We start from the raw sequence: 144,179 nt of genomic DNA, 5'->3' as shown, positions 1-144,179 counted from the left end.
CACACAGAACCTGCAGTCCTGTGTCCCAGACACTTTACCCTCAGTTTGACATTATTAAAATAGATTTCATTGGACAGTGAATGTTTAGTTGTTCCTGTCCTATTGATTATTTACTAATCTGCCTTTGTGGTGATGGCAGAAAACTGAATGCACAAAGATATTGTATTCTAGTGAGGTGGTTCCTAAGCATTAGATAGCATTGGACCAAGATTATCTTTAGCTTTTTCTGTCTTAGGTGCTTTACTGAAGCCTGAGAACTTGGAAGATCTCTGGAAAAGTGGATGATATAGAGTCATTGGCTGACATAATAAATCACTTCCAAAAGGGTCTTTTCTGCTGACCTCATGATCTTACTTATTCTTGATGTAGGGTCCTTCATTTTCTTGTCAGGGGAACAGATAACTGTACTACTGTTGTCTCATTGAGCAACATTCTGTCTAGTCTTTATTATATTTTTTAATATATATCTAGAAAATATTTTAAATATATAATCTTTATTGTTTTGGTACAAGGATAATCTGTCTTTCCTACCCAGTTCTGGAAGCCTTCTTAGTTCTGTCTGATGTCTACTGAGTTTAAGCTAAAAAATTTCTCAGTTCTCTACTTTGTACCTATTTCAGTAACTTCACCTGTGGCAGGTTCCTGCAGACTGTTCTCTTCAAACATTTTATTTGTTGCTTTTCGGTTTTGAAGACACACTCTGGGTTTTCCAGCTCTCAGGTTCCTGATGTTTGTATGTTCCCTAGTCTCCCCTTATTTCTTGACTCTTCCACACTTACCTGCAATGTGCAGCAGTATTGGGAAAATCCAAAAAACTCCACATCACCCCTTCATACTCTTGGCAATGTGGCCAGCAGTTCATGGACACCTGGACTCTTTGGTTCCTTCAGGATTATCAACATGAAGAGAAACATTTTGAGTCACACAGAAGTTTCCAAAATGTTCAGTATGAATCTTTATGTCAAAATCTATAGTCACAAACCAGACTTGCAGAACAAGCAGCTGGTGAAATTACTTCTCTGGCTCACTGTACTGTGTCCACATGGTCTGGAAAATAGGTGAGGAATGGCTGGGGTTCAGGGCTTACACTCCTGTCCTTCCTTGTGCTCATAACACTCCAAAACTCTCCAGTGATTCCAGTGTTATGGGTTTCACTCAAGGATGGGAATCAGGACATTTGAGAGGTGAGGGCTTAGGGTCTCACAATGTACTTGAGGCCCAGCTGAAACCGTCACTCTTCTAAATGTTTGTTTGCATTGACTTTTCCAGGATAAATGCTCAGTGTGGCTCACTCTAACCATAAAATCTATGAAAGAAGGGGAGAATAATACATAATGCAGAGTCCTAAATGATGAAGATCTTTCATACTTACAGGAACTTTTGCTTGCACAGTGGTGGGTACTGAATTGCCCAGAGAGCACATTCACTGCCAACTACCTAAAGTCTTGATATCTTTGGCAGGATTGCATAAATAATGTTTCTTCTGGAATAACATGTTCTTGAATGGCTTCTCCAGTGTATTTTCTGCACATATGTATCCTATTAGTAGCAGATGGGGAAGTCTTACCCAAGAGCACTTGTATATCCAGTTTACAGAGGTGAAAAGGAGGAACCTGAAAGATTTCTAACACTGATTCTGGTTTGAAAACTTTCTGGTCTGCCTTATGCTTCTTTACAGTTGTGTATGTGTTAAAGGACATGAAGCCTGTGCAAGACTTTTGATGCTTTAGGACCACTTCCCACAGTTGTGATCTCTGAGAATTAGGTAACTCTTCAGGTTAGGAGTGAAGCCAAATATTAAAACCAACTATCATGTCGATATTTTTATAAAATAAAACAAAAAAGCCCCTCTACATTAGGCACTGTGAGGTAATCCCATTTTAAGTGGATGTGGGGGTAGAAAAATGATGATGGATTAACAAGTTTATATCAGGAACACATTGCATGGAAACTTCATATTGCCCAATGAATCCAGATAGCACAATCAGTGGACTCGGGGGAGTCAGTCAGCAGACCAGGGCATGGTGCAATTTTTCTGTCTAAACATCAGTATCTGGCGCTATTTTATGGATCACAGTCTCTTGCCTGGCCTCTGGCAGGCACAGCAGAAATGAGGGCTCTCCTTGTGCCGTCTCTCTGTCGTATCTGCCAGCCCTATGTGGATATCTCAGCTACCCAATGGTAAAGAGATTCCTAGCTTAAATGGTGGGTGGTAATCTAAAATCAGTGCCCAGGTGTATGACAGTTGTGTGGGGCTCCTTATATTGACAATAGATAAAGATCAACGTGGTCGGATGGTAACACAGCCTCTTGCAGCACAGCGTACAAAAGAGATGATGCAAACCATTCCCTGGAAATACCAACTGCTCCCGAGAGGGGAACCTGCCCCTTCATTTTCAGAGGACTAGAGGTGAGGTGGACCCCAGGCTTTAGATCACACTCAGTGCACATTCATCCAATACTGTTTCTCTTACCAGGAGAGGATGACCTGTAACTCAGCCGTAAGGAATCACTTCAGCCTCACCTACTTGCCCTCGGAAGCCTCTCTGACACACACACAGGCTTGTGCTAGCACTTTCCACGTTCACAAACACACAGGACTGACACGACCTCATTCCGGGGCTGGAAACACAATTAATGATGTGTCAGAATGACTCACATCACCACTTACCTCATGTTTCCCCTTCTACATCTTAACTCTGCATAGTCTTCTTTTCCAGCTGCCACCGCTGTGCAGGTGGCATACAGACCTGTCCACTCTGAATTTTCATCCTGCTCAGTGTGGCTTCTTCTCTTCACCTCTCTTTGAGAAACTAGAGATAAGCTGTAAAGTTTCATCATTTTCAAAGTTTCCATGTTGTTGGGAAAGACTGTCATGCCATTAGCCTTCCCACTTTGCTGCAATTAATATATTATTGGAAATTACTCTTTCTGTCCATCCACAGAAAGGCAGATCTCATTTGGGCTCTTACCATCTTGTATCTTTTGTTTCAGATCTTAACTTACACAACCTTACCTGGCTACTACACATCCTGAATTCTCATCCACCTTTGCCTAACTGGGAGTTATTGCTATGTCATCTTTCTCCTCTGATTCCTGGCCTCACTGCTTTTCTATCATATGAACCAAACTGCTTGTTTTCAATCTCAGATGCTTTCATGGAGCATATTTATCTTCTTTTTATCCAGTATTAACAAGCTGATACAAATCTCTAAGCAGGCAGGGAGGACAAACCTCCCTATCTGTTTAATTTTCAAGCGATCTCACCTTAGATTTTTTTTTCCCAGGTTAAGTTTTTCACACTCAAAAATTATTTGTATGTATGTTCAGAACATGTTTATTGTTCTTTACTTGCCTTTTCAGAGAATCAGAGAAATTCAGAGATATTGGTAGATCCTCTGTATTGGCCACCATTTCCACGTAGATTCATTCCAAATGGCACTAGACTCTATCTTTAGGCAACTGAATCAATTAGTAAAACCAATAGAGCTTAGGGACTTTTGAAGCTTATATTATAGAAAATGCATACATTTGACCAGTTTAATTATTCTCTAGACTCCACTGATTATATTGATTGGACATCCACAAACTGCAGTGGGAGATGGGACCCAGTTCCATGTAGACATCTAGATGTGTACACCTAAATATAAATGTCTTCATCTCTGAGGTAAAACCCAGCACATATTCCTAGACAACCTGCTTCATAGGATGCTGCCTGCATCCCATTATGTTTCTTGAGATGGCACAATTTCAAGTAACAGCTGGAAAAAACACCTGTAGAAAAAAATACCATATATTTCTCTATTTGTTGGATATTATTTTTGAGGGCTTTTATTTTTATTTTTTTCTGGAAGCAGAAGGTTTGGAGGCCTTCCAAGGAAAGTGTGATCGGCATATACTAGGTTTTGTTCAACAGCCAAATGTTATGGACGATTATATATGAAACTGAAAGAGTCATATTGAAAGGATCAGTTTATTTCTTGTTCCAAGATACTTCTCAAAAAATGATACCTAGATGCAAACATTGATAAAGTAAATGCATTCACTTCAGACCATTAGGAGTGTTTTTAAATTGTAATGTTAACATATTGATTGTACACTTGCTTACTAAAATATTTTTATACTTCTCTATCCAACCTGAATTTAGATCTCTTTAACTGTGAAGACCTATTTATTACTTGGAAAACTGTTCCAGGACCTGACAGAACTCACTGTTATGAAGTTGTTTATTGCATTACATTTAAATTACCTTTTGCTTCTATTTTATGCCATATTCCTGGTTATATTCCATGACATTAATAGTGCCAAGTCCTTTTTTTCTTTGTTGCACTTACCCTCCCATTACTCTAGGATTGCTTTTAGGCCCCTGAACCATTGTTGGATTGGGTTATTTATAAAACTTTTTTTCCCCCAGAAATATTAGCTCTTTCATAGCCTTTGCTGTTTCTCTGAATTCATTCCAGTCTCTCTCCATTTACATATTTTACATGTAGAATAATGTAGTTCACAATAGTTTTTTCCAGCCACAATATGTCACATGTAAATATTAAGCATTAAAAAAAAAAAAGTCTTTCTGTGGATTGTCCATCTGTATTTTAGGATTATGATGTTGCCATTTCTTGCACACTTAGCACCTTTCATTAATTGACAAACATGATAAGTCTGAATGCCTAAATTCTGTGTTGCATCAGTTCTAAATCAAGTGTTGACTTCTGTAAGGAGCTGTATCTATTCTGAAGAGAAATGAGAGGTTCTGCATAACGTTTTCCATCATGGATTTATAGTGCCGTTTGGCAAAGTAATATGCCAGTTATTCACAAGAACAAAAACACAGTGAACTCAAAATATCCAGTCTATTTTTTTTTTTCTTACCACAGGTTAAAATTAGAATAAAATAATCGGCTAGATATAAACTTGGTGAACTTACAGTTTCCAGCTGCATTTTTTCCTTTACCACCTGAAAATGTGAAGCTAACTGACCTGGGTCCAATTTTGAACCAGTTTACCCAAATGTAAATAAGCAATTGAAACTGAGAACATATAGAATGTAAGAATAGTATGTTGGGACCCCTAGGCGATATTATTTGCTAGCACAGAGTTTCCCAGTACAATAAATGGAAATGATCCAAGAGAAGAAAACAATGAAGTTATCTATGGTGGTGTACCGTGAAAGAATAACAGAGAAAAAGCATTGTTGTCGGAAAAAGCAGCTGGAGTTGTAAAGGTACCCTTCTTGCAATGTGTTTGTGATGCTGTAATCAATTCTCTAAAAAGCAGAGCATTAATGAATAGGCTATTATACAGCAACTTACTCCAAGGCCTGGTTCTTTTCCAGGTGATTGTCAGCTTCACCCTGTCTGTGGTGTGAACACGCTGGCCCTGGGCCTTTGATTCAAGTCTAAAAGTGCTCCTCAAAGAGGCTCCATCCCAGCACAATTCTCCCATATGCTATGAATTGCCATTTCATGGTTAGTTATTCTGTCGCTGACCGCAGCTGGCCATGGTCTACAGCAAAGCCTATATTCAGAGAGATTAAGTAACATATAAACCCTCTTTAAGGCAACACCACACTATGTAAATAATATACTAAGGCCTCCCTTGCTATGTGGCACATCCACCCTATGCTTTATGTCTCCTAACACAGTGGAACTCCTTTTGTGTAGGGTCACGAGAAGATGGGCTTAGGAAGACAAACTTTGATTTTCAGGGGCCACAACATTTTTTAAAATTACTATAAACACCGAGAGAGGTTGGAAAACACTCTTTGATCCTGCTGCACTTCTTACAAAGTACCCATAAAAAGTTAAGTTATAGCAGAAGAGTTTCGATAGCAACTTCTATGGTGACAATGGATGGAAATAGAATATGAGAAAAGAGGCAAAAAAAGGTCCTAGAAAATAAGAAACAGAAATTAATCAGTGATACATGGCCTTGTTGAGGATACAGAGTGAAAGCAGATTTCTTGCATTGTTTTGAAAGTTTCAAAGGAGGAAAAAACAACATATTTCAGGCTGGGGTTTAACTGGTATTTGGAAGACTTCCAGTGGTCACTGACTGAGCCTTGTGCTTTAAAATAAAATAAAAATGGCTTGACAAACCACTGGGAATTTGTGTAGCCAAGGAAAGAAGAGGGGGGCGGGCAGAGACACATTCCTAACTCTCGTCTGGATGGGATCCTGGAGTGCACCAGTCCTTATCTTGTGTCAAGGATATATGGTAAAAGCAAGTCTGGGGATGTAAAGGACATAGGGGCTACAGAGCTCTCGGAGTATTTCCCGGGTGATCCAATAGCCAGGGGCTCAGCGTTTGCTGCTCTGCACACCCTCTTCTTCTGCAAAACATTCAGAAATGTGGTTTACATTTTGAGCTTCCTAAGCAACATGGACAAGACAGGTATGCTTAAATGAATAATTATTCAAATGATGTTTTCTAGGATTTATAAATACGTTGATTCAGTATGCAGAATTAAAGCCTGAAAATTGTTCTTAAGAAAATCACTTGAAGCAATTTAAAAAAAAAAAAAAAAAGCACGGAGGTAGATGATGCAGATATTGATCTTGGTTGAGTTCTCAGTGCCAAGGGACAGATGGCATGCACTGATGCATGCTAATAGTCATACAGATCAGCTTTTAGTATACTATTTGTCAACATGAAAAGAAAATCATGATATGTAACCTATTGTTATTTTCTACTATTTTCATTCAGTGCTGCCAGGAAACATATTATTGGGACTGTACTATACATCAGTATTAGTGAGTGTTCAACTGAGCATGACCCTACACGATGACCAAAAGTATGTTTTTAACTTTCTGCTCCCTACTTTCCTGCATTCTCCTCCACATTCAAAAGCAACTCTGAGGGTGTAGGGCCACACTAAAATCAAATGTCTATACAAGTGTCTACAGCACTTGAACAGCACGTGCTGTTCCAGAGAATCATACACGGACGAAAACCACATTGGCTAAACTTCTCTGTACACTCAGCAGGGAAAACAAGACTGAGTTGTGATTAGAAATTTGGCTACGTGACTTCCACCAGCACAGGTGAGAAACCAGTGAGCTACAGCATCCCATTCCCACAACTATGGATAGGGCCTGCAACAGTGGAGTTTCATCCAGCTTCAGTGTTTCAGCCAAGAAGTTTGGCAGGTTGAAATCATTCCCTGGTGTTTCTGAAGAGTTGTTATCCTACCTCTCCCAGTGGAAGGTCTGGGAAGGCAGCCACAACATGCTAGAGTTGACGGTAGCAACTTAATGATGTAAATGGTTGTGTCCTGGACCCACTAAGTTTGGTAGTGCAAACACAGACAATTTCAGTCACCTGCATCCACAACATACTGCTACAGGAGATGAGGTGGTGTGATTATACAGTTCCTGCCCCAAAGGCTTGCTCCTAACTATACTAGGGGAGACACTATGCTACACTGCACTGCAATAATCTCTCATCTTTCCTAGCAGTCTGCCGTGTTTTTCCATTTCCATTGGCTTGGCCAAAGGGCTTCTGTATTTTTTTCCTTTAATGTTATGCAACAAGAATATCAGGTAGTAAGATCAAGCATCTTGATGCCTGGCTGATTCATCACTTAGGTTTATTAACTAAGTTAGTCACTGTGGAGCCTTAGATGGAGATGGGTAGACAGGAGATGGGATGGGCATGAGATATTATTTCCAGATTCTTTATCTTCCTGTTGTGGTCAGTGTTCAGAAGCAACAAATGCCAGTCTCCACACTGAAAAATGCAGACAAAATTTCTCTACTCTAGACTTTTGTCTTCTCTGGATTAATATGGCAGTAGTAGTATACTAGCAGTATACTAGTAGTAGCCTACCAGTAAACAGTAGAAATATAATTGGCAAGCACTAGAAAAATTCCCATGATGACAGCAAAGGGTTTGTGCAGTACAAAAGGTAGGAATAAATGGTCTTAGAGTCTTTTCTGACCTTGAAAACCAACAAAGTCTAATGCAGCTTGAAATCCCTTAGGCACATTAAAGAAAGACCCTAAGAGGACAGCTGAATTAAATTAGACTTAAAAGCCATCATCCTTGGCACTGGCCAGTAGTGCCTAGTACAGAGATAAGCAGTGTGATTTTCCAATGGGATAAATTATAACCTGCTTCCAGTTTTGATTTGACTGCTTCAAATTCATGAGCTGATTGAGAAAAAAAAAAAAAAAAAGGGCTCTGATATTGCTGAATGCGATAAATGGTGCCATGAAAGAATAGTCTTAGGTATGCATCCCCATAAATTTGACTGAGATAACAACACGATTTTATTGCACATAAAACAGTCTCTTCAGCTGCTGAGAACTACAGCCTGATTTCAAAAGCTGTCCTTTGCTGACATCTTCTATATCCTGTCCCTAATCTCCTAAGCCATCTCAGCCCTGAAGCACAAATATGAGAGAAAAACATGGAGATACATTTTCATCTCATGTGTTTCCTCTGCTTGGATGTGAATGGCGTTCAGAATATCTTAGCTAGCCCATGCACAAAGAGGACACGTGGGTTTGGCAACATCTGTTTCTTGGAAGTGAGCTGCATGACCTCTTCCACCATCAAATTAAATTCACCACTGTTAAAAAAGAACCAGTACTGTATTCTTGCTTCAGTAAACACATAAAGCTCCATCTTACAAGCAGTTAGTTCTTTCTCCTCTTCTTCTGCTTCTCCCATTACAATGCTGTTCCCAAACTTCACAGAACCACAGAATGGTCGAGGTTAGAAGGGATCTCTGGAGATCATCTAATCCAACGCCCTGCTAATGCAGGTTCTCCCAGAGCAGGCTGCACAGAGCCACGTCCAGGCAGGTTTTGAATGTCTCCAGAGACCCCACAGTCTCTCTAGACAGCCTGTGCCAGGGCTCCATCACCTTCACAGTGAAGTTCTTCCTCATATTCAGATGGAACTTCTTGTGTTGCAGGTTGTGCCTGTTGCCCCTTATCCTGTCGCTGGGCCCGGCACCATCCTCTTGACACTCACCCCTAAGATACTTATAGATGTTGATAAGATCCCCTCACAGTCTTCTTCAGGCTGAACAGGCCCAGCTCTCTCAGCCTTTCCTCATCAGGGAGATGCTCCAGTTCCCTCATCACCTTGGTAGCCTCCGCTGGACCCTCTCCATTAGTTCCTTGTCCCTCTTGAACTGGGGAGCCCAGCACTGGACACAGCACTCCAGATGTGGCCTTGCCAGGGCAGAGGGGGAGGATTACCTCACTTGACCTGCTGGCCACACTCCTCCTAATGCGCCTCAGGGCACCATTGCCCCCTTGGCCACAAGGGCACACTGCTGGCCCATGGGCAATTTGCTGTCCACCAGCACTCCCAGGTCCTTCTCCACAGAGCTGCCTCCCAGTAGGTCAGCCCCAGCCTGTGCTGGTGAATGGGGTGGTTCCTCCCCAGGTGCAGGACCCTGCACTTGCCTTTGCTGAACTTCATAAGTTTTCTCTCTGCCCAACTGTCCAGCCTGCCCAGCTCCTGCTGAAAGGCACTGCAGCCTCCTGGTGTATCACATGCTTCAGTGGAAGCATGGTTAGGAAAGTCTAATGTCAAAATATATACATATTACTTTTCAGATAATCCCCACTATTCCTGTGCCATGCTTTACCTCAATCAATTCTTCTCTTTCTCTCCTTCATCTTCTCTCAACGTAGTTAAAATGAACAGCCAAAGCCTGTCTCACCCATTGCTTTTAGTCAAGTCCTTATACTCCCTGCTCTGAAGCCAGGATGACCAAATTAAAATAGACATAGAAACACTTCAGTGTTCTAAATTGGCAAGATTTAAAAAGTTTATAAAGGTGAGCTTTGAGTCAAATTAAATTGTATTTCTATTAAAGTTCATCTTGTCTTCTCACATATCCATTCAAACTGTCTATAATTTCTGGAAGCCCTATGGTTATCAAATATTCCAGAACTGAACTCAAGCAGCCATCCTGGTTTCTAATCTAGATTGCTTCCATATGGGGCATCTTTTGGCATCATGTGCAGAGCCTGACAACATCCTTATGCAGTCTGGATTACATTTCATGTGAAATGAAATTATGCTTGGGGAAGAAAAATGTATTTCCTTGGTTAATATGCTTACCAGGAAGCACCTTCTTCATTTTTTCCTTCTACTGTTCGTATTCCATGTTATGTTATGGGCAATATAAGAAGGTCCAGACAAGCCCTTCTTTGCTGGCACAATAAAGACGTATTTCTCTAGGTTTTTAGACAGTTGAACTAAATTATCACCAATGTCTTTTATGGCCACAAACTAAGAAAACTAGGTGACCTGTATCAGGCCTGACCTTGTACTGCTTATTGGGATGAAGAATTCAATTTACTTCCCTGTGTGTGAGACAGGGGGACGCACCAGCAGATTCCCCCTGGCTGGTTGGAGCCAGCGGCTGGATTTGGGACCTGCACAGTTTAAGGATACTGGGAAGGGTAAAGTGGGAGGTGATGACCCATTAATGCTCCCCTGGTTAAAATATCTCCATGTGGTTTATATTACTTAACAATAGCATGCAAATCTTACTTCTGCAACTACAGCCTTCAGACCTTTTTTCCCTTTGGCTTTCAGATGTAGAATATAATTTTTTATATACCTCTGGGCACTGTTGTTGGATGCTAACCAACGCTGTCAAGAACTTTGCTCTTCTCAGAGACTTTTAGCTGTTCACTTAGAGTAAGTATTCTTCAGTGAGCAGAGAAGCAGGATATTGGAGTCAAGATTAAGTCCTCCCATCTCCCAGCACTGAATCAAATAAAATCTTTTTCCTCCCACACACTGCTATCTCACCTTAACAACAAAAACAACCTGCTGATCTCTCTGCAGACAGAAACCTTCAGAGTTTTTATCAAAAGTGCAAGAAAGGTACTGCAAAATTTCTCAAGCACACCAGGCAAGAATTGCCATAATTCCTTTCAAATTATTGTCTGTTATTTTCTTTGAAACCACTGGATGAATTGGATCAGGAGCAAGGGAGTGGGTTATTTCCTGTACCAAAACCACACTATAAATGAAGACAAGAAAGTTTTGCTCCCCTCTAGAGGAGCACTTATTGGCCAGAACTGTCAATGTTTGCTGAGCAAAAATGTCAGCCTGGAAAGTCAGTGATGCAAAAATAAATGGGAGCTTTAAATGCAGTTGTAGGTATGGGGGAGACTAATCTGGGAAGAGAAACCAACACAAAAAAGAGCAAATTCAAGAAGGACCTACTCTAAACAGGACACGAAAAGAAACGGGAAAACAGCAGTGAGATTAAATCTTGGTAAAGCTGAGACAGCTAGGGGGAGGAAAAGTATCCAGAACATTTACACTAACAAGGAACAAAAGGAACTAGAGGTGAATAGTCAGATGGAAAGATGGAAATGATGGAAAGAATATGGCAGAGCAAGAAACTGAATTTAGGTCTTCCTAGTCCTGGTTATTACTGTGTGGGCTGTGATGACTTACTAGAAGCAAGCTGTAGAAATTTATGAATATTAATAAGGGACTCATAAAAGTAATTTTTTTTATCCAGGCTGTATGCTATGCGGGGCTTTGGGGTATTACATCTCTTAATGATGTGTTAAAAAACACAATCAGGAACTTATTTGAATCCTTCACATAATTTTAAACCTCTCTCAGTATGCCCCTCTCTAATTCACAAACATGTATTCAGCCTATGAATTTATCTGGAGCACAGTATCCTGAAGGTCTTCATTCGCCACATCCACACCAGTGAATAACAGAGAGGTTAGAGACTATATAAAAATATGGCCAAACCCTTAAAGCCACCCAGCTAAAACCTACACTGCCCTTCTGCTCCCCAGATGGCCTTATCCATACCTGTTGTGAACCTGGTCTGTCTTACCCACCCAAAGAATACCCAGGACCTTTCTGGGAAGGTGCTGCTCATCCCAGACCAAAAAACAATTAGGGATTGTGCTGTAAAATGACACAGTGTGGACAGCTGAGCAGGTTATTGAGTCCTTCTCCTGGCCATCGGCACCTTAATGGTGTAGGTGTAGCTTATGGGGCACACATCCAGCTGTGCCAAACCAAAGGGCACTGGCATAAACATGGATAAAGGTGACACTCAGATAAGTCATCATAAGCAACATTAGTCCATATGGGCATGTCTTCTGTTGAACAAGGTGTGAGGGGCACACCCACCGAGAGAATAGAGCATGTTGGAAGATGTACAAGCTTGAACATGACTTTTACTTGTGAGACACGTACAGCATTTGGGTTTTTTCATGGCCTTCACCACTGCTATGAGACAAGATTAATCACAAGCTGTATAAGACTATTCTTTGAAACCACTCTTTCAGTTAATCTTGTTTTTCAGCTCTGTGCACTATGCTGTGCCTGCAGATGGACAACATGGAGCTTTTAAGCCCATTTCACTCATTTCTTCTTTGAGTGGTTTTGATGCCATGTGAGGATGTGTATAGTTTTCTGTACATGAGTGTTTGTTCATGGAAAAAGACCTTGGCTGATTTCAACCACATTTAAAAGAAGGGTGGAAAACGCAGATGGTAAATTTCTAAAACACTTATTAAAATAGATGGCTGAGTAGAAAAGTCCTCTTAGCAAACTTTAACTACCTTCACAGACATCACAAAACCTACTTATTGGGGAAAATAACTAAATAAAAAGAGAGAGAAAATAAACACAAATATGACTGGTGCAAACCAGTCTTCATTTATTCCATTGCTCATAGAACAAGTACATTTTTGCTTTACATTTAAACCTCATTGCATCTTTAGCCCTTTGGTATTTCATGCAGATCATCACACAGGAAAGTACATTAATCTAAGATTCCCAGACACGACACCATTTCTGACATTTATATTGAAGTGAAATCTGGGAGGAATATGATGCCAGTTGCTAACTGCATTCCATACATGAGAAGTAAACTGTGTCATTAGCATTCAGGGTGGTTTAGACCTCCTTTTCTGCTATCACCATCATGTCAAAGAATTTATTTGCTGCCAGCTTTCTACTATTCAAACTTAGAAACTGGAAAACAGTATTGCATTTATCCATCTTGGGGATTGTCTATTTATAGTGCTCTAAAACATAGACCTGCACTTAAAAAAAAAAAACACACAACAAAAAACACCATCAAACACAGCAACAGAACTAGCAAAATGTATATATACACGTGTGTGTGCAAATATATATATGTCTACCCTTAAGAAGAGAAAATGTAGGAAAAATTATCAAAGTGGAGGGGAAACCTTGCCAAAAGACCTAGTGTATAATAGCCCCCTCTGGAGAAGTGATGAGCGCATAATTTCTGATGAGCGCATAATTTCTTGAGATACTAAACATGAGCTTTTCCAAAACCAACAAGTGTACACTGGAGAGAAAACTGGCAAGGAACTGGATCATGTGAGTAATACCATGTAACATCTGACTATGCTACCCATACTGGTTTGCTGTAAAGACCTGTGCCCTGTCATTAGCAAACACATTGTTCATTAATTCTTTATTAATTGTATGAGGAAATTTCAGAAAACAAGAATGAAGACAGTTGGAATTACTGTGGCAGAGGAAAAGCATTTTTCTTTTTTTCCAAGCTTTCTTTCCAGTGCGCCCCTGTTGACCCATCTATCTCCAGGCCCTAGGCTGCAACCAGATAGCCAAGGGCAGTGGCTTTGCCCAACAAACAACCTTGTGTATCCACTGCTTGTCAGTTTTGCCTATGAATCCATTATTTATGTTGTTCCTGTTCTTTTCTGTGCATTTATTTAAAACCATTCCAAGAGTGAGACGGTCATCAGATGAAAGATGGCTCGGTAGAAGAAGCTGTAATTTCATATGGAATCGCTTCAGGATTTATCACTCTGAGAAAACTGCACAGATGTTGTATGTCTAAGCATTAACTTATCACTGAATAGAAACTATTTCAGCATAATTTATATTTCAGCCTTGGGATTTCCCTGACAACCTCCTCCAAATCATTTCTAGCTGTTAATGTCCTGTCAGATTTAATGATTCTGACTTCTCTGACAGTTTTATCCTTAATGTGAAATAAATGCCTTCCTGATGCTTCACTCTGTGTTGTTAATGGGGTGGTAGCTTAACAATTTTATTCATGTTTGTCTTTTGGTCTTCAGAAGCTAATCAAAGTTGCCCACTGATGACCATGAAAAGGATCCTGCTGGCTTCACTGGAAGTTGGGTAAGTGTCCTGGCCAGGTGGGACTGCAACACTCACCGAGGCAGATGTGGAGGGGGATAAATCTCAAAGGAAGCCACTCCTACCGCATAACTAAAGACAGATGAGTTACTTGAGAGACAAAATATTTTTGTCAGAAAGAAGGAAAAGTATTTGAGCCTCTTAGGACATCATCATAGGCACAGGCCCAGCTGCATTAAGCACAGGCCAGAGGAAGTAAAGATTTTGCTTACTAAACATTCTTTCACTCTATACAACCAAATACCCAGGTTTCACAGTGCAAACAAGCTAGTCACAACCCGAATAACCAGCCCTCATGTATCAACCACAGGGATGTATTCCAGACACAGGGACGTATGGCATTGCTTTACTCAGCCCTTGTAGGAGGTAACACCCTTGCCTCAGGTCAGAAATTCTCCATAAGACTGTACTGATTCCCTCTGCTCCAGTAATGTAGCAGAAAACCTGTTCAAAAGCATCTTTCAAATCTATCAAATGCTTGATTCAGCCAGGCTGGCTCCAATCCAATGCCAGCAGGATAAATGGTCCTCTCTGGGAAGTTACCATCTTTGCAAAAACGAAATCTGTTCCTCAGGATTTGCTTTTGCTGGGCTGCAAATCTGTATACTGTGTTCCCCAGGGACTGATTATTATGGGAAAAGGATGATAATTACGTGATTTGTCTCCTAGATGGTAGTGCAAAGAGAGGCACCTCCAGAGGCTGTCACCAAGCACTCATCCCTCTCCTTTGAACAGGGAGAAGTACATGGAGCTTGAACTACTGAATTTTGTGTCAAACTTTGATGCTTGAAATTAGCTGACATGAATATCTCCCTCCCCACAAAGTCTCTGCTACAATCAACTTTCATAAGGATCCAGGAAAGTTGAGGTCCTTAGCCACAGAGGTGGAAGAGTGTGTTTTCATCAAGAAAATGGTGGTCCAGGTGACACAGCTGTACGGAATACTTGAAACATTGGCAGCATGTTCTAATAACAACAGAAAATAGAAATATCCAACCCAGACTTCAAGGAGTACAAATTCTCTTCCCCTGTATTATATGCAGGCTACTGAGGAATGCACATTGTTCTACAAAAAGTGATGACAGAAAGGCAAGACACTCAGAGAAACATTTTCCCCATGGCAAGACTTGATTCTTCCTTATTTGGGTGATTTTTCAGTGTCTGCTTAATGTAACCAAAACATCTTCACAACAAGACAATGCAAGAAAACAAGCTGGTCCAGAAGCACAAAATGTGAGGTGAAGAAGGGACTCTGGTTTCTAACACAGCAAATACTTCAGGGAGCCTCATTTTTCAAACTCACTGTTTCCTTATCTGAATTTTTTAAGCCCTTTTTTTTTCTCCACAGAATAAGCCAGACCAAAAAAAAAAAAAACAAACCAACAACCAACCAACGTCCTAAAAACCAAAACCTTCTCAAAAGGTCAGAATGAAGAACAATATTTCATACTGTAGGTTGTGGAGTCATTGCATTCCTTTTCAGCAACACCAGAACCACATGAGAAAGTCTGCAAATACCGTTTAAGATAGCAGGGAATGAGTCACTTTAGATAGGACCTCACTGGCCTCTTTATGTAATACTCAGCCTAGCTAAAATTGTAGTAACCGGTACCAGCTATCACCACTGGTAACAAATACTCTATAGGCAAGCTATCCCTTCATCTGCCAGTAATGCTGCCAACATTTAATTAATCTGCCTAAATGCCTGGTGCTGCCTCAGTGGGGTAAAGGAATGTTTTGCCATTTATTTAGAGCTAAAACATGACACAATTCCCGTTTTCAGGCACTTGAACACTGTCCGATTTTCCAGGTGTGCAGCACCATTGGTTTCAACAGCACAGCCAGCTAGCTGGTTACGAGGCATATTTAGAAGCCTAATTTCTAAGCTGACAACATTTTCTTGTAATAGCTGTAATGCCTAAATACCTGGCACTCCAATGATCCTTGGTTGTCATTATTTTTCTTCATTCTGTAAATGAATATTTGTGAAATAAATAAATTCCTGGGGCACAATGGAGGGATACAATACTTGTGTTTCACGTGCAGTTTATGTATGTGAGAAACTCTGCGTTTACAAGTTTCCCCTTCCACTTCTTTGCCAGTTCAGTCAGTCTACTGTAAGGGACATTTGTTCCAGGATTCAGTCCGATACAGAAATTATTCTACTCGTAGGCTGTGAATGGAAAATGCTGGTTTCTAACCAAAGTACATGGTGTGCCCTTATGTGTTGGCCCATTTAATCTTCAAATATAAAAGACACCAAAAAGGCACCACTACCTATGTTGTTACTGTTTTGTGATAAAGTAAGCCTCTCTTTTTTTCATTTTTTCTTTCTCTCTCTCTCTCTTTTTTTTTTTTTTTTTTTTTTTTTTTGGGTGGTATCAGAAGTACTTTTAGCAATCACTATAACAGAGCAAAGTCATTTATGCCCACTAGGTCTCAATTTCATATATAGATTCACAGAATTATTTAGGTTGGAAAAGACCTTTGAGATCATCAAGTCCAGCCATTCACCCAGCGCTGCCAAGCCCACCACTGAACCATGTCCATAAGTGCCACACTATGCATCTTCTAAATACTTCCAGGGATGGATATTCCACCACCTCCCTGGGCAGCCTGTTCCAGTGCCTCATCACCCTTTCAGTGAAGATATTTTCCCTAATATCCAACCTAAACCTCTGCTGGCACAAACTTGGGCTGTTTCCCCTTGTCCTGTTGCTTGAGAGAAGAGACCGACCCCACCTGCCCACAGCCCCTGTCAGGCAGCTGTAGAGAGTGACAGTGTCTCCCCTGACCCTCCTCTTCTCCAGACTCACCCCCTCCCCAGTTCCCTCAGCCTCTTCTCATCAGACTGGTTCCCAGCCCCTTCCCCAGCCCCCTGCCCATCTCTGGACACGCTCCAGCCCCTCAGCATCCCTCTTGCAGTGAGTGGCCTAAAACTGAACACAGCATTCAAGATGCAGCCTCACCAGTGCATTGAATCATTTCTTTCAAGAGCAACAACAACAAAAAAAGTGAAGTTATTATATTCTTGGGTTTCTCCAACAATCAGTAATGCAGAAACACAGGAAATAATAACAAAATTACTTTTAAAAAAGCACATACATTTGCAGTCTCCCCTCCTTTTGGCCAATGACCACACCCAGCACAACCTGGAGTTCATCCTGTATCCATTTGTTTAAACAACTAAAGAACAATGAAACATTTTTGGACATTCCTGCAATTGCCTTCTATCCATCAGCTCTGGCAGCTGCTTGGCAACTCTTTACTTGGCCTCCAAAGCAAACCCACCCTCTGAAGAAAACACTGCAAACCTCCACAGCCAGCCTGCTTGCCTGCAAAGTGATTAATTTTGAGCCAGTGTGCTGATAACGTGAAGCAAACAGAGGGAGCAGTGTGTTGAACAGCTCGGAATGAACTGTTCCCCTTTGCAAGCCAGGCAAGGGGATAGTCTCACCACGCATTAGGTTTTCCAAGGGATGGAAAACTAGTACCTTGAGCAAGTTTGAAAGGCTTGAGAGGAGATCTTCCTCGTTATCCATCTCCTCATCCTATGCTTAAGGAGACATCCTTTCATATACATACATTAGAGCTCTTCACGATGCTCAAGTCTGAGATCAGTCTATATGCTGAAATGCAGGGGCTTTCCTCTCTGAGACATCCTTGAAAATTCCTTCCATTATTCTTTTGATAAACCAGGAATATTTCATATAATAACATATACCGATAAGGCCTGAAGGCTGAGATGAAGAGGCCTCTTATGAAACCCAGTTAAGAAACACTTGGGTTATCTCAACCAGATGTTATTAAACTCACCACAGGAATTACTGGCTTAGATACGCTGGCCTGTGTTAGGAAGCATTCAAGCCACATGATTAAAGCAGTCTCTTTTAGCTTTAAAATCCACAGATCCTTGCAACTATTGAACTTGCTAACTCCTTCTCTGGAATTCATGTGGCAATATCATTTTATACCATCTTTTCAGAAATCTTTTTGCAAAGAAAAGCTTAAAAGCATCAAGAGAACAAAAGATTCCCTTTCCTTTAATAATTTCCAAGTAAATATTGCAATCTGGAGGGATCTGCCTCAGGATTTATTAGTTATATGAAAAGTTAGCCTACTTACCTACCATGCAGCTTTTATTTCATGCTCATCCCATAGTTTCGGGTCATGCCCAGTTGCAGCCAAGGAAAACTTAATTAATCTTGACTTAAGTCAAGGTAAACAATTTAAAGCATTTTAAAATGCTCTCTGGGACTCAAATAAAAATAAATAAATAAAAAAAAACCCAACCAAAACCAAACAAGCTTCAATAATGGAATACATGGTTTCATTCCACAAGCTGTTGCTGAGGTTTCTTCAATTTGGTTGAACATCTGTAATGATTTTCCAAACAGAAAGCAATAACTATTGTTTGTAGCTAGAGGGCTTGATTTCATGTCCCATCTGATTTTTTGGCAGTCCTCAAGATGCTCCTAGGAATGCCCTGGGTTTTTTTCTTTTTTCCCCACCCCTCCACCCCTTCCTTCACGTATAGCAAAGCATCCTGAGGAATCATGACAGGGAATGGAGTTGTCACCTGCTTGTCCATTTTAACAGTGTGCTCACAGCATGTTACACATAACACCAGAGGCATGCATGGGGATGGTATATCTTGGGTGCCTCTAAAAGGTGGAGTTCCTCTTAACTAAGTGTTTCTGGAAGGGGACCAAGATGATGCATCGTTGCAACCAGCTTCCAGCATGCACCTGTGTTTGCTTAACTTCAAAATGAAGTCTGTGCTGGACATTGCTGGATAAGGTGTTATCCTCTAAAAGCTGGTTCAACTCTTTATTGTCTTTAGAAAAACACTGAAATAAAGTTGTTAAAGACAAGTCCTGAATACATTTCAGAGCATAATGAAGGTAGTCTCAGTGGGTGGCTTACAGTTCATTGAACTCTCACACATTGACTGCTCCCATAGCCTGGAAAGATTTCCAAGAGATACAAACCAGCAGGGCAGGACTGAGCAAGGTGTCAGAGAGCTCAGTGGGACTGCCTACATTGCTGTAAAGATCCAGGCATGGTCAAAGGCCAGAGAGTGACCTGGGAAAGGTGCTTACATTGAGATCGATGAGCTAGGGCCAGAGACCAACTACGAACAGCAACTTTAAAAGCCTCCAAGAACTGCTAACATTTGGTGATGCCATTGGGAATCCAATCACGGCTCACAACTTCATCTTTCTTATGTACTTAACAACAGCAACCTGTCTGTGTTTTGTCTTGAACCTCAAAAGCACAATGTTCATCACGTTGAGTTACCCAGTACAGGGTCATGAGTCTGAGAGAGACCAGTATCCAGCTTCTAAGGAAAAAATATTACCTACTGGTCTCTATGGGGCCTCGGCATCCCACAAGGAAAACATTATGGAAACCCTAAGCAAAATGTGAAAGGAGAGAGTTGTTCTATGTTTCGCTTGTTTATTTATTTATTTCCAAGTATAGAATCAAGGGAATTCCCTGTTGCCTTACATAGGGCTGTACAGTTCTTGACAGCAAAAACTAGTGATACTGAATTTCAGTGCTCAGGAAAACGTAGCTTTAGAAATCTGAGAAAACTTCCCTTTAAAACTCCTAAATAGTCTTTACATTTAACATACACAATATCAAGATCATCAGAGTAATAACTGCAAACTGCTTTTCCATGTAAAATAATTTGAGGCAACAGAAACACCGAGATATTACTTGTTCTCTTTGCACCAGATATGGGAAGGAGGAGGATTATTTTAGGGTAGAGTTAATTTTTTCTTTTGGATAAAAGTCCACATACTGTTAGTCATCACAATGGAAATATGGTGTAAATCAGCCATAGTCAGCTGGGTTCTGCATTTCTTTACTCTGCCTGAATTTGAGCCCTTGGTTAGAAGTTTATAAAGGCCACTCAAATCCAAGCAAGAGTAACACATCAGTATCTTCATCACCGCAAGATCTCAGTCTATGAAGTCTTCTGGTTTTCTTCATGTTCATTCACCTGTTTGGTTACTGCATTCACTGCCTTTAATTTCTTCATTACTGTTTTATTTCAGGCATGGTTTTCTATCCATTTCTCTTCCTTGATAGCTGTTCTGAAATGCTAAATTGAAAAATTCATTTTTTAATCCAAAATTCCTTAGAAATGAAGGAACTAAAAAAAAAAATAATCAGAAAATATTTTCCTGGTGGTGTACATATGCTCTATTTCTGATCACTGTTATTTATTCATGTTGATAAAATCTGTGATTTGAAAAGGCTCTTTATCATAGTTCTGACAGGTGACATCTGGCTTTGTTTTTGTTTTGGGGTATTTTTTTGAAAATGAACTTATGGATGCTTTAAAAACATAAATGTAAAAAATGTCTATGAAAACCTAAGATGAAAATGTAATATGAAATGTTCTGGTTCTGTGCCTTTGTCCTATTCTGGAGGAAATATCAGACCTACCATTGATTTTTTTGTTTCTTTTACTTCATGATAACTCTAACTGTGTCCAGGCCATCAAACCACACAATTCTAAATCATCAAGAAAATATTCAACCTTAGCTGAAGAAAAGTTTTCTGTTTGGTAGAGCAGGAGGGGAGCAGAAAACATATATCTATTCCCACCATGAGCTGTATCCTTCAAGTGTTGCAGTAATGGCCACTTGCTCAGAAACAGTCCATGCATTTATTACAGCCTATAAAAGCAATGTCCTGTTCCCATCCCTTGTGCGCTGTGAGCAGTGAATGTCAGCACAGTAGTGTTGGTGTCTGATGTACCAGACCAAAAAATCCCTTGGCAGAATAATTACCCTGCGCTGAGATCTGCGCTACCATGGCTGCTTCAGCTCCAGAAAGAGAGCTAGCTTGGTTGAAGGTACAAGCTATGCTTACGTGCCATGGCACCAGATGTGTCTCGTTTACAGTGCCCAGCAAGACTTCAGAGTTAAATTCACACTTACTCATTGCAAACAGGGGTTTATTAATGTAAGGAAACTGTTTGGAAGAAGATGTAAGCAAGCAGCGTTTCACAGCAAGCACTGAAGGTCTACATGACTGCAGCATTAGAAAGCTGAGGTTTGGGATTCCTAAAATCTGAAGTCTGATCTATGTTTAGTGAAAAGTGGGAAAAGAAAGAAAATGAGGGAGTTTTTCTTCCAAGCTGCCCACATATCACCCCTGACTTAAACATATTTGTCCTCCCTGTTCAAGGGTGCATAGCCTTTTCCCTCTGTCCTCAAAGAGATGTCAGAATCTTCTATACACCTTCCACCTAGCAAAGCCCCTGAAACAGGCTGCTATCATTTGTCATCCTCCTCCTGCAAAACAAACCCTCCATCTGTGTGTTCCACTGCAGTTCAACAAAACAGATAAAAAAGATTCCACGAAAGGTTATTTTCTGTAATTTCTTTCTTCCTGTTTCACAGAGCTTCCATGAAAAAAACATGACAGGTGATTTGAATAAAACATCCTACACGCTTGCTTTTTTTTTTTTTTTTTTTTTCCCCCCCATCAAAAGGCTGACAAAGAATGGCTTGACTGTCGCAGCCCTCTTGCAATGTCTTTTGTGGGACAGGTTGAGACAGAGGCATTTTTGGAAGTAACGGTGCTTCCAAGCATTTCTGGGTGGCTACATCAACAGCATGTGTGTTGCATGCAGCTAGACAGTCTGTTCTGGTGCACTGCAAGCCAACACCCCCACACCTGCTCTACAAGCCAACCAGAGCTACCAGGGATTTAGTACAACTGAGCCTTGGCCAGTGGGTGTCACTAAAAATTAGTTTTAAGGGAAATAAAATAATAATAATAATAAAAAAGAAAACAAAAAAGCAGGGGAGCAAGAAAACCTGAATATTAAAAAAGCATTTCAGAACTTATTTTTGGCCCCAAGCCTTGTTTTGAATCCTTCCTTTGGTCAAACAATGGCAGCGAGATCAGAGCCAGGCACCTAGTGCCCGCTAATTACTATCTGGACCGACGCTTGCAGTGAATTGCTGGTAGGATGGGAAATGATTTTGCTGAAGTATCCCGTGTGGATTCCCTGGTGGTGGTGGCATGTTTCTTTATGGGCTTCCTACGATGCTCACCCTCCTGCAGTGGGGGAACGCCAGCCAGGTGACTCACTGAGGTTCTGCCCCATGTTTACTGCAACAGCACTCTCCACAGGGACTTGCTCACAGTGTGGAGCCTGACTTTCCCAAGAACATCTCAAAGGGCTAATTTTAAATTAACAAAAGCTTTGGAAGGCAAGGAGAAGGGAAGGGGGAGGGAGGTTTCTTGCAGGAGGAAAGAGATGGCAGAAATAGACTCCTTCCTTTTTCCTTTCTCTTGTCCAAGATAAGGAAACATCACACGCTAAAGGCCATTTAAAAACAACTTAAAAGGCAGATAAATTTAGTCACAAGTATTCTGCTGGGTGGACAATCGAGATACAGAACAAGTCTTCAGCCCAAAGTTTTTTAGGAAAAATTACTAGTGGTCAAGGCAACGGGGCAAAAATGAAGAACATATTGTTTGTATTAAAACTCCTATAGGACCAGGCCATAAACCTCTTTAGACAAAGGATGGTCCAGTGGTTACCACAATGGACTTTCATTTGTGCATTCCACTGAGTGGACTCCTGGTCCAGCCTAGGCTTCCTCTCTAACTCAAGAGTCACTGTAGCTTTTCTATGTCTCAGGTCTCCACTCGTAACATAATAATACTGACATGAAGATGTTTAGAGCCAGTGTACAAACAGCTATAAACTTTGCTGAAATTATCATTTGATTAATGAGAAGTTGCATTCAGCTCTAAAGACACCTACCGAACCCTGCAAAAAAGAAGGCTGGAGGTTTTCAGGGAGGAGCTCAGTTAGTCCTGTTGCTTTTTAACTCATGGTCCAAGTTTCTAATTGATAGAGTAAAACATGTGAGCCCTGCAGACTGGTCCTGTTGATGATGAGATTTGCTTCCTGAGCATATGAAGCCAACAGCATATTTTCATTGTGTGTCTCCTGGAAAGCTGGAAGCCAATTCATCCACCCACGTAGAAGGGAAGCTGGATTGGGATGCCTCCATATACTTTGACTGGAGACATGCTTCTGTAGAAGTGTTGGGCCAGTGCATGACATGGCATAAATGTGTAACCTTCAGAAAGCCTAGGAGATGTCCTCTGTCATATTAAACAGTTCATGTTCCAGTTCTATCAAGATTCAAACTCTTTCAAATCTCTAAAAGGTTGAAGAAACTCATAATTCACAGCAATAAAAACTGAAGGTGATGAATGAACCTTGAGGTACTGCTACAGCCTAATGATCCTTCTGTCAAAAACTGAAGAGACTTGTAGCTCGAGGTAGGGAGATGCCATCAGAGAATGACACTGGCAGCTACTCAGTAGAAGCAGAGGTTTTGCATGGAACCAAACCTAATATAGTCACACTCCAGATTTAATACAAGGCTTATAGTAAAGCCTTTTATGTCTCGTCAGCTGTCTTTTTGCTGTTCTTATATACTGTTTTCTCAGTGGTCTTTGGGTTATATGGAATATGAGCTAACCTCTAAAGTTTGATGGGCCAACAGGGATATTCTGTCCGTTATTGTGGTGAACATGTATCAACCACCGATCAGCACCAGCTTGAGGATGTCTGCGTAATGATTTGTTGCACTAAGTAAACACGTCTTTAATCTCTCTGCACCATCTGGAAAATAATATTTCTTTGATTTTTTTCCCTTTTGATTTTCTTTTCTTTTGAGATTACAAGTATTAAAGGGCAAGCCCTTTCTCTTATTACAAAAGAATACATCAACACAAATATGACAAACAGGCCAGGACCTGTTCCTTGGCCCTGAAGGCAAGTGGTGTAATTCATTTCATGGTCATACGGCTAAACTTTCTTCCATGTGAAAAAAAGGATGGCCTCACCCATACCACCTACTGGGAACAGTCTCTGACCTGTGCTATTACTTGAACCATCTCTGAGCATTGACTGGGAAAAAGTGACATGGAGCAAAACTGTTTCAGGGAGGGTGCCAACAGCTGATCACTATACAAGACTGCAGATCCAGTCCTGGTCACCTTTAATTTAAGTGCATAGAGCGAGCTGAAGTGTACAATGACTAAGACAAAGGTCCGTAAGTTTGATTGGGAGTTGTCGGTATTACCATAAAACAAAAAAGCCTGTATTTTTTCCAACTCACATTTTGATTTGGCTTCTATTAATTCAAATCACTAGTTATGAGCACCTTTCTGAAGGAAAATACTGACTCGAAGGCAGCATGCCGTTAAAGAACATGACTGGCTTGACAGGGTGGTGGAGGTGTGTGTTGCTTGGCTTGGCTGCGGTGCAGTCTGTTGGCATCTGAAACACGCAACAGTGAAAGCAACATCACTGAGATAATCCTTCCCAAGTGCAATGAGAAGGAACTGCTGGTGCCACAGAGAAAAAAAAAAAAAAAAAAAAAAAAAGATTTCCAAGGCTTAATTCTAACTTCCTGATTTTTAACAAGAAATTGCTCATCTGCAGCTAATCATGTTTGCGCCTTTCATTGTCTCCAAGAGCAACACTTTCCAAGGTGCTTTTAATGAACTGAACAGCCTCTTAAATGCTCGTGAGAGACAGAGAGACTGTCAGAGAAGAATTGCTTTATTTGGTTATGCTTCACAAGATCTTGATACATTCTTAATGGAAAAGAACACAACAAAGATTGATCCTCCTCCCACTTGAATCAGCTGGAATTTTTCTCTAAGGTGGGATCAAATCCAGAACATGTTAATTAGAACTGTGTTTTGATGAAATGTTGTTATGTAGTGTGAGGCATGTAACCAGAAAAGCAGTTTAGGTTACAGTAGAGATGTAGTTGGAGGTGACTTCCAAAGGGGAAAGGGCTAGGAGAGGTCAAGGTGGTAGGTTTGCAGATGGAGGGCTAGCCAAGGAACAAGAAGGGGCATTCACCCAAACTCAGCCTCATCTCTCATGGGGGCTTGGACCCTTCTGACTTGTAGGATGTAGTGCCATAACCCCACCTACATTCTCAATAGCTTTGCCAATAGATAAAGGCATTTATTTACAATGAACGATTTCATGTGCCTTGGCAGAAAAGCACATAGTTGCTGAACAGTTGGGAAAGCGTTTTGTCAGAGACAGCCTGGCTGAAGGCTTCCTTGTAACACTGTTTGCTAGAGTTCTGTTGGGCTACATATCTCATCTACCATCTGCTCCACTCTTGCCGTTTTGTTTTCTTTAATTATTATTTCTAATCTGTCTAAAAGAGTTCTCTTCCCCAAACCCAGACAAAATTTTCAAAACTCTTAATTTAGTCATTCAGCAGCAAATTCTTGCAATTGCACACAGGTAACATGGTCTTGATAGCAGGAATTTCACGAACTCCTTTGACAGAAACCACAACATGTACAGTCTGTGGTTTGTCTGTCAATGTATCTCCCACTTTCACTCTCTCTCTCTCTGGAAGCCAAATATTGTACAGAATTGGAGTGTGGAATTTGAATCACTTTAACATAAACTGGAACGTTGTCAAAGGTTTATTCACAGGGTATAGATCTAGTCCCAGTGAAAAAGAGACTTTCCTTTCTTTATCCTTTCCATAATGAACTAGTTTTGAACAAATTAAAACCCGCTAAAGTTTTCATCTGTACCTTTCCTGACAAGTGAAAAATTGACTTAACTCTGTGAAATAATGTTTTCTCGTACATGTTTTCTTTCTTTGGTACAACTGAGATTTGGCTAGGACAGAACAACTATCTGCCAGAACTATGCGGAAGGCGTAGGATTCGTGGTATTTCAGACCCAGTCAGGACAATTAAGCAAGCTTTGTTCTATTTTAAATTCACAGAACACGCTGATCACCTTTAGGAGTAACTTCCAGACAGTTTTGTTTTGTTCTTAAACTGTGCAAGTTCCAGGCTGATTTCCAGAACGTTTAAGTTTCAGACCCAAATAAGAACTTCTGAGGCATCATCTGAGCTGAACCTCAGTCCTTGACAAGACTTACCTGTTGAGAATAGGCAGATGTTCTCCGCAGAGTTCTGTTTAGCTTCAGGCATCCCTGTAAGATCTGCTGCCACTGAAAAATCAATATTTTCAGCAGTACCTAGTCTCTCTGTGAGAAAAACAGAGCAAAAATCTTCCAGTGTGACCAAGTTGGTTAGGCAAATGAAAAATTAAATAATCTAAAAAACCCTCCAATGTGTCAACAGTACCGATCTATGCCGATTTAAAAAAAAATAATCTCAGATGTCTATATTAAAAAATATGAGCGATTGCTCTACCTTTGGTTTTCTATTCAACTGTAAACTCATTCAAACAATATCAGGTTAAATCTAACCCAGTCTTTTTGGAGCTATAATAACTCCCAGGCAAATTACATCCTCAGTTTGCTGACAGGAGTCTTAAGGGTCAGAACTCTAAATTACAACAAATTGGTGTAGTGCCAGGGATTTTGGAAAGAAAAAGAAAATTAAAATCAAGTAAGCTTCAGATGTGTCTTAATAGATGCAAATAATTTTAATAAAAATAAACCATTGCCTGGGACTACGTGTACCCTAGAGTCCCATTCATGTTTTATCCCGACATGTAAAATAAAACCAAATGAGAAGTTACCATAGATTTACGAGAAGAGAAAGGAGAATATTATTTTTATTTCATTTCCATAGTGTTGTGGAGCCAGTAAGGGATAAGAATGATTTGTGCCAGATACTATGATGTACAACTGAGGCTGTGCTTACTGAGTATTGGTTATTGTATAATATCAGCAGAAAAGCATGGAAAGGGAATAATTACAAGGCATCTCCTGGGCTGTACCCTGTTTCCAGAAGATTTTTTGTATCCATTATGAATTTAACCATTATTTACCTACTAACTCTTGATGTTTCAAAATTACAAAGCAGGGTTCCATATTTTCATTATCATCTATTTCAAGTGAGATGCTTATATATATGAGTAAGGAAAGGTTCAGGAAGAAAAGCACTTCTGAAAATCAGATCACATTCCGTGAGATATTTGAGTTTGGAATAAACCATCAAACATAAGTCCAGGTTTGGTGGTGGTTTGGGGTTTTTTTTCTTGATGGTGGTTTAACACTGGCCTGGACTCTTCTCTTGTATTTGTCATGCAGCAGAAATATGCTTTCCCTTACCATATGCAACTGAGCGCTTACAATGTAACTTGCAGGATTCCCTCAAATATTAGTATGCTTTAAGAAAATTGTTCAGATAGCACTGGCACAATTTGCTGTAGGTGGGAGAATTAAGTGAAATATTAAGAGAAATATTTTTCTCACCTAGGTGGATAGTAGGGGAAAACCTGGGACGTTGGGATTCAAAGCATGAAGCCAATCATTTGGACTCTGTTGTCTGGCGACAAGCTCTTATTGCTTACATGACCCAGTCATTAGAGAAGAACATAAAATCTGAATTTTTTTTTTTTTAATAACGTCTTTCTGAGTATTATTGGAAATGTAAGGCAACTATATTATAACTTCAATGTTTCAATTAGATGTTTAAGTGGAAATGGTATTGATCTGGTCCTTTGTTGCTAAGCATGAAGGTAGAAAGCAAGGGATTCCTGTCACTGCAACAACAGTCCCTATAGCTCTCATTACCTTGACAGCTCTAAAATTGTGAACAACATTTAGAAATTTCATTATTTTTCCAGAAAAGTCTTTAAAAAGTGGGGAGCTGTGATGCCTTGGGGATTATAGTATTAGAGTGAACCGTGTGTGGCAGGTTTCTGTTCTTGTTACAGAATAAGCCTCGGGAGAGGCTGATTAGATACAGCAGATCGAGAGTAATGATTCTTTTTGCTCCTTGGCATGAGAAGGCTCCAGGATTATCCACTCCACACAGCTTCCCTAAAAGGAGAGGAGAGCATGTGGTGTGCTCTGTGGATCGCCTCCCAGGGGATGTGAAGCGAGTGCTTAGGCAGCAACGATGGTCTCGTGCCTCCTTGGGCGGGGAAACGTCCCATTTGCTCTGCCACAGACTAATTTTTCGGCACGTTTGACTTGGTAACAGCACTGGGGCTTTTCATATCCTTATTTTCTGTTGAATCAGTGATTTGGTTGCTTCAATTCCAAGGTTTCTTATTTTTTTTTCTCCGTAAGCAGTTCTTCATTTGTCAGGTTCTGATTATTTTCACCTGGCTGATGACACCGCATTTTTCCTTCTTTGGTAAAAACCATATGGCCGTAGCAATCTATTCCCTGTTGCATAAGTTTTCACTCCAATGAACTGATAAAAATAATATCTTACTGTAGCTTATTCATTAGTCAAATGACTGTAGGTTTTTTACGTCAAATGAACAGAATTTTTCTGTTTAAATTGAGGCTGTATTTTGCCTAGGACTATGTAACTGCTCACTCGATTAATCCATCTGAAAGCAGCCATATGATCATTTGTGGATGGGGAGCCATACATCACTGACATACATATCATCCTCAACTCAGTACTGACAGTGCACCACAGCTGTAAAACCGAATGCAGCTGAACTAGCCCAGCCCAGGGGACTGAAACATAGATCTCTGCCTTCAGTCGGCTAACGCACTATTTTATTTTTTTTATGCTTTGGAAGCTACTAAATTAAGAACCCCTTCTCAATTATTGCGTTATATTTGGTTCCATATACCCCAAAGCTGATTTTCTTTTAAAGTGAAATGCTATTCATATTAGAGCCAAATCATCTTGATTTCAACATTGATTTCAACAGGGATGGAATTTCACCATAAAAGCCTTTTAATGGGATGCTGATCTTTTAAACATAGTTAGTTTCCCTCCTTCCTTGTCATAACTGCTGATTTCTCAAAGAAGCCCGTGGGTGGAGGTGCAGTCAACCTCATCAGCTGGGTATTAGCAATGTGTAGGCCTGTAAGGCTCTGCTCTGAATTACTCTACACTTATGCCAACATTTACAGGAAGTATTTAAGACATCATGATACTGATGAATACTGAGAATATTTTAAGGCAAGTCAGAAGTTCTCTAATTCTCATAGAAATTTTCTGTTTCTAATTTTAAAATATCCGCTCAGATTCATGTGGGAAATTTTTGATTTTGCAATGAGATCCTTCATGTTAAGAGTACAAAGGTGTCAGGTTTATTCTCAAACTCCATGTTGTTAAGAAATAAGAAAGGAAAAATAGACTTTAGTCAACAAGCATTTCCCCAAATATCAGATAAGTATATCAAGACATAAATAAACGTAAGATAATTGGGCAGTGGTACTCCAGATGCCCCTGATTTGAGTTACGTTCTTTCTCTCTGAATTTCCCTTCACTTTACTGCAATCATGTGTATTGCTGTTGTTATTATTGTTTTTCTTTCATTTTTAAATTGCAGGAGTGCAACCAGGAAGTTTTGGTTATTCATTTTCAGTTTCTCTTTTTTATTTTGATGTATAGCGGTATTTTCTGAAATATTCAACATGGACTTGACTCTTCTTTTGCATATTTACTGTGAGTTTCAGAGTGAGAACAATTAGAACATCACAATTTGTTCATCTGTTTATATTAAATGGCGTCCTGGATCAGTAGTATGGAACTGCTTAAAAATTTGTGAGATTTATTCTTTTTGTCACCATCAGCTTAGAGCTCCAGTGCTCTAACTAAATGAAATTTGCTCGGAGTCGTTCTGCTTTGTAACTTGCTGTGCTCAGGAATTATCAAAAGAATGGGTCCTCCCTAAACTTCTCAGGTACAGAGGGTCTGATGAACAAAATGATTACTCTTGCATGCTGTGACTATCCTAGCACAACTGCTGGCTGTTATCTACTTAAATCTTTATATTGGCACTCCATAAATCTTGCTTACTTCCCCAAGATTAATAAACTGGGCCTTTTAATCAATAATTAACAAGTTAGTAATAAATTGTTTTTTTTTAAAACACGGGTGCATTCAGAAACACACACACAACCTTCAGTGGGGGTGCCACATGCTGTTCATTTTGGATAAAGGAGCAGGCTTATAGTGCAGCCCCTGGAGAATGTTAGGGGCATTCACAGCTCTCACTCCTAATTTACACAAAGGGCAACTGCAGCATGGCCTTCATTTATTTGTTACAGCAGCAATCATTTTGGCAGATGCTGGCACTGGCACTGAAAGCAGAATAAAGTCACCAGAGGCCGTTTCCTACACATTGCACTGCAATTGCTCAAAAATCTCAGCTGGAAAATAGCTTGCTTAGGCCTGAGATCATAAAGGGCTTCTCTTGCGTAAATGACACTGATCCTGATGCTGGAACAAGCAGCTAAACCCCTGCAAGCTCAGACAGAGAATGGAGAAAAAGCCCAGAAAATTACACTTGATTTTATAATTATTTTTTTTCCCCCACCAATTTACGGTCTGCACATAGATGCCACTGGCTATGGTCTATGTATAGAAATCAGAGGGACTGGAAAAATACTCTATACTATTACAGTTGCAAGCAGAGGGGCCCTGGAAGCATCCTCTTCAGTCATGTTACCTCTTGTAGCTGTATCACGATACCTCTTGTATGCTGTGCTCCAGTTTCAGAAGTATATTTTCCTAAAGTAGCTGTAAAAGGTAGGGCACTAGACATCTGCTCGTCTGACCCTACAGTTCAGACATAACATTACAAGAATAAAATTAAAATCGACAGTTTCCACCTCAAGAGGAAAAAAGCATTTAACAGAATTATGTTATTCAGGTATGGGTGTGTTAGGGGTGCTCCAGCCCAGCCCATCACTTCACACACACACTGACAGCCCAAGGTACCCATTCATCTTTCATAGGGGGATGAAAAAGCAAAGCTCTTTCCCTCATTTTGTTCCAGTTTTGGTATACAACAGAAAACAGATTAGTGCTGCCGTAAAAGAAATGCTATTTTACTGTCACCTGAAGGCACACTTGTTTTTAAACGTGGCAGTGATTACATGAAACATGATAGCCATGGTTTTGGCACAGAAACTGATAAAATCTTCTGGATAACTATCGCTTCCCCTGCCTGCATGGTTTCTTTCTTCAGTTGTTTTCTGTTTTCACACTTGAATTCTTTGTATGATTTGCAGACTCATACAGCACAACTGGCCATGAGTATAACAGCTTTCCTCAGAAACCATGTTCGAGATGTGTTTATTAGCTTGCTTGTTCAAAAAAAAAAGTCCTTTATTTTCAAAATCCTTAGCAATAAATTGAAAAGCACAAACCACAGATGAAAATAAAGGTCATGCACTGGTAAGCAGCAGGTAAGCACATCCAAGCATAAAATATTTCTGAACATGAAGAACAGAAGAGAGTAGATCTGCATTTACTGCAAGACCATGGGCAGTGGCTTCACTTTGAATTTGGTCACAGACTAAAGTTAAACATCGTATCAGTTCTCTTTGCTTGAATCTATCTAGGCCTTGAATGTTTTCTCGTAAGGAGAGTCTTTTCATATTACATATCGTTAAAAAGCACACCAAAGCAGAACCTGGTATTTGTTAGAGTTTCACTGAGGTGCCATGGAGTTAAGATTCAATAATACAATTCTAGTTCAGGCACCTGACATTTAATTTTGGATTTGTGATTAATACTGGATGTGAGGCACAATATACTCGTATGGCATTTCATACTTGCTCACCTTTATTTTAGAAAAGATGCTAGGACATATTAAATCAGAAACCTGTTAGTCCATTGCACAGAAGTCAGATCTTCAGAGACGCGGTGAAAAAAAACCATCTGAATTGCTTAGTAAGCAAGAAATCAGAGAGCTGACTTCACGGAGGGGGAAATTTGAAACTTCCCCAGACCAAAAGCAGTTGGTGACGTGACTTTCATATATGTCTACAGTGGACTGAAGGACTAGAGATTTCCTGAAGTTGCTGGACTCAACACACTATGTCCTACAACCCTTTCCAGGAAATTTTATTGATGGAGGAGCAAGTTCCCATCCCAGAGATTCAAAGCACAGAAAAGTGTCAGGGGGTTGCTGTTGTCCAGTGGTGCTGTTAAAAGCCCCTAAAAGTATCAACATCAAATTTATTTCCCTTTTTAAATAGTTTAAGACATGTATCCAAAAGCTTGGTCTCTTTCTTAGTGGCTTATGTGATGCCTTGTGATCACAAGCTGATCACCACAGGCACCAAGGTCCAGCAGGGATCAGGCAGACAACAACAGGAGACCACAGGTCAGGACGGTGGGTGTCAGAGGCAGCTGGATGCAAGAGCCCGGTGGATGGGAGGCTCCCACAGCTCCATGTCCCCATGGTCAGCCAGCTGTGAGGCGCAACGCAGATTCCCAGCAGGTTCACAGTCTCTCCAGTAGCTGCTCCAGACCTCCAGACCCTCCAGTAGCCAACACGCCAACCCTCTGGTTCTGCCAGTATTTGGCCCCAGGGCCATGGTCTCTCCCATGCCTGGCTCCCAGACCTCTTACCCTTGCCACCAGCCAGGCTGGTTTGAAGTTCGCTAACAAGTTAGGTATACCCACGTGCATGCACCCCGAGGACTGCAGTTCCGTAGGGAAACACTCACACCCCCTGGTCTCTTCAGGTCCTGGCTCCACAGACACACAAGCCCTGTGAGCCACGGCCACTTCTCCAGCTGCTGGCGCTCAGGCCCCACGCACACACGCGCACACAGCACAGGGAGCCCCTTGCCCAGGGAAATATTTGGAAATGGAGTTTAACAGGGAGACAGGACAGACTGAGCTGAGGAAACGAAGAGCATGGCCAGCCCTGGTTTGTCTCTGTTCAACTGCTTTTATCCCCTTCTCTCTCTGTTTTCCCACACTTGCTCCTCCCCAAGCCACATTGATTGGTCCTTTCCCCAAACATCCTAAAATAAGCCTCACACACTCTCACAATTCCTGTGAAAACATCCCACAACATGTTTCACACAATCCTCAAATGCTCCTCCCTTGCATCCCACTGAGTCCTGTTCCGGTGAAGGCAGTAAATCCTGCAGCTTTCAAGGCCACCTGGGAAGCATTTCCTTGGCCACACCAACCCGTTTTGGTGGATCTCAGCCCTGACCATGGGCTGACCACCCTCCCTGGGTAGCCCCAGGAGTGGCTGGCTCAGAGAACACCCCTGGCACTAATTACGTTACTGGGGTTCCCCCACCTACTGTAGTTCCTCAGCCTCTTGACAAGCCTCTGTGTTTACGGTGATTAGCTCTTAAGCACGTATGATAACGGATGAGGGACACATCCTGCCTGCTGCCTAGTGTATTGCTTTTCTGGCCAGCCCTTGCATGGCACCTGGCATGATTTCCCCACCTGCTGATCCCAAAACACGCTCTGCTGCTTCCCACTGCCCAGGCTGCATTAAGCTCCCAAGGTCTGGGGAACCCTGTCTGGCCAACACCTCACTGTGGTCTCTTCCTTTCAGCCACCCTATATCCATCACCAGCTTCTCTCACCCACATCTGGGAAGGTTTTGAGATTCTATAAAACTTTTCCTGACATGCAACTTTTGTCTCATTCATTATTGTGTGCCTTTCCCCTCAGCTCCTTCCCTCCTAAGACACTAGCCTTTACCTGGGATTTCCTTCTCATTCACTTTGAGTCAAAGATGTGTGATGGCTGCAACTCTGCACCATTCACATCCCTACTCAGAAATCCTTTTCCCTGGAAAACGCACCAAATCAGCTGGTGAAACTCCTTCTTCATCCCACTGTGAAATATAAGGGCAAGAGTGAAGATCTCGGTGAAAAACCACAGTAACTGCTCTATCAAGCAGACAGTCTAGGTTTTGCAGATGGGTTTTAAAGCCATTGACTTTGAAGCAGGGTACATAGGAAATATTTTCCCTTTCCCAAACCTGGCAACAGAATTGAGGGTGTATAACCTCTTCTTTCCAGACTCATTCCAGCAGCCACAGAGTCTGCACAACCCTTCTGCAGCCCCCAGGACCGACCACAATCAGGGCAAGGCAAAGAGCGAGCTCCACCTCCCACAGCTGTGAATAAAATACAATTTTTATAGATATATAAAACTTTATATATATGTATGAAAATAAAATCTGGAAGCACCCCGACATACATTCTCCAAAGCTAATACTTTGAAGACCCCAACAAGAGCAGATTGTTCGGTTTCTCTCTATTTTACCAGCCACTGTAGGGTGTACTTTTTCCGTACTCCGATGCTTTACTAGAGCAGGGACTATATTCCAAAGGTGTGGCAATGTACAACTCAACTGAAGTCAGAGGATTTACGCAGTCTGAAGACATGGCCCTACGTTTCACCTTGGCCTTTCCAGTGTGCTGATTTAATTTAACCCAAGGCCAGGAATTAAAATAAAAAACAACAATTCATGCCTGGTTACATTTGTGCTTGTGACCTACGCTTGTCCGAACAGGAGTTGGACAGGACAAAGCACAATGCACTTCCTTACTTTTATTGCTTTCATTCACTTCATGTCATGCCAAAGAAGGTTGATTTAGGAAGTTCTAGTAATTAACTGCTGATGTTTTTGACTGCTGTTCCCAAGAGACTTACAATGACTTGTAATTGTTGTTCTGTAGGAAACTCTTCCTGGAACAATTGTCGATAACATATATTCTCCTTATGGCTTTACTTGTACTTGGTTATTTTTTTAAGCAAGGAACGTAATTTTTCCTTTAAGCAAAAGTCACCTGTTCCCTGCATCCTGCAAAGCTCATAAATCACCCTTCGCCTCTCAGACCATGCTGACATTTTGCTGTCAGAAATCACAAAAGACAGAGGCTTCCAAGTTTGGTTACAGGTGAGTTATAGATGATAGGCAAGAGGACAAAACAAGCAAGGAGAGAGTAAAAATGAATGCTGTCTTTATACCGTAAGTTACGGAGTGCCTGTCGTTGCTCTTGGCAGTAGAGAAAACTCAAAAGGAGGATGCACAGGAGCAATGCCTATTTGGAGGGTACAAGTTGCCAGAAGAATTTAAGTCTAGGCTAGTGCAATTGGAGGAGACTTTTAACGGCTCACAGCATGGCCTCATGGCCCTTTAGTCTCTCACTCTTCAGGATGCTTCTCTGCATTTTTATCTCATTCTTCTGTTTAAAAATTCGTGGGTGCCTCAACACCTGCATAAAACCTAACAAATTCCAACCAATAATTAAAAGAAATGTAATAATTCTAATTCTAATTCCTCTTTCTGTGCCCTCTGATATTGAAACACACATTTATTTCTCAAAGCATATGGCATGCAGATATTAGATGCCTATTTTCTCTCTTAGATGACTAAACAGCTGGGTATCCATAGCTGTTTCATAATATATATATATAAAAAAACCGCCTGATTTTCAGATTTTCACCTATTATGTTCATCTGCTACTGACATGGAAATCTCTTGAAAAATAACACCAAAAAGGCAGAGCAGATTCTAACACGTGCGTTGCATTTATCAGCTTTGCAAAGTGGAATCACAACTTGAATAAAACTGGATCTTTTCTTACAGAACTGACTTGAGCAAGAGCGAGTCAGGAAGGATATTGTGCATGATAGGAATTCAGCCCTGAGAAGGATGTCAGTCATAATAAAACTGTTTTGTATTGAAGTGCTCGTAAAAGACCGGCTTTCTTCACACGCCACTGCAAAGCATTACTCATATGTCACAGCATCTAGGACTGACATTTACCAGCCACAAGTTGCTATTGTGATATTTTCCCCTTTTACTTCTGTTAACCAAACACAAACAACATGTGACAGCAGATTTGAAATCCTATGAACAACGTATCACAGCCTCTTAAAAAACAGGAATACGGAGATGTATCATAGGCAATAAGACATGAAGACACAAAATGTGAACCTTTTTCTCAGCCAAAATGTGAAGGCTTGCAAGATGTTTTTTTTCCACGTGAGATTAAAAATATGGAGCATATTGAAAACAGTATTTAGCTGGTTTGCACATGGCATGAGTTTGGCCCTCAGTATGTTTTTCTCCTGAATTTATGGTCAATAAAGTAACTGAAGTGTAGGCCTAAAACTGCATCACAAAGAAAAAAATCTGAGTAACACAAAAATCAGTGATTTGTGATGTCCTGCACTTTTAGAGTAAAATGATTTGTAGCCTCTTCTATGTCCAATGTTTAAGGGGGATTTTTTCTTTTTACTTGGGTTACTAAAATTTATTTACTGCTGCACCTTCCACCCCACTTACGATGATGCCTTTTTCACATTTAGGATTTAATCCCTACCAAAACTTCACTATCGTGACCCATGTCACACGCACAGCTGACTGTGTGGCCACTCAGTAACTGTGACCTTCAGTTGGGGTTTTAACTTGTCTGTGGAAATAACCTTGCAGAAACCCGTACGTCCTCAGAGGAACTGTGCCACACAGATCTGCACAGGTGGAGATCATGGACTGCTCCCTTCCCTTAGCCAGAAGCTATATTTTTCCATTCTCCCTGCAGCAAGGATTGAGAATTCAAGGTCTGGAGACCTTGGCTCATATCCACAGTGCTTAGCAAACCAAGTACATCTCAGCAAAAGGTATGTTTGCAGAACGTAACTTTTAACCTCGTACTCTTTGTGTATTGTACGGAGAGGAGCTGAACAGTTTTATTCTTTTTTTGGTTACGCATTCTTTGCTAGTGTTTGGTCAATTAATAAATATTTGCTGAATTCCAGTGTGCAGAGTATTTTTACAAATGCCCAGAATATTTCTTAGATTATTTTGGAAGTCCTTGCCAAATGATAAGATAATGATAAGAAAACAAGCAGAACACCCACCCAAGGTACAGATATCTTGGGTGTTTTATCAGGATTTCTGTTTGTGACACAGTCCTAGTGCTGTTATACAACATATCTCATGTCCAGGTCTCAACTCTGATATGCCTCCTGTGTGTCCACGTGAGTAACCAAACTGTATCAGCAGCTCCTTCTCAAAATGCTGGCAAATTCCTGTGGCTCAACCCTGTGATTTCTGTCACAAAGAGACGTTTCTCTGTCTCACAGCTAAAAGCTGTGAAGTGGAAGACAGAGGTAAGAAAGGTGCGGGAGCCAGGAGGAATGTCTTAACCCATCATCTCATTCACTTGTTTTGTCAAGTATATGGATCTATAAACACATTTTTCTTCTCTTCTAGTTTAATCATTCACACAGAGAGGGATTCACCTGAATCAGTCATCCTAGCCTCCCGACAGTACAATCAGCAGAGATCCAGACAGCAGCAGGCAGGGAAATGAAAACTGCAGCTCAGTAGGCATCTAAAACAGGTCAGGTGGCTCATGCCCATATTGTGCCTATTTCTCACCAGTGCTTTTGGAGATAGTCCTGGGGGTCACTGGTTTACATCATGATACCTACCCCATAGATAACTCTGACTAGATTAGATGGATCCTGCCTGAGATTCACAGAAGAAACCAAGCTTCCTACAGCAGGAAGCCACCTGAGCAGAATTGCTGTTGCCAAAGCTAGTTGACAATGTTAGAAGGTTTTGATTTTGGATGACCACTTATTAGACATGTGAAAGACCTTTAGTCTGAGATTGTGGATGCTCACTACTGTCCAGTGCCTTCATAGGCATTGGTACATCAAGTAAACAGATTGTGTTACAAACATCTCTCAGTAAGCAACACATGCACCAGCTGCAAAAATGAAATGTGTTGCATCTGAACCCATTAGCCTTGTTGCATCTCAGGCAATTAGTCTCCATAAAAGAATGAGGGTTCATAAGTTCAGCTTCAGAGCTGTATTCATGTCACACTGCTGCTTTCAGATTTATTATCCCCAAGCATCTGAATCTAGTCTTTGCACAGGACCACCTCATCTCTAACTGTCTACAGCCAACTCATTATATTTGATTTTTTTCATAAATGGTCTCAGGTTTCTCAAATGGCCCTTGAAAATTGAAGCACCCAGATACATGAGTTCCTGTAAGACATTTTAATCTGCGCAAACCACAGATGTGCTATGAAAAGCATGCTGTGAATAGCCTATAATGTGTACAGCTCCATGGAAACCACACACTCAGTGAAACTCACCTTGAAGCCAAGAGCCAGAGATCAAAGAAATAAGGCTCTAGGTTGAGGGTCTTGCAAACGTCTCAATGCTATCTTTCTTATGAATAGCTAAGAGTTGTGCCTTTGAACATAACTTCCATGAAGTGTCATCTGTTACAGTTTAGCATAATTCCTTCAAGCAAAAGAAAAAAACCAAACACACAACAGCAGATGAAACATGAAATCTTAGACTACTGATAAATATTTGTCTTTGAAAAAAAAAGTCATTTTGCATACTTGAGGGGGGGGTTCTTTTAAAAATCTGAGCTCGTTTCCAAATTGATACAGTCAGCAACTATTGCTAATGAGGGGCATCACAAAAATAGATTGCTTTCCACTGTAACAACAATTCCTCCCCACCCTGGTTAAAATGACAAATAAAATACCTGATTGAAAATGCCCTTTTTCCTTCTCTAGTTTTATAAACAAAGCTGCTAAGGAGAAACTGCTTCCTTATTTCAGAGCTAAAGTTGGATTTATTATCTTTTAGCCAATGAAAACAAATAAATGAAGAATGCTAGTATATAAAGTGTTCTTAATGGGAAGAATTTTCCTTAGGTTGTGCAGCAGACGGCTGTGGATCGTATGGACATCCAGGAGCAATCATTTCCTTTCCATGAAGAAACTTCTATGTTTCCTACAGGAACTTACTGATGAAAGAAAAATAAAATAATGCACATCGGTCATAAAGGCTTTGGTGCTTGATTCTTCAGTTTTATGTTTCTACAAATATGAACTGAAGAGGCAAGTTATTACAGGACAAACTTTGGTGTGGGTTAACTTTTTAGCATCTCCTCAACAATAACTGCCCACGTAGCAGGTATGGTCAGTGGGAAATAATTCAGGGCAGTTTCCATAGCAAACTTATCCCGGGACAGGAAAATGATAGTTACTGAAATGATGTAAACCCGTATTTTCTATCATATTACGTTTTTATAATCATACCCTAAATTGTGTAGGCACTTTAAAGAACTATTTTACACCTTCAAAAAATTGGTACCTGCATTTTCAAAAACACCACAGTGATGTGAGGTCCTCCCCATTTAATGGAGCTCCCAACCACCACCAGAAGATCAGGTCCTGTTTCAGCAACGCGATCTTTCGAGCCCCTAAGCCACTTTTCACTCCTGCAGAACTTGGCTGGTGGCTGTGTCATTTTTCCAAGCTCTTCAGCTTTCCTCTGATTGCTGAAGTGACCATTTCCTGTCATTTCACATTAGCCCATTAGATACGTTTGGGATAAAACCAGAAGTAAATCTGCCTCAGAAAAGTGAAGGCTTGAAAACAACAGATTTAAGCTGGCATTTTTGCTTTATCTGGGAACAAAGCACATAGCGACAGCAGAGATTCATTCACGATAGTCAGTCATATCTCAGTTTTCCCAGATTTGACCAGCGTGAGGGCAGTTACATAGGAAAAAAAACCACCAGCAGGTTTGTCAGATTAAGTCTGAATTTTACCCACAATGATAACTTTTTCACAAGTGTTTGCTGCTATAATGCTGCTTTTTCTGCCTTACGGTAGACCCGTGGATGCCCCAAAAACCTACTCAGTGTAGGCACACACCCATCCCACCCAGACTCCCAACAAAACCGCACCGTGACTGCTTCTGCTCTGGTTTTGATCAGGGTGATGCGACTCTCATCAGACTAAACAAGGACAAGTAACAGAGATCTTTGCAGCTTTTACTGCCATTTGGGTGGGTTTCAAACAGAGCATGGCGGACGTGTGTACATGGAGTCAGAGAGTACCTCATGCTTTAAACTAGCTTCAGACTCGTTGGTTTAAGCATCTGCAGCTGCCTAGGTGCAACACCACTGAGGTCAGCGTGGGCAACTTTATCCCACTCCGACTGTGCTATGGTTCCTCTCACAGAAGAGGCGGCCTAAATTCTCATTATTATTCCAATGACTTGATGAGGCCCATGAAACATTTATAATCTAGTCTCCCAGATTAAACCCCATTAGCAAATGAATTATTAAAAAAATGAGAAGGAAATCTGGGCTTTTACTATTACCATTGCTTTAAATGTTTTATTGGTATGGGACATTCTGTACAAGACAAAGTTAAATATACATTTTGTACAAAGGTGATACGTACGACACCTTACCAAAATAGTTCCTCTACTTACATATTCATCTACGTACACAACATGCCATGTCTGTTGTTAGCTAAGGGATCAGTTATCAGCAGAAGGTATATTTTTTAATGCCACAGAAGAAAAGAGAATGAAATTAAGACATCATGCAGACTAAGTGCCAATGTCACCAGTGTCTTTTAATGCTCAATTATCAAATGGTTGCTGTTTTGTTCATTTCAGGAAGTCACATTCATTGAGCAATGAAAAAGAATACAAGAAACAATGAAGAGGAAAACATAATTTAAAAAAAAAAAAAAAAGACGCATGCCGCTCGAACAGGATATGATTCTACACAGATTTGTGCAGAGGTTTTTGCATTGCCGTATAACATTTTGCATTGCCTTGTCTGATTGACTCAAAAATCCCTGTAAAGTCTTAAGGGAAATAACTTCTGGCACTTTATATTGAATAAAAATATGCAAGTCTTCTTCTTGATGCAGATAGGGATTGAGGTATTGCTTTGGCATTTTTCTAGAGAAGAACTAGATCTAAATTAATGTTCTAGTTTCTTCAGGAACATTTCTTCCTTACCGAAGGATGCCCTAGCAAATCTCAAAAGCCACCTCTCTCACCTAGTAAGGACACTGGCACTGAACCCTGGTGAAGGAAGGTACTGCTTTTAGGCTCCAGGAGTAAGGATGGTGGAAGGGGCTTAGCAATGCTGAGGTTCTCAGTGCTCCAGCTTGGTGGAAATACCCTATATAGGCGGTGGCTTGGTGAAGTTGTCCAAATGCTTTATTTCTGGTGTTGTGAGCAAGAGCACAGGTGAATGTACAGTTAGTTCATCTTAAACAGATGACAGGTGGACTTTGCACAACAAAGATAGGTGGACAAAATGACAGATAACAGGTGAGAAAAATCTGTCTCACTGAGGTTCTGCTGTCATAGAAATTAAGTTTGAACAAAAATATTCTCCATAACCAGTGATGACGGAGCCTCAAAGTTATTTGCAGCCAAAAAAAAACTTCAGAAAAAGGGTCAGACTTCAGGGCCTCTCCTCATCTTCATTTAACTTCCAAGATAAACCATAAAATACAATCTATTTCCAAGCCCTGATCACTAATCTGTACTCTTATACCCTGAAAAATCCTGGCATCCCCATGGGTGAAATCCACTTGAGGTAGTCCTCTTGGTCTCCCTTTGTACTCATCATCCCACAATCTGGAGCACAGTTCTCCTCATCCTAAAGATACATCACACCATGGTACCTCCCCTCCTCTGAACAGAGAACAGCTCCTCTGAGCACATCTGCACTGTCAACATCCATACTTCAGTCAGATGAAATCTGGCCTGTCACAAGGCAGCTCCCTCCTTCCCCAGATAAACACCTATCTCTGCTGCTCTTCTATCAGGGGGTGGAAGGTACAATCTCCAAACTGTCATACTTTAAAGCACTGCTTTAGAGTAAATGATGTAGGTTTACTAGACTGGAAAATCCAGAAAGGAATCTTTTGTTAAACTTGGTTCCAAAAATCTTCCATCGTTTTTCATCCCTACACTATTTTCTGTCCAAATGATTCTGTAAAAAATCTTATTTTACGTTACAGATGCCCTGTGAGGTAGGTGGGAAAATCAAACTGTATCTGCTTCATGAAACAAAGCGTCAACTATAGTTCATAGAAATGTCAAGAGGAACAAAGTCTGGGGTCTGGGATCTTTGACTGTTTGGGATGTCCCACTCCCAGAAACACTGCAGCTCCCATTGAGGCAAGCTCTTCCTGGGAAACTGGAGTGCCTGAAGTATGGATGATAAGTGTATCCTAAAGGCAGTGCTGAGTCCACCTATAGCTGACAGTACAAACATATCCCTAGATACACAAAGGTGCAAGGGTTTGCCAAAAGCCGTGTAACATTCCTGTAGTAGAGCCAGGAATGAGCTCAGATCTGATGCTGCCTGTGCCTCAGAGGCTGAATGGGAGATCTGAATCTCACAAAGTTTAAAGAAGTTTGCCTATCTGATGTAAACCAAACAAATTACATTACACTGAATTAAATAAAATTAAAATGACTGAAACTCTGAGGTGCTTTACTGCATATAGATAGTTTGATGTGGGAAGCAAAGGGGGAGACATGTTCATCAGAGACTATATAAACCTTTCTGGTACTCCATTATGGCTTAAATTCAGGTTGGTTTACAAATCTAGCTCAAATGCTAATTCCCAGAGATCTATATTTGCATAGCCACTTTGGTATCTCCACACTACACACCACAGGACACTGATTTTTTTCTTGGGAACTGATTTTAGAAAGAGCAACTAGTTTATCAGGACTCAGAGGATTTTGCATACTGACTAGGAAGAAGGTGTTAAGATAAATATCAGCAAGTAAAAGTTCTTTATTAAACTTTCATGAAATATTCACTCTCAAGAGAGAGGAATACTTCTAGAAACACCATTTATCTGCCTTTTTTCAAAGGCATTTTTTCGAATCTTCAGTAACTTGTTCCAATTTTGGTTAAGTGTTGCCAAAATATGTCAGTTAAAGAATTCATTTCAGAATACAAACTGCTGTTTCAGTACTTCATGATACATCTCCACAGTACATTATTTCAGTACATATATTTTATTTCATCATGAAAATGAGTATCTATCACAGATAGGGATCATTTAAATTTTAAACCTAACAGCTTTTCTGCTTTCTTGAAATTATGAAGAAGTAAACCACAGATCTGATCTATCATTTTGGTGTAAATAAACCCTAGTGTGTAAGTAGTTACAATGGCATAAGTGCAAAGATACTGATAGAGCTACCTCTCATCCAGAAAGGAAAATGAACATCAGTGTGAGGCACGGTTACACAGCAATTGCACCCAGTATAAGGAACATACTAGTGTTATTATTCTGGTAACACAAAACCACAATGCTTGCTGTAAATTTTATGACACAGCAAGAACTTCATCTAGGTCAGGCTATCTGAAAATTCCATATGGTTGCCAATCTGTTTAGTGCAAAACAAGACTTACTAATATCAGGTAAAGAAGTGAATATGTATTTCTTGGATGATATTTTTTACTTGCACTGGAGTTTTGTAGGGGAAGAACTAGGCAGTACAGAGAAGGCATGTACGGTGACAGAAATCATCTGTTCACCATCTTTCATCAGATGCTTTCAAACAATTGCAGGATACAGAGTGGATCCAGAAAGAGACCTCAAGGGGACATTGACGACTTCACTGCTTCATCTGTAACCTTGATTTGGTGGTGGAAAATCAGTCTGCTCTCAGAAGCTGTATGTTAAAGGCAGTGACAAGGAATTTACGTAAGTGTTGTTTATATTATAAGCAAAATATCTGAAGCACGAGGTGATTGAGGTGAAACTCTTCCAGCCTGTAAACCATGTCATTCTTCCTCATCGTAAACTTCACAATTCTTGTTCTATTTCCTGTATTGGTGGGAATAGGAATGTGCTAATTCAGTCATTTCCTTTTTGTCTTTACAAATAAAATGCAGGTCAGCTCGGTCACAAGATCGGTTCTGTGCCATTCCAGTCAATAACAGCTCCTTGCCACCTAGAAATGAAAGCAATCGTTTCACATCCATCAGTTAACCAGGTCATTGGAGAGGCAACCCAACACCCCTCAACCATCCAATGAACCTTAAAGAGATTAGGACGGACTCATTTGGGATAATTAATCACATCTTCTCAAAGGGAAATAACAGAAGTGAGGTACTTGTGCTCCCTAATTTTAGGTGCCACGTTTGGAGGTCAGCCTCCTTACCCTTCCTCTACTCTCTTCTAGGCAAGAGAGAGTCCCCAGCAGCAGCTAATTCAGAACAAGTACTTATGTGTTGCAGAGACCGTAGGGAATCCCCAAGATGGGTACAAGAATTAACCCTATATAATCAGAATGCTCAGTCTCAGCTGTTACTAGGCAATTTGCACACTCCTATACAGGCAGGCTTCCGATTAGGAACTCTGTGTCTCTCAGACCCTGAGACCAGATAATTTCATTTAGCAGCCATCTTTGCTGCTGACTGTGATTTCTTGGAGGTATTGGCTCATTTTAATGGCAATGTTTTGCTTTTCCTATGCTGAGGCTTTGCTTTTTTTCTGCCCTCATGCCTTCTTTAGAAAAACACTAAAGATATATACCGCGAACAATGTTCCACACACGTGTGCACAAGCCCCACATTTTTAGTTCCTGTCTCTGTACTGGCTGCTACTCCAGGAATGTGACCAACACTGAATACAAAGAAGCTATCAGTCCTGCATTTGTTGCCAAATGTGTCTTCAAATCATGGCAGAAGACAAAGATCTGAACAAAGACTTGGTGAAAGCAGGGTGATGCTCTCCAGTGACCTCACTGTGCTGAACTGAGTCAACTTACTGTACAGCCAGTCATTCGCTGCATGAATTGCACCCTTGTCTGTGGCATTTCTCATGTTCGCAAGTTCATGGGCTACATCTTCTGAGAACTAAACTGGTGCATTCCCAGCATCTAAGTATTTATATCTGTTTTGAAAATCTGTCTCAGAGTACATGTGCAACAGTAGTAAGACTCGCGGGGGGGGGGGGGGGGGGGGGGGGGGGGGCGGAGACAACAGTGAGTTGCCAGACTGCCACATTCTTTCTGCCACTGGGGAAAGAATGTGTCAGCAAGGGTATGGCAGCTCAGTCCCTTCCCTGACTAAAATCAGTTAAGTGTAAAACTAAACCAAAGGCTGAATTTATGCTGTATTCACTGCAAAGTATCAAAGGAAGTGACCATCTGAGGGCTGTTGTGAATTTTTTCTTTCCTTTTTTTTTTTTATTTTGCTGAGAAAATAAAAATTAAAAAAAATCAGACAGACTAAGTCCTCATCCCAGGACTTGGTAAGAATACATAGCAGTGATGCCCCACATCTGAAGCTAAAAGCAGAATATGTTCTAGTTGGGTATATTCGACTTAGTCTGGCATTTGCCTGTGGTGAGAACTGTCCCTGCCAGTTTTCCACCCCCAGAAGAACCAAATGTAAGTGGGGAGTAGAACAACACTTTCTGTCCCCATCGGATTTTTCAGGTAATGGCATCAAATCATCCCTTATCTTGTGTACAACCTTTCCAAGGCACCACCTTCCATCTTATAAGGGTAATTAAAGATCTTCAGCAGAAAACGATATATTGAAGCAGGACTCAGGGTAACTTTCATAACAAGCCTTACTGTCTTTGTTTATTTTCAAACCATATCTGCTGAGCCATTTGTAGACCAAAAAGGAGTCTTTGGATGTTTGCTCCTATGGAGCAAAAAAAGTTTGTTTTTTTTTTTAAAAAAAAGTTCATAACTATTTTCACCTACTGAATCTTCACAAGAAAAGGTGTCAAATAGTGAGGAGCATCACTCACAGGTGCTGAACATGTCTTTTATTTACAGACCAAAAGAAAACCATCCAGGCAATGCAGCATGATCATTTCCTCAAACTATCCTGCCACAATGTAATTCAAATGGAAGCTGATTTTTCATTTATTTCAAAAAATTTCAATTTTTTTTCATATTTCAATTTCATATTTCAAAAAATAACTGCTGATTCAGTTATAATTTATCAGATTAGCAAAATGAAAACTACATTTGACCCATCTGGTTCAACTACAACCTTACCCAAGGGTCCTGGAGTTAATGGGAACCCAAGAGGAACTGGTTCAGGCACTGAAGAATGATCAGTCTGGAATAACATTTAGAGACTCTCTCTTGTATTAATAATTTGGTATTGTTTTAGAGGACACCAACAATTTGGGATGAAATGCCCATGCTCTCCTCTTATCCACTAAATTTCCACCGGATGTGTCACTTCAAAGCCAAACAGATAAACTAATATATCATGCAGCCTCACCACCACAGAGGAAAGCTGATGCTAGAGGGTTAAGAAAATATACCACTGAATTCAGATTATAATATCAGATCAAAGGTTTATTCCCCTCAGGCAGGGCTAACAGATGTTATTTCCGCCAGTGCAGGGAGATGCCAAGGATCGTGATTGAGGTAGAAGAATATTCATAGAAGAATGGGATAAGATGTCTGCATGGCATCTCCCAAACAACCCAGGGATGTACATTCCAGACATCCCTTGGTCAGAATCTCACTGCTTCTACAGATGTCTAGGGCTGAAAGCCACAATAAAAGCGCATGTACTTGTACTGACTCTTGTGCTGGGAGCCGGCAGGTTAAAGTGATACCTGTGGGTGACTAGCCATGCCAGCCATCTGAAATGTTACCTGTTTTAAACTCAGATCTTGCTTATCTAACATTTTATAGAATAAGAACTAAAAACATGAGCCTCCTCCTCCTGCAGAAGGAAAACAACCCTTCCCTGATAATAATAATAACAATGAAAAAAACTAAATACAGAAACAGTCTATTAAATATGCAGTTTTCCCTTTGGGAGGGATAAGAGAACAAACAGCAGACAGATGTTAGGCATATAACTCTATGCATTACAGGATGATGGTGTTCAGGTATTGGGGTAAACAATGGCTAAGGCTTTTCATGGATTAAAACAGAACTGGGTCATGTGAATGAGAAGGAAAAACCCCAGTAAACATTTGGAAACAACAGTGAGTCTTCTCAGTTTCGATTGTTCAGACTAGGAAATTATCGATACTTCCTGAGAAATTTTCCTGCATTTTTTGATGAGAAATCATCAAAATAAGTTCATTGATAAGAAGATTCAACATGAATGCTTGGTCAAAATAAGTAATGGATCTTTGCTTGCTGTACTTAAAATTAAGTTGAGGAGTGTTTTCCATAATTGTATGATAGAAAACATTTCTTTCTTATCTCCCAATTTGTTAAAATATTGGTTAGTTTGGTTTGTTTTTACTTTTCCTTATGTGCTGCTTCATAATTGGAAGAAAAAGTTCTTAGAACAAAAAGGAAAAATATTACATGAAAAACCTTTAGCAGCAAGGCCATGCTAAAATAAATACCCTCAAAGCAAATGGATAGCACTGAAAACAAGGAGCCAGACTGATCAGGGTAAATCAGACAGTCCTGAGAATGGTACAAACAAAATAAATTGACACTGGAATTTTCTGGTAATTTACTTCTCCAGTAGATTAAAGCAGGGAATTTAAAATAAACAAACATCACCATTGTGAAAACTGTATAACTTTGATACAATGCCAGCAATGGAAGATGTTCTAGGATAACTTTAAGTCATTGCATGCATTATTCACCCCCACCATGTGGGTTTCTGAGGCTATATATTATTTATTTTGGTTTGTAGTCATGCTTATGTGTCACTGGATCCAAGGAATCAATACAATCTGTATGTGCGGGAAGCCCAACTAATGTCACTGCTGTCATGTCACAGGATGCCTCTTCTACTTTTCTGTAACTTTATAATGGCAGCCCTACATGAACACACTGTTTGGCAGCCATTGTCTTTTTTTTTCTTTTTCTTTTTCTTTCTGTTTTATTACAGGATAAATTGTGGCAAGGAGAGGAGGGAAATTACAAGAGAAATATGAAGCTGCTTGGCTTGCTGATTTAACAAATGTTACGGTCTTTGACAATGAGGCTTTTACTTCTTGCTCCAAAGATACCCAGATAGCAGCTTTCAAAGTCATGCTGATGGAGTTGATATAAAGCTGATTTTTCTACCCAGTTAAATTTCTTCATTTTGCTTCTTTCATGTCTAACTAAACTGAAAATGTTCTCGTTAACTTCAGTATGACTTGGATAAATTGCTTATAAGTCCATCATTTAATAACATATAGACCTCAAAATGGCCATGAAAATCCTAACATGACAGGAACTAGCCTTGTATTTAAGCAGAGAATATGACCTGAGAACTGTCAAGAATGACTTCACAAGACACAGTGTTTTGTGATCTTGAGAAACTCTGTGCTGCCCATAGACACATGGAAAGTTTGAGAAAGCTAAGACCATTGAGCACAGGGCTTCACGCATCAAAAGTGGTACCCAAGTAACCCAGTGCAATTATATTTTTCAGAAAAGACTGATGAAATTGGAAGAAATTTTCTCCTTTTCTCATTATACCCCTACAAGAGGAATCAATCACCCTTGGGAATCTAAATTTAGATCTATTGAAATCAAGTTGTGATCTCAAACTGAATTAGGCTCAGTCAATTCTTGTGATGTAATAAGATTTCCTCTAAGAATGAAGTGAACATCTCAGCCAGTTTGACGTTAACTACAATAACACACAATTAAATGTATACTACATATTATCACAGCTTGGCCTATTCAGATTCTTTCTGATTTTTAAGCAGTAATTTTGCAAGGTTACTTGCTGCAATATTTTTTTACCGCACTCCAGCCTTACATGTATTATTTATGCAAAAAACTGAATATATCTGTATGAAAAACTGTAGTTTCACTTACTTTGTCCTAATACAGTGCTCAAGCGGAGGAGTAAGATCGTTTTCTTTATCTTCAGCGCACATCTGAGTTGTGTCTGCAGAGACATATTAGACATTATTAGCGGCTGCACCATTTTTCTATTCATATAGAATACTGCAGTAGCTTCTAGAAACTCCACCCATGGAAGCGAAGGACTTCCACTCATACCATAAACCTCTTAGCCCACAATAGGCACGTATCTACTTTGGACTGAAACACCCTGGAAGGTGAGCCCTGCTGGCATTTGAATGCCATTTCATGCCCTCGTTTACACTATCTGAACAGAGCGGCCCCAGACAGGGCCAGGAATGCCCAGAGCAGACCCCACGGCCATGGCTCTTTGCAAACAGCATGGACTGTATAGCTGACCTTAGAGTGGGCAGTGGCACTCACTGCTTTGTCATCTCTTGAACTCTTTCAGCTATCAGTCTGCTGCCTCGTCGTGTGATGGCAGGCTAAAGGCTGAAAGGGCATGTCTGAATGCAAATGCTGTGGCGAATGAGCCCCAGACTGTGCCCAGTGTTAGTTATTCTGGGCCAGAAATTTGTCCAGGATTGTACTGACTACTTAACAGTAAGGATGATAGTGGAACAGTGTTCAGACTCACGCCCTGACCGAGGTTAGGTTATTAATATAGAGATGGTTTCAGGAAAAAACATGGATTAGATGAAAGAATATTATGGAGGGCTGTCATGAGGTTTTTATTTTGCAATTGATGTCGTAATTACTAAGAAAGCAATTTTCATTACTCAACTACTAAGGATGGCAGTAGTCTTACACTTGAATAGGAAACTCCAAATCCAGTCCAAACTGGGTTTTCTTTCACCCTGGAAAAGAAGATTGTCCCTTGACTGTTGAGCAAGTAACACGGAGATGGGAGAAGACAATGTTGTGTTGGCTATAAGAGAGCTACCACAGGCTGCGAGCATTCCTTTGGGACGGAGAGGCAATTGCACTGTTCCAGGGAAAACAGAGAGGTCAGTGTCTCAGACACTGGATCTGTCAACAGTGAAAGTAGTCGCTGAACTTCCCAGGGAGAAAACATCCTGCAACCAGCTTGGATGTCAGTCTGCTCAGCTGTTTCCTGTTTTGGAGTGAAACATTTCAAACTGCAGCAGACTAGGGTTTTTTCTTTTTCTTCTTTTCTGTCTGTCATCCAGCCAATGGGTAGGTTGCAAGCAACAAACGATGCCAAGACAGGGTGTAGGATATGGGTCTGCTTCAGTGAGACTGATGTAGACAGGATGGGAGGCAATTGCTCTTACATTCACAGCTCCTAATCTCAGTTATATCTGGCTTTCTCATGTCATAGAGAGAACCTGGCTCTCCCTTGCTTCTTGATCTTGGCAGTACAAAAACATGAAGAAAACTGAATGGCTGTAAGGGCTGCAGCAGTAGGAAAAAGACAGTATTTAAAAGTACATAAAGTACTGGCAGTTTTCTCCTAGATCCTCAGGAACCTAGAGGAATCTTTTAAGTTTCAAAGGGCCTCTTTTATCCCAATACTGAAGAGTTTATAATGGTTTGTTAGAAGCTTCCAAGAGTATTTGGACCCCTCTAGGTATTCTTGATACTGATGTTCTGGGTCTTCTCACAGAGTGAGAAGCAACAGCCACTGTCCTGACCATACTACTGGTAGCAGGACAGCATATGGGATGGCTGCCTTTCCCCTTCATTGCCAACTTGCTGAATTTTGTCATTTTTAGACTTGAATTCTTCCAACCCAGAGGTTTGAATGGAGGCTTTTCATACAAAGGAATAGGAAAAAAAGTATCACTAAGGTGTATCTTTCATGGGCAGGCAAGGGACATTTAGCCAAGTTAATTCATTAACAAAGTGCATTAAAGTGTTTTATACAACTCATTTGGCATAAGCGATATTGAAGTTATGCTCTTCCATCTTGGAGTCACCAACAGCAAGAAGGATATGGATACGATCTCTTGTATCTCCACTTAAATTCTAAGCTAATTGTAGTGAGAATCTGAGTGCCAGCAGTTACAGACAAACTTGCTATTCAGGAGATATGATGAGCACGGATTCAAAAGAGTGGAATCTGAACAATCACTGAGAGAAGAAATACTGCTCATAATTTAAATGGCAACCTTAGGATGTATTAGTCACCAGAAGCCATGGTGTATTAGTCACCTTTCCAGAAGACTTTTGCACATTGAACAATCTCATCTTAACTCTGATAAAACTGTTCTGGAAGAGAGCTGTAATCAACATACCAGCCTTCCCTAGAAGCCGCCTCCAGTGTTTGAACCTCTGCTAATTTCATTGCTAGTGCTACCTTCTGTGGGATCTGCAAAGGGGCTGCGGATAGTGTCTATGACTCTGGAAGAATATTCTGAGAAATTCAGTTACATTCTTCCTAGCAATTATTCAGCTGCTTTTTGAAAACATCTTTAACAGGGTACTGACTTGAAAGTATGCACCAATGAGATATAAGAAGGATTTATTAAAACAGATTGTACAAAAGTTCCCCGAATGTTCACTTGGAGACATCATATTGTAAATGTTAACATAGCACATATTAGAAAGGATGAGTGGTATCTCTATGAACTGTGCAATGCACTCTTTCATGCAAGTACTCTCTGTGACATATAACAAAAACCATGGAATCTCCACCCAGTCCCTAAAAATCTGACAAAAAAAAGATGAGCAAAATGCAGAGGGTTATTAATTTAGATACACTGGTTTGCTTGCTTTGTCTGTCAGAAATTTCTGCCCCAATGGAAAGGATTAAAGAGACTTTATCTGTGTAGGATAGTATGTTGAATTCACCAGCAGGAATTGCCTGCTTTTAGGAAGGAACTCCATATTTCTTGTGTACATTTTGGCAAATGGTTATGAGCTTGAGAAGCAGGGCAAATTCTCAATATAAAGTAGCAATTGTTATTACCCCCAAAATGTAATTCTACTCTTACTTTCTGGCTTTTTTCACCTTTCTTTCCCACTGTAATATCAAGATTTCCTGAAATGTGACTCTGATTGTGATTTTCCTAATTATAAACAAGATTCCTATTTCAAGGAATTCACTTTCCTGCTAGTCAAAAGCAAACAATTTTGCTATGCAGCACCAGTGAGATATGGCTGTGCAGCACCCAGGACTTTACGTCATATCTCAAGGTAACACGCCTAACCATCATAGCTTGTTGATATTTCCACGATGGAAATACCAGTAACACTTAGCATTCTGATATTTCCATCTGGTACTGCATGCAAGGTTTAGATGTATGATCAATGTTTCCTTTTGGATGTTATTTCAGTCTTTCTCCAGACCTAACAAAAGATTACTACTGTACAGCCAGAACTGGGACAGCATTTCCCTGGAATGATGAAATTATTTGCAATTTACATCGTTTTGCAGTATTTCACAGATAACAAAAGATTTACTAGGACACACTGCTGGAAGAGGCTATAGCTACAAGAAGAAGATATCTACCTATCATTGTTTAGGCTTTGAGGAGAATTATGCAGATATTCCGTGACAGGTTGAGCAGTAAAGTGAAAAATTCATACATACTCTGAGCACTTTCTCATCCAGGGATCTGAGTGCTTGGTAGCTATAGATTTTGCAAATGTTCCTGATTTATTAATGATGAAAAGACAGAGAAAGACATTTGTTTTGGACTGTATGTTACAAGACACAACATAACAGGAAAAAATGTGTCTCAGTCTCTCCTATGCTGAACTATATCAACGGTTTCACTTACAAAGAATCTTTTAGCTGGGACAGCCCATGTGGGAACCAGTTGGCAACTATAGTCCTGTAAAGGTTAGACATTTTTTTGAGATAGTATATAATGTGATCACTACAATAGAATAACAGGGATTTTAATTAAAACAAGAGGATAAATAACAGGCAGAAAGACTACTGAATTCATTACCAAATCTTGTGAGATGCCAAAGCACCCAGCACTCCCACCATACAAACAGCTTTGCCACATGGGCTCAATTAGAACATACAACACTCATGTATAACTCATCCTGTCCAAGAGCCAGAATATAGATGCAAACAAGGAATACAGACAGCTGATTTTTAAAGACTGGACGACAATAGAGTGGCTTCTTAAGACTGAGAAGGAATTTGATTAGATTGTATAAACATATTGAAGGAAAGATAACAAAAGATTAGAATATTATTAGCAAATAGGAATTTAGCGGTCAAGAATATCTTAATATGGCGATAAGTAGGAGCTTTCTAAGCATCAGAAAACTTCTCATCTGAATGCCTTCCAGTTGGAGAAATAGATAACTGCTGTAAAAACAGCTGCATAATTTGGCAAGATCTTTTGCATGCTTGTGTTTCCAGGTATGCTTACAAGCAGTTACGAGACTAGATTTTGTTAGCAGATCACTGCTGTTTTCTGAAGTAGCTGGGTTTGGAGACAAGGATTTCATGCTTCCTCACCCTCTCTGCTCATTTTAGTCCAGGTATGTAGGGTTGAGGAACAGGAGACTTGCACCTTCTGCCTGTAGAAATGATGTGAGAAGATGTGATGGAGAATGGGAGTAGTTAAATATGGTTTATAGTCCTGGGAGCATGAATAGGCCAGATCATAATCTGTTCCTTGGAAATCAGTGTCACTGATTTACTAGTCTGTATAAAGTAGCACATGCTCACGCTTAACCCTTTCAAGAGCTTATCCTCAAAATTCCCCTGCGAAATCTAATTTCCAATTAATCACCAAAACTAATCACAGAAACTAGGGAATAGACATACTAATAATCTTTAATGCCTGAAACCATCATTGTCCGTATTTTTGGATGATTCTTTCTGATGTGATGATATCACCACCAGAGATGAAACACAGAGTTACTGAGTTGTACATACCAACTGTTAAACGTATTTCTTCTTCCTGGTTGGCCAAGCCATCGTAATAATATAGATCAAATCTCTGCTCTGTTTTCCAGTCACCTAGTAAATCCTTTTCCAAACAGAAAAGCACACTGAAGTGGCTTTCACTGCATACCAACCAAATTGGGTACTTAGGGGTCTTCAAGTAACAACCAACCTAAAAGAAAGATATAAAAAATTAGAACATCACCGGGCGCAGGGGGAGAAACAATTCTCTGTGGAAAACATGAGATGTTGAAGATTACCTATTTATTATAGTCTGAAAATATTAATAAAGGCTTATTATGTACTTCTGGTGAAGCAGACCAGGATAGCTCTGGTAAATCATGGAATATATAAAACAAGTATCTGGCCTTGAGTTATAGACAGGTAATGAAATCCAGCTGTAGTATCTTTATATCAAAAAGATCATATCCCAGATGATCAGAACCAAAAGAAAACCTGAGCTTTGCAACAGCTATAAAACTAAAGTGAGTTTAGGTCAGGAACACTACACGAGATCAATGGGAGACCGTGCTTTTATGCAACAGTACCTGGAAGCCAGGCAAGAGATTTCATAGGATCTCAGATGACATGAAAACAACCTTGTGTGGGCAGCTAAACTGAGCCTAAAATCTTCTCCTGGATTAAAAATTAAATACAGTTTAGCTCCTTCTTCTAGCTTCACAGTCCAGGTATGTAAAATATTTTCAGCTACTAGAAGGAAGCAATAACAGAAGCACTTCTTTCAATTCATTATTCTTAAAGATGAAATATTCTCATCTGAAAAAACCCAATGATTTCTGTAACAGTTGTCTTTTCTAAGCCTTTGCCTTCCTTTTGAAAGTTTGAAAGAATACTTACTTCTAAATACCATAAGTATTCTGTATGAAATTGAATATAAAGTATTTTCATAGGTAAGATGCTTTAAACTGGAATACTCAAGAGCTTTAATCTGGGAACAATGGGGGAACATTCTATGAGAAGGATGTTGGGCTTGTCTCATTTGGAGAAAAGGAGGCTGAGGGGCAACCTCATTACTCTCTACAGCTTCCCGAGGAGAGCCATAGGATGCATGGGAATACTTCAAAGCTGCACCAGGGGAGGTTTAGACTGGACATCAGGAAGCATTTCTTTATTGACAGGGTTGTCAAACACTGGAACAGGCTTTCTGCAGAGGTGGTCAATGCCCCAAGCCTGTTAGCATTTAAAAAGCATTTGGAAAATGCCTTTAACAACATGCTTTATCTTTTGGTGAGCACTGAATGGATCTGGCACTTGGACTAGATGATTTTTGTAGATCCCTTGCAACTGAAATAGTCTGCTCTATTCTGTTCAACTGAAAATAATGAATTGAAAATATTATCCTTAAATCTACCAGCTATTTAAAATGAGGTATACTGCAGCAATTCTTTGGATTTGTGAATAACTGCTTTTATCCATACATGTATCCACTTATCAGTTTAAACATTTTTTTCTGATGTGTCACTCCATAGTCTTTAAGGTTCAAGTCCAGCAAAGGATTGAGGCTAGTTTTATATATATTTAGGCTCATATTTATTATTTCTCATGGAATTCATGTTTTAAGGCAGATATATATATCTTTATGCTTTAATGCTTGGGGGGTTGTTATCCATGTTTTTCAAACTTAATATATGCTGCCATAAAATGAGTCATGGAAATTTCCTGCATCTCATGAAGTCAGTGAGTATCTTACAGTATTTTTGTCACCTCACACTAATGTGTTCTGAGACAGACACCATACCCCTATCGCATGCTGCTGCTGTAAAGCTGCAGTATCAGTTAATGATATTAGCCCCTTCAGTAGTAAATAAGAGTAAAAATGGTGATGAGATTGCTTAATGTAGCAAAGAAACCTTATTTTTTCTAGCTAGGATTTTAATATTCAGCTACAACAAATATGTATTATTAGCTATAGTCCTGTCATTGAAAGCTGTATTCTAAGTTCCAAATAATGCTGGTTTTCCCCTCATTGTATTGTTGAGGTTTGTATCATCAATAATTTGCTCAGACAAACTAAAAAATAACATAAAACTTTTGCTTTGAGTGGAATGCTTCTGACGACAGCTCTGCTTATTACTATTACAGTAGACAGAATCACTACTGTGCAGGACACTGTGTATAACCATCTTTATTTTACCCCTGATTTTATGTATCCTTTGCTAAACAGATGTTGCATAGCTGGTATACTATGGCTATGCAAAACAAGGAATGGCACACAAGTCTGCAAATATATTTGCATAGAAATACAGAATCAGTTTCTATCTGTTTAATACAGACACATGGATCAAAGACACATTGCTAGTTTAGAGGCTAAGGTAGTTTTGAAGAGGTTTGCACAGTAATATGGTAAGTGATACAATCTACAGAAACCATGTCTGCTTGTTGCTACCTTTAACTTTACCACTATGGGGTTTAAATTATGCTTCAGCATAAGCAGTGGGTGATAGTGGAAACTGGAAGACTTTAAAAAGAATAATTCTTATATGTTTTCTAGATACAGATTTGCAGATACAGCTTCTACAGTTCTTCACCTTGAGCACACAGGTGCAAACGTCATCGAATATACTGCTAAGAGGCAGAAGCCAACATATATGCTGTTGTAATTAAAAATCTAAACAGCATCCTAAGTGATAAGGAGTGTGTGTGTTTTTTTTATTATTGAGATTTAGAATTTATATCTGAAGTTTTATATGAGCACAAAATCAATTTTCTTTCCCAATAGGAATGTCTTCTTATGTTAGATAACAAGTCTCCAGCTAATTAAGTAACTGTTCCCTGACTCATTACTTTGCTAATATCTATTTAAAACAGCCTTTTATACAACAGCTTTTGTTTTTTATGTAAACTCTTGGCTTAAAAGTAAAGACATTTTTTTACAGGCTTACAAAAATACTCATAACAGGACTTATCAAGAAGGGAAATACACAGATGTAACAAAAGATGGCAAATTAGAGGGATATGGATGAAAAGATTCATTCTCACAAACATGCATATTTTAATATGCAGATAGATCAAAGCCTAAAAGGAACAACCAGTCTTCTCCTAAAAATATGTCTTCCTACATACGTCTGCTGAAGTAACTTCTAAGTTTCATCAAACAACATTTGACAAAACAAGATTAGAGAGATACAGAACTGCTTCAAAGCGCACATTCACCCCAGCTCTTACTCACATGAACAGTCCTATTGAACTCAGGACAAACCCTTCAGATGAGTAAGGTCCATAGGAACATTTTCCAAATATGTATAGTTTTCAAGTACAATGCTTGCACAAGAAGACAAGGTCATGAACTTTAAGACAATAAGGAGAACTCAAAAACATTGCAGGTCAAATCCTCATCTCCCCTATGAAGGGAGAAGTCTTCATTTCAGTTACATCAGTTACAGTAGTTGAGGATTAGCTGCTGCCTTTAACATCTAGTTGTGTTCCAGCTGTTGGCCGGTCACTGCAGGACTGCAGGTTTACTTCTCCCCAAAACTGGCCACTCTGTCCCACTACCATCAACCTTCCAGGGACTTCTGGCTCTCCAGATACCTCACGTTACTCCTACACTCCAGTTTTAAGGTCAAGCAGCATGAAATAGGTTTTATCCATAAGGTGAAAATTTCTTCCTCTCCCCAAACATGTTACTTTGTCTAGACTTCATATAAGGAACTGTCCTCTTCCATGTCATTCCCCAAAACATGTCTAGATTTTTTTCTACAACTTATTATACGAAACCATGCTACTGACAAAGTAAGGACAATTCTTATTGTGAGGATTCCTTTGCCTGCCTCTTCAAGCATTATTTATTGAGTGGACTAAAAGTATGCCCTCATTTAACTGGTCCATCTGGTGAGTGGTGAGTGCTTCTTCAATTGCATGGCCAGGCTGGAATATTATAGGGAATGATATTCCTGGCCTGGAATATAACAGGGCCTTGAAGCAGGACAGGGAAGAACACGCATGAATACTCAGTGTACAGAATCTTTAGGAAACCCCTTAAACTCAGTCAGAGTGTGTGTCATCCAGCAAGTGCTTGCCAGAGAATGGGGCTTTTCTTTCCAGCTGTTGTATGCAGCTCTATGACTGTAATGCTGGCTCTGACTTCCAAAGGCTAATCAGGAATATGTGACTTCAATCTATGTTACTAAATATTATTATTTTTATTAAGGGCTCAATGGCTGTATTTCTACTTTGCAAAACATAATATTTTTTTTTCCTGCTTGCAGTATCATAATGCATTGAAGAGTAGCAACGCATTACTATTCAAAATATTTGTTTTCAAAGATGCTCATGAATCCTGTATAGCCAAAAAAAAAAAAAAAAAAAAAAAAAGGTGGGAGGGGAGGAATGAATTAGGTGCCTTTTCATGCTGTATGTTTTCAGTTCCTATGGAGACTTCACTAACCCTAATCCTCTCCCTTACAAATCCTGCAAGAACGCTCATAACTTTCAGGAACACAATTTTCATCTTTGGAAAATGTCAACTTCTCAAAAGCAAGCACCTTTAAAGGGCTCATTTTCAACACTATGAACGGTCTTTTTCCACATCTGACTTTAATGTGTATTCACACAATGGTGAAATTATCTACAGACAAACACTTATTACTGGAGAATTATTCCAGTATATCTGCTGGAATGAGTGTATGATACTTCGCCATTCAGTTTTTATTTGCTTATTGAACCGGGCTATCTTTTGCCATGTGTACAACAAAAGAAACAAACAAGAAATATAACCTAGATTATGTGTTTCTGTGACTCCATTACACAATTTACCTTGAACAGAAAGCATGAGGTTATCACTCCTACACAGTGGCTATGATTCAAAGAAGAAGAGAAGATGATATCAAAACCAAGGAGGGTCACTGGATATGGCTAATGTGATGGTATTTTTCTCTAGTTTTGTTATCACTGAATATAATTTCACTTCTTTGCTTGTGGGACTTTTTTTTTAAAAAAATTGAGATAATATTCAGTCATTTCTTGCTTTATATTTGTTTGCCTGAATACAATAGTTATAGATGCTTATATTCCAAAGTAATCATACAGTGCAGTACTGAAACCCACACACAATTCCACAAAGGTCTGCATTCTGTCAAATTGTGTAATTGCTAGCTGTACTGAATGCAATAGAATTGATAGACAAAAGGATAATTAGACAAAGCTTTCATGGTTACAGTCCACAGCATATTTCTTCTGTCAACATTTTTTCCTCAAAATTGCAATGACCTTTACTGAATTAATATTAAACGATGTTCCAACAGTGTTAAGACCAAAGTGTCAATTCTGTAAAAACAGATACCCTTGCAAAAGGTCTTGGGTGATCAAGAACACCACTGACTCAGTTCACTTACTCGACCAGCAGTGTTAGAACACCAGGTCAGCCACACTGCTATTACATTTGCATATAGTGAAAGGACATTGTGAGGAGAATGTTATTGCCATTGATATGTACTTGCTTTCTATCAGATTAAGAAAAACAAAACTAATGTTCACAAGATCTGACGTTCAGAGTATGCATAACTTCATGAGTATGCCAGGTTAGACAGAAATTGAAGAGTTTTTAGTTAGATATTTATAAATTGTAGTAAAACCCAGTACTGCTATGTGCAAGCCCTACATAATTTCTCTGCAGCTTTGAATCCTTTTCGTTGTAGAAGAGGAAATCTTTCTGATAAAGAATTTGGGGGGGAGAAAGGACAACATTAATGAAGAAGAATAGAAAGTGATGTGTTCAATCCCAGGACAAAGACTCCTGGAAAGCACTGGCTTTTGACTAAAGTTCTCTTTTTCTGCCACAACACAAAAGAACATAACAGTTGTGGCAACGGAAATAGATGTCAGGGTGCCAGGTAGCCTCAGGAACTTTTCTTTATCCTTGTCCCATTCTGCTGCTTTTCTGGTATGTCCCATCAAGTGAATAAATGCTGAGGGAGATTCAGACCCTCACTCAGGCTTCAGTATTTTGCCATTCCTTTAATACACATGAAGGAGTTTATAATTCACTTCAGTAAGTTACTTCATTGCAATGACAAAGATAGGTTAAGATTCAGTCCACTTAATTCTTCAGCATTTATTTCTAAGCCCTCTAACCTCAGTTGGCCCCTAGGCTTTGGCTATCTGTAAAATTGAACAAGGAAGAAATGGGTATTGTCAGAAATTTAGATGCGCCTGTTCACCAGCTATAAAAGGAGTTGGCTAGCCTCTTACCTGAAGCAATTTCAGACTATAAAGGACCCAAAGGTAGATGAGATAGATCCAGATCCAAATGCAGCTATTTATAGTCTAGAGAGACATGTGGAAAGTATTTGACTTATCATTTTCTGTTTTGTCTGTATGCAAAACATTCAGAACTCTTTTAAACATGTGGGGTTTGTTATTCTTACTGTCTTAAATAAATACTCTGTGATTTTATTTTATTTTATTTGGAAGGACATTGACAAGAAATCAATGCCAATATCCCAGCAACAGTGACTGGCCTCTGGGAAAATAACTGTCCATGGATAAGTAGGAGGACAACAGGACTTCATTAAGGAAAATTTCAGTTCCAGGCTAGAAAGGAAGATGTAAAAATGAGGAATGAAGAACAGACTTTTTAAATGGCCAATGCTTTGTCAGCTTTGTTTCAGTCAAACTCATACGTATCACATGGTTTTGCCCACATTGGCGCTCACAAATGTCTTACAGAAATAGCAGGGCCCCTTGCCGAACGCGTCTACAGGGCACAATATCTACCGTATACCCATTACTGAAAAATAAGTGAAAAATTAAAACCAACCATCAGTTTCTGTTTTGCACATGTATATTTTTGTTGTTGGTTTCTTAAACAAGATGGTTAAACCTCTTTCTAACTCGTCCCCTCCACAGCCCCACCAATGACCTGGCTTGAATCCAGTCCATCTGACTGAGAAAGGCGCCTGTTTAGCAGACATATTTCCCAGCAAAGAAGGTTATAGGAAGGACGTTCCACAGGACAAATAAACAGGTGAGGTGCCAGAAGACAGAGCATGTGTGCTGAATTTAATAATTCAAGTAGGTCTTGTTATAGCACAGGGTGTGCTGGTTTCATCAAAAGGACCAAAGATAATATTTCCCATCTGTGGAATTTTAATGAAAAAAATTGTTTATTTATGTTTCTCTCTCCTTTTGAAAAGAAACAGCAAAAATGAGCATAACATCTTTGTCAATGCCACATTCTCTCATCATTTTCAGAAATGCAAAAACTAAAAAGCATCAGTCTTTTGAAATGCTGACAGCTCAAGCAGGCTTGGACATTGTCAAGAGTCAGAGTAGGGTGAGTTTGGAAGGTCAGCTGACAGGAGGTTTAACTACTATAGCAGGACAGGTTAAAAGCAGGAATCAGTTGAAGACAAAGAGGAATCAGAGTCAAGGTTCAAAAGAGGCAAGTAACGTTGAATACTTCCAACACTTCATGTACAGTAGCACATTACTGAAGTGGTTTCAAAAAGCATTTCAGAAGGATAGCCAGTTCCATCAGCCAATACCATACTAGCTTTAGAATGAGAGATTCAGAAGACCTGTACTCTCCTCCCAATTCAGCCACTAGCTTAGTGGATAACTTACTGGGATAAGCACTTCGACATTTGTTTCTCTGTTACCCCTGCCCTGTAAAATGGAAATTATACTTGCCTCTTTTGCAAAGCACAAATCTATCCATAGGAAATGACACACAAATGCTAGATATTATTATTGTTAACATTATTAATCATAATAATGATAATTATTACCATTAGTAGTAGTGTATTTTAAATTTTTCAGATGAGAATGCAGATTAGTTTTCCCTGGTTTTGCTGTTAGTCTCTTAAGTGAGCTGGTATAAATATGATGAGCATCTGTTTCTACTTTTAATGTCACAATTAGTTTTAAAGAGCATTTTATCACTCAAAGTTTTTTCACCTGCAATCTTAACATGACATTTAGGCCAAAGACTCCGACCCAAATGCAGGGACTTTTTCACTAATGACTTCTGTATTTGGCCTTGCCCACTTCTGTGCCTCACCCCTTTCTCTGAGGTCTTGTCCCCGATGCAGAAAAGACACTACTGCTGAACTGCTGCATGCTGCAGCCCAGCAAACAGGAAAGCTGGCACCAATTGTATGTGGACTGACCAGCTTTTGAAAATGTTCCTATTGCTTTAAGAGATCTAAAGAAATCCCAGGAAACCTAAAATCTGAAGTTAGGCTTCTTAGTTAAATGTGTAAGATGAGATGGAATCAATATAGCTTAAATCTGGGCTTAGCACAAAGAAAAGAAATCCAAAGATGTGTAACTTGCTTACCAAAAAGTAACAGAATTGGGCTTTTAGGTTTTTTTGCAATAAAATACAGAATCTCATTACAAAACTAAATGTTTGCATATGAAATAGATTGAATGAATCCATCTGTCACTGTGAAACAATTTGCAACAAGTAATTGCATTACAAAAATATACGGAGTCTGGTGATACATTAGGACTAAGAGTGATGATTAGACATTAACAATTCCAGACAAATTACATGAAGCCCACATTTTTCTAATCAGCAGAGATAACACATCCAGCATGATCCACTGAAAGAGATTAATGGATCAGCAACAGATGGATTCTTCAGGCAATCTCTGGAGAAAAACCGACTGATCATTTTGTTTTGCTTTGCTACTGCTGAAGTTTGGCAAAAGGATTAATTCCATCCTCATGCCCTCATGATATTTTCAGCTCAGAAGACATGGCAAGGAAATTGTGAATTATATACAAGTATTCCATATATTAGATAAGGGAGATAAAATGGTATAGAAATCTTTCTCCATGCAGATTTACTGCATCTAGCCTGGAATCTTGCATATCCTTCCTAAATGTGTTGGTAAGTTGGAAGAAGTCTAGAAGAGAGCAATAAAAATAAGCTTTGGACAGGATGTACTGATGAAAAAGGGAGGAACTGTTACATCAGCTTGCAAATGTCTAGCGGATGGGGATTAATTGTTTAGGGGGCAGGTTAGATTACAAGTAAAAATGATAATCAGAGGAAACTAAGTAAATGAACAGTCAGATTTAATATTAGTATATCCAAAGCACAAGCTGTGTAGTAGATATTAAAATCTCCACATTCACAAGTGCCTGTATTTGTAAATCTGTATTTGCACTTTCTCATGTTTTAAAGCATGAGAGAAAGAAAAAAAAAAAAATACCTGAGAAAAAAGGTAAGACCACAGTTATACACACTACGATCCTAAAAAATGGCTATCTGAACAAAAAGGCAGGAACTTCACAGACACAGATTTTAAAAGAAAGCCTACTATACAAGAGGACATAAAAATGCCCTGAATTATCCTCTGAGAGATTGGCTGGATATGACCCAAAGGGAGTTTTCCATCTCTAATGTCTATGATTCACCATACGTATATCATGCTCAGGATTTTCTTACTCCTGAAAACAAAACAAAAAACGAACAAAAAAACCCCACCAAACCCCAAACAACCAAAAATGACAGTCCTTTTCCATGACTGGTTTCAGTTACCATCCTCATAGCCACAATGTAATTGGATGCTGAATCCACTTACTGAAACACTGAGAGGAAGGAAAGAGTCAGTTTGAAAGCGTTACAGCCAAATGCTATTCTCAGTTCCACTACTGCAAACTATCAGTGACATTTATTTTTTTCTAAACTGTTCTAAACTTACGTCTTTTTAACCAAAAGCAGAATCTGGCCCCTCATCCTGAAGCCACAGTGGAGACTCCGCAGACTTGAGGCCAGAATCTGACTTTTGTCCTAGTCCTAAGGCAGGCATTGCAGTGTGTGCTGAGACAAACCAAAATGGAGAGCGCTTGCAGATGTTCTTAATAAAAAGCAAGACAATTCGCATCAGATGCCTAACTAGTGTAGACGGGAGAAAACGGAAACTACATCTACTAGAGTTTCTGTAACTGATTAAGAGTCACTGGCTTGGAAAACAGATCACTGGTCATGAGTCCAGCTCCCAGTGAAGAGCACAGCAGTAGCAGAAACAGCCCCCCTTCACCATGTAATTTGCAGAGCAAGTGGAAGAGAGTGTCTGATTCGCTGGGTAACTTTTATTTTATTTTTAGAGGGCAGATGGGAAAGAAATAGCTCTTACCTGCACTGACCTCACCATTTTGCTACTTAGAAGTCATTTTCCTCACTAGAAAATGGAAAAAATGCTACAGTGGTGCCTAACCTTTTTTTTTAAAATTTTTTTTTTTTTTTTTTAGGTTTTAAATGTTACAGTGTTTATTGAAAAGGGCAAGGAGCTTGAACTAGACACAGAAGCTAATTTATTTTTAGTCCAGTTTGTTCTGAAGTAATCTGATTTGGATACACTGATATGCTGTTTTGCCTGAATTTAAGCCTCATTATAATCTTGTGAATAATGTAAAGGATTGTGTTAATTAAAATAACAAAAAAATATAATTTGTCAGTACTAGGAAAATGTAACTAACTTTAGCTGAGTAACAGTTAAAATCAAGCTTTGTTTTCAGTCGCACATTTATATTACATCAGTACAAACAAATTCTTTGCTCATCACTTTATTTTTTTAAATTTTTATAGAGGCACTGACTGCAAATCCAGATGGGACTGTTACAATTATCTAATCCAGCACCTAACACAAGCAAGAGAATCTCAAAATGCATCCTTGCGTCAAACACAAGATTGTCTGTTTAACATAAAACAAATGTTCTTTGAAACTTTTAATCTATCTCTTAATTTTCGTGATGACTGCAGTTAAAGTACTATTTTCAAAGACATGTTAAAGGGAATGGTCCCATTATATTGACAACTATTTTAATTATCTATTGGTGGTTTTTTTTACTGCTAATACAATATGATCACCCTTACAGCATGGAGTATTCAGTCTAGCTTCCCATCACACAGGAACTCATGGAAAACCAAATACTTAGGGTGAGTTTCAACTCCAGATTCAGTTGCTTACATACACATGACTAACACATAGGTTTCCAATTATGAGCTGCGTGTCTCAACTCCACTATAGTAAGTGGAGATCTAGTGAATACAGTCAGGGGAACTTGTTCAGCTCAGCCTAGACTACATAATTATGTTTAGTCAGCTGAACAGCTTTCACCTCCACAGACTGCACTGAGCAGGTCCTAGTTCACGCATACAGATCTATACAATAGCCCCTTAAATAGAAGTGTGTTAGTCTGTAAAATGACTCCCACTTCAGGAGATCTGTTAGAAAACCACCCAGGCATGTAAGATTTTAGATGCTGTAGACTAACCAAGTCATTTACCAAGGGGTGGCAGTCGTGACACAGAACCTGCATCCGGAAGGGAGACCATGCTCTGCCTTGGGGCATTTAAACCAGCACTAGATGCCTCTGAGTGAGCTACTGAATCAAGCCCATAATTTCTAAGCTGCTACACTCGCCCCAAGCCAATTTTAAATTTGCGTCCTTTTTAATTAAAATCAGAAGAATGGAAAGCATACCTGACAAACATCATAGTGCTCGAAGAGAGACAGCAAACCAATATCACTGCGGCTTGTGATACCTTTCAAAATTGTGATATTGCCATTTCCAGAGTCCAGCTCTATCACGTCATTGAAAACATTGGACACAGCTTTGCCAGTCAAAAGCAAGTTCACCAATTCCTGTTTGTGACATGTTTAAAAAATCCAAAGCAAAAACAAACAGCAGTTAAACGTCTTGTCGTTACCAGACATCAATACAAGATTGATTCAGGACTGATAAAGTTACACATGTACCAGAACCTTATGTGGTGGGTTTAAGTTTAGGGTTAGGATTAAGATTGTTTATAATTTTTTTTCAAGATATTTTGGTTAAAGTCTACTTCCAAAGTAAAATGAGGAAATATTAGCAGAGTTTTCAGTGTTCATCTTTCCAGAGGCAAACTGCTGATAATCAATTTACTCTTACATCCAACTCTCAACCTTCTCATATTAAGATTGGGGTTTTTTTAAATTAAATAATTTTTTTCCTTTTTTTTATACAATGAAAACAACTACATGAATTGCGTCAATTAAAAGTCGGTACAGTACTATCTGATATTTCTGCATGTGCTCAGTGATGTATTTTGCATGTTGGACAAGATTTGTTAATATTTTTTTTTCTGGATGCATTTAATCTCATTCAGTAAGACAGTCACCCATATAGCATCACATCTGGTTCATATCACTAGTATACTTACTGTAGCAGGTTGTTGATTATTTCTTCTCCAATTGAACTAGGAGTATGGGTGTGTCAGAAGCTAAATATGTGTGAAAGGAGGTGTGTGTGTGCATGTACACATGTGAGTGCATGTAATGTTCAAGCAACAGAGACACCAGACATTTTGCTTAGCATAAGATCCCACAAGGGCCAGCTACGTTGAATCAGCATGTAACAATATCTCGCAGCAGACTGTGCGCTACAGCAATCAACCAGCTAACTATTAATAAATAACATATGTCAAGAAACATGAGGGGAAATAACAAGAAAGAAGTTTCCAGTGAAAATAGTCCAAATGCCCATGCCCAAAGACATGAATAACATTGGTATTGCCAGTTTGGACTTGTATGATTTTAAAAAATACCACACACATTTAAAGCCCCATGTTTCTTCTGAAAGACTCCCAAAAATTTACAGGTTTTCACGGATGTTTTTAGGACTTCTAATCCACCAGTGGTGTTCCACCACTTTCTTGAGAAATCACTGTGTAACCACAATATAAGAGAAGAACATGAAGTTTGCCTTTTTCAGCCAAAATGGCAATACAATTAAAATTAAATACAATTTAATAAAATACATTTAATATCTGTGGACCAGATTCAGACTATACTATTGTCCATGTCACAGCTTTGGGGGAATCCATGTCCCAGAATTTTGGGATCTACATTCCACTTATGTGTCCAAGGCAAAGTATTTCCAACTCTGTGGGTGCCTCCACAGGCCTAGAGCCAGTGGGACACATTTGGTCCAGGACACAAACTGGAATTTAGACTACATGAAGTTGTGGTCCTAAGTGTCAAACAGCAATTCAGACTGCTTATTTTCAAGCACCATGTCTTTGAGACACACCTATAAGTCAGTGTCTCCAGTTTGAAGTACCAGTTAGCTTCTGTCAGCATCAGCTCAGTCAGCTGGGCAGTGACCGTTTATGGAGCAGCTGTATGATCAGACATGCAACCTCAGCCACCTTTCTGAAACAGCAGGGAGGAAACAGAATTTGCAGTCTCAGCCCTATCCCAGCACTAAGATCAAGTAAGGAGTTCAAAAGAAGCAGATGAGAAGAGTATGAGAACATGCATACACAGATACAGACACACGCGGACCATAAGATCAGGCAAAAAAGCAGAGGGTCTGAAAGCTAAGACAAGAAAACACATGGAAAGAAAAATAAAGGGTGAAGGTGCTTGGCATTATGGGGAAAAAGGAAAAGCACAAGGAGCTTAAAATAAAAAATACCATCTCTTCCCAAAGGTCACTTCACAGCTCTGCATGCAGAGCCATATGACACCCCAAAGACCAGATGCTTAACTTACCTGAGTACAGTAGCCATGGCTGCCAATCAATCGGTTTGTAAGCACATCAAAATCATTGCGCACCCTGAAAAGGAATGGAGAATACAATTAAAATTAAATACAATTGCTTCTTTTCATTAGACTTAACATGTCTAAATCCTGGGGAAAAAAACACCAAACTGATTCTCAACCATTAATATAGTTCTACATTTCAGAATCCTTTCATGATGATTTTTTGCATGGCAGAAAAAAGAAAAGTGTCTATATCAACAAAACCTGTGACAAGCAAAAGTTTATTAGAAGTAAACTAAAGAAAATAGCTGTAGAGGACAAAAGAAGCCATTGTTACTGCTAGATAGAACTTTAGAAATTAGAACTGCTGGACTACTTGTCTTACAGAATTGCAGAATCACAGGAAGGTTGTGGTTGGAAGGGACCTCTGGAGGTGACCCTGTTCAACCCTCCACTGATGTAAGGCCACATAGAGCCAGTTGCCCAGGACCTTGTCTAGATGGTTTTTGATTATCTCTAATGAGTTAGGCTCTACAACCTACCTGGGCAATTTATTCCAGGACTTAGATAAGCTGTTCTCACAAAGGCATGTATTTGTTATTCCTATCATCAATACTTGGAATATAACCACAAACTGATCATATAAACTGTACATTGTTCATGAAATGAAGAAAAGAAAAAGAAAATACTCAGATCTCTAGGTGTACACGTTTATAATACCACTGTGTGACTCCTTCTTCTATTTTATAACATCAAAGAGAAAAGTCCATGAAATTGCATTATTGATAATTATGGAGTAACATCTCCAAGAACTAAGTTCCCTCTCCCATAACTCTTGGAATTATTGAATTAGTGATTGTTTGATAACCTATAAAAGAAAGGTTGTAACTGTGATCATTTTTATCCTGCATATAAAATGTAATTGCAAATATTATTTTGTACATATAAATGTCTAATCTAGTTTTGAGAAAAAAGAATGTACTATATTCTGACACAGCTATGGCAATAAACTCCACAGATTAATTCTATGGTTCATAAAAAAGCAATTTCCCTTTAGTATAAAATATGTCAATCTCAATTGTTTTGGCTACTTCCTTATTTTGGTATTACAAAGGTAGAGAGAATGCTTGAACAATCCTCAATTAAAACTTAGCTATTCTACATACATCTGGCCTTCTCACTCTCATTTGATTTGTAAAATTTCCATACACCCAAGTATTCCTGTTTCCTGGCAATTAGCATGATTATTTAAAAAAAAAAGAAAATATTTTGTTTATGACAAAGTAAGAGTTGAATTTACATGGTTAGAGTAGAGCTAGCTAGCAATTTCAATATTACTACACATGCTCTGTTAAAAAATTGATACCTTAAGTAAAAAGCTGGGACATTCACTGACTTCATCCCAAACTTTACATAATTATTTTCTCATGAGATTTCTTTGAATGCCAAGATCAGAATGTAATATATAATATACAAGATCTTGAGCCATAATGATGCTTAAAAACATTCCAATCAAGTCATAGCCATTAAATCACAATGTCCTTCTTAAAAGAATTTAATTTAAAGATCATTTACAAGTCAGTCTCAATGATAACATGCCACAATAACATCTCTTATTAGCGTGAAATCAAAGAAAAGACCACAGAAAGTATGCCTCTAATACGGAAAATTCTCTCATGCAACATTGCAAGCATTGGATGAGGCGATAATAATCTTTGGATTTTGGCCATTTTTTAGTTTTAGAAACAGTTTCATCTTGAAAATGCTATAGCCTTGTTTGAAATGAGTAGACTATACAATATGCGTCAGTTAGGGACGATGGGACGTACGACAAAGACAATAGGAGGAAGTTCTAATTTCATCTGTAGGTACAAACAATATGGGAGTTTAGAGGTGTAGCTCAGATTTTCAAGAAGAACATCTGCCTTTCAAATCATTTTTGCTAATGAGGAAACAAACATCAGGCATATAGCTAGGAGATTTACACCTATTCTAAATGGTTTTAAGATTATTATTCATACCTGCCAAAGACTTAACAGTTTCTGTGCAGGTGTATTTATTGTGTTAGAATAAAAAGTGTTCAGCTTTTACTTGCAAGTACACTCTATGCATTGTAAAAATATCAGATAATGATAACAATGCATTTTGTTCTCTGCCAGGCTGTGAAGACATTCCTTGATGACAGGCAAATCTGAACCATCTGTTCATTGTGGTGTTTTGGCTATCAGATGTCAAAATAGACATAATGGATAAATCATTACTGCTAATACTAGCCTGTCCCTGCATGGAATTTTCCATTTATAATTTTTAAAACACTTTAAAACAGAAAACCCCATTAATTTTAAGCCAGCAGACTTTTTAAGTATGCCGGTCATCATCAGACAATGAGTTAAAGGCCTGGACTCTACTGAATCCCTCCTTAATTTACAGCCCAGTGCTCTGCATGCTGCTTTGACAGAATTATAAAGTAAATAGTCAGCAAAAAGACACCAAACAGAACAGCATTAATAGTAAAGATTTCTTCCTTGTGTTATATTGTCAGTATTTTCCAGTGTCATGGTAGTAAACCTAATTCTAACTGCAGAGTGAGCTAGGATGATGTTGACTGCTGGCAGACTGGTGGTGTTTGCCTCACCTGGTAATCCTGTAAAATCTGTGGAAAAGAAATTCTCAGAAAGTAAGATACTGATTTTTAAAATCTCCTGGACAAATATTTAAAATTAAGCATGTGTTCAATTATGCTTAAGTGCAATCTTCAGCAGGATTTATTTCCTGAGTTGATACACAAACAAAAAGCTGGCAATGTGATCTGCTAGATTTCAGATCACTCTGTAAGATCTCCCAGCTTGATTTTTATGTGCAGTTGTAATGTGCGTAACATGTCTTACGTCTGCGCTGAAACCAAGGAGAAGGGAATTTGAACTCTCTATGGAGCCAGTGAAGATGTGACTTCTGCTAAGGCAGAAGCAGCCTGTTGAGAGGAGAGAGAGACTGCAGCAAATACACCCAGATTAATGTACTCCCTAAATGCTAGGCATAGTTTCACCTTTTGCTGTTTCAGTTTTTGCCCTGGAACCCTTGAACTGCTGAATTCTCCATTCATCTGGAATCGCTTAGTCCAGCTTTTCTGGTACCTTGACAAAATGTGAATGTAGTTTATACACTCACAAAACCTACATAACATAGCAAAACTTATCTCCACATGGCTTATTAATTCTGTGCTGTTCTTTTAAAATATATTTCTATTTAAATATTTTCTTTTTTCCATAACAGGATGATCAGGGAAAGGCACCTATATCCTTGGTCTTCACTGTCTTTTTATTCAGCATGCAACCAAATATTTTTTTCTCACATTATTATCACATAAAAGGAATGTTATTACGGGGCAAAACCAAAAGAGGTGTAAGATGGCTTCAGAGAAAATATCTACTTTATAGCAACTGGAGAAATCCTGTCATGACAGAAATCAACTAAATACATCTGGTGTGAATTATATGTATTTTTTCATGTTTTCTAATGCTGCTGGTTTTGGGGCTGGAATGCCTGAAATAGCTTTCCCAAAAATTACCATTAGTATTATAAATCTCCTATTCTCTCCACGCTCCTGTTGGTGATTCTATGTTTATCTTCAGCCTTGTTGAAACTGTTAGTTTCAAGTTGTAAATAACGTGTTTATTAAGGATGTAAAGCACTGAAGATGTATAGATGTTCTTAGCTGAACCTTCGACTGCTCTGAATTGTTACAGCCACACTGACATAACTTGCTGACTTCAGCGTAGCCATGACAGTTCTGATTAGGAATCTGCCTCATGTTTTCAATTTGCTCATCCATTCTGGGACATGAAAACTCTAAAAAAATATTCTAAGAGTTTAAGACAGACAGACAAAACCACCACAGTTAGAAGAAACTGTAATGGCAGTATAAACCTTAGCAGTGATGGTGCATTGATTAAACAAATTACAGTGATCTGTATGGGCTCTACTGAAGTTTTAAAAGTGCATAAATATAAATATTTTGAGCACTGGATACTACAGTAATACAATACAATGCTATAATAATCCGTAGTCAGATTAAATTTTTCTTAGCAAATAACATTTAGTCAGATAAATAAGATATTTTTAAAATGCTTCATACACCTTAAATCTCAATTTACTTCCAGGAAAACTATTGCCAAGTCTAAAACAGAGAACATCTGAGCATTGAATATTAAATACAAAAGTCACATACAAACTGTAACACTAGGAATAATTCCACACTATCAAAATATGAGTTAGTTCATGTCAGTTATTTACCCTTGATATCGTTTGGATTGACAGTAGAACAAAATAAAACAATATAAACGAAAAAATCATGCATTCAAGTAAGTGCTAGATGTTTTATAGTCCTTAGCCATGTGGCAAAGCTGTAATAAAAGTGACCTCACTTTGTTCATGGCAACAGACAGCTATATTAACAAACACACAATTACAAGTCTACTCTGAAAATAGAATTTGGGTTGGGAGGGAGAAAAATTCATCTTCAAGCATAAGGATTTCAAATAATTACAATGGGGATGTGGAAAATGACAGGATGGGTGACTGGCGTATTGTGTAAATGTTCCATTTTTATTTTTTTTTTTTTTTTTATATACAGGCACACTGCAAAGATTTCAAATGAATGTTCAAAAAAGAAGGGAAAGGCTCCTCTGGGGGGAAGAAAAAAAAAAAAAAAAGACAAAAAAAGACTGCTGCTTGGGATTCAAAGCAGTGAAAGCAAGAAATGGCTTCATTCTTTATTTATCACTTTTTTCATGTACCTGCTATTTTCACAAGGTTCTTAAATGTATTGAGGCAATCATGCACATCTAATTCATCAGCTTTGTTGCTACAGGGTGCTAACATGCTAAAGGAAGTATTTATATTTCTGAGGGATAGATCTGATGTGAGAAATGATTAATCTATTGGCACATTCAATCCACTACTTTTTTAAAAAAATAAATTATCTTTCTTGTTGAATGCAATATGTCTTCCTGACTGCAACACATTAAGCAAAGATCCTAAACCCAGATCTGCTTAACCATATTGCCCTTATGTTTATCAAACAGCTGAACAGCGCACAGTATGACAGTACACTGGCTGATATTTGGCAAAAATATGAAAGTTTTTGTTAGTGCTCTATTTTGTAGTATTACCACACTTATTCTTTCACATCTTAGGAGGTTTTTTTTAAATAAACATATTTTATGTCCCTAAAATCAAGAGAGTTCATTTGTGAACTGCTTTGATTTCCTGAAAGGGAAAAAAAAACAAGACTGGGAAAATGACAAAGCTAATCAATCACTTAAAGATGGGCTTCATATCACTAATTCTCCTATATCTAAAGATGGACACATAAACATCAGTTAATTACTCTGGTCTTCTTTACATTTTTGTACATGGAGAGAAATTGGTACATTCTGAAGGTAATTTATGTGACCTTGCATAATTTGCAGAGTAGAAAAAGAAAATACTGGAAAACTCCTTTTCTCCATCTGACTAACATAAAGTAAAGCGAACCTTCCATGACTTGGGCATTGCCATCTAATTGTGATATACAAGGGGCTGGTCAGATAAATCATACTCACAAATATGACGGCACTGCAGACAGGATGAGCATATTTTTTTTAGAATACAACTAAGAAATAAGGTTGCTATAGAAATGACAACACTGGGTAGCCAGCCTGGAAAAAAAGACTCCTCAGTTGGACAAGTCAATTAAAGCCAACGCATGAACACTCGGTTTCAAATAGCCACTTTGTTATAGATTTTAGCTCAACAGTAACAGAATTTGAGGATTTAGACAGTAGAAGCAGAGGAAGTTCAGATGGCCAGAAGAAATTACTGTCAAGATATGGAGCAGCTCTCCTATGAGAAGAGACCAGATAGATGAGAACCATTTCACTGCAGGACACAACTAATGGACTGCAACAGAAGTTCAAAAACTTCTCAATGCTAAGGAGATGATTAAGGAACATGTTCTCACTACTTTTCATAACAAGAACTAGGCAACACTCTGTAGACTTACTGGGCAACTGGTTCAAGCAAACCAAAGGGAAAAAAATCTTTGACAAAGCACATAACTACACTGGGGAACTCATTGCCCCAGGATGTGCAAAGGCCAAAACAATTAAAGGGTTCAAAAAGGTTTTAGAAAAATTCATGGAGGATAGATTCATCAAGGGCTAATAAACTTAATGGTCCGGATACAACTGCCAGCTTAGGAAGTCTCTGAATTATTATCGGAAATATGGAGAATATACCAGCAGAATAATTGCTCCATATTCACCCCATTTCTCACGCAGTTTCCTTCAGCAGCCGCAGCTTTCCACTATCAACGACAGGCTAATAGGCTAGATGAACCTTTCCTTGGACCCTATATGGACAGTCTCATGGAACTGAGGGGCGACAAAATTCACATCTCAAATACTTCTCAGAACAAATACTCTGAGCTTGTATTAGCCATGGTGTGGAATACAGCCATATCCCACACTGGGATAAAGCAGAGTTGCAGAGAGGAGGAAAGGAAGACCATGTTCTCTGCATCTGGCAGGTAAAATCCAGCCATCCCGGTTACTCTGTTTCATAGAAAACCACATTTCTTAGATGCTTTCTTGGCTTTCCATACTTTTCTCAGTGGTAGCTTAGGAACCTGAAATCTGGTCACATTTTGACTAGGTTTATTGAATGACAGGCTAAATGTACTGATACACTTTCATTTGGTACCAACATTGTTCTTTAAATTAAATAACTCTTCTCAGTCCATCTTGTTTACTTACAACTGCTACCCTCTCATTTTTTAGAAAATAGTTATGTTCCCTTTCTAAATTTGACTTTGAGGTTAGATAAGATAAAAAACTTTTGGTTTTCTTTTATGAGACAGTTTCTCATTCCCCTCATCTTCCTTTTCCCTACACTTCTCCCAGTTTTAAGGGTGATCCCAATTTGAGATGGTATTTCAATGAGGACACACGAGTGCCTTGCACAATCTATCAATATTTCTTCACCTCCTAAAACTATTTATGCTGATACACCCTAAAGAGTAGATTCAATGCTATTTTATTACACTGGCTCAAAGTCACTGCGTGCTCCACTACTTTTCTCAACTGCTCATCCTGCCATTTACAATTTATGAATCCCCACAGTACAGTAGTAAGTAGTCTCTGTTTGCATGACCTTGTCGATTCTGCAGTTAAAAGAAATTTTTCTTTTATTACCATCCCTCATGAAGCTGAGCCAACTCTTTTTGTGCAACACAATTTGTTCTATGTATTGACAGTACCTTTCAACTTTGGAGTCATCAGTACATTTCATGAGCACACCGCTCCCTTTTTCCAACATTACTGTAAGGAACAAAACCTCAGTTTAATCCCAGATTGATCATTGAGGAACTCTGTCAGTAACCTCCCCCACAGTAATAACTCTTCTGAGCACCTTTATCACCTTTACAATTCTTAAAAGATCTCTTATTTTCACATTAGCAAATGACTTCTCATTTGGCATAATATCAAATACAAAAGCATTTTATTACCTCTCCATTAACTTATTTTATTCCAATATTTTTTTCAGTTTAACTAAAAATTCTCCATTTAGTAGTATAATTGCATGTGCTTTCTTGAAGTTCAGATAGAATTCACCTATCTCATTTCCCACTTTAAAAAGTCAGCTCTTTTATCAAAGTAGAATATCAGTTCAGTCTTGTATAAGTTTTCTTCTGTAAAATCAGACTGCATTCCTTGACATTTTCCATTTATTTCTGTATTTAGTTACATTTTGTTCAGAATTTTGCCTACAGCTTTTCAACTTGCTGAGATAAAGGCCAAGTTGCTTGGTCTGCCTTTCCATCTTTCTTAAATGGAAGCATTGTTTGCTGTCACACATTTATATGGTGACCTGTATTGTGAAAAGGTATTAAGCATTATTGTCATTGTATCTTTGATTTTAGGTGCTAGCTATTTCAGTATTTGGAGATGGAGAACACCAACTTCTCCAGACTTACTGCACCACAGATACAAGGTTACTGTATGTTTTAATGGGGCAAGTGGTTTAATATGACGAAGTATGTAAGCTTTCAGCATCAAGTCCACTCATAAAGTCTGACAAAGCAAAAGAGAGCTCAGAAAATCTTACCTAAGTTTAGGAATAAGATACAGGCAAAAAGATACCTAGTTTATTTTTTTTCTTCATGTTGTGTAGCCATCACATTTTCAGGTTCAGTTTTACCTTCTACAAATTTAATTCAATTTCTATGCATGGATTCCAGTTACCCACACTGACTTTGCACCACTGAAAATCTTGACCTCCTTACTGAAATTTAAGGCAGAATATTAATTTAGATTTGGAGCATTCTTTACTTTATTGTTAGTAACAGCCACATCCACTCTACACAGAAACTTCACATATTTTCCTGATATTGTTTTATTGGTACAATAAGGAAATTGCTTAGCTTTAAATTTCTGTGAGTCAAGGTCTGGGTCTGACCTCATCTGCATCACATAATTTTTGTATTTTCCAACACCAGGACTCAGACTGCTAGTGCTAGAGCTATTTGTTGTGCACCTCTCTGTTTTCATTCTTTCGCACTCTTTCTTTAGAAATCAGAAAATTCTTCAGAGGACGAGCTAATAAGGTTCCTTCTCTTTGGGCATGTTCCTCAACTTTATGATTTATTCTGTCTGTTCTAGAAGGAACTGGATGTGTTGGGGGATGTATCTGGATTTTTTCCCCTGTTGCCATAAGAAATCTTTCTGTTGCATTTCCACACCAAATTTGCTATCAGCCAGTATACAGTCCACTACTCTGTTCTGTGGACCCATGTTGGTGACAGGCTTCCTCAGTTTTCTTAACAGGGAGACTAGAGTCACATGTCTCTCTCTATTATTTGCTCAAATCCCACGTTTTTTGTCTTCACACACAAACACACCCCCATTATGTACCAATATATCATTCCCTTACCTAGCAATATGTCAGAGTCAGGACAAAAACCTCTTTGTTTTCTTGATTCTTCCCTTTTTTTCTGAATTTGGTTTTTTTTTTTTTTTTGTCTCCTTTACCACTAAACCTTATTGCTTGTTCTTCAGTGCAGCAAACTTCTTCAAACCTAATTCAACTTTTCCTCTTCTTTGCCTTTGTGGTTGTGTTTCCACCTGGGTCATATTCCTCATCTGTATAGATTCCTTATCTTCAGATTTGATTTCACAGATGCTACATATTTGTGTTGTGTCAGACCCTACTCTCCCTTTCTGTATCTTGTCTTCAATATCCCCTTCTATCATAATTTCTAGCTTTACTCTTTTGTTCTTCAGTCCCATCTTCCTCAAGTTTTATAAGATGACATTTCATACATCAATATATGCCACTGCATATCCATTTATGAAAGAATATAAATCTCATAGCATCAGATCTTGGTCTCACATCCACCTTCAAATATTGCTAAGGCTGCCTCACTTACTGCCCATGTCTTGTCTTTCTTTGAAGGAAAAACATAAACTTCTTCCAAGCAAACTCCCTTCTTTATCACCTCTTAGCAGCTGATGCTGCAAATCTGTCCTTCATCAAAGTTCTACACTTATTAATATATTTATTAATGTGGAAAGCAATTCTTGCCCACAGAATACTTCAGCTAGACAGGCCTCTGTCTAATTCACACATGAGAGCCTCAAAGACAAGGAAGATCCTGAAGATTATGAATTGCATGCAACCTATCAAGCAGGAAGCACAGAAGTTCACTTACCCAAACAAACAAGGACTCAGTTCTTCCCTACCAAGGACTGGATCCCACACAAACTCTCCCATTTGCTCTCCTCCCACTGTTCTTGATAAATCTAATCTCATGTTTCCTCCATGTTGTAAAGTCACAAATGGGTCTTGGAGAGGTCTGAGACTCTCAAATATGGATTTTTCAGTTAGGTCAAGCTACTTGTTTTTAGCACTGTAACGTAGTTGACAGCTGTTTCCCCTTAAAAATAGCTGCTTCCCTATCTTTTTCAAACACCAAAAGACTAAGCCATAAAATATGTGTATTTTTATTACATAATTCTAGACAGAGTGAAAACTGCTCACACACGTAATTTCCCCTTGCTGTTGGTCTCCCAGGCATTCTCAAGTGGGGTGGGAACTACCTCTGAAAAAGTTTTCCCAGAAAACTGGCTCACAGAAAAATATATCTCCATCAAGAACTGAGTATGCCCCATGTGACTGGATCTTTTATGTAAAGTTCTAATTGCTTTTACCATTGGAAAAGCCAAATGGTCATTTTACAGAAAGCCTTTCTTCACAAGCCAAATAGCGTGAGGAAAGTAGGTGCATTTTAGGGGAACTCTAAATTAAAGATTGGATCTGAGACAGGAAAAGGTATCAGTTAAGGAAAGTGGACTGAGGGTGGAGGACCCATTGTTCCATCCGCAATTCATGTGCCAACAGAGCATCACTTTCTTTTTCAGTGTCCTAAGTCACTGAAGGATTTCAAAGTCAAGTAATACGTCAGAATCAGGGTTATTTCACAGTAAAAGATATCAAAAAGGATACAGAAAGGATATAGGAAAAGATACAGAAGAAAATGGCTTGATACAGATTACCACAGTGATGATTATTTTTGGTTACAGAACTCTATAAAAACTTGTCTTATTGAGTAAAGGTAGTCTTCCCAATGCTTGGCTTCAAATATGTTTTCATTGCGCTAATATTTTATAATGTTAATAAGGTTACCTGAGATTATTTAAAATTGTTAATCATAATGATGTTTATGGTTAATTAAGAGTGCTTATTCTGCACCTTCTTTGGCTCTTGCATCAATATGAAATAATCCAGATGAAAATGGAGCAGCAAATCAAGTCTGAAAGGCAGGTAACAGCACAGCCAGAGATGTCAAGGTTCAGTTTATGGTTTCTTCTCTGATTTGTGGCACTTCGTTCTGGCCACAGAAAACCAATGTGCTCACATGCTTATAGCACATGCCCAACAAATTATACACATCTGGAAGCTCTTTGACAAATCCCTACAGGCTTCTACTTCCCATTTGTCACGTCTCTCCTGTTCTATGAAAACTCTAGAGCAGGAATTGTGTGGCTAGGGGCAAACAACTGATCTTGATGCCAGGTAGAGTGTGACCCATAGGAATTATATATATACATGCTCTTACCCTGCAGCAAATCTGAGATAACTTTCTCCTGTGTGAAATAAGGATGAACACATCTGTTTGCCCCATAAATCGGGGCATATATGGTCAGGGCGATTGGGGAGTAGTAAGTGGTATGCTGAGGTGACTCTGGATGTGGTTTTACTCTTTCTTACTCCTTGGCAAGGAGAGCTTCTGATCTTCATTACAGCCCATAAATATCACTGTACTATAAATATATAAAGTACGTACATGACAGTATGTCTCACTGTGAAATGCTGTTCTACACAGGAAGTAAGGACAGAAGTGTTGAGTAATTTTTTTAATCGATAAAATAGTTTGCCAATGGACTAAAGCAGGAAGATTCTTGGAATATGGCTTGAAACTGGACAAATAATTACGTGAGTAAAACCAAGTTGACAAATGGATGTATTTGCATACATCCATAATAATGATAACAATGCATAATTCATCCAAAATCTTCAGAGCATTTAAAAATCAGATTCCTCAGATGAGCAAGTTATTAATTCAAAGGTATAAGAGTTCTGTACATGCTGAGGCTAGATGCTCTGCACAGCCAGAGAGGGATTGTAGCCACTGGTTCGTTAGCCCTTCTGATTAGGCTTTCCTCTCACATGAAGTTCAAAGAAGAAAAAACTTCTCTGTCCTATAATATGTCAAGTGCAGCTCAGCTTCATTTATTATGGGAAGGATTTTTTTTGAGATGGAACAGGTTTACCAGATAGCGATTAACATGATTTGATGTTTGTGTGTTCATTTCAAGGATGGATTAGAATGACAGGTGAAAGAAATTTAACTTCCCTCATTCAGTAAAACGGTAGCAAAGGAATGAAGAATAAGCGCTCAAGGGCACAAAACAACATATTTTTAATCACATGATTCCCCTTAGTAAAAATTTGTTAAATGACAGATGATTTCAGAAAACTAGATAAATTGCTGATAACTAAGGGCAGACTTATTTGCTTTGAGAAGTCCTTGACTGCTAAGGAATCAAGATGTGATTTATTACATTTAATAATTTAATAGTACAGCATTGGCTTTTGGGGGGGGGGGGGGGGGGAGAAAAAAAAAAGAAAAGAAAAGCAAAAAAACCCAACCCAAACCAACCCTCAAACAATCAAAACTCCCAAACTCAGAAATGGAAACAGCACGAAGAATTTTGAAACAGGGTGTACACATTTCTGGAGCAGTAAAGACTACAGAAAGATAGTTATTAGAGTTGTGGGATCACAATAAGGAAAACGGTGTTGTGCATTTTCTTAGGTTTATAAAAGGCCAACCTTAATGAAGTACACAGCTTCCTCTTGAATTGAGAAACCACTCTGCTTTTTTTCCTCCACAGATAAAACCATTGTTTTCTTTATTCTCACAAAAACACTTCAGAGAAAAAACTGAAAACATACCCAAATGACCAATGCTGACTGCAGAATTACATTTGTGATCTGCTATCAGTAAATGATAACATCCCTAAGCTGACAAAAGAGATTGCAAATACTGGAGGTTTGATTCTATTGGTCAGCAAATTTGTGAGTAACACAAGTCTGTGTTTATTTTCTCCAGGTAGTTTGAAAATGGCAATAAACTGCTTTTCTACAAAGGAATGTGACCTAAGGAATTTCCTCATTCAATATGTTCTTTGCTATAGCAGGTTCTAATAATGATGGATTTATGCAATAAAGTTATTGCACTGATCAAGAAAAATATGGCAAAGAAAACAGTGTGACTGGTTGGTAAGAAGCTGAAACTTAACGAAGGCTTCTCAACGAGTGGATCAGAATCAGCCACATCCCAATGCAGCAATGGTTTTGCATGCGTAAGGACAATGAGGAAGGTGCCAAGTGTTAGAGGTGATGAGGCAGCATCTAGCAGAGAAAACTTGCACTGCAGTTCCAGTACACGTTGCAACTTCAGTTAAACCTGGGTTTACTGAAGCTGCCGTTATGGGGGTCAGCATAAATCACTCCTGAGTGATTCTGAGTATTCATAACTCCTGAGTATACTCCTGAGTATTCATAACTTTCCTACACACAATGTGCCAGTCTTGGATGCAATGGTGAGGCCCACACTGGGGCTTACAGCCCACCTTTACGCTCAGTGTCTCCCAGGTACATGAAAAATATTTTGTAGCTTTTAACAACATGAAGATTTTAGTACATATTTTGCACATTCAGGAAGATTAGTCCCCTGAGCTAATACAATATGCTTACTATTTTTTAATTTTTCACTGGTTGTAAAAAAAATTTAAAAACAGCTTACAATTGTTAAGAGGTTACAATTGTTACTGACTAGCATTCCTTCCTGTACCGGAAGCAACAACACGTTCTCAGCAACTTCCTCAAAAATTCTCACTCCTCTTTGGCCATTTGTTATCAGTTCTACCAGTGATGATCATTAGTGCATGGAGTATGATAAACTCATTATGAAAATCTACAAAGCAGTGCTAAATAGAAATATTTATATTCTCAGTGATTTAGAACAACTGCCCAATAGACCTGGCTGAAATCTGGAATTTCCATTTACAAGAAAATTCAGTAACAATGTAAAAATTATGGAGCCAGACCAAAAGTCAGCCTATCCCAGCATACAGTCAGCAGCAGCAGTAGCAAACATCAAGGCAGAACACAAAAACAGGGCACATAGAGATTACATCTAGACAGGTGTATTTAAAGGTACCGAAGCATGTGTGTTCCAGTAATTTGTCTAAATTTATCTGAACCTCTTCATACTTTTGCCCTCATCTTCTAGTACTGAAAGTTACTTATGCTGTGGAAAAAAAGTACTGTCGTTTGTTTTAAAACTGAAGCCTGAGCATTTCCATGACAGCGCCCAAGCTTTTGGACTCTGAGAAATAAAGTATAATCACTCCTTGTTCAATCTTATCAAAGATGTCTAAACTTTTATCACATCCATCAATGCCAAAGAGGAAGGATTTTATCTGTCCTCATGCAGAAGCTGGTCCACGCTAGAGAAGCTTTGGTTTTGTCTTCCAGTGTGTTCTAGTTCTAATGTGTCTTTACTGACCTTGCGAGACAAGACTACATGCAAGATAAAAACATGAGAAGATCATATATTACACAACTGTATTACCATGTTTTTATTCTGTTCTCATTTCTTATCACTGTAACTCCCAACGCATAATTTCTTCTTTGTCTATCACAGAAAATTGAATTTATATGTTCAGATAATTAAATTATTAGTAGTAGTAACAGATTTTCTCTCCTTTTTATAAAAGACTAAAGTCCATCACTAGGTAAGTATAGTTCAGACTGTGGTTTGACCATGTGTAATGCTTTGCATTAACACCGAATTTCATCTCCCATTTTATTGACCAGTCACTGTAAGACAGAATTCATTTCACTACTTGATGTTTACAGTGTAAAGCCTCTATGAGTAGGTCATTTAGATTTTCTTTTTATGTAGGGGAGATAAGTAAGCATTTCAGGAGACGTTTTATCTCTTTCTAAGCTAGTCATTCAAAATAAGTCAATTCAACAGTGACATTTTTTTTCCTTTTTTGGGGGCATAAAGAAAGCCTAGATGTACATATTTCCATAGAAAGTAAATAAAGATAAGTAAGGTAGATCTTTACCCTCAAAACAGTAAACACCTAAAAAAATAGGAGTCTTAGCTAGTAGTTCTCCCTCCAAAATCAAAGAAAAAATATAGGCACTGTCCACAGCAATTCTCTTCACCTTTCTTGACACTTATTTTTGAATGGGCTGACTCTTGGAAAAGCTTCTCTCTTCATTGATTACAGAGGGAGCTGGGAGGACTGAGACTTGGCATACTTGTTAGAAGGTTAAATTCATATGAGATTACTCCATTGTTGGCACTATGAGATCTTTCTGAACTGCTAAAACTTAGTCACAGATTTAGGAAGGTGCTAACAGGTCTTGATCATTCTGAAACATACCAACCACTGCAGTTTTCATTCCCAAGTTACATGGCATGTCACAATTGCATGCCATCTTCCATCTCTACAGAGACAGGAAGCAGATGGGACTGCTCTAAGGAGTCTGTAAGCTTTGTGGTGTCATTATCTGTCACTCCTAGATCAGTTCTGGATGGGTTGAACTGCACAGGTCTTGCTAAAGTGGTACTTACCCTTCAATAAAACAACCTCACCATTTAGTCCACATTCAGTGATCTGCCTTTTAACTTGTAATTAATGCTTCCATATAAAATAAAGTATTATTATTTTCTTCTAATTATATCCTAACATGCAAGCTTTAATGAACAGTGGATCTTATTCATGGAACAGAAAACATTGGGAGAGATATTTTTGATTGAAAGAAACGTTTCAGTATTCATTAATCAAAATACCAGTCTTCTCTTTGTCGTACAAAATGTAAATGCTCTGGTTTGGTTTCATTGGACATACCTCTGCATCTTTATGGTAACCACGGTTTGAGACTATTCCATTCTCAGCCTTCAACTTGCTTACAGGAAATGCCAGTTATTTATAGAAGAGATATTTACCAAGGGGGGAGAGTCAGCATTATGAGCACACGGTGAAGAACTGACCCAAACAGAAGCATTTCAATGTGATTTCGGAAACTAAAATATGTCAGCTTCTCCACTAAAATTATTTAATTAATTAATCAATTAATCTAGCTGTTTCAATAGAATATGCACACAAAAATCAGGATAATTGAAACTTCCATGGAGTTTTCTTTAAAAAAAACAAAACAAAACAACCAAACCACTGATTTTCTTTTAAAATACTGTGACAAAAATCCAAGGGAGATCTCTTACTGGATGAAAATTCCATTACCTAAAACAACTCTTATTTGTCTTCAATTATTCATCCAGAAATATGCCCGTTATGTAAATAATTACTTACAATGCTTGTAACACTCACTAAATGGTACATGTTTCTTGATGATATGAGCAGTCAGTTATTTGTCTTGATATTTGCAATACCCTAAGGGAAGTACTATGACATAGCCATTAAAATTTATTACTGAAAACTACATAAACAAAATTCAGTTTGCACTTCTAAAAAAAAAATATGCAAAGATCTGAAAACACATTCCACTGTATCTAATGACAGAGAAAAATTCCTGATTCTTATAAACAAAAGATAGGTAGCAAAGCAATGTATTACACAGTACCAAGCTAGAAGAGTAAAGGTACTTTAAAATGAAGTTCTGTGAGAAAGTCATGAATCCTACTTGATTCATTGTATAAACAATTTTGACACTGTGGTCCAGAAATGTAAAAATATTTAGATACCTAAAAATGCAAATAGGTACCATAAGGAATTTTCACACTCACTATAGACACTTAGCTCCCCCAAACACAAACCCAGATGATTGACTGGCCTTGTCATAATCCATCTGTTAAGAACTGAGAGGTGATGGGGAAAATAAGCTCCTTGCTTATATTATTAAAGAATGTTTACCATTTTATAGCAAGTAAAGCAATGCAGTCAATAGCAATTAGCAACATTGGTGCTTTTGGTGATCCTACCAAATGCGAAATATACCATTACTTGTTCAAATACCTTTACTAATCTGGACCTCTCTGTGGTAACTAGCTCAGAAAAATGAGAATAAATTACTTATGCTATAAAATTATCACATCATTTGTGTTAAGGGTGCAAAAGTGGAGTTAAGCCAATGGCCTGTAGAAGGAAGGAAGAAATGACAAAACCAAAACTAAAATCTGTAAATGCTTGTAGGAATCTCAGTAGGTGAGAAGTTGAAGGTTTATCACAAATTCGGACTAAGTTGTTATTTATTTTCAAGACAATGTAGTGAAGTAAGAAATAAAAGCTTACATAAACCCATGCTTTTTTCAAGAACAACTGCTCTCTTCATGTCAGTGGTTATTGCAAGTTGTCAGGGAACAGTTCTTTTCACTTGCAGATAATGCTAGGAGATTTTTACAGAAGTGGAATTTGAAAAAATGAAGAAAGCTTTTATATTGTGATCCACTCCGATATTCACAGTAACACAGAAATACATTTAATCTGTATAAAAGCACAGATAACTGCAAATGTGCTTGGGCAAGCCTCAACGAGTTTTTAAAAGTGGCTATAACAACTACCTGTTGGTTAGAACTCAGTATATTTATCCAACCAATAAACTGAGACCAGATATGTCATACCTTATTTATAGCCACCTAAAAGTGAGCTGCTAATCCACTGTATACTAGCCTTCCTTTATCATCATTGATGGAGAGATTGTGGCAGCACAAACAAGTTATTCATCCTTACCTAAGACAGATACCTAAAGTATGTGACGTAAATAACTCTCTAAATGAGACTTGCTTTCAGCTGTCAAGACAGGGAGCATAGGCAACTACCTTAAACATGTTGCTTAATGTTTAGATGGAGTCATTTGTATCAGATGTGGTGGGCTGATCACTGCCACTTTAACAGCAAATATAAATATATATATACACAAGTGTGTGTGCGTGTATACAATGAAACGAAGATTAAGTGAGTAAATCTGCATAACTTCCCTATATTTTTCAGAGTAAACATCAAGATAGATTAAAAAGGCCAGAGAGTTAACTACATCACAGTTATTTCCTCACTTTGTACAGCTTTCTTGCTTTGCAGTTTATGAAACACAGATACAAAGACACTCACAGATTGATAGATCTTGATAAGATGACAGACACAGTCAGAAGGATGCACCCGCAGGGACCAATTTCAAACTGAAAAAGAAAAGGACACGTTTTATTTTGTTACGTACATTTTTTGACCAATTCTAAAGAAATGCAAATCAAACAGAAAGCAGAATTGTTCTCATTTATGCCAAAATTTAATTTCTTGCTCTGGTTCTTAAAAAGCAAGACATACCCATATAGTGTTTGAAACAATGTTCAGATGTTATCACGTGAGACTGATAAAAGCAGAAAGATGGCAGCTGAACTATAACAGGTTTATTATCTTCTCTATACAGAGTACCTGGTGAATATTCTGCTGAAGAAATACAACCAAATCTTCGTATCTTGTGGCACTATGTAGTATTAGCTGGGAAGAAATGCAAAAAGAAAAAAAAGTAACTGAAACAATAGCAATGCATTTTTATAACCTGAAAGCTGAGCTAAAGTAGTGAAAACTTTAAATCTGACTGGAAAGATTTGAACTAACAAAATAGAACAAAGATCTAATGAACTCTACCTATTACTGTTGTTTCTTGGTATAATATTGTATCTCAGCACTTCATATATTCTGAATTTTGTAATACTGCTTCTTGTTTTTAAATTAATTAAACAGACAGTTTGAGTCAATTTTAAGCATTGTTTATGCAATGAAAAACAATTCCTACAACAAACACAGGAATACTGCAGCTTTAGAAAACACAGAATGGAAAGTAGCTCAGGATTTTGTATGTATGTGCTGGGCCATCTATAGCAGCCATATATCAGAGCATTTCTGATCATACTCAAGAGAATACTCCCATGACTACTCTTATTTAACATGAAGTTCACAGATCCAGGCCCTTATTTCAACATTCTTTGTCTATTTTTCCATCTTCAGATTTTGACAGAAACGATGGTATTGTGGATACTGTGTGTGGAAAGATCAAGCAGTCTGTATTATATTCTTTTCCATCACATTTTCTCTGTGGTTATGCCCACATTACCTTTGTTAAGCAATATTAGAGGCAGCACAATGGTGTTCATTGCACTCTGAAATAGCCAGCAGATCAGAATTATGATAACATATTAATTAAATAATCTATCCTGTCTCTTGGAAGAGCATATTATAGCCAAGGTTTTCTGTTGCATTCACCCTATTTATACAGATTTTCACTTCCAGTTCTTCCAAAACTGGCTGGTTCTTAAAAGATCATCCGTTCCTCCATTTAGGAGGCCAGTAATTCCTCAAACCACTGAAGCCTGGCTTATTGCATTGCTGTTTGCAAAACTACTTGAGATCTTCAGACGGAAACAAGACATAACTGGAAAGCACTTTGCCATTTGGAACTTCTGAAGGAAAAAAAAAAAAAAAAAAAAAAAAAAGCAAAGAATTCTATGTAAGACAAGAAGAAAATACTGCCTTTTAATGCTCACAGCCATGCTGGTCAACTTGAAAGGACCCAGTTCACTCTTATCACATAATAATAAAAGGCACAGTTTATAAGCTTGAAAGGTAGACAGAACAAAAAGGACTTCAGAGAGACCAATCGCCCACAGATACTGGGACACTTCAGAGCCAAAGAGGCTACAGGATTTTGTTATTTCCTATTGGGTTTTGAATCACAACTAACTAATTTGACATAAAAGATGTTATAACACTAAAAGAGCAATGGAAATCAGATTCATTGTACTAAAATGAGAATAGCTAGAAAGAGGATATATGGAGAATGTTACTGTGAGTTACACAGAGCCTTACAGTTTCTAAGATTCCATCTGCCTTGTATTTTCCTATGGGAATGAACTGCTGTCTTCCTGATGGCCTGAAGAAGATACTCAGACAAAACCAAAGCTCATGTTAAAAGGAACAAAGTGAGAAATCAACATGTTATATGAACTGAATGATGAGCCAAAGATTTTGTATTAATATTTTTAACTACTTTTTTTAAAAAGGACTTCTTGTATAATAAGTTCATTTTACATATTAAACAAACTTATCAATGAAGCACATAATTTAGCTGTGCTGTGCTCTCCCAGTCAATTTAATATGAATTACGAGTTTCTCTGTACAAAAGAGGATAAATATAGTTTTAAGATGTTAGTAACATTTTTATTGGAAAAGAATATTTTAAAAATACTTTAAAACAAGCAGAAGAACATATCTACAATATCATCACAAAGGAAGCATTTTATAGATGTAAAATATGCAAAATATCACTTGAAATGTCTTTGAATTTGCTGCTTCTATCTCAGGTTTGAAGAAGGACTTATGTGCTTCTCTGTTATTTTTCAGCTATCTTAGTTGATCTAATAAAAGATATGACATATTCTCACAAAACCTGGTTCACTTTACATGATTAAAAATATCATGTAGGATCCAGTACAGCCAAAGCTAGCAATCTTAAAGTTAGATGACTTGTGTACAAGCAGCCTAACTGCATAGTATAATCTAAGTAACGTAGGCAGCTACAGCACAAGGAAAATAATCCCAGCCATAACAAAATATCCTGCAATATAAAATTGTTGGAGGAAAATGCTGTGTCTGGAAAAATAACTGTTGTAAAGATTTTAGAGGAACCCTAGCCTCAATGATATCTACAGTATCTTTCACAGCAATTTCAAAGAATTTGACTATCCTGTCCCAGCTACTGGGACAGCAGGAATGACATTTTGCATTTCTCCCTAAGCCATTTTAGACTGCATAAATACATCTTACAAAACTTTCATTTGGTAAACCATGTACATATATAACAGGCACAAGCACAGGAGCATTGTACAACAACTAAAACTGCTTCTCCTACTTACAGTGCCACGATTGCTTTTTCATTGCCTCCTGCACGCCACAGTATGTCTGCAATAGCCATGGTAAGGCATTTGGTCCTGTGAACTTCTGAAGGCTGAAGACAACTGCAGTCCAGGAGATGCAGGAAACAGAGAAATACCAAAATATGTATTGGGAAGCTCACTCATCAGAGGGCAAAATGCCCCAAATACAATATACACAAATTCATAGCAGGTTTGCAGCCAAAAGAACAAAGCTTTTTTCTTTTTCTTTTTTTTTTAGAGACTACGTAGGTGTTGTAGTGCCTAATAATGAGGCTCTGTCAAGTTGCCTCAGAAAATGATCATTTAGGTATCTCAGTTCCTTCTGTAGTCAAGAAATAGACAACTTGGATGGCCAAAGCAAAAAAATCCTGATTTAAACAGGGAGCTAGTATTGTTACTGAGAAGACATGCCAATATAAAGGTACAGTTGAATTTGACCTTTCTCTAAGAATAAAGCATCTGAATGAAATGCCATGAGAGCACTCGCTGTGCACGCACTATGAAGACTTCTCAGCAATGGGCTGAAAAGTTGATAGGAGAATGTGGCACGGATGTTCAGCACCTAAAGAGCTCTACAGAGGGCGATGCAACTGAAGTTGCCACTAGAGTATGTATGGGCCTTCTGGAACCATTCTTTGAGGTGAACCACCTTAAATCTCATTTTAGGCATTTAAGAAGGTACCTTGGATCTTACTGAAGACGATCAGATCTGGTGAATAGAGTTGTATCTAAAACAACTTCCTTTTTAGCTTGCTAATAAAACAAACTGGCCACAGTGGGTAGGTCTCTTCTGAAGACAGAAGCAAAAGAGAAATTTAAGGGAAATTAATTCACCTAGGTCAAGTGTTAACAGCAGTGTGTTGCGTCTGGGGGATCTCAATGAGCTTTTGCTGCTTGTAATGATGGTTAGACTGTTATGAGTATTTAAGCTATGAAATTTTAAGCTTGCTAGCCTATGTCTATATGTTCTATGACAATACCCTTGTAATACAGGTGAATCTAAGAGATGAAATACACAATCTCTGTTTCTAGGAGATTAATACTAAAGATGGCGTCTAGTTTATAAGGAACGATTATAACAAAAATATTATTAAGACCAATGGACCAAAATCAAGAGAATACTAAGTAAGGTATGATCAACAACAAGAACTGATTATACATAGATCTATAAGCATACCCTGAAAATTAATCTTCTAAAAGAAATAGTGGATGCTCTTTCAGAATACATATTTATAAATGGTTGGACAAAAAAAACAGGTAAATATACTTTAGGAAATCAATAATGTATTGGTAAATAATGGACAAGAGAAGCTAATTAAACTTTAAATCTGTAATTAAGTTGTTTCACTATTCTGTAACAGGGTTGTTTTATATATTAAATATGTTTTTTAGTTTATAAAGGCCCTCATACTTAATTTCTTTCTAAGTTTTTATTTCTTAACTCTTTTCAACAAATATACACCATAATGTTCTTACCTACTACTAAACTATCTAAAGTACTACCTGCAATCAACACTATGTTTGCGTTTTTTAAATAAGGTATGCTCAAAGTGGTGACCTAAAACATTACAGTAATTGACCCAATATTGGTCTGTGGAGCCCCACTATGTCTGGATATTTTTTTTTACTTAGATGTTTGGTTTGGAACTTATGCAATGATGCGCAAAACTAAGGAATGTTTACAGTAATCTATTGATCCCAAACATGGAAGCAATGCTGTCAACACATTTCCTACAAACTGTGTTTTATGAAGTCTTCTAATACCTCCTGTTATTCTAACTTCCAAGATATGAAGAGAGAAATTAGGACAAGGAGGCCAAAAGTCAGAAAATGGAAAATGCAGATTTAAGAATAAAACCCAACATTCATGAGCCTAAAGAAATGGACAACAGATCCATACCCCTGGGAAGTATAGAACTGGAATTTTCTCTAGTGGCTTCAAGAATGGCAGTCTTTGAAATTCAGATATTATCAGTCTTAAGAGTGTTACCAGTATGGGAGATGATGTCAAAACCTGTTCCCAGCATTACAGTAAAAGATCTAATAATTCAAAAGACTAAACAAGAAACACCAAACATCAAAAAATTAAACAGACTTTCAAGTACAATGTCTGCCTTGAACATAATGTTCACTTAGAGAATATTTCCTTCTCTGAAGGATGTGAGATATGGGAAATAATTGGTGAGAGTTTTCAAGTAAAAAATATATAATCATAATTTTCTCTTATCTCTGCCTGTGTTCTAATACAGGCACTCAGAAATTTATGGTAAGCATAGCAACTATTTTTTGTTTCTGAGAGAGGTAGCAGAGTAAGAAGGAGACATGATAATTGTTTCTTGAATATTGAAGAAGCCTGAAGTCAAACACTTACTGTGAAGTGCCTAATAATTTGAAAATTCAGGTTAGAATTAGAAAGGAATATTAATCCTCTCATTTCAGGCTCTGAGATTTCCCTTTCTTTCTGCTTGACTAAGAGTTTCTGCCCATGGCAAACACATCATAAGAAAAATATGTTTATATCTCATGAATAAAACAAAATCTTTTAAAACCATGTGGATAATAGGAAGGGAAAAATAGGAGAGGCAAATATTGCCAAGTAAACAGGACACATTGTAGCTGGCATGCATTCGGACATTAGTAGTATAAAAAATCTGGCCTCAATCCTGTTATTTGGGTGCCACATTATTTTTATATCATTTACAATCACTGAACTGTGTTGAAAGAAGAAAAGCTTAACATCTCTATTTTCACTAAGGATGACCTGAGACTCAAAGGGACCAAGGAGCAGATGATCAAAGGCTGTCCTCCAAGCTGAAACAAATTCTTGGTTTTCATAACCAGAAATAATTCTTCAGTGAGTTCTGTGGAGATTCCTGGTCATAAAATCTAAATATGTACTGATTTTCTTGCATGGAAGTTTCTGACTTTTCTCTGTTATGTGGACAAGAGCCTTAATGTGCCTCTCATTATCATCTGAATTAGAATAATAAAGTTTTGCTAGCTAATTTTTGCACTTTTAAAAAGTGTACTTTGTACAGCAGGCTCTTGATATGAATTAACAATGAGATATATTGAAGAACTGAAGAAGAAAAAACCTAAACTGCATAACATTTTAGAATTAACTTGACATTACACCCTGCACATATCTTATATCACTGACCCCGTCTCTTTATCAGCCCATGCTAATTGCTTTTAAGTGACTTCAAGGAACAGGCAATTTTCAAGTGATGAATTCATAGCAACTTATTTGGCCCTTGTTCTGGGGTCCGCAAGCAATCAGTGCCAATAATAACTAGCCACAGCAATAGTAGTAATGGTACAACTTTCAGTATTGTGTTCAGACTCTAAGCCTGGGTTTCAACATTTCTAATGGCTTACTAGGTGTCTCACATTAGGACTGCCTATCTGCTAGAACTGCTGGACCTGTGCACTTGTGTGGACTTGGATTACCCCTAGGACTTGGTAATCCTTTGATTAACTGTCACCTCCCATCCTGGGTGCTGAAGACAAATAATGATGTTCTACAGGTGCCCGATTCTTTCAATTATTGATTAAAAAAGCCCAAACAACGCATTTACATTAAATGCCAGACAGACAAAACTAAGACAAATCAAAAGAGACCGTCCTTTCCTAAACAGTTGCAAGCAGATAAGGGTATATTTAAGGCCAAATTTGTACACGATGAACATGTTTACATTGTAAGGTAATGAAATTTAAGAAAAATCTCAGCATGAAATCTTTTCTTCTGGCTGAATTGTGTTCAGTGTATCACCCACAAATAACACAAGGTGATAGCAGCTTAAACCAGTAAAATACTGTTATCCCTATTCAACAAACTGTACCTATAAAACACAGGAAAACTTTGTGAATTTTTTCTTCTGTATTGCATTTAATTTCTTATTGAAAACAAAAGGCAAATACAAGCAGTCTGGTGATAAAGTAGTTTTTTAGACATTATTTTCTAGCATTTCACTGAATAACCCTGTTCCTTTAGCAAAGTAACAAGTACATTAGTATTATAGCAGTCCAAGTAATTTTCCTTGACACTAGCAATGCTTAGTAATATTCTTTTAAATTAAGTACATACAGAATTTAAATTAAAATTCTGTTAAGGAGTTTAACCGTGAAAGATCAAAGACAGTAGCAATAAAAAATAATTATAGATGTTACTTTAATTTTTCACCCTCCCTGAGATTCTTAGTGTCAAAAACTGCATGAAATTCATGGTCTTTCAAACCTTGATTACATTTTATTTGAAATCACATCTCCATGGGATCTCAAAGTTAAATAATTTTCATTGGCCTCAATTCAAGCTGTTCAATTTTTTTAGAGATTCTTGGGTTAATGACAAGCAAGTAATTATACAAATAAAACACCAACTTTAAATTCCTACAGTTGAAAGGGAAGTAAATACAAGCAAATCATATGCTGCTTTATTTCTTTCTCAGACACAAAGAGAAGTTCAATAAGTTCAAACTCAAAAGGCTCCTGAGTGGCTGCAGCAGAGAAAAAAAAAATTACTTTTATATGGAAAATATTTCTGATGTCAACTGCTGACTTACCGAGCGTCTTTATTCCTGTTACTGTCTGCAAAGATAAGCTGTTGTAGGACACAAGCTTGAACTGCAGCCAGTACTCCACATGGGCCACCCTGAGGGGAATAATGGGACACTCTATGAGCAAAACAATTTGCACTGTTTGGTGCTGATGAAAACTTTTGCGAGCCATATGCTTCCACTGAGGCTTAAGTCATTCTTTCATCTCTCTCTTTCCATCCATGACTTTGTACTACCCTCTGGCTGATGGGTTTTTTTTGCAAGCCAATGAAAATCATTGTTACTAGCTGGTATTGTGTTTTCCACTTATTTTTCCTGAAAATGCCTAGACATCTGTCGTGACATATTGACATATAACATCAAAGGAAAGTTTTTTTAAAAATCAGATCTGCAATTATGCAATTATGTGGACCTATTGACCCACAGTCTACTTTAACTTCCAAAGAGAAATCAAATCTGTTTTCCAAAGAGTGAAAATAAGCCTTGCTCTTTTACCTCCTCTGACCATGATGCCTCCCTTCTAGAACCCATTTACATTACTTAACACAGATTTTAGTTTTATGTCTAGCCCTCTGTACAAGGCAGCTATCTCACTGGTGAAGAGAAAGAAAACAAAGGAAGTTTGAACCTTTCAAATTATTAATGTTAGGAAAAAATCACAATACCAGTAAATACCATATTAACTTTAAACTTTATGGAAAATAGATTTATAGCTGTTTTGAAAGACTATGAGATGGGGTAGCAATGTATTTCATTCTCCTTGCTTATTCCCTGCCATCTAGCCCACCATATGGCATGCCCAAGACCTGTTCCTATGGGTTAACTATATGCCAGACAGCTGTACAAGCTGTCCTGAGAAGTAAAAGGTATGCCCTTTTGTTGCCTAGAAAACTTCCTCCAGCACAAGTCTCCCTCCTTTATCATTCAGTTCTCTCCCAGATGGCTCATATCATATTATTTACTCAAGTAGTTTTCGGAGGAGACACAGAAAAGCCATCATTTGTCTGCAACACCTATGCATGAACGGAGCAGGCTGTGCAGGACACAAGACTATCACAGATACTACAATACCACACGTCACATTGTCAGTACTCGGAATTACTGCAACTTAACAGAGGATTCAGTATATTAAACCCCGCAGATGCTTTCCCATGTGTCTGTCAGCACATGCTGCCATTCTCAGAAATGGGCTCATTCTTAACATTAGGAAGTCCATTACTTTAACACAGGTCCCTCCTAAACCAGCATCTCATACTGGCCGACGTATCAGTGCTAGCTTTGTCTAGCCAGGTAAAATAAAAAATAAAACCAACAATAAGGGTAAGAAAGTTTTCTGGAGAGTCTGTTTTCTGATTTTAACCCATGACAAAGTCTATGCTGTTGCTACTCTCCATAGCATGAGATTAACCCAGGATTACACTGCTGCCATATGCTACAGCTGCACCTCTGATTTCCTCTGTAGATCACAACCAGGCTGTGATGAATCAGTTTAAGATCTGTCAAACTCTTCTCAAAACCCTGGAGAAGAATTAAAAGTGCAGCCAGCAGTGCTGCATTTGATAGCAATGTGATCAAGATTATCAGTTTAATTCTCTAGTTGTCTCAAGTATAGCATTGTCTAAAGGGATGAGACCTGCAGGTACATGCAGTTATGCACAGTATGCAACCTGGAAAATAAAGGTCCTGTAACCAGAAAATAGCTTAGATACTGATAACTTCCATTTTCTCATTTGTAATACATGCATGCTACCTCTCTGGAATTACACACATAACTAATGAGTGAATAATCTGAAACACATTAAGGAAAAAAACAAGGTTTATTTCAGTCCACCAGGGAAATTCTCCCAGTCAAAAAAACTATAGGAACCACTTTGAATATCTTCTTATAGCACCACAGAAACTTAACGTAGGAAAGAATCAAACAAATGTTCAGCTGAAATGAATTTTGGAAGTGAGGAGGCATATATTAACTATGTGAAATAAAAGCATCTAAGCAAAACATTCTGGTTTACCCTTCCTGTTGTGGAACTTGCAGTAGGAAATCTAATGGCCAGTGAGTTGCTAAAAGTGACAAGACATCCTTTCTCTAGCAGCAGGGTCTGGAAACACCAAAAATTTACTGTGCACCAGTAAACATTACTGCCATGATTCCTTTTGGAGTTTAAATTAACATTTAATATATTTTTTCCTGCTAGGTTTTGCTTAAACATAGGCAGCTTTCTTCTGACATAATCAGCCTAATGAAATATTTAACTAGACAAGGTAAGTTAATTAAAAATCTTAATGACATCATTTGTTAGCCATTTTCCTTGCCCCAAAGCTTCTCTTCCTCTCACTTCTGTATAGTACGTAATGGTCTACTTCTCTCAGGCCAGATAAAGATTTTCTGCATCAGCACAGAAGCTTGATGAGTGTTTTGTAACGAGCAGTCTGCTCCTTTCCTAGTCTTTACTGAAGTCCTCAGATCATTGCTCTTAAGAGAAGAGACCTGATGCATGGATATCCCAGAAGCATATGTATGGAGCCACAGAGACGAAAGCATTAAGCTGCAGCTGAGGAGGATGCATTTTTATGATGGATCTGTTTGACTTTGGAGGCAGCTACATATCCTGTGCCCTATGTGTGGTCCCTGGTCTGGGTCTATGCACTGACCAGCTGAGAAACCACACTGACCAACTGCATCCTGCATACAGAGTAGAAGGACAGTCTGAAGCACTGCAGTCTCAGTCCGTAAGAATCGGGTGCTCAGGCAAGGTTGACAAGATAAACACCAGATGAGTGAGTCTCCCACTCAATGCCCTAGACCAAAGAGACCTTTGTTAGCACCAAAAATTTCTGTGGATTGGAAACATGCTTTCCAGGCTGACCCTGGTCATGGTATGGTGGTTTTACCAGATCTGGTCACCACAGGGACCTGCTGGGGATTTTAGAAAGGGCCATCTGGTAGATGATGCCTAGGAACTGATGAAAACCTTGTTTTAGGGAGGAGCTTGCATCTTGTGGCTGCAGTCCACAATTATAGAAACATGGTTGCAAAAGAGGTGGTCCCACCAGCAGTCCCAGTCCCCAGTCCCAGTAACACTGCAGGGGAATTTGTTCCCTTTTTATTTTAGAAATGAGCCTTATCATGTGAAACCCATGTCTTTAAGAGGCAAAAATCTCCTTGTGATTTCCCAGGCACTGCAGGCAATTCTTGCTACATCCCCTCATTTTGAGACAGATCAAGTTCCACCTTAAACTTATAAAACATTGCGCCCACATATCTTTTTTTCTCTTAAACTCCACCCTTGATTTATGTGCTTTTATTCTTTTACCACCACTAGCTTTCAGCTGAGATGGCTTGTCTTCCTCCCTACAAATAACTCCCTGCCACACACACATTTACACACTTTCTGTAGCTACTTTAAGTTCTTTCAGAAATATTCCACCCATCTCAAGTCTTCTAATAAGATTGACAAGTTGACATCAACCAGTGATAACCAGAGAAGTTGAAGAAAGAGAAGAGTCTTTAGAAGACATTTTTTTTTTACTGCTGAATCACAGCCTTTGTAAACTCAATGTAAAAAGCAAAGATGACTTTAAGGAAGTAATTTACAGTACCTTTTTTTGCACAATGCCGTATTTTAACTGTGGTATGTTATTAAATGTAAAACTCTGTATTTTCCATTCTTCACTGAAGCAAGAAAGACTAGAGCCAAACAAAAGATTTTTTAATTCCTAATAAAAAAAAAAAAAGAAAAAGAAAAAAAATTTCTCATTTTAAAAACAAATCCAAAACACGGGTACATTTTCTTACAGTTATTTGTAGAAAAGAAAGGAGGAGTGTGGAAGGGTAATGACTAACTCACTATACCCACCCTTTTCTGTTTTATACATACTGTAAATAGCAACACCCAAATGAAAAGGAGCAATTTTTTCCTTTTCCTGCAATATTCCTTCAACTCATAATGCCGTGTGCTGCTCAGCATCGGAAACTGTTTATGCAGATTGTCTGGGGCACAGTTTCCCATGAATGCATTACAGAATGTTGCCTTAAATGTAACAGCTAGAAGAGCAATGCCTACTAATGGTTACATTGAAGAGAAAAGCACTGTTGCTGGATGCAGGACTGAGAAAAGGCAGTTTTGCCCCTCAAAATTGCTGATACAAGATAAATGTTTCTCAAACGTTTGACTACCGTATGTCAGATTGCATATCAGCATAAGCCAAATTCAGATCTTGGCCCTGAACAACTGCAGACCACTACTACTCAGGAATAGCTAAACTGAAGAAATTGCATTCATGCTAAAGTAAAGCTGAGTAAGTAAGAACAGACTGCTCGGTGTTCGTATTGTTACTCGGAGCTCTTTGATCTAGAAATGAAATTGGAAGGCACCCTCGCCATCTTTTCTCTGTTTTTTATTCCCTCTCTTTGAATGGGATGGAAAATATTAAAGGTATTTAATGGTTCCATCTCTGCTTAAAATAAGGACGATAAGCAAGGGAGAAACATAGATATGGGGACAGATACACACAGGGTAATAATAAACTTGTTCTGAACCACTGTCAATTTAAGGACTGGAGAATAAGCATGTGAATAACTCATTAGAGGCATTAATAAAATAATACAAGCTTCACTAATTAAAGCTGTTATCTGCGTTTCAAGTGGCATGCCCTTCTGGTATTTTTCTGAATTTTGGACAGGCATCCCTATATTACTTTTCCACTTGAACACTAAGTAAGGAATATACTCGGGAATGAATAGAGCACGTTAAATCCCACACAAACATGCAACACAGAGCATTCCATCACAGCTTTGGCTAACTTGAAGTAAAATAACATTCTCACACATCTATTTGTATCCACTATCATCTTACTTTTGCAAGAGAAATATCAATTGCCTTTGATACTACTTGAAGCATATACAGTGTTGAAAGATCCGGGTTCTTACTAACTTCTCCAGTTGTTCCTTCATCCTCAAAATCAACTGAAAAAAAATAAATCATATAATGTGTTGGATTAAAAAAATTGCTTCCCCCGGCAGGCTCGGTGACAGGGGTTCATCAATATGACAATTAACACTTTCTTCTCATGTGTCTTTATAAAAAAGAAAACACAATTTTAGCCAGGAAAGACAGATAAAAAACACATGAGCCAGCCTTTGTTTAATTACTTCTTAATGACTTCTTTACACAGTCTTACCTAAGAAGTTAATATCAAATGCAATTATTCTGAATCAATGAAGAGTTACAAAGAAGCGACTCATACACATTTGGTTACAGCTGCTCTGAAGAATACAGTGGCAAAAGCCAAACTGAAGCTTGACATAACTTACCTAATTCTAGGACATCTTTCATCTGGTCTTCTTTATAGCAAGTGGATGTTGGAGACTTCCTACATTAAAATTAAACAAAACATGAATGACTAAATGTTCACTTCTAATGAGAAGAGTTGTTCAAAGAAACAAAGAGAAATATTGAGTGTGCCCACACAAACATACAATTTTTATGTGTGTATATATATGTATACACACACATAGAAAGGTGTGTAGGTGAGTAGAGAAAGATAATAAAAGAGGCACATAGCTAAAAACCATATTAACTGGTTTTCACCTTTAGCTTTTAAAATGTTCCATACAAAGAAGCTCAGTCTCACTAACATTTTTTTAATAAGGAAATAAATGGTGTTAGAGCAAAAAAACTTTTTCAGTGGAAGAAAGCTGAACTTCAAGAGCTCATCAGTAAAAACTGCCAGCACAGGGCAGTATGCTGCAATTAATTCAGAATTTCAGTCTTCTTTCAACATCAGTTTCATTTAATTTCTGTAATTTCAGTATATGTCAGGTCCTGCAAGCTCATGTACAGGGGCATATTTTATACTGCCCTGAATTTCAAGTGAAGAAATTAATTGATATGTGACTGCCTCTGAGTTCAAAGGATCTGGACCTAAAATAAAATTTACATCTCTGATCAGGATCACGATGAGATATAAGTTAGTCCTTAAACTACTTGAAATATCCAAATAATATAAGTGGGATTAGGTGTTAGACTAGCTTCCTTTACCAGGGTAATTTTTTTAATGCACTAATAGGTAGCAGTTGTCCAACTGCCCTTGTGGTTTAATTGTATATTAAATAAATAACAGGTAGAAAATTCATATAAACAACTACTAAAAGGACTAAGCATTTAAACTTGTTTGAGAAGTCAGAACTTAAATAGAATGTTAGATTTTCAGAGGTTAGATGGATTTATTTTTCCTGTTGAATTGATACCAAAATGAATTCAGAACCAAGGAAAAGTTTCAAATAACTACTGTAAAAACATGGGGGATTTTGGTTGTGGGTTTTTTTTGGTTCAGTTTCTTTTTTTTCTTTTTTTTTCAAAAGAGCAATACTGCATCATTGGCCTTTGCTTTGGAAAAAAGGTATTGCATTGACAGTTCTTTCAAAAATAGTATGGAATAATTTCCTCAGCAATATTCTTTGTATGCATGATATTATTATAGCAACAACTGCTGTCATATCACATACTTTCCACTAACTTAATTTCCTTTTTCAGCGTGTGAAAGATGAACAAAAGCAGAACACAGACCTATCACATTCAGGACTTTTCCCATTTAAAAGCATTTTGGCACCTTTCTCACTGGCAGTCTTTGATACTATAAGAACAGAAACATTTTTTTCTCTATAAACAAGGTAAAGGATTTATGCAATGAAATGTGGATGGCCACAATTTAAAAAAGATAAAATAGAAATGAATCACTTTGTTAGTAGGGAGTTGAGGTAAAAATAAATAGGATGCCCAGCAGGTCAATATAAAAGGGCTGGCTGAGAGCAAATCTGTGTAGTGGCATAAACAGTATTGAGCCCTTGCTGAATATAACAGTACTTTAAATGTGATATAGAGTTTCAAATAGCTGAGTGTGGTATATTCTAAAATACAATCAGATTTCCTCTTGCTTTCTCTAATACTGAATTTCAGTGGAGATTTCTTTCTGCTAGCTACCTGCTAGTATTTTCATCTTTCCGGGTCAGGGAAAGGGTTGCAATGACACTATATTTGCCAATAAAATATTTTTTAGCCAGGTACTCATGTCACAACTACACCTAAACATAGCCACAATCCACAATTTTGTTCTGCCTGAAATTGTACACTATTGCTTCTTGTTTCCTACAGAATAATGTGTTTCTCCCCAGGTCAATCCAATTCAATCTAGTTTTGCAAAAAGCAGAGCTCTTAGTACTTAAGAATGCAGCACTACAGGTTACAGCATACTATCCAGCCTCAACTGCTGCTTCAGGGCTTGGTCTCCTATAGGTACTGTATCATATCTCCTAGCTTCATTAGATGTCTTGGATACCTTAGAGTGTCAAATAGCACTATGCGCCTTTGTTTAGGCACATAGATCACTCCCTACATCAAATTAGTAGCCTTGATTCATTTTTGTCCCAAACACTTCTCCTCAGCAGTGTTTCATCTGAAAAAATCTGTAAAAGAAAGTCAAGTCAATTGTGGTATAATTGATATATAGCCCACGTGGCACCAGGGTTTGTAACATCATTGCTTTCTGGAAAGTCTAGAAGATTTTGGTTCTACACCCATTCCAGGAAGAACCAAGCCCAGGACGCAAAGTGCTTTGAATTCTCAAGGCTAGGAATTCCCATCAAGCTGAGGAAAGTACGGACATCAAAGATTGATGTAGGGTGTTTTTCGGTTAAGTGGGGTATTTTTGCAGGTGTATGTTCCTTCAAGAGTAACTTGTGTTTCTCAAAACGCTGTCAGGACATTTATTGCAATTTCCATTTCAGCAGATGGTTACTGTTCAGGAAAATTTATTGTACACATAAAACCATACAGTTAGAATACTGAGGAAGGGGGAAGTCATCCGTCATGGCAGAAAAATGGGACAGGAAGAAAATATGCTTCATTATAAACATAGTATACAGTACTTTCTCTAAATATTTGAACAGTCCTATTTGATCTTCACGCATTGCAGAAAACTGAATTTACGAAGAATAGCTGAACTTGCAGAGAAATCACTTCTTGGCACAATAGTGCATGCACATTCCACTATTTCCTATTTATACTACAATACACAAAAGGTCAAATAAACAAAGGAGCTTAAAAAATAAACACTGACCATCACTGGCTTTAAGATGACTGTGTTGGTAAAACTTATTTTCACTGCCTGATTACAACAGCTTTTCTACAGGACATACATATTTTCTGCATCATAATATAGTGTCAGAAGGTTGCCTAGAAGTTGCAATCCTCCAGCCTTGTGCTGTTACACCATATACAGACACATATGTCATTCTTGGTACAGTAAGATCTGGGGAGTAGATAAGAAAATTTAGACTGCTAATGTCTGCAAAAAGGTAAACAAGGCCATTGTATGCAATGCAGCTTGCCACTGCTTTAGGGCAAAATTATAAGAACCGAATTATTAAAAGCAATTGTAAAGATGCAAAGCATCATAATGAATACCAGGTAATATATTTCCGTAGGAAAAAGGCCTTGTCAAGAAGATTTAATAAAAATTCTGACATGCTTGCAAGCCTGGTTGGTAAAGGCAACAGAGCTCATACACTTAATTTCTCCAAACTTCTTTTTTAGTTAAGGCCTGCACCTGATTTGATTGGCACATTAGCAGTATGAAAGATAATTCATGAACAGATGGCTCATTGACAGACATGAACAAGGTAAATTAAAAAAACTTTGTCATTGAAAGAGTCATTTCTAATAAGCTCACACACGAATCTGCATCTGTCCTGCTGCATTTTAACTGTAGTGACAATTCAGGAGAAAAAAAACACCTTTGCTGAGAAGGTTTGTGTATGGAAAAAATAATGATGATAATCACGAGTTGAGCTACAAGATGGTTTGAACTGCATGATGAGTTGGGCTCACATGAATAGAATGCTCTCTCACAGGCAAGAAACAAATATTTATCTCCAGCTGTAAAACCAGACCTACTATAATAAAAGTGTAGCTCATTTATTCATACTGTACTTTATCAAAAAATTTTCTGTGCAGCATTCCTACCATGGAATTTTCAAGGAGCACAGTACCAACCACTTGTGTGAACTGACCATTACATTTAGCAACTCAAAACAGTTGCCAGCAAAATAAACAAGTATCAGTAAATTAAAACTGAGGGCTAAAATTCCACTAAAGATAGATGCTTACAAGATACCAGTTAAGAGACACTGTATAAAACATTAAGAAGAGTTCCCAGACTTCAACGCTCAATAAATTCACATCAGTGGAGGTGAATACAACCCTCCATTCTGTTTTTCAGGCATATGCACCCACTCTGCCTGGTTTTGGCCATCAAGTTTTGGACCATTTATTTTTAAGGATGTGGAATTTTCAGGGCCTTACACTTCTTGTCAGAAACCTCAGATTTGTAACAATCCAACCCCCTGTAACTTGACAGACTTTAGCAAAATAAATTCTCTTCCTGAAAGCTAATATCAAGTGTTAAATTGGAAGAAGACAAAAGCTTACACTGAGGAGTAGTGTAGTTCTCTTATTTTATTATTAAAAAAGGTAAATACATACAACCGCCTAGTGATGAGCACCCATATTGCAGAGAAGATTTTAATGCCTGGTAAAGTAATCTAATCTTAGGGAGAGTAACAGATAAGGAAACAAAAATTCCCTGTACTACCTGCAAACAACTAATTGTTTTTAAGGAGCAGGTGATTTCTTATGCTGCTTCCTACCATGCTTTCCTTGATGCTCATATGTAGACACAGTGAAAGGAAATGGTGTGAAGCTTTATCAGTGATATACGATGTATATTGTCTGTTCTTGCTTTCCATTTGAGAAGATCTAGATTCCCTCTATGTCTGCATGAACAAGGCAAGCTCTCAACTGACTGAACGCATTTTAGGCAATGGGCTGGACCCTTCCCACTTTACATCCTTTCCAAAAATAAAGAAATTATACAGAAGCCATTTGTCATTTCCAGTAATTGCAAAGTGCTTCTTCCTATGGAGTGCTGGAAAAATACTAAAAGGGCAAATGGCAGCACACACAGATGTTATGTCGAAGGCTCTGATGCCATAAATCCATTGGCACAAAACAAAAAGTCACAATAGTTTATTACTTTTATTTTAGGTTCTTTTTTCCAGCCCAAGCATTATGTTATAAAAGGTGTTATGTAACTTGAAGGTTTTCACTACTGAGTGATTTGGCACTCAGTACCTCTCTCTCTCTCTTTTTCTATGTATGGGCTAGTTAAATCCATGTTGCCCAACAGTGACCCCATTTTGTTTGACAGCCATTCTGATTGCCAATTGCAAGAGCCAAATAAAGACTTATTCCCCGGCTGGCGCTAAGCACACTCCGGGAGGGTTTGGTTAGTCTCTCAGGGAAGGTGCCAACTGCACTATTCTTACTGTGCTTCCTGCCAACAAAGCCACACCGAAGCATTGACGAACACTTGAGATGACGCCATGTGCTTCTTCATGTGGCTTGTGGACAACGCCTGATGCTACACACAGATCACAAAGAAAGATGGAAGGAAACATGCAAAGGTAATTTACTATTAGGCTGCTCCAACTCTGCATTCTTTTCTGGTTTTATCTGAAATGTTGCACTCTGACTAAACTATTTCCTAGAAATGCCACTACTGCCCCATACATCCTCTTCCTCTCACAGTGGGAAAAAATTAATGAATTCCTCAGACATTGCTCATGCATACTGCATGTGAATGAGTATGCTGGCATATACTGAATCAGTTGGGGTTTTCTGACTGTTTATAACAGTTTATAACAATATGGCCATCTGAGCTCAGACCACATTTTGCAGAACGCGCTATCAAGGTGATGAGTACTTTTAGGAACTGTTCATCATCTCACAGGATCAAAACTTTATTACTTACTAAAATGCCAGATATCATTTTAGACAAAGCAATCTCATGTGACAGATTGATTTTGTATATAATAGTGAAATATTACAGCCCACTGGGCAAACAGTACAGAATTCATGACTCCTAGAAAACCTATTTTTACAACAAAATGCATAGTAGAAAAGACTGGAGCTGATCATATCTGTTGGGTAAATAATATACATTACATAACTTTGCTGGAACTATTTTTCCTTTGAGTTGGAAATCAATTTTATTTAAAAAATACAATTAAAACCAAAATGTTGATTAGTATTCTTTATGAAATCTGACATTCATATATTAACTATAATTAGGCACTGTATTTTCCTGTTTCAGTGAAAGCCCATATTTAAGAGGTCAGCTCCTTCAGCTCTCTTATTTCTGTCATGAGTTCAGAATCACAGAATAGCTGAGGTCGGAAGGGACCTCTGGAGCTCACCTAGTCCAACCTTCTGCTCAGAGAAGCTTCAAGTAGAGCAAGTTGCTCAAGGCCATGTCCAGTCATGTTTTGAGTATCTCCAAGGATGGAGTCACCAAAGCTTCCCTAAGCAACCTGTTCCATTGTTTCCACTCCCACAGGAAAATATTTCCCAATCACCTGTATCATGAAGCTATCATCAGTGCAGTCCAGAGATCTCCTGGATTGCTTGTGTTCTGCTTATGCTGATGAAGTCAAATCCTGCACTGGACTTGCTGAGAAATTCACAGCCAACATTCTCTGCCAATGTTCCAACGTAAATCAGCACAGCTTGTGTCCAGGATAAAAATGTGTGAGAGGATCTTGGCAGTTTTTGGCATTCAGTCATGTATAACTGACAGGTATATAGGCTTGGTCCTCACATAGAAAATAAGCTCATTTATTCTTGTTAATAACAGAAAGTGTGAATATTTACCCTTTAAGGACCATAACACTTTCAAAATACTATTGTGAAATTCTCAGATATCTGAAAGAATACAAAAAACCTGCATATATTTGTAAAGGATTTTTTTGAGAAGATTAGTATTTTGTTTTCCTTTAAGGATCTCCCAGCTCCATAAAAGTGAATTTTCAGGGAATTTTTGTTGGAACATATGAAAGGGAACTGGCAGGAATTTTCAGTACCACCATGGGTTCACCTGTACTGGTCTCCATTCAGGATGAAGAAAGCCATAGGTAGTTCAGAAAGCAAAGCAAAGCCAAGCCATTCCCTCCTTGTCAGTCTTACACAGAAATGCAGGGAGTTGAAGGCAGGTACCTTTGCTCTATGAACACATATTGCCTTACCACAGAAGATTAGACTGAGTTCATAATTATACTATAAAGGCCATTTTGGAGGAAAACACACTAAAACATTGAGAAGAAATTGTGCATTCAGTGTGCTTGAAACTGGAAGTAAGAAGGCATATGCCTGTGATAAACTGCAGTGACAAATGTGCTAATGTAATTTTCTAATGCTGAGAATCATGCTATGAGCAGAAGGTGACTGTTCTTACCCTTTATCAGTGAGAGTCACAGTGTGACAAAGTTAGAGCAGTCCTTAAATACATGGAAGTAATATAAACAAATCAACAAAACCTAACAGAAAAACAACAGCAAAATTTCAGAGCAGGAAAGATAAAAATACAAGCAGACAGTACAAGCTTTGAACAAAACAAAAAATGCCTAAAGGAACATGAAAAATATTTGTAAGTATTTCAAAAGAGGCGAACATGTAGCAAGGAACACAAAGATCAGTCAAAAATCAACTTCAGCTATGTATAACACGCCAGAAAGAAAGCTGATGTAAGGTGAATATAAGGGAAATCAGCCTAAAACAAAAGGCTAGACGCTGGAACATATTCTTAGGGGAGAGGTGTCACTTGAGTCATTTAAGACTGGACTAGACAAAACTCTGGAAAAAGTATTACAGCAAATAGATATATATAGTAATGAATAATCTGTCATAGAAACAAATGACCTTAAAAGGTCTTCTCCATCTGTAATTTCTAAGTTTCTATGAAATATGAGTAATATTCCACTAAGGAGCTTGGTATCTATGACAATTCACTAACCCTACCCCATTTGTGTTTGAATGCAGAGCACTGGTAGAAAAACGCTTATTACCAAATAATGAGTGATATTTTGGGAACCACTGAAGAGTCCTCATGTAAGGTGAACTCAGTTGAGAGGCAATTGCAGTAAGAGAAACCCTGGCTCTGAACTCACTGGCACTTGCTTTCCTGGTGGTGGAGATGAAGTGCATCAAAGATACTTAGGTTTTGGTTGGAAAAGGCATCTGAAGCCAAACTACACAGTTATAAAACTGTCCCTACTGTCTGAAATAGTCATCTGTACTGGCAGAATTCTGAAAGGAAACCACTAGCTCACATTCAGTTTGCAGCCAAGACTAATGGCAAGGCAAAGGAGGGTATGGCAGAAGCAATTAGAAGAACCGGATAAGTAGGCTGCTTGTTCACAATCAAAGGATGAGTGGAGAATCAATTATCTTCCTTGCTCCTGAAACTGTATTATAGATCTCTGCCTTTGGACAATGGGATCTATTGCTGTATCCTTTTGCTAATGGCAGAAGGAAATTTTTGTTCTGATGTAAAGATACTCAGATTTCTTTTTGCCCTTCTGATAGCCATTCCCTTTCAGTTTCTATGAAATTGGCAAGATATCCTTAACTTCGAGTCAATTGCTAAATTGTTTTATTCCCTTTAGTCTCTGATTCCAGTTTTACACTTTTTTCTTCCTTCATTGCTCTGATTCTAGTTTCTATGCTATTTTTCTTAAAATTGGGGAAGGGAGGGTGGTTGACATTATGCATGAAAATTAGCAGTTCAGACATTCCAATATGTTCTTCTTCTTAACTACCAGAAGTGAAACTGAGGTCTACAGATAATATCTGCCCATCTAACTCAGCATAATGTGGTTCCACTACACTGCAGAACTGCCCAGTCAGAACACAGCTGGGCAGCTCACATTTACTCATTTAGAAACCATTTGGCTGAGAACTGGAGGGTTTCCACATCAGTAACACACCTTGCATTGATAGAATTAAGGGGCATGGAAAATCAGGAGAGCACTTCAACTTCAGAGGCTGTATCAACAGCTGTAGTATTTCTCTATAGCTGAGACAAAAGAACAGTTTCTCAACTGCTGTGAAGTGGGTTTGCTTGCCTTTCTCCATTTTGTTTGCTAAAGCCACGAAACATGGGGAAATCTTGACCTTCTAACACCATTTAGCCTTCCCAAATAACTCATTATTCATATTCACCATGTTTTTTCCAGAAAAGCAATAGAAAACTTTTAATCCAAGGTCAGGTATCAACTTTAACAGTTATTTATTTTTTTATACTTCCTAAAGATCATTAATTCCATTCCACTACAGACCCTCATTCTTCATTCTGTGTGTTCAGTTTAGTGATGAATACTTCCTTCTTGTAGGGAATTCAGCATTAAGCAGAATCACAGAATGGCTGAGGTTGGAAGGGACCTCTCAAGGTCATCTGGTGCAACCCCCCTGCTCAAAGGAGAGCTGACCCCACCTCAAGGTATTAAAGGTGGCAAAGAACCTTTCCTCACTGTCCATCAAGGCTTTGCACAGGTACAAAGACTCAGGAAAGTCTTTCATAGTTTGGCACCTTTGACCTGAATATGTTCCTTCAACATCATGTCTCCCAAATTCCTGCGGAACTTGAAGCATTTTAACATAATCGTAAGTATAGATACAGCAACTTTCTAGTTGGAATCTTGGATCATTCATATTGACTGTGTATTTTTAAACATAATGTTTTATTCCCTTGAAAATCTCAAAATAAAATAAAAAACCAACAGAAAGTAGTGAGTCATCCACATTTTGATTGTGCCTCTCACACAACTAATGCTACTGGGAGGAACATGGACTCAACAAAAAGAACAGTAAGAAGTACTCCTTTGAGAATTAACTATAAACACCAGCATCAAAATAACATGGAAGGATGGATGGGGTTTCAAATTCTCCACTGAAGTGGCACTGAGACAAAAATGTGATTTTTAATTTAAGTTAAATAAAATTGCTACGAAAGAGCATGAAGGAATTACTGATATAATTCTGTATAGATGTGTGTGTGTGTGTGCAATTTGGTATCAACATACAAATTCTTGGTTTTGTGTTTGTCTCCCTATGGTCTTGGAGAAACATCATTCTTTTCCTTAAAATGGACAGTTCTACAGTAAAATAACAGGAGTGCTGTATACATTGTATTAGCTTATACAACAAGAAAACTCATCAACAATCTACCTTCGCATGATAAAGTCACATAGGGAAGTATTACAAACTGATTCACTGTTAATTACTTCTGCTGCATGATTTCTCTGTCAAAGCAAACTTTTCCTTATTTACTTCATATATTCATGACTGTACTACTATTACATAATATAGGCAAAAAGGAAGAAATATACTGCAGCCACTGAAGCATTATATCTAAAGTCATGGAATAGGAAAACTCAGAAAACCAACTCCCGAGAAAAGTTTAAAACTCAGACTGAAACACTGTCCTTGTAATAACTTCCTGGACCTACAGCTTCCAAGGACCAGTTACCATTACCAACACCACAATATACACAGTACAATAACCACAACACAATGCCGCACCCATGGCATTTCCACCATGGTGGAAACTGCTCCTTTTTAAACAGACAATCTGTCAAAAGCAGGGTCCCCCAGGGATCGATATTGGGCCCAACATTGTTTAATATTTTCGTAAGTGATCTGGATGATGGGATCAAGTGTACCCTAATGAAGTTTGCTGATGATACTAAAATGAGTGGGGAAGTGGACACTTCAGAAGTGAGGCCCACTCTGCAGGAAGACCTGGATAGGCTGGAAGAGCGGGCTAACAAAGACCTGAAGAAGTTCAGCAAAGACAAATGTAAGGTCTTGCGTCTGGCAAAACATAATCCAGCAGTGCAGCACAGACTGGGACCTACCTGGCTGGGGAGCAGCTCTGTGGAAAGGGACCTGGGGATCCTGATGGACAAGCTCAATATGAATGAACAGTGTGCTGCTGTGGCAAAGAAAGCCAACGGGATGCTGGGCTGCATCACCAAAGGCATCACCAGCAGAGATAAAGAAGTCATCATCCCACTCTACTCAGCACTTGTCAGGCCACACTTGGAATACTGTGTTCAGTTTTGGTTCCTGCTATAGAAAAAGGATGTGGACAGGCTGGAAATTTCCAGAGAAGGGCCACAAAGATGATCAAAGGGCTGGGAAGCCTGCCAGGTGAGGAAAGGCTGAGACAACGGGGTTTGTTCAGCCTTGAGAAAAGGCTTAGGGGAGAGCTTATCACTGTGTTCCAGTATTTGGCTACAAATAAGATGGAGACTCCCTTTTTACAAGGAGTCACATTGAAAAGATGAGGGGTAGTGGGTACAAGTTACGCCTGGGGAGATTCTGATTGGGCACAAGAGGAAAACTTTTTCACGATGAGAACAATCAGCCATTGCAATAATCTTCCCAGGGAAGTTGCAGATTCCCCAGCACTGGACACTTTCAAGATCTGGCTGGACAGGGTGCTGGGCCATCTTGTCTAGACCATACTTTCACCAAGAAAGATTGGACCAGATGATCCTTGTGGTCCCTTCCAACCTGGTGTTCTATGATTCTATGAATCAAGAAATTAGCTGCTGTTTGTTTATAGCTAAGGATACATGATGATTTGCTGTCACCTATATATTGCTTTTTTCTGGTTTAATTAACAATAAAGGAATTCTTAACAAAAAAGTAATATAGATTGCATTCACAATGACATCTGAGTAGGCAGGCAAACTCTAGAGCATATTATACTTTCTTTATGGAATAACTCCTAGTAACAGGGAAAACAACACAATCAGGACATAGAGAGCTATCACTGACCCAACAGAAAAATTTCTGTTCCCCTTGTAATACAAGGAAGAAAATAATCCCTTTTTTCTACTTATTTGCAACCACTATTCTTCCTTTTCTGGGGAAGAATTCAGGCATCATATGCTAGGTACTATGTTGGTAAATGAAGATGCAGGTGAACAAATCGCTTTTCACCTCTATCTTTCTGTGATTAAAGGAATATAGTGCACTCATTATGTAATGACAGTATGTCTGCAAGGGGATCAACATTAAGTCTTTAAACTGGAGAGACATACATTCAATGGATGGACCACTCAGTGGATAAGGAATTGGCTGATGGTCACACTCAAAGAGTCGTGGTCAATGGCTTGATGTCCAAGTGGAGACCAGTGATGAGTGGTGTTCCTCAGGGGTCCGTAATGGAACCAGTGGTGTTCAACATCTTTATTGGTGACATGGACAGTGGGATTGAGTGGACCCTTAGCAAATTTGCCAATGACACCAAATTGTGTGGTGCAGTCAACATGCTGGAGGGAAGGGATGCCATCCAGAGGGACCCTGACAGGCTTCAGAGGTGGCCCCTGCCAACCGCATGAAGTTCAGCAAGTCCAAGTGCAGTTGGAAAAAAAGCACGATCATTTCTTTCATTAAAACATGTGAGTCAAAATACTGTGGATCTGTATTTCCACAGGATATTTTTATAGCTAGGTATTTCTGTCCACTCAGTTTGCAAGCATGTATTCGATAACATTCAGCTTGTCTTTTGAAGCATGGCAATCGTTTTGCTTTTCTCATATGTAGCAATGGATGCCTGCAGCCTATATGCAACAATAGCATTTTTTGCATATGAGAAAACAGAATGAAAAACTACAGCAAATGGAAGGAAAAATAAGATTTTTATATCTTTAGTTTTGTATGGGAACAAAAACCTGAATTGCAGTGTCTGTGGATGAGCCAGCTGTGGTTAATCCTATATAGATTTTTTAGCTACTCATCTAAATACTTAGTTTAGCATTTATGTCAGAGGCATTAGGTAGCAGTAACAGAGAATGGAGCGTCTGGACAAATATCCACTCCTACATTGTAATTTTTCATGCATCAAAATGCTCAAGCACTCTGGCCAAATCCTGAAAGGCTTTCAAACACTGCAGGATTTGGCCAAACGGATACAGAAGTCTTGCAAGAGCCAGGCCTCATATTGCAATGGTTGATGTTTATTTGGAGTCTCACTTCAACTCTCTGTTACTTCCACTTAACTTCAGGAGTATCAGCAGTCCTGCTGATTTTAGTGAGAGTTTTCAGGAGCTCAGAGCTCAGCATGAATTCAAATGCTCTGCTACTGGCCTTAAGTCAAACTGTCTGGCAGGAATGTCCCCGTTCTGCCTTGGAAACAGATTACATGTACTTTGCTTAGGAAATAGCTCCCTCTTCAGTTATTGCTGAAACCAAACCAGCCCTCTGAAGGAAAAAAAAAAACCCACCAAACTATTTCAAACCACTTACTACAGCAAAGGAGCACAGTACTGCAGCACATTGCAGAAAATGGTACACAGGGGCTAGTTCCCTTTCAGCAGCTTCTCCTTTTCTGCCCACTCCACAATTACTGCATAAGGTTAGGAAGTGTCAGCACGTCCAACTACAGCTGAGTGAAGTTAGTACAAGAGATTTCCTGATCAGACAGTGCCTTCCCAAAGAATTTTATCCAGTCCAATATGCCTCTGACACTCATAAATAAGGTACTATATATTCATGGATTATCAAATACCAGGAATACACTTGCTCCTCTCAGCTTTGTTGGAGAGCTGTCAAAAGCCCACTGAAGCTGTGTTCTGTACCTCAATGCATTCTGAAAATGAGGTAAGAAACCATCCTGAAACTGGAAAGGGTGAAGTGATGGGTCAGCACTGCCTTATACATTCTTGTCAAGTCATATGAAACAAGAGTTTAATGGAGTCAGATTCCATTGCTTCTGCTTCCCCAGCGACTTAGGATCTGGCTTTCTGCATTCACACAGAGACATGCAAGACTTAATAAATCCTTCTGGAAGCAGAACATCAAAGGTGGATCTGCAGGCACCACTTCCAGTCCAGCAACATCTGGACATGTAATGCCTGAGTTCAGCCATTACCTGACATAGCTCAGCTTTCCAGTACAGTACATAATGGAGAACTGACCTCTTTCGGATTTTAAAACATAAGACTGTAGTACTTTGGTCTGTTACTCAATAATGTTTTATAAATGAAGTTAGCTAACTAAATGCTGGTGGCTATTTTCAGTTGCTTTTTGGTTCCAGATAGGAAGTGAGTGCCACTCCTGGCCCATCTGCAACCCCATTAGATCCTCAGTTTGTTAGCTCCCAGTACCCCTAACATAAGTGTGGAAAGACCTAATACATCACTGTTTCCTCATGATCTCAACAGGCCCTCCACATACTGTGTCTCAAGGTTTATAGGTAATTAAACAGGGAAACAAAATAGTAATAATAATTTTTAAAAATCTGAGGTTGTAGTTTTAGCATATTAATGAGCCTTTTCAGCACTTAAAAAATAGCAGCAAACCTGGCTGCTGTTATATTTAGTAAAACAGAAATACTACTTTACAGCCCACAGAAGGGAATGCTGCTCCATAAACTAAGGCACATAACCACTCCTTTTACCTGCTTCAGGTTCTCCTCAAAGGAGTAGTGATCAAAGAAGTGGCATGTGCCTTAGTTTATGGAGCAGCAGGTGATATAAACTTGAAAACATTTCTACCCATTATAACACATGCTCACCTCTAGCACTGGAGATTGCACAAGACCAACTCTCAGGGTGCCTGAGCCCTATACATTATTTTACTGCTGACATGCTCGGTGGCCTGTTGCATGCAGGTTGCTCTCTGCTTGCTTCAGTTTTCCCATCCATAGTATGGGCAGAGTGATACCTCCTGCTTGAAGTTGTTTGAGAGCTGCTGAGGAGAGGGGCTAGATAATGAGACAGCAGGTTTTATTATGCAGACTTTATATGTGCACAGACAGGGACGAGATGCTCTGCACTCCTCAGACCTAGAGCACCCTCAGTGGTTCAGAATTCCATACTGGTTAAACTGATGGATAACTGAACCTGAAGCATTTGAAAATCCAAATCAAGTCACAGCCCCACTACAAAGCTAGCTTTCACATGTGGCAGTCTGGGTCCTAATGCTTTGACAACTCCCAAATAAACAAAACCCCATGCCTCCCACTCAAATTTTGCACAGGAAAAAAAATTAAGAGTGTAAGACAGAGAAAAGCCAAAAATACATATTTGGAGCTAACAGAAGCAGGCTTTTCTAAACCTTTTATATCAATGTGAAGCAATGCAGCACAGTAAAACAAACCTAAGCTAACTTTTGAGTAAAATACTTTGAGACTGTGTGGCTGTAGCATTATGGTACATGAGGACGTTAATTTGGCTAAATACTGCAATGACACAGGCTCTTCTGCTTTAAAGACACCCCGCAGTGTCTCCACGTGGTACAGCACTGTGCTGGTAGCTAAACCAGCCTGTTTGGGCATGGCTTGGATATCTCAACACAGCACTGCACTGAACCATGTGGACATATGTATGCACTTGGTTGGTACTCCTTAATATTATCCTCTGAGGTTTTCTGGATGTACTACTGCAATATTTAAATATAATCAACACTGTTTCCTAAGGAGCAAGCAATGTCTCCATGGAAAACTGCAGATAACCTCCACAGGTGGGTGTCACCTGTACTGCTTAGATGTCCAAGCAGTCTAAGTCTGAAATACTAACTAGCTCCCTTTTGCAGTAAAAGAGAAACCAGCACCTCTAGGGTCTCTCCACTGACCAAGATAGGAGTCTTGAGTGGTTTGGGATGTCAAAAGATAGTAAGTTAAATCAACTTGTCTGCCTTTCAGAATCTTCACCTCTTCCAGCTGCTTCCTCTCAATGAAATCAGGAGGTGTATCTCAGTCGCTCCTAGTCCTCCATAAGATATCCTCAATATTTTAGTATAATATTCTTATAAATATTCTTACCTATGGCCTGACAATCGACTCTCACTTTTCTTGAGGGATCTGTCTCTTTTCTCCTTTCCAGTCCCTGAATGTCTGTGAGCTGCACTCACTTTAAGGCTTTTTTCGCTGCTGTCTGTACCAAAGCTTGGAACCGGTTTTCTTTCTTCTGTCTTGGTCCTCTCTCTTTCAGACAGCAGTCTGGCAAAAGAGTCATCTGTATCTTTGGGGATATGTCTTAGTTTTTCTGAGGCTGAACTTGTGTATGAGCTTGATATAGTCTTTGATGCAAACTCCATATTTACTTGTGTTGAAGATCCTTTGGTTTCTTGAAAATCAGTACTTGGGACACTTGGGTCATCTTCTACATGTTCTTCACCCTTGAACCGTGCTGTGCTGCTTATGCTAGTGGATCGTTTTGAAAGCCTCCTTTTTTGCAGATCCTAGAAATAAGTGCCATTAAAACCCTAGATTAAACTTTGAGCATCTTTAAATAAACATGAAAAGCAAAGTCAGGCAATTTATTATTAGTGATTGGTTATATAGTAAATCAGTTTTTTTAAAAATCAGTAATAAGACAGACACACGCTTTTACTTAAAATTTGAAAAGTACTGAAGATGCTGTATACTGCTAAAAATTGCTTTCTTCTACCCAAGAACATCAAAGAAATACCTCCTAAAAGCTTAATTTTGGGGTTGTACCCAAGTCAGGAAACAAAATCATATAAGACATTTTACAGGAAAGACTGTACAAGAAACACCCACCACACGTACCTAGTCTATATTTTCAAATCAGAGATATTTAGAAAAATCCAAGTAATTCATTTAACTTCCATATTCTCTTCAGTATTATCTAAATGATATGTTTAAAATATTTCATTTTCTCATTATTACAAGCCTTATTTTACACAGGGAACATTCCTGGCTATATAAAAGCAGCATGAAGGGGGGAAAAAAAAAAAGAGGCAATGATTGCAGAACTGTGTTTGAAAACTTATGGATGGAATATGGTCTGATTGGACCAATTAAAAAACATATTTCTAACTGAAAGTAATTTTCAACTCCAAACTGCTACTGATTAAATGTGGGGCTTTGGGAAAAAAAAAAAAACCAGTAAAACAGATACCCATAGCTAAGAAAACTTTGAAAGCTATAGATACTGCTAAAGTAAAAAAACAATTTTCCTAGGAAAATGGAAAATCCCATCTCTCAAGAGACATCAAGAATAGAAATGATTTATAAAGAAATTCTGTAACCTAAGATCAGAAACATGCAGGGGGTAGTTGCATGTAGTGATTATATCTGAAACAGTTTGTTAAGCAGAACCTCTTCCCTAACTTACCACATATTTTCAGATTGCAGAATTAATGGATTAGCATGCAGAAGTCAGTTTAATATTACTTGTAAACAACTTTATCACAGAAGGTTAGATATAAAATCCATGGCCAAGCCAAATACTTTGTAAGTGTTGGAAATCACCTCTGGTGAACTTGCTACTGGTCCAGCCATCATTCCTTTGACAAAGAGACCAGATCTGGGCCTTGGCTTCTCCTTCACTGTGGATTTCAGCTCCTCAGAAATCGTTGCTGCTTTTAAATCTTCTCGACTATCTTTTAACTTTTTATCCCCATCAGAGGGTAAGTGGATGTTGTGTATTGTCCCTGTGTGGCATTTTTCACTTTTGTGCTGATGTTTTCTGGATGGAAGGATTTTATCAAGTGGATTCTCAACATCGTATCTACAAGGAAGAAAAAGGCAAAACTTCAAATAGCAAAATAATGCACAAAGAAATCAGGGAAAATATCTGTCTGGCCAATTAAAGCACTGCTGTCAAGTTATTATCTAGCAATGGTACTTAAATACGATCACTTTTCACTTAAACATCTATATCTATGTCTTCAGGACATTATTTCAGTATCATTATTATGCATCACTATTGGTTATAATATGTGTAACACTTTAATGTTATGCTTACGTATTTTGACAGGTACCGTATCATAACAGAAAGCAAACTATATATATCATCCCAGACAGGTCCTTAGCTACCACCAGCAGCTCCTGCTCCTTCTCCATCTGCTTGGTTGGTAGTTTGAAAATTTGTTAACACTTTTGCTAACATCCTCTGTTATAATTTAGACTGACTCTACCGACCCCTTTCACTGTTCAAATGTAGAACACTTATATTAGTTCAAAAAGAAAGCTGTTCTTATATTTGGGCTTTTCATTGATAATAGGTTGCTACAGTGCTCTCATTTGACGTTTTCCGATTTCTGCAGCCTGGTCCTCCATGTAGCAACACAAGGTGCGGTTCACCATTTGCATCTCTTTTCCTACACATATTTGATACTATAAACAAACTTTTCTGAAAAGCAAGTGAGATTCACCTGGGTCTGTGACACCATTTGTACAACACTATATGCATTTCTTTCTTTAGAATATCTTTTAACAAATCATTTTCTTACTAAAAAAAAGAGTTATCATTTGAGCCTGTAAGAAACCATGAGTCGTCTGATTTTCTTCATCAGGATCTGTTTCACTCTCTGCATAATACTAGATCACTGTTAAATGAAATTTCTTTTATTGAGTAGTTCCCACTTCACTGAGACCTCTTTTGTGTGAGCTGATAAATTTATATTTATTTTAGTGTAATGTGAATTTATATTTAGTGTAATGTGAAAATGCTAGCTTTCTTTACAATAACTGTCTTTTAACTTGTTTTTCACTCTAGGATGTTTTCCTTCAACCTTTTTCATAGTAAAGCAATTCCATGAGTTGTACCACAAAAATGTTCCGTTAAAAACTGTTTTTTGAACTGTTATGTCTCATGTTGTGAAGGCACGCTGCAGATGTAAACTGAAGGGAGCATGATCAGTCTCTGGGAACATTAGGAACTCTGAGGACTGTTACTCCTGACCTAGGACCATGTAACCCCTCAGTGCCAAAGAGTACAGCATGACAGCTTACACGCTGTTTTAACTGTTACACACATTCAAAAACACTTCAAAAGGTAAGCTGAAGACTCTTTAACAAGGAACCAGTGCAAAGTGCCTGTCTAATTAAACTCTACACTCCTGAAAGCATTGTTAAAAATTATCCAGGTAGTTTAAATTAAAACTAATTTCAGGCACTGGCTGGTTGACCTGGTAATGCCTGACTTTTCCTTGCTGGAGGGGATGGAAATGGCTGGGAGGATCACAGAGCTGTGCTTTGCCATGGTGTTTCTCTCACCGGTTCACTTTGTGGGGTGAAATAGGATGTGGTTGAGCCAACCCATCAACCTGCCGACGTGACAATCCTTGTTACGGCAACTTTGCAGCCTCTTCTCACTGCCATGTCACAGAAATGCTGCCCCACGGAACGGCTGGGACAGGTCCTGATCCAAGGGAAAAATGCAGCTACCTGCCTAGGAGCGCCTACCTGTGCCCAAGGGCCAGATACTTGGCTGGTTTTGAAAGAAAAATCAGTTACAAATACTGATGCGCATCAGGACAGGCGCCAAAAGCCATGTTCCCCTGGCACACCCGCTCGGCTGTTTCTCCTCCCTTGTGCCACCAGCCAGCTTCGGCCTCCCCCGCCTCGGGAGGGCACGGCCGGCGAGGTGGGTGCTCACAAAGGGAAGAAAATACACACAAAATCACACAGGATTTAGATGGAAGCCTGCAAGTCAATACAGGATTTTGCCCTCTTCAGAGCTGGCAGCTTTCAGTGTGTGGCTGGGTAATGTTTCCAAGCTCATACATATGAAGGGTTGGGCATTTCGGTTTTTGCTTTCCACTTTTCCTTTACTTGGACATTTTTGGCCCCCACCCTGTTGTTGGCCAGGGGTGGGGAACACTTAGACTCAATGAATCATTTAGGTTGAAAAAGACCTTTAAGACCATCAAGTCCAACCGTTAACCCACACTGCAAAGGCCACCATGTCCCTAAGCACTGCACCTACAGTTTTTAAAACACCTCCAGGGACTGTGATCCTACCACCTCCCTGGGCAGTCTGTTCCAATGCTTGACCACCCTTTCAGTGAAGAAATTCTTCAGTCCTTGAGGGCCAACACCTGTGCCATGCTGGCCCTTCGTCATAGCACTGGTGCCATCCCCATTCCCTCCCACCACCCACACATGTTGCTTCTGCACGTGGGGCTTTACTTTTAACTCTTCTCGCGTGTGTGTGTGCAGAGATGTGTATATAGTGAGTGTGTACGTGTGTGCGGGTACACCTGTGGTGATGGAGGCTGTGCAACTCATTCGCACTACACGTCTTTCCCGCCCGTGACGAATTAAAACCATAGAGTACCCTCCAGCGTAAAGCAGAGCGGCCCCATAACGCAGCACTTCCTGCGCGATGACGGCCGCTCCGGGCCAGCAGCCCAGCACTCGCTTTGCCGTCACCCCCCGCCCCCCCTAGCTCGGCGGGCCGTGGCGGGACGCGCTGACTGCCAGTGCGCGTGCGCCTGGCGGGCTATAAGTACTGCGGGCTGAGGGGAGAGCCGCCATTTTGTTGGGGGTCTCGGGGCTTAATTAGTAGCTGTGAAGCTCCGCTGATAGCTGTCGCAGTGGGGTGTTAGTGCATTCCCCTGTAGGAGAAAGCTTTGCTGTTGGAAAAAAAAAAAAAAAAGCTCAGCAGGTGCTGGGGAGGTTCGCTGGGGGAATGGGACAACTTCAGGGTTTAGGGCAGTGAGGCAGGTATAAGCTCTGAGGCAGCGTGAGGAGGAATAGGATCAGACAGGGAGAGGGAACATCACTAACAACATGATAAAAGATCCTGTACCTGAACAAGAAGCAACTAAGTCTTTGCACTGCCTCCTTTTCAAACGTTCCTTCTCAGCTGCTAGCATCAACTTCCAAAATCTTGGCTCTCTTACCCTATAAGAAAGGACTTTCTGGGGGCTTTCAAAGTACTGACACTCAGATATAGCTACTTGGAGCATGCTGTGTGTAGGATGAGGAATAAAATTGGGATTTATTCCCCGAGAGTCAAGGCTGCGATGGTGAATTATTCTTTCGTGCCCATTGTAAAAGCTCTCTGTTGAAGCACAGTTAGGGCTGTTCCTCCAGCTTGAGGCAATAATGTAATTGAAGATTCAGTTACATGCTGGTTTCAGGTGTTTTGCAAGATGGAAATAACTGAACCTACACTGTAACAATACTGAATTTAAGATAATGGGCCTTGCTTTTGACTATGTAAGGCATGAATATGCCTATAGTTTTTCACATTACAACATGCTTCAATTTGAGTCTTTCCAATTTTCAAGGCATACAAGCTCAGATTTCTGTTTGCTTCAGTGACTGAAAAATGTCATTTGGATTATCAAGCTTTGTAATTGGTAGGGAACATAAAAGCCTTTTTGAGGGGTGGTTTGCATAGGAGAGTTCAATCTGGAAATTTAAGCTTTGTGTTACTAGGATAATTAATAAACGATAGTATAGCTGAAGGTATAAATGATAAAACTTTTAACACCATTTCCCTTATTTAATTAAAAGAAAAAAGTCATTAGACGAAGCAAAAATAAGTAAGACTGTACCTGTAGGTTTGAGTTCCGCTTTCATCGAGCATAGTGGCACTCCCACGTACATGATCTTCATCCAAGTAGTCGGGTGGATGAGATGTTGAGCTTTTACTTTGAGGAGTTGATAGAGCAGAACTTGAACCAATGCTTCTGGAAGTCCCACGGTGCTCAAGGAAGTAATTAGTAATTATTTCAAGAAGTGTTTTCAGTGGGTTCTCCTTTGCCTATCCAAAAAGAAAAATGAATGTTCTTGATGACTTCGAAACTCTTTGTCAGTCTTACCTGCAGCCTAAATAGGGTGGTTTTCACACCATACAGTAGTTGAACATATTAACTACGTTACAGAGTTAGCTGCCTCTGGGTGTATCCCAGTTGTAACTGTACAAACCTTCCAGATAACTGGAAGATGTCAGTTGGACAATGTCAAGAGCTCAAAGGTGTTGCTGCATTAGAGGAAGTAAGCATGATACATGAATGACCTGTTACAATCATTCCTTATCCCCATTTGTGAGAAAATCACTTTGAGAGGGGCGGAATTAGAGAAAAATTGGGTCCTAATAGAAGGTAGTATTATAGAAGGCTTTGGGGAGTAAAATACAGCTATCGGCTTTCGGACGGTTGGCATGCACAGAATCTACATCACCACAGTTCCCTAAACCACACGCCCTGCTGTCCTAGAGGAGCAGTGGAGGGTGGAGCGGAGTGGAGACACCGCGGCCAGGCTCTGCTGTACTCCCTGCAGGATTGGGAACGTGATGGTACCATACAGCCGATAAGCTGCATAGTGGCTCGAAAATATATGAGATTTCAGCTAAACACTGCACATTTTGGTAACTGCTGGAATACACTGTTTTTAATGTTACCTGGTCAAGCTGAGAAAAACATAGAATGAACTGCAAGTATTTTTAATACCCATGGTTTATTTTATGACAACTCGGTGTGAAGCATGGACTCTAGAACTCTGTTCGTGTGCATGAGATACAGGACAACACTCCACCTCACTTACTATATTGTTTCTCAACAGTGCTCTTGAAAATGTGTCCTGTGTACATGAGAATGTCATTTAAAAAAAAAAACACAACCAAACAACCAACCAAACAAAACACACACACACAAAAAAAAATGTGACAGAAGTTTAGGGCTTATGTAAAAAATGTTACAATGTCTGCTATAGTGATGCAACTACACTGGCAGATTTTTTTGAACTGACTTACTACAGGATAGTGTCATGATGCTTACCAAAAGCATCATGGTGCCTTAAGTCATGAGTGAACTGAAAATGGAAATTGTCCATCAATGTCCCTGTCATCAAATACTGCTGTCTGTATTACATTTCAAAGAATAATAAGTGCTAGAAGTGTAATTTTACCTGCCATGTTACAACATACAATGTTCTAAGTTGAAATGGGCATTGAAGGGTACTTCCAAACTTGAATAATCTAGCCATAATGGTGTTAAAGTAACTGCTCCTGGTTTGTTGGAGGTTGCATCTTGTAACAAGGGTTCATGAACCACCAAGTCCTCAGCTTCATCCCACAAGCTGCAGTCTCACCTAAATGTTAAGCTCTCCATTCCTCAGAGAACTGTCAGTGTTCCCACAGCAATGCTGCACTAGACACGAGCTTGAGTTCTCTGAAGTTTGGACATACACTAGTCTTGATCTGGTTGGCCTAGTTTCATGATATCTGATACCACATTTTGGGGAACATAATCTGTTTGCCCACCTTGTTCTGTTTGTACAAGGAGTGCAGATGTAGGACATTTCGAAGTTCATTCCTGTTACTGATGCTAAGTGCAGAACGTGGAAGCTCTCGGTCCATGGTAGTGATGGTTTTCTTCAAACCCTGAGAAGGAAAATTGTCAGATTTTGGAGTACGTGAGACAGTACAGTTTACAGAGTATTTTATTCTTGACTTTGTTGGATGTAATGTGAAACTTCTGGATGGCAGTAATTAGTAACAAGTGAACCCTTACAACCTATACTTAAATGGTACAATCTTGTATTATTACCCACAGATCTGAAAATAATTAAGGTAGCTATATTGTTTGTGAGATGGAAATTACCAAACATGGAAGAATGAAGAATAAAAAGAAAATCATAATTAAAAATAAAAAAAAAAAAAAGAAAAAATCTCTATGCAGGTGACTTCAGCTGCTAAATAGCCTCATAAGAGTGACTGGTCTGCAGGAAGGCCCCTGCTAATACCTGGTCTTCTGGTACAAATAGTTGCATAAATACTGTGTTTGCTTTTTCAATGAAGATGTGATAAAGCTTTTCATAAATGTGCTTCTGACTTGGGAAATTACAAAGTCTGAACATCTAGCTCTCAGTGGGTTCAGAACCTTTATCATGAGCTGAAGTTATTCTGATCAGTCTCTGGTTGGAAATCAGTCAGATCTCCATGCAATCATCTGATTTGGGGTCTTCAAACTTCCTCAGGTACTTTTAATCTGTAGTCAGCATACATCGGTACTTCAGAAACTAAATGTATGGGCATCTCACTTTCTGGAGGGAGAGACTGATCTGTTGTGAAATGGCAGAGACAGATCCCAAACTAATTCAAGTGGTATAACACCAGACCACCTTTTTGAGAGAAAAAAAGTCCTGATTCCTTCCATGAAAGGGTTAGTGTTAAAGGATTTCCTTTTCTGTGAATGGGTTGTCTGGCTCAGATTTAGGGAGCTATGGACAAGTTGTGGTGAATAAAGGACTGTTACCACAGTTGGCACTGATACGTAGTAAGTATGTGGGGGAAGCAGGGGAACACTTGTCCAGAAGCTTGAAGGATTATTAGTGGTGCCTTCTTTTGACTCCAGAGGGTATCATAGGAAACAGATGTGGCAATTCAAGTATAAGTTCCTGTTGTAAGCTGCATGGTCTGTTTTACCAGCATTACCAGCAGGTCATTCCCTTTCTTTTTTTGCTTCCCTCCCTGCCACCCCTCAGTTTTACCTTTAAAGGTATCTAACTCAGAAACGTAAATGTCTTTAATTTGAAAGATCTTTGCAGTCAGTTGAACTGAGAGACTTGAGCCTCATACTTCTAGTAGTAAATGACAAATAATGAATTCTTCATCTGAAATTGCTGGCAAATGTTTCAGCTTTGTTTGCAAACATTGAAAATGTGCATTTGGAGACTGGATGCAAAGCAGATGAAGGAAATGGAGGTTTATGTAGCACTTAATAAAACGGTGGCTGTTTAATTTCTGATACAGGCTAATGCGTTCCTGACACTGGGGCACTGACTGGGCTGGACATCAGCAATATTTCCTTAGGATTAAATGTAATACAAGGTGGTAGGTACTTTCACCTGGAAATGTGAAGGTGCCCTTTCTTCTGCTCAGTCACACATTCCCCACACCTATGTACAGTACAAAGTTTCCTTTATAACACTAAGTTTGTGAAAAGTACAATGGCCTTTTTGCTCCCCTTGTGCCCATCCCCTTCCCCCCAGATAAATCTGCTGTCTGCCAAACTGTGACTGAAATCTGAAAAAAAAACCACCACCACCACCACCCCAAAAAAAAACCAACAAAAAACCCAAACCAAAACAAACAAACAAAAAAACCTGTTACCAGTTTGTCTAAAACCGGTACCTTTTGACTTTATACATATATTTGTCCTGGGAAGTGTTGTATGCCTCTTGTAAAGACAAGGACAATAGCAAGACAGGGAATTGATGAGAAAGAAACCCTGAAACTGATACTTGATTTAATCTTGGGTTTTGCAGGCGTGTGTGGGTAAGAGTCGGGCTTTCTCTAACACGGAGGAAGCTGGCTTCCATATTCCGCAATAAAAAGGCATTGTGGGAAATGTAGTGCAGATACTTACCCGACAGGCTTGTTACTGTTAAAGTCGAGCTGCTTTAAGGCAGGAATAAGTCCCCCCTCCCAGCATTCCTCAATTTTTAGTACGTAATATTTTTCATGTGTCATTCTCATTTGTACTAGCTGGAGAAAATCAAGACAAGTTACCTTTCTACTGAGAAATTCTCTCACCAGTGATGCAGCCACTTCTTCCACAAAGGAGTTGTCCATGTTTAGCCCGAAGTGTGCTTAGGGGGCGTATTCTTTACTTCGTCTAACAAATCACTCAAGTCTGCCAGCATTGCAGCAAGTCTGCCAGCATTGCAGCTCTTCGGCGCGGCTTTCAGCCCCTGCAGTCCTGGGGCGGCGGCGGGCTGGCTGGCAGCGGCAGGGCTGTGTGCAGTCCAGTTGCTGGAGGTACGTTGCTGTGGAGACCATGTCATCGGAAGCAGAGAGAACTCCTCCCCCTGGGAAGGAAGCCGATGATAGACTTAAAATTGAAAGAGCTCGTGGTGTAACACTACGGCAAGCATCTCAGTAATTGTTTTAAATAAAATTAGAGAAAGGAATGTTCAAATCTGAGAGAGGAGACAGTTTCCTGATATATGTATGTGTTTTTTTTTAAAGAGGCATACATAGTTATTTGCAACCTATTACCTATGTGCTAATGCAGCTTTTAACTATGTATGTTTCTTTAGGAAAATTACACTCAGGTGTAAAACAAACAATCAATCCAGCTGCTAAATTAATCCTAATCTGTCATACTGGCAACATCTAGTGTGGGAGCACTCATCAATTAAGTCTTTCCTTTCAGCCTACACCTATGTTGGCCAGTAATACAATATGCTAAATTGAGATTGTGGTGGATAGCACTTTGGGCTTGGGGATCTGATTTAGGTTGCAGAGGTCATATAGAAGGGTACTCTACTGAAAGGTATTGTCCCAGAATAGAGATTGCTCAGCCTGGGCAGCCTTTTCCAATAGTTGACCACTCTTGGGTGGGGAAGCTATTTTCCTTATCTAGTTAAAATTTCACTTGCTACAGTTACTGACTGTTTTGTCTCACCCCCTTTAACTGTGCCTTCTGAGGCAAGTCTGGCTCTATCTTTGTTTTAACCAACATTCAATAGCTGCATATAACATCTAGAGCCTTACCTGTTCTTTTTATGTTTAGGCTGAGCATATGCTGCCCTCTCAGTTGCTTCTTGTGTGCTTCAGCCCCTTAATTGCCTGACTGGTGCCTTGCTGTATGTGATCCACTTCATCTGTCTTAAACTGAACAGTGGAGGAAGGAAAATAAAACAAAATATTCCCTGTGTGACCTCAGGAGTGCTTCACAGAGGGGCATTTGTGCTTTTACTAGTGCATTCTAGTATGTGGTTAGGTGCCTTTGCTGCAAGTGTATCCTACTGACTAAATTTCAGCTTGTTTACCTGCTCTCCGAGAGCCTTTTCTGCAAAGTTGCTTTCTTGCGTAACCAAGTCACAGGCTGTGTTTTTGAGTGGGTATATTCCCTCTTATTGCAGGGCTTTGCATTTCACCTTCACCCATATTCACATATGCATGCGTAGCAGATCAAGCAGAGCACCCGTCTTCAGCAGCTAGTCTATCCAGCACAACATCAAAACGTTGTCAACACACTCCAGAAGTCTCTTGGGTTGGTTGTGTCAGGCCACGTTTCTCTCCCAGGAGATGTTGAGATGCTTGAAATCCTGCATGAGAAGCAAGATCTGGTAACGGTGAATCTTTTTCCAGTTCTCTGAAGAAGTCCTTTGCTCTCGATGGAGCAGACTGTGTCAGATCCCCACAGCAATAGCTCTTTTCTTGACCCTTGTTTTGGTCCTGACCCATAAGCTCTTGCCTGGCTCATCACTTGTTGCATAGCAGGTCTCTGCATTCAGACTGCTGCTTTGCATACAGCACAGTTCTCCTGTCCCCTTTTCTTTGCTTCTTTTCTCTTCTCTTGAAATCCTGTAGCCATCCTGTCAGGTGAGCCATTTTTAGCAACTTCAGACCTGGTGTCTTGCTTACTTATGAGTTAACTTTGCATCCAGAAGTAACAAATGGTATACCTGCAAGAAAAAACTGGCTGGGTTTTCTATAATTTTACTTGGTAGGGCTGAAATACCAGCCTTTATTCTGCCACATGTGCATGTCAGCTCTGTGACTGACAGAGGGTGGAACACGACTCACAGGACCCCTACAATGGAAGAACAGCCAGTGGAGACAGCAAGGGTGATGTGCCTGTGAAGCTTAGTGAACAATGCAAAAAAGCAGATTTTATTTCAGAAGGGACCTGGGAGGGTGGACTTTGTTTTAGGTAAATGACTGTCAGCACTTGAGTAGATCAGCTGGTGGTGTAAATATTTCTCCCTGAGTTCATTAAAAGAGTGTGTCCTGGTTTAACCCCAAACAGCAGCTAAGTACCATGCAGCTGCTCACTCACTCCCTTCTCCCCCAACCCTTTCCCCAGAGGGATGGGGAGGAGAGTTGGGGGAAAAAGCTAAAGTCTTGTGGGTTGACATAAGAACAATTTAATAATTGAAACAAATCAGAATTATTAATGATAATAATACTAACAACAACAATTGTAATGAAAAGGAGAGAGAAGGAGAGAGGAATACAACCCAAAGGAAAAAAAAAAACCAAAAAAACCAAGTGATGCTCACCACCCACTGACTGATGCCCAGCCAGTCCCCAAGCAGCGATTGGCAGGCCCCAGCCAATTCCCCGCAGTTTATAAACTGAACATGACACTCTATGGTATGGAATATCCCTTTGGCTAATTGGATCAGCTGTCCTGGCTCTGCTTCCTGCCAGCCTCTTAATGTACCTCCTCACTGGCTCCTGTACTTTTCCCCCCTTCTGCTGCAACGTAAACCCAATACACTGATCACCAAAATGCCTGAAGGAACAGGGATAGTGTAATGTAATGACTGCTCAGTGATTGCAGCACAGCTCTGGCTGTGGCGTTTGTAGCACTATTTAAAGACATTGGCACACAGTATTTTCAGCTACTTAGAATTAAATGTTTGCAAAAATGGAAGAATCTCTGCTCTGTTGTGGTTTAACCCCAGCCAGCCAGCAGCTAAGCTTCACACAGCCACTCACTCACTTTCCCCCTGGTAGGATGAAGGAGAGAATCCAAAGCTTAAAAGTGAGAAAACTCATGAGGTGAGAGAAAGATAGTTTAACAAGTAAAGCAAAAGCCACACCTGCAAGCAAAGCAAAACAAAGAATTCAGTCACTACTTCCTACTGGCAGGCATTCAGCCATCCCCAGGACAGCCAGGCTCCATCCCACATTAATGGTTGCTGGGGAAAACAAATGCCATCACTGTGAATAACTCCCCAGAAGGGGAATAAAGGTAGTGGATTGATTGATGCTGATAATATGCAGCTGTGGCCCTGCTTTGAGGGCAGTGGGTTGATTGACATGGATGATGTGCAGCTGTAGGGGGTGGTCGTCATCGTCATCATCATTGTGGTGGATGAAGCAGAGAGAAAGAGGATATGGATGAAGGAGGATGCTGGATGAAGGAAAACCTCAATGTAGCTGAGGTAAGGAGTGTGGTCTAGCCTCTGGAGGATGGAGAAACAGCATGGACAGTAGAGTTTGGCCAATGGTAAAGCGTTTTCGCTGTTTGCTTGTGCTGTGACACACCACCACCTCTTCCTTCTTCCCACATCTTATATACTGAACATGTCTTGACATCTGAAACCAGGACATGCTCACAAGTTGATTCCACGTCGACCTACTTTTGTAGAGTAGGAAGAACTCCCTAATTCTTTGTGGGAAGAAGAGAAGGGTGGGAAACCAGTATTATCAGATGAGAGTACTAGATGGCAGAGGGAAGTCCTGCAGGTGCTCGTGCAGTGGGAAGCCACAGGAGGCCTGTGGAGAAAGCTATATCAAGAGTCTGGGTTAGCATGTGAGGGGAAAAAATCTAGGTGCAGATAGTGAACTACAAAGATAATGTAATATAGAATGACAAAGGTAAGGTCTTCAGAGCTTTTACTTCTGAATCTCTTACAGTGTCTTACCCTCAGTTTCTCTTAGAAAAAATGGATGCTGTTACGTGTTTACAAAAAGTACAGGACCGTTTGCCTATTGCCAGCTTTTGATACCTCTGATTCCTTCTAAAAGAGGTAATGACTCTTGGAAGCGCATTTTCCCGAGCTGAAAGTGCCAGGAATGCCCTCTGGCTCCTGTAAGTCGCTATTGCAGCACTGAGAAAAGCTCTTGTCATGCAGCTACCGACAGAGCAGTACCGAGCAGTGGAGGTCTAAAGCATTTGCTGCATTGGCATGTGGCAAATCTCCTAACCTAGCCCCGCTGCAAAATCAGGTGTCAATGGCATGCTCCACTTCCCTGCAGCCCAAGGCAGGCACCCCTGGGATCATGGGGTTCCTCAGCTGAGTAAGGTTGTGTCAGGCAGTGGGAAAGGGGATGTGCTATTTCTGTAGAAAATTAACTTAAGAAAATTCAGTGTGTAATCCCATGGAAGGGGATATTTTTTTTTTTACTATGTAGTATATTTATTGCTTTATATAGTTTTTCTGCCAGTAACCTTGTTACAACATACTCCAAAAACCTGTATGTTCAAGTGATCTGGGCAGGATCACTTCTATGCAGACAGAGGGATAAGGGACGCTGGCTGTCAAGCCCTCACTCTGCCTTTTGGGTTCCTGTTGATCAGCGGTAATGTGAGTTTGAGGGCACCTGCTGGGGATGTGTACCATGCTCAGCATGAGCACTGTTGGGAGAACATTTAATCAGAAGTCTCTGCTGATGATATCCATTTTTCCAGTGTCCGAGAACAGCAAGAGCAGATCTGCTTTGCAGAGGAAGGTGGGCGAGATGTCAAGGGTTACCACATCATGATTGGGGGTGGTGACATCGGCAAGGGTGCAGTCCCACATTTCCCAAGCATAGCAGATCTATCTGGAAAATGCAGTATTTATAGACAGATAATCCAGACTATATTAATGAAAAGCAATTACTTAAAAGCATTGGCTATGCTATTTTTACTGTGTTTCTCCAAACTTATTGCCAAGTCTGGAGCACGGTAGCCACAGCCTTCTAGATCTCCATGACTGCATATGCTGATTATGGGAGTTAGTAGCGATAATGCTAAGATGCTTCTCTGCAACAGCAATCCAACTTCAGTCATCTCTAGTGTTACCGGTGTAGTATCTTGTCATATGTGCTCTACAGTCCAGTTTGATCATAGAACAGTATTTGGAGCACTACATGGCCAGTGCTCCTTGAGTTTCAGAAACAGCATTGCAGGAGAAGCAGTTTATAGTTGCCCTGTTTTACTTGAGCTACTTTGTTGTCCACCACTCTTGAACCATGATTTGAGCACTGGGTCGGGGGTGGGGGGGGTGGGGGGAGGGTGCGTTGGTTGTGTGGTGTGTGTGCAGGGAAGGAGAAAACAGATAAACACTTCCATCTTCCCATTTCACTGTTTTATATTCCCTTATTTTCACCAGCTGATGGAGTCATCAAAATCCCTCTGATGAATAGATGGGCAATCTGGGAGTTTGAGGCAATAAGTGTGGTGGTTCCTGCTCCAGCATGGTGTCAGCTACAGGCTGGAGCTCTCTCATATAGATATATAGGAGATACCTGACCTGATATATATATATATAACATACCTGACCTGGCATGCTGTGTTCTTTCCCCTTGAGAGTTCCCTAAAAAGTTCCTGATGTTTTGTTAAATATATTTAAGCTCAGATACTCTGATCTGATTAAGTTTTGGCACACATGGGTCTTTCCACTGTTGTTTCATTTGTCTTGGGGTAGACTGGAAGTGATTTTGCCTGACACAGGGTGGTTTGTGGTCTCCTTCCCCAGAGGTCACTATTATGGCCCACTGCTTACAGCCTACAACATTGCAAACTCCATCCCCCCTGTCAGATACATACTGAAGACTAGATTGTCTAGATCCTAACAGTTTGAGCCATTTGCTGTAACTTATGCAAACAAAGGGCTATAGTAGTAATGTACAGCAAAGTAAGCAACATACAGGCACCGCTGTTGTGGGATATATCCCTAGGCTAATGGGCCTAGCAACTCTGAGGCTACATGTGAAACCAGAGTGGCTTCTAAGCAATGTCGATTCATTACAGTGTAGGCATTTCACCACTGGTGGTTTCCCTTCTGTATCAATGTAACTTTATTGGTACTTCATCATATTTGTTATATGTAAAGGTATTGATTTCATTGCCTTCAGGTTCCACCCAGCAGGTAAATCTTGGTCCTCAGATTGTAGGGTCTCCATCCTTAGGGAATTCTACTGCTGCAGGTGGAGAGATGCAGCCTCAGCTCTTGGTCCAAGCATGTCTGGGACTGGCTGGTAGTATATGACCTAGATGAGTCTGGGGTGTTTGATTTTCTGCAGAGCTGTTATGGTAGATTACAGACTGTGTTAACTAACTGCATAGCTTGTTGGAGCTGAGATTTACACTCCTTGAGATTCCCTTTCTCCAAGGTCTCCAGAATGATTTTTGGTTGCATTGAGTGACAGGGTCTGCCAAGATGTGATGCTGTTGAGGCATAAGGGTGCTCAGCCGCCTTTTCTGTATAGTCCCGTAAACTTGATTCTCCTAATCAGCTGCCGGGTCAGTAGCAGCCAGCCCCTAATGCAGCAAGCCCAGTTTGGCAGCAGGATGCTGTGTAACCCATAGATGGGGCACCAGCTTCCAATGGTTTAACTGTGCTCTGACCTTTCCCCCAGTGCAGCTGCATCCCATCTGCTCTGGTTTTCCAGCATCTCCACAGCTGCTGCAGAGGCATTTCTGAGGCTGTTAACTGCAAATTTCCCATGTATCCTTCATCTCTGTCTGAGCAAAGGGCTGTTGAATGGTCACACTCTGGGGAAATGGCACTCCTGTCTGTGTGGGTCTATTAATCAACAGTAACTGGGGCTGCTTTATAGGCTTCTGTTTCTAATTAGTCACCAACCCCACAAGTATCACTGTCCAAGCTTCAGGATCCCAGTTGGTGACAGTCATGGTAGACACTTTGAGCTCACAGCCTGTTCACATAGCAGCTGGGGTAGCACGGTGTGTAGTTTAATTTGACTAGTTCAGCACCACTAGCTACTAAATATGTGCGATCCAGAAACATTCTTCTGGTTAGGGGCTAAGGGAAATACTGTCAGTAGTGTGAGTGACAGTTCCAGCAATCCAGCAAATGGGAGGTCTGGAAAGACTTCTTAAAATACTCTTTGAACATTGCGGTGTCTGTAAATATGAATAATTCCTGAGTAATGCACAAGGAGTAGAATAGATCTGGCTTTTAAAAGGCACCTGGAGTTAGCTAACATCTTTTTGATACAGAATTTTGAATACAATAGAGTCTGATATCAATGCAAAGTAATTAGAACAAGTTATATATTGCTGGTATAATTGCACAAAATTGTGTATGTGCTGCAATTTGTTGACTCCCATTGTTCTCAGCTTTGTGCTGTGGAGAACATAATTGCACTTAAGCCTGATGATTTAGATGCTTTTTGAGATTACCTTTATTTGGCTAGGCAGTGTTCCTGGGTGTTTGGGGTTTGTTTTTTTTTCTGAAAGTGCAGAACATTTCATTATATGTTAAAGGAGAAAGTGAAGTTCTGTAAAGATTTTCTAAATATGAAACGCATAAATGTTTTGTGAACAGAAGAAATTTCTGTAAATAAGAGTTTTGGAGAGTGACTGATTTATACAGGAAAGGACTTCACTGGTATATGGGTTGCTAAACAAGAAAGCTGGTTGAGCTCCTTGTTGCCAAAGCATTATTTGGGTCCACTGTTTTTGGGTTTTCTGTTGCCTGTCTTTTTTTTTTTTTTTTTTTTTTTTTTCCCTTAGCTCAGTCAGAGGTGTGGGGAAAAAACAAGTTCAAAGCATAAGAGAGAAACAGATGACTCTGACCTCTGTGTTCACACGTAGCTGCAGAATAGAGAGACACTTACCCAGGACATTTTAGAAATAAAGCTTTCATTCCTTCGTGTCCCCAGTAAATTCTGAACAATCCTGTTTTTCTTCCTGCACTGTCTGAAAAGATGCACAGGAGAGCTTCATCTTGTCTCATTGATGGCTCTCCTGTGATAACCCTGGGAGGAGCTGTGGCAGGGGCTCTTTTTCTCTGGGTGAGTTATTGGGGTTCACTTATCTGTTGTTCATCTGTGCTCCTTCAAGCTGATGACTCCTGTGGTATCTCAGAATAGTCAGGGCAAGATAATATTCAGGTTCTCCTATTTACCACTATCTGTGCTTCTTTGTGTTTGTGAAGATGAATTTTTTCTCACACAACCTAACAGATCTCTTCCACCCTGCGGCTTTTCTCCAGACTGAACAAGGCCTGTTCCTCAGCTGCTTCTTACAGGGCATGTGCTCCAGCCCCTGACCATCGTGGTGACCCTGTGCTGAACTGAATCCAGTTGTTCAATGTCTTCCTCATACCAGGGGTCCCAAAAATGTATGTGATGTTTCACATCTACAGATCATGTAGATGTTATCTAGTGAGCCATGGGGGATAATAATTTCCCTCGGTCATTTTTCCTTGATTAACAGGTCATGCTCCTTTTAATACAGTGCAGGATGCTGTCAGCTGCTTTTTCTGCCATGGCACACTGTTGGCTGGTGTGCAGACTGCTGACTAACAAGACCTCCATGTCCTTTTCCACAGACTATTCCAAATAACCACCATCTCCTTCACACACTCAGACCTGTGTTCCAGGAGGACTCCACCATTTCCACACTGACAGAAGGAAAACTGACTAGCTCACAGGTCCCTGGGTAGAACTTTTGGCTTTTTTTTTAGGACAGCTGCTATGTTTGTCTTTCATCAATGACTGAGGACCTCCCTGGATCTCCACAGCTTATCAGAGATGACAGAGAGCAGCCTTGGTATGATATCAGTCAGTTCTTAGCACCCATGGGTGAAACCCATCTGGTTCTATGGAACTGGTGAAGTCAGGCTGTCACAGGTAATCCTTGACTTCAATCATATCTGCTGCCAGTAGTTCATCATCTTGGAGAGAATCTTAGAGGCCTGAGAGACCTTGTCAGCGGCAAATGAGGCAAAGAAGAAGTTGTCTAGGTTAAGCTTAAGTTTCTTTGCCATTATAAAGTCACCTGCATTGTAGAGCAACAGGCCCTTGTTTTCTTTGGTCAGCCTCTCATTACTAATGTGAGAGAAGCAGCTCCTTTTTTAGCTCTTGAAGTGTCCTACAAGCATGAACTGTGGGTGAGCTCTGGCTTTTCTAACACCATCTCCATATGCCTTTGCAGTGTTTCTGAATTCCTCCATTATAACCTGTAATCTGTCTATCACAGAGCTCTAATCATTCAGATTATCAAAATATCTTTTGTTTTGATATGCTCATGGTCTCCCTTGACTGTATCATTGCTGCCCATGTGAATGAGCAGCAAGTGCCCAAGGGCTTGATGAGCCTTGGCAGTCTCTCCTTGGCATCCCTGATCCAAGCCCAGGGGAAGTACCAAATCTCTCTGGACAGGAAGTTGGTTCTTTGCCTTGTCATCTGGCTCTGGGGTTCTCCACATTACGGGGCCAAACCCCAAGGTAGGGGCTTTGAAATGATTTGGAGTCCTGGTCACAAACAATGTGGGCAGCTATACCAGCCTGCTCTAGAGCAGTGGTTTGATTCTTGGCCACTTACTGAAATGACCTTGGAAAATGGATGAAGCTGGCCTTTGAGACTTCATGGGAGGTCTGAGGGTTGTGGGGGTTTTATTCTTTTTTCTTTTTTTAATCATCATCTAGGCTCACTGATAAATTAAAATTTAGGTGTCTGATCCTCTTTCTGCTGAAAAGGCAGGTCCTGTTCCTGGTACTTACCCTCCTTGGTTTTTCCTTGGGGCTAACCTTTGTGTGCGTTCCTCTGTGGAACTACCAAGTGCTCATGTGTGTTCTTGATTGTTTGAGACCTTTGGAAGGAAGAGTGTGTATTGACAGTACAGACATACCTGAGTGAGTTTAAAGAGATCTTCTGGGTGGCATGGTAGCGCCTTGACTGACTTGACCAGATGGTGAACCAGATTCTTAGTATTTAAAATGTACTGTATGTAGCTATAATTTTACCCTACAATTTAAAACTCCTTGCTTTGTTACTCCTGGTATAATGGATTGATCTTTGCATGTCTGCATTTTAGAGAAACAATTTTCTCTCCTTTGTGATTCATGTTCTCTTATTCACATGAATAATTGTGTTGCCTTGTTCTCTACATTTTTTCCAAGATAAATTATTTCATGCAACAGTACTTGAAATGCTACATTTTAAGCATTAAATTAACCTTGGATGTGAGACATAGATCAGCAACATTGTACTAGGAAAGGATTTCTATTAAATAATTGACAGATTCTTTTAAAGCAGTGCTTAAGCTCTTGAAGGCTATGACACCCACTTCAAATTATAGAATTTGGTTTTGAGAAAAATGGTGTGTTTAGCTGGAGCTTGGCTCATTAATGCAGATATTCATTAGAAATAATTCCATTTCCGTTCTGCAGTTGTACATTTTATTTAAAAGTAAAGTAGTTTGTGTTGACTGTATTCTCTTCTAGAGCTGCTGTGAACAGGAATATAGGAAATTACAGCTGATAAGCTGCAGAAGTATTAAAATACATATAAAAAAACGGTATTGCACAAGGGAACTTGAAAGGCTTTTAAATGTCTCCAGAGTAGTTGCTCTAGGAAGCAGGTATTGCACTTTCTTCATCACCTGGTGGTGGTATTAGCATGTTTCTGGGCATGGATGCTCTTTGGTCATGTCCTGGGTGTAGTATCTTCTTTCCAACCCTGAGGCAACATAGCTTATTAATGAGAAGTTAGTTGAAAATACAAATATATCATGTCCATGGGATTCCCTTTACCCAAATACTGACTGATAACAGTCATACAAATCCAGCAGCCTAGTCAGGCCGGATTTCTCATTGCGAATCTGTACCAAATCATTCCAAACACAGTTGTATTTGTGTATGTGCTCAAAATTTATTCTTTATTTTGAACTGTCACTGCCAGGGAGGACATTAATGAGCCCATAATTCTAAGGTACCTACTGAAGCCCTTATGGATGGGAACTGTGTCAGCAGTGCTGCAGGCTTCTGGCAGAGCAGCTGTAAGGCTGGGCAGCAGGCCTTTGCCAGCAGTTCTGCAGATTCGCATCTGAAAGAATGCTGCCCCGTTCGGGTATTTCAGTAGCATTATTGGTTTGGTCCAGTACTTGTGTGTTGAAGCTGATTCACTATAGAGAATGTCAGAGATGTGGGAATCTTCCCGTGGCCTTCATCAGACAAGACCAGTGCAAGAAATTCACTGAGTGGTTTTTTTCTACCCTCGAGTGCTTCTATTATGCTTTCTTCATCAAGCAGTCCTGTTGATTTCTTAGCTTGCCTCCTGCTTTTAGTGGTTTTAAAGAACTTTTTACTATGAAGTTGAGTATCTATTGAAAGGTGCTGTTTGAATTCATTTCCATCTTAATTTCTTGTTTACATTTCACCTGGCATGTTGTATGGGTTTTCTGTTCTCTGCATGTGCACAGGCTTTCCATTTCTTTAAATTCTGACCTTTTCCTTCTGACAGCCTTCTTAGCTCCCTCTTGAGCCAAGCAAGAATTAAGGGGGGGGGGGGGGGAGGGTCCTCCTTTTTTTCCTTTTGGTCCATGTTTTATCTGGGCTTCTAATCCAGTATCCTGTACAGTTTTTAGATTGTTTGTAGATTTGATTGTTCCTGCTTTTGGGGCTGTTCTTTTCATCTTTTTCTTGACTAATAGCCTTGTTTTTACATTGTTCCATTTCTTCACACTTTTTATCTAGTGCTTTCTTCACTCACCCACTCTTTTCTATAGTAGCCTAATTGTGTTGTGATCACTGCTAAAGAACAGCTCTTCCAGTGATTCCACTTGAACTGGTTCCCAAGCACCACTTGAATCTAAATCCAAAATAGCATCTCTTATGTGCATTCCTATGCAGGTTCTTCTAGGAGTTTTTTTTTCTGCATATCATCCTGGTAAATTGCTGACCCATTCTGTGTTTTGGTATTTTAACTCCTCTTATTACCAGTCCAAAATGTACAGTTTCTGTGTTCAGCATTTCATGATCACTGTCATTACCCTTATGGGGATCAGTAGTGTCCAGTTCCAGTGCTAAACTGGAATTAGGTTGTGGGACTTCTAACCTCAAGGATTCTGCCACGCTTCTCTCTTCTTATAACATCTTCATGCTATTACACTACAAACATGTATTCCAATATTGTTTAAATAATTATACACCTGCCTCTGTTACTTTTGCAAGGTTGATTACTTGGCATTTGTCATCCCATTGTTGAAGGACCTTGTTTTCCCTGGATCCTTGGGATGTCTGTTGCTATTGGGGCAGTCATTAGATGTCAAGCATTTCATTTGGCCTCCTACCAGGTCTGGATTCAGTAATCTGACCAGAGCACACCTGCTTTATTGAGGTTGCTGCAGTCCCAGCCCTGGACTCAGGAGGAATGTTTGGCTAGTGTTTTCTTAAGAACTTTATTGATGTGCGATTGAAAAGCTGTTTCATTTTATAAAAATAAAAGGCATGGCACCATGCTTTTTTTCAGCATTCCTTACTCCTTGTCAGTCTAAGGGGGACTGGGAACATAGGAAAATGCTTCAAAAAAGCCTTTGTTCTGTATTGCATGGTAGCATTGGTTGTTTCCCTAAAGGTCTGTGCAGTTCTGCGTATTTGAGAATTACAAACATAGAGCAAGTAATCACAGAGATGCCAGATGCAGTTTGAAATACAGTAATGTAATCCCTTGTATAACTCATGAAGTGTGAGTTATGGCATTGTTTCAGTCTGAAACTTCATCTATCTTTTTGTCTTGCTTCTCTGAAAAATGAGTACTGGATTAATGGGAACAGCCTTCTATTACAGAAGAAGTATAAAACAAAGGTACAAATTTCTTAGAAGCACACTAATGAAAGCAAACAATATGTACTTTTCTACCACTGAGTTTTATAATTGCATCTGAGGCCTTGAAAGTAAGCAGCTGTGTAATTTTTAATATTGTAATATTTCATCTAGAAATGTGATGGATGCCTTGTTCTTCATCAGCCCTGTTCTTAAGAGAGTACTGGATATCCTGTGTGTAATGATGTGTATCTTGGGTACAATGGTGCTATTAGTTTCCCAACACCAGGTTGTCATAATTGTGTGAATATTGCATTTTAAATCGTTAAAAACTAATTTAGTCAAAATCTCTGGGACTGTTTGCTAATACAAGATGTTAAGCAGCAGGAGTCAGAGAAACTAGTCTTGTCTTAATGCTGGGATAATAGTTATAAACAAATGTTCATCATTATTCTGTTGGAAATATGGAAGCAATACAACTTGGGGTCTGTTTTGTAGCATTCATGCAGCATCTGATAACAGTAGGCTTTTCTGCTCATTCTTTGTGCAACTCTTGCATAGTTGCTGATAGCCTAAATTTCTTGAACTTTTCCCCTTTTTTATTTCATCCTGTCTTAATGAGTTAACTGTCCTGATGTCTGCTGAGGTTCTTGCAGAACTTTGTTGTCCTGCAATTTGTAAAGCAGGAGAAGAGAGAGAACACAGAGGCCATGGATGGACATTTCTTATCGGCCAACCTCTCTTCACTACAGTCTATTTTAGATGACTGTACTTCAACCAAACTTTCTTTTTTTTTTTTTTCCTTGTTATGATATGCGTCCTTTGTTTGCTGGAGCAGTTGTGTGGGCATAGAAGTAATTCTGAGCCCATACTACCATGGGAACAAGTTCCATTGGCTTGATACTCTGGTGACTTAGATGGCTTGCTTAGGATCCTGAAAGTATGAAGCTCTTGTGTAGTGTTTGCAAGTGCCCATTACAAAGTGCAGTATGTAAAATCGTTGCCCATTTTTCTTGCCTATGTAAATCACAAATATAAAGATAGGAATTCCTCTGGTCCGTATGAGGGGATATTCATCTAGGTGGCTGCTGCACTCTCAGTAAATGCATCTTTCCCACCCCTTTGGAAGTCTCTCAGTGGTCTCTCTACCCTTCATAGGAACTGTTGCTACTTTCCTGCATGGAAATGCTTTGATAATGACCGCTCTACCTTTGCTGAGTCCACCTGCCACCATCCCAAAAGTCAAATAATCAGAATAGGGCTACTCTGTGTTCAGAAAGAACAGATACCTCTCCTAGCAGTTCATGCAGTGCAGTAAGCTGTTGATACCTATTTCTGGACAGGAGTTAAGGGGCAGGAGTTTCCAAGTTGTGTCCCGTAGTTTTTCATGGTCTGTTCAGTTAACTAAATCTCAAGGCAGTGCCCAGTCTACTTGCAAACCTTAACAGAAGCAGTTTAAGTTCAGTGGCTCACATTATTTTTTTTCTCTGCAATGATCTGCATCTCAAAGATCCAGAAAAACTGATAAACTTTGAGGAAAGATTTCACTGGTTCAGAATGATTTCTAGTAACAGCTGTATGACTGTGTGGAAAATCAAGAGTATATTCTGTTATTTAAGTAGAAATTGGCACTGTTGTCAGGAAAATAATTAACCAGTAGTGAACAATAATATGCTTTGGCAGATAGGCTGGGAAATAAACAAAATGCAGAATAAAATTGCAGGTACAAAATACATGCTCTGACTGTCAAGTCAGTTTTCAAACATCCTTTTTCTTTTAAGATTTTTTTCCCTTCTGATAAAACATATGTTTAATACAAGGGTATGAATCAAAAGAATAGATGAGATGTTTCATTTTTCTGTGCATATCATTGTCAACAAAATAAATTGTTGCCTTGACTCTTTCCAAGATTTTGCTTGCTTTTATGGATTCTGTAGGGCTTCCTTTCCAGACTAGCCTTGCTTTCATATCTTGTCTTTAAAACCTTTACCTTCAAGCAGTAACTTCTTGCAGAATCTAATTGTTCTGATTGAAACAGAAATAGATTGAGATCCCTTTTTTGTTGTTTCTTTGGGGGAGGATTTTAAGAAGCAGTTAAGAAGATGGAGCAGCCAGAAGGCCCTGCCTTAGCATCCTTTCAAACACCTTTAAAGCTGTTAAGAATAAACAGAAATGCTCCACTTCCTTTAGTTTTGCCCTCAAATATGTCAGTCCATCTCAAGCTTTTGCACCTGCTGTGTGTTTGCAGTGGTTTTTGACTTCTGGTATGAATTGAGAACCCTCATCTCATACCAGATCATTGCTATTTTGTTTCTTTTATACACAGTTACAGTGACACATTGGGATGGTCAAGCAGTTTTCTTCTTGGTGTCATCCTATTGTCCCTTTTTCTACTGGAAAATGCATGAATAATGGCATGTCTTTGGAGCACAGTTCTGGCTCAGCAAATTTACAATGCCCCCCCCCCCCCCCCAACTCTGCAGGCTAACTGACTGAGAACAGTGCTCTGCGTGCTGCAAAACACTCTTTTCTTCCCCTAAAATGTGCAGCCACCTTCTATTAAGAAATTCACCTGCTGTGGACAACATGCTAGCTGTGGGGGTTTTTTCTCAGTACTGAGCAATCTGCAGAAGTTTTTGCATCTGGCCTTGAAAAGCTTTTCCTACTGTAGTTTTCAAAGGCTTGACATCTCCTTCCTTTCCTTTTCTCCCACAATTTGCAGCCTACTGCAAGCTTCTGTTGAAATTGAAGTGTCTGCCATCCCACTCCTCCTGATACTTTCTGTCCTCCTGTTTGTAGGCAGACTGAAGAGGGTTGCTGTGCCAATTAACAGCTGATAGGTATTGCTTTGCAAAAAACCTGTCTCTTTTTTTTTTTTTTTTTTTTTTTTCCCCTCCTCCCTGGAGTGTGTCATCATTAATGGCATCAAACTGTATGCTTGAAATGTATTGTTTTATTGGGAATTAAAAATAGGCAGGGAAAAGGAGGAAAAATTAGAAAGACAGCGTGTAGCTGCATGCAGACTGTACTTATGTAAATGGACTAGTTTCTGAAAACCAGGTCATGAATGAATTGGGAATTTCTTATAAATCCCACATGAAATACTTCAGATTTTTAGCGATTGCTTTTTCCCCCCTCTCTTCTCTCCCGTCTTGTGTCTTATGCTGAAGATACAGAGTGAAATCTTCACTAATAATTTACTAGGGATTCTCCATGATAAATTCTGCAATGCTTGTAGTCTGCAAACCAAACAGGAATTTACTGCTTTGGCCTTAATTGATTAACTGATGTAAAAATCTACATCAAAACATTTTAATATATTCAGTTTGTTGTAAAATGGGGGATCCAGATCAGTAACCATTTGATAAATACCAACAAAAGAAATCAGAGTTCAGGCAAGTAATGTGGCTTTAATATGGAAAAGTTAGACAAATGAAATGATTTATGAAGATGCTAAATCTAACGTGAAGGATTTTTTAGTTCCTTACTGCAGTCTTGCTTTAAAACACTAGGGTGAGCTCGTGATTCATGGTTTCTAGTTTTTTCCAGATGCTTGCTTGGGGAGCTGAGCCTCCTCATGTTCTCCTAACCATAAATAAAAAAGAAACTTTAAATAAAATACTGCCTTTTACTCCATGTTGTAGCAATATATTTTTTTGCCTAATTGAAGTTGAAATGTAATTTAATAAAAAACATAAATAATATTCTCAATAATTAATTAGGAAAATATTATTTACAGATCCTTATCCACTGCTTATTCAAAAACATATGATTTTTTTTTGGCCTGTAACAGTTCCAGGTGTTTTGGAACCCATTTAGCATAAGCTTTTTTCTTTTTTTTTTTCCCCTTCTGAGAGAAGAACAGGATTTTTAGTGTAACGTTAGAATTTTTGTCATGCATTTTTTGAATATTTTCACTGTCGTAGTGGTCCCAACTATTCTAAATTTCCGTTGCAGTATTTGGGAGCATTTGGGTAAATGAACCACAAACAGTAGTAGCATTTCCGTTCCTTGATTGGATGAGCAGTTCTGGCATGAATAACATACTTGTGTGTGTACAGATAGTCTTTGGAGCCTCAAATATGCACCCATGAGATCTTGAAACTAATTTCTTATGAGTATTTCTGCTAAAAGAGGAATGCCTGGGTATTTGCTGAGAGCCAATGTAAAAGGATGTCTGTCCCAAGGTCCTGCAGGAATTCAAGCCTAGTTGCATTTGTTGCACTGTAATTTGAATCACTTCCAGTCCAGCAGCTTACAAACTTGTTTGGATTTTGTACCTAGACTGTGTGAAAAAATGAGATCTGCAGAAACTACACAGGAACTGAAAATGCTTAATGTTTGGATTGAAAAATAAGGCTGAAGTTATCTGTAGGTTTGCAGACACGCACTTACTTGTGTGTATGTACATATGTTAATAAGTCATATGGTTTCTGTGGCTGCTGTCTTGGTCATTTATTCAGTCCTCAGCATTGCTACCTCAAATACAAGACAACTGTACTGTATATTTGCACCACAACCCTGGGTTATGGCAAGCTCCTGAACTCAGAATTAGATTAACTGATCCAGACCCTACTGCAGCGTTTAGAGTCCAAGTTTTGGAGGTAATTCTGCAATTTGGAGTAGCAACAGGATGAAATCATGACGGTTTTTAGGCTAGATCTCTCCAGGTCACACTGGCAGGTGCAAGAAAATCTGCAGTGGACAGGTCTGGCAAAACCTTATTTCTGTTCTTAAATACACCTTTAATGACACCCTTTGGTGTGGCATCGTATATCTATTTTATATAGAATTGCACCAAGGTCACTTTGATTGGATTCTCTTATATTAAGAACAGACCTGATGATGGGGAAATCTTTCCATGCATAAAAGGGTTTAAAAACGAAGATTCACAGAAATCGAGTGAATGAGTTTAGTGAAGTCCAGGAATAGCAAGTGTTTGAGTGAGGGAGGTAAGTTAACATCTCACGTGCATCAGCCTGTGTCACACAGGTTTTGCTGCACAAGGGAGCCTCAAGAGGAGATGATTAGTTGGGATGTTACCATTTTACCCATTGCTTTCCCCATGTTTTAAATCAGACTGAGGGAGAAAGCCTAGTGGATCGTTAGCTTTCAGTGATAAAGGCTTCACAGAACTGGGCTGTAAGTGCAGGAGGTCATAGCACAATGCTGCATAGTTGCCTCTCAAGAGGAGTCTATGGACTTTTCATTTTCTCCTGTTTGTGAATGTTCTCAGTTTAATCCTTTTGTTTATTGAGACCTAAGGCCTTCTTATGTTTATGCATCAGCAATTATCTGTTTACTCCAGCATGGATAAGAGGCTATAAGGTTACAGTTGCTGCTTACATATCTTTGAATGTCAGTTCTTGTGATTGCTCTGTTTTTATGGGCCATTTGTTTTCATCTAACAATGCTGTTCCTTTTTTGAACAACTGTCCTCATTAGTGTTATGTAGTTCAACAACAGCGTCTAATTGTTGGAGCCTCTGCTTCCCTCACCATTCATCCAGATGTGTGGGGAGGTTTTGTTTGTGTTACAGATTGTTTAGTGAAAACCTTCATAGAAGTGGCATTGGATCGGAAAGTGGTCTAGGGATTAAATAATTGATTACAGCAAGAACATGCAATTGAAAATAGGCAGTAAAATTCAGGAGAATGTGGGGGAAGTAAAAATAATTTTTAATAGAGATTCTGTAGAAAAAGGCTAAAACTTTCCACTTCAAACAATCTGTAATTTACAGTTAACCTACAATTAAAACTTTCAGATGTTAAGAGTGTTCATCTTCTATAATATCAAACATGTATTTTGACTCCAATGTCAGTTTTGTTCTTCCCTCCTGTAACAGACAGTTCCCGAACCTTGAATCTCTTTCAAAATTCAGAGGTATTTAAAATTTGGATTTAAAATGTTTTATGCCTGAGGGCTGTTCCTACTTCACATGTTCACCTAATTTGAATGAAGACCTTGAGGTCTGTCCAACCATCAAAGGTATTGGAATTTGCTCTTCTGGAGAAACATTTGAGTTTTTCACTGGGGGAAAGGAAAGGTAAAATTCCAATGGAAATTGTATCCTGCCTTTCCAGCAGTCCAAGCAAGCATTTATGATTCTGTTTCTGTTCTTACTGAAAGCATGCCTTCAATATCAGAAGCTTGTTAGAAATTACCCATAAGGTAGCTTTGAAACGTTTGTGGCTCTGAAATATTCCTGTGCTGTCTTTAGGATCATCATTCAAAGATTATAAAAAAAAATCTATGCTTTTATGTTCATGTTTTTTGGTAGAAGCTAATTATAGATACTAAAACTAGCTGAAGCAGATGACTTTTTTCTTTTTCTTTTTTTCTTTTTTTTTTTTTTCGTGGAGGCATAGAGCCAAGATCATCATTACAAGGTTGCACAGTTTGTTGCCTGCGTAGGCCTGGGGAGCAGATGGAGGGAGGTATAGGGACTCTCTCAAGTAGAACTGGCTGGGAAACAGTACATCTGCTTTGTGAAAATAGGGACATTTTGAAATATGTGTGGATGCTAGTGTGGAGCTAGGCATGGCACTTCCGTGATAGATTGGGAGAGAAAGCAGCCTTCCTGCAACAGCAGGCTTCACTGCTGAAGACAAGCTCTTGGTGATGGTGATGTCAGATGCTGTGTGCACAGTGAGATTTGAGCCCAGGTGTTGTCCTCTGAGTGATATAACACTTGGGGGGGGGGAGAAGGGGGAGGGTAAGGAGAAGCATTTTTGCATGCATAATTTGTTTTAAAGGTTTTTTTAGTCATTCTTCCTCATTTTCTAGTAATTTAAGAGGACAGTGATTTTAAGCCTAAAATGTCACTGGGTAACTGTTGTACTCAGGTTTTCAATAAATTCTGATTCAACATTACCTTCACCTCAGTTACATGGCTTGATGTTGAAGGGGCCTCTATGATCCCAGCACTAGAGACCCTGTTCATGTGGTTTCAGCTTAACAAGGTAATCTTGCTTGAGTCAGCCTTGCCCCTACATGCCAAGGTTGTTGAAATACAGAATTATAGATTTGTGCTCATGATTGATAGAATTATAGAACCATGTAGGTTGGAAGGGATCTCTGGAGGTCTGTAGTGCAGCCTCTGCCCTGAGGGATTCACTTCAAAGTCAGATCATGTGGCTTGAGGTTTTCATCAGCTGAGTGCTGAAAATCCCCAAGGACAGAGATTCCAGGCACCTGTCTCTGTGCTGCACCAGTCTCATATTGAAAAAAGCTGTTCCTTCATATCCTTCCAAAATTCCTGTTGCTGCAGTTTGTGTCCGTTGCCTCTTGTCTTTTCATTGTGCACCTCTGAGGATAATTTGGCTTTGTCTTCCCTCTAACTTTCCACTACACAGCTGAAGGCAGAAATTTGATTCCTTGCAAGAACCTTTCTTTTTTGGTGCAAATGGAATAGAAAAGGAAGAGGAATGCAGCCAAAGGAAAAATCAGTCTTAAGATGGCTGTACACTCATGGACATCTCTGACTGCTGACCAGCTCGCCCAATAGAATAGACTATCAGCGTGCCTGTATCCCCCAGGCTAATTCCTCTAAGCCACACATAGAAGAGAATGTGGAGTTTTCCTGCCTTCTAGTTTAAATGTTCTAAATTATCTAATTACTTAGAGCCCTGACAGATTTGTAAGAGTAATTACCTAATTTTATGATGCAGCACTACTGAAAACAAAGATTACTTGATCTAAATCATGTCTTGAAAAGGAAAGTCTTGCTGAATGTGTTTGAATAACAGCTGGGAAATACACTGTCTAAAGTCCAGCCAGTCACTAGGGAAGAACCAGTTTAGCATCTGGCCAAGCCAGCTCCTGGGGATTAGCACAAAGGAGCTGGAGATGGGTGAAACAGGAGACCCCTTGGTACATAGAGAAAGAAATGAGGGAAGTGAGTGACTGCAGGGGGGGCACAAGCAAGGGGATCCAGAGGAATCATTTAACGGCCGTGATGAAGCCTTCATACCGGTCAGCAAGCAGAGTTCAATTCATGTCAGACTTTTTTTTTTTTCACTTCCAGTCATTGAAAACTCATTCCAGCAGTATCAACCCTGAGATGAATTTGATCTGCTGTAGCTAGTCCAAGGCACTTTGTCCTCTCTCGGAGAGCTTTTGGACAGTTAAAGTGCTAGGGTAATCTAGAAGTGCCCATTTGGGGGGGGGGGGGGAATACAGAATTGTCTCTTGCCATCGTCTCTCCTCCCAACTGTACAATGTCACAATGGCAGCTGTACATCAAAGGGCAAGGTTTTAGCCTTTCTGGCCCTTTCTGGGAAACCTGATGCACAAGTGAGAAGTCCCAGTTGCTCCCTACACGTGGCATTTTCTCCCTTTGCAACGGCACCAAGCTAGAATAGCACCCAGCTAAATTTCTTACTGTCTTCAGTACTGCTTTCAACACATCAAAATGGATTCTGGAGCCAGGCGGTTTTAGCTTTGAGTCGGTGCTGTTATAATTTTATTGTATTTAATCAATTCAGAGACGCTTTTTCATGTTGTTTGTAGAATGGAGATGCTGGGAAAACTAATAATGGGCTCTTCTGCACATCCCCTAAATCTGCACCAAATAATGTGCCTTCAGAATAAGAGGGCTTTTATACTAAGAGCTTCTACTCTGAAGAGAAGATCATGTAACTGTGCTAGTGCTGCAGTTTCTCTGCAAAGTGACTGCAAAGGATTGAGGACACCACAATACATCAGATGATAACTTAAGGAGCTGGATGGATTTCTTCTTGCAGGGATCATCTGACTTTGAACTAGGTGCTGAACTTCTGGGTGGCTGAGCTAGGTTGCCTTGCCAGTGCATTAGGAAGGTGGCATTTAGTGAGTAATTTGTACTACTCTGAAATAGATGGTATCTCGAATAGGTGGAATAAGTCACCTCCTGGAGGTGCCCATCTCTCCATTTACTGATAATGGAAGACTAGAAGAATAGCTAGAACCCGGTAGCCAGGTTCACCGTACCAACTGAGCAGCTGAAGCTTACTGTCCACATTAAGAGGAGTGAAATTCAGTGAAATTACTGCTTCTTAGGTATCACTGTAGTTTACTTGGCAAACTTTGGTCAGATCAAACAATTAAACAGGATATTCCACTGAAGGTTTAAGGAAGAATGTAAGCTTGTTGCAGAAGTAAGAGTAACAACTGATCTCCTGTCTTATTCAAAGATACGGTCTTTATGTTGAAATAGTGATTAGTAGCACTTAGTGACAAAACTCTGATAT

The 144,179-nt window shown here is 39.2% G+C and overlaps 1 protein-coding gene across 1 annotated transcript; it reads right to left on the bottom strand.

Annotated features, from left to right (window-relative positions):
- Positions 1-40,102: 40,102 nt before the first annotated feature.
- Positions 40,103-122,493, bottom strand: MINDY4 (MINDY lysine 48 deubiquitinase 4). Its single transcript, XM_056338046.1, has 18 exons — positions 122,219-122,493; positions 119,969-120,088; positions 118,260-118,468; positions 114,220-114,478; positions 112,765-113,183; positions 97,352-97,410; positions 96,894-97,003; positions 95,638-95,754; positions 92,044-92,132; positions 87,461-87,562; positions 86,415-86,478; positions 84,981-85,046; positions 84,660-84,727; positions 66,919-66,982; positions 64,867-65,028; positions 53,399-53,579; positions 48,544-48,616; positions 40,103-43,731 (listed from the first exon to the last, which is right to left on the bottom strand). The coding sequence occupies exons 1-18, from the start codon at positions 122,279-122,281 to the stop codon at positions 43,683-43,685; spliced, it is 2,274 nt and encodes a 757-aa protein (XP_056194021.1). The 5' UTR covers positions 122,282-122,493; the 3' UTR covers positions 40,103-43,682.
- Between the last annotated feature and the right edge of the window lie 21,686 nt (positions 122,494-144,179).

Source organism: Falco biarmicus, chromosome 4 (genome assembly GCF_023638135.1).
Source record: "Falco biarmicus isolate bFalBia1 chromosome 4, bFalBia1.pri, whole genome shotgun sequence".
NCBI classification, from domain to species: domain Eukaryota; kingdom Metazoa; phylum Chordata; class Aves; order Falconiformes; family Falconidae; genus Falco; species Falco biarmicus.
Note: the sequence above shows the minus strand (reverse complement) of the source record. Positions and strands in the feature narration are given on the sequence as shown.

Coding starts and splice junctions, on each gene's coding strand:
- MINDY4 (XM_056338046.1), bottom strand. CDS start 122,281: ATGGACAACTCCTTTGTGGAAGAAGTGGCTGCATCACTGGTGAGAGAA. Junction 120,089..122,218: donor GAGAATTTCTCAGTAGAAAG/GTAACTTGTCTT, acceptor TTTCCTTCTCAG/GGTTTGAAGAAAACCATCAC. Junction 48,617..53,398: donor AGAAATACGTTTAACAGTTG/GTATGTACAACT, acceptor ATGTCTCTGCAG/ACACAACTCAGATGTGCGCT.